Below are 144,179 nucleotides of genomic sequence, written 5' to 3'. Positions count from 1 at the left end.
TGCGGGGCAAGAGTCCAGGCTGGGTGCAGTGGCTTCTCCTCTTGGGTGTGTCTTCACTTCTCAGAGTGCTGCTTTCATTGTTCATAAAATGGGGGTGTGATCTACCTTAAAATATCATGAAGAAAATTGTATGATACTCATGAAAATACTTTTTGTGGGAAAATGACAAGCAGATTTGGCAATATATTGGTCCTACTTTAAAAAAAAAAAAGTGAAACAATAAGTTCTAACTGTAGATCCATGAACGTGATGAGGCACTTGAGTGGGCATCTTGACCAAGCTATTTTAAGACTGGTGTGTAATGATAAACAAACAAATAAATGACTTGCTGGGGCTGAGGAGATGGGCCAGTTATTATCAATGCTTGCTGCTCTTGCAGAGGACCTGAGCCCAGTTCCAAGAATCCATTGCAGGCAGCTCACAACTGCCTGGAACTCCAGCTCCAGGACAGCTGATTTTGATGCCCTCTTCTGGTCTCCAGAGACATGGTGTGCACATACCCACACACAGATACACAGACATGCACATTGAAAAAAAACAACAACAAGCAAGCAAAAACCTGGTAACCACAGGGAGCCAGAGTCCACACAGTATCTCTCCTTTTGTTGAGAAGGGAGATTGACTTACCTAGAAAATTCACCAGATCCATTAATTCTGGTGAAAGGTCATTTGCAGGACTCTTTCCCACAACAGGTTGATGAACAAGATTGGGAAAAATGTCAACAGTAGAATAATTCGCTTTACTAATTTACAAGCAGGTTGCATATCCATGTCCCCCATGTAATGATGGGAGAAATCATGTCAGTACAGGTGCACATGGTTTCTAATGACATATGACTAACTTCTGTCTTGCTCAATACTCTGAGAGGAGCTTACAGGGATGTACTCAAGGTCTGTTTATGAAATATGCAAATAGTGGGGTGTTGGGGAGGGAAGTTAATACTTGGCAATAGGAGCAGAGTTAAAATAAAAAACTATTATTTAGCTAATGTGCGGGCTTTGACAATAAGCAGTATCTTCAGAACACTGTCATCCACGCATTCACATCGCGAACACACCCTGCCCCTCTGTCTTGGCTTCCCAAACTTCTTGCAAGATTCTGCTCCCCTGGCACAGAACCAGCACCACAGAAAAAGAACAAAGACAGAGAGCCCTCCTTCTCAAAGCCTGAACTGTAAAATTAACAGAGGAATAAAAAACAGCTGGCGAAACATGATAGCTGTGATTCTGCGCCCGTGAACCTGAAAAGATAGTTTATTGTAGAAGACAAACAAAATCTGTGTTCGGTTTGATCCAGCACAGCATCCACCATCAGAAGCCGTCCACTTGCATTTGGAGAGTCCTGGGGTTGGGGACGAGCATTACAGACGTCATGAACAAAGCACAGAAAGGATCACTTTCCATCTTAATGTGACAGTAAACAGTACTAATTGGACTCCATGGCTGTTTGTTGATATGTGGGTGCGGGGACTTGGTACTCACTAGAAAGAACAGTAGCCAGTGTGTTGGGGCTGAATCGCTCCTAAGATGGCAGGAGCCAGGCTGTCTTGATTCTCTCCATGTTGGAAGAACACAATGTAAATTACCACTCATGTGGTTTCCATCTGGCAGCAGGACCAGCCATGGGAGCCCCTAGCCTTCAGCCCCCAGAGAAGGTTTTCTGTAGTGGCTTCATCCAGATTTGTCTTAGGAACTGCCAATGGCCTCCCTGTCAATCATTTATCATTTTACAGAAAGCAGGTCTGGCCCCAGGCAAGACTCTTTACTCACTCACTCACTCGCTGACTCACTTTACAAATGTTTGCTAAGTGCTACTATGTGCCAAGAGCTGAGCGATGGATTGGAGGTGAAAAAGACGAGGAGTAGCCGTGCCTCTCTGATCTTCATTTCTGAGCTGGATAGAAAGCTGCCCATAGGCAATGATGGCACAGTGAGGTAGTCACCAGACTGGAAGCACCCAGGGGAACCAAGAAGCAAGGTTGGTTGAGCTCCCTCAACAGTATTCCATGAATTGGCCACACAGAAAGGGGCTAAGGGTATCATCGAATGGGTTCAAAATCTATGGCTCCCTCCTTCCCTCTCTCTCTCTTCCTTCTTCTCTGGCTTCCTCCTCTTCTCTCCTTCCCTCCCTCTCTCCCTGTCTTTCTCCCATAGAATCATAGGCTATAGTGCCATGGACTGGATTCAAAAGCTATGGCTCCTTTCCTCCCTCTCCTCCACCTCTCTTCTGTCTTTCCTCTCTCCTTTCCTCCTCCTCTCTCCTTTCATTCTTCTTTTTCCTTTCTTTCTTTCCCCTATTTTCCTCTCCCCTTCCTCCCTCCTTCCATCCCTTCCTCCCTTTTTTTGGGAAGGACAAACATCACAGATGCCTTGGCAAAGTATTTTCCATGAATTATCTCCATCATTCCTCCTTCCTTCTTTGTCAGTCATGGCTGTGGAATAATCCTGTACACTGTGTGAATATATGTCACTATGATTGGTTTAATAAACAAGCTGACTGGCCAATAGCTGAACAGAATAAAGTTAGGTGGGAAACCCAAACTGAGAATGATGGGATGAGGAAGGGTGGAGTCAGTGGAGTTTCCAAGCAGATGGAGAATGAGTCAGACACACAAAATGGGATAGAGGTAAAAGCCTCAGGGCAGCACATAAATTAATAGAAATGGGTTAAGTTGTAAGAGCTACTTAGCAACAAGCCTGAGCTATTAGCCGAGCATTTACAATTTATATTAAGTCTCTGAGTCAGTTATTTGGGAAGTGGCTACCAATTATTTGGGAGCAGGCAGTCAGGACAGAAAAACTCCACCTACAAGTCATCACTACTGCCATCATCATCTTGCCCACAAAGAGACTAGAGTATATAGATTGTGTATCTTGCCTGGGGCTATGCCACTCACAAACCAGGAGTCAGGAACAAAACGAACAGCCTCCAGATACCATGGTCTTTATAAGATTGCTTCCATTTAATGAGCTCAGAGATGATGGATCTCAGTGGGTCCTCACAGACATCAATCGTTGCCACGTTACATTTTAGTAAAGAGGTGAGGCTTCTCAATGAATGCATCTATCTTGGTAGTTAACTATAAATTTTATCTCAAATCTGTCCATAGAATATCAAACTCCACCTTTGGGTGATGCTCAGGGTCTTGTTAGAACAAACAGGATATTGTGGGTCTTTTTTAAAAAGTATTTTTTGGGATGGAGAGTGACTAAGTTTACTTCTTGCTTTCCCAGAGGACCAAGAGTGCAGTTCCCAACACCCATGTCCAACAGCACACAGACTCCTAGATAGAACTCCAGTTCCAAAGGATCCAATGTCCTCTTCCTGTGTTTACTGGCAAACCCTCCCACACACAAAAACAATCTTTCTTTTAAAAAAAAAATTGTTAGGCCTTTGCCATGCTCCAGGATCAAAAGTGTACTCTGTCTTTACTGGGAGGCAAGCATTCATTAAGGCATCCGACATTTGCCTAGTTTTTGCCAGAAGTAGCTCCCCATCTTCCAAATTCAAAACTTAAACACAACACCACAGCATTTTCAGTAAGTTTGAAGACATTTGCCATCCAATCAAAGAGAATAGTGAGAGTCAGTAGTTTATAGAAGAAGAAAGTCCCATCCATGTTCAGTTGAGTACTGGGCCATTTTAATACTTAGATTTTCATTTTTCTTCCTTTTAGATGCAATTGAACACCCGTCTTTAAGTCCTATCTGGCCTGGCCAAACAAAGCGTTCTATTTAGAAAATGGAACACTCTGTTCAGCCAACATCTCTCCATTTCACTTAAGGAAAAAGGGAAGCAGTGTGCTTGGGACTCCCTGGTTAGTTTCCGAGGCTGCTTCACCTGGGGCATGGCGAGCCATGCATGTAGTGATTTCTGGAAGGTGGCGTGCATGCATTCACTAAAGTTCCACAGTACACACCGACACACTGCGGGTGTGGGTTTGTGTCTGTGAGATGTTCATCACTTGCTACACACACACAGAATGTGTGGAACCCGGCACTGAGCATCAGTGAAAGAAAATGATCTGAAGCTCAGCCTCCCAGATTCCGTGTCCCTTCATAGAGCCCCGAGCGAAGCTGACTTATCCCAGTGTGACAAACTCCTCTGGATTCCCTGGTCATTTGTTAATATTCTCCCCATGGAAGCACAGAGTTTGAAACATTTGGTCTAAGTAATTGTTCTATGATCCACTCTAAATATAAGATAGATACACATTTATGTGTAGCTGCATGCATGGCTGTGCACCTATATGTATGCATATATATACATTCATATCAGTATGTTGCATATACAGACATCAGTGTGTTACAGCGACCCACTAGGGTATATCCAAGAAGATTTTTCCAGAGAGCAAGCAGCACAACACACTGACTCCACCACCTTTAGCAAAAAACACATGGACCATGTCTTGTGGAAACTGCAGAGATAGAACATGTGATGTTAATCTTAGTTAATTCTTGGCTGAATGGAGAATTAACCAGGAGACAATTAAGGGGCTTAATCGAGGTGGGAAGCTGCATGGTGAGTGTGGATGGATGGTTCTGTCCTGTGTGCTGGGTCCTGTAGTGAATAAAAGAGGAAATTGTGGGAAAACTCTCTCTCTGCCTCTCCGTCTCTCTCTTTCTTGCTCTCTCTTTCCCTCTCTCTGTCTCTGTCTCTCTCTGTCTGTCTCTCTCTGTCTGTCTCTCTCTCTGTGTGTAACCGAGCTTCTTCATGCTTCCACCACAACGCAGTCCATCCACCATGACGATCTGTGCATTCAAATCATGACCCCAAATCAACCCCTCTTTCCTGAACTTGTTTTTGTTTTTTGTTTTGTTTTGGGTCAGGCATTTTGTCACAGAAACAGGAAAAGTAACGACTATAGATTATCTTCAAGTTGAGCAAACGGCTCAGTGACGTTACCACAGATCCAGGTTCTTCCCCTGTCCTCGCTCTGCTATCCGCAAAGTGGGCTTAGTGTTCCAGTGTGTCTCATAATGGTGGCAAGATGTCCAGAGCAGCGGTACTGTACCTTATTCAGATAGGACCGTGACTGGGGAAGATGACCTCATTTCTTTCTTGGGCCTCTTTTTAACAGCAAGGAGACCTTCCCCCAGTCCCCCAAGGACACCTCCCACAGAGTGCTCAGAACAGCATTCCACTGCCTTCTACCGCCCATCATTGCCAGAAGGAACCGAGCAACCATTGTAGATTAACTCTATTTTAGTCATCTCAGGACACATCTGTGTGTACGGTCATATGGAAGAAGGTAACTGAACACATTTGGGATTTGATGATCAGGGATTTGGGGTGTGGACCTACCAACAGCCATGCCTGCTCTCTCAGGTCCTCTAACAGCCCGTGTCAAAGGAGGTGAGGAGTTGATGCCTTCAGTCAGTCCAGTGCTCGCTACACAAGCACAAGGACCTGAGCTTGATCCTCAGAACCATGTGAAAAGAGTGAGGCATGGTAGTCCGTTCTTGTAATCCAAGCTGTGGGGAGGTGGAGACAGGCGGGTCCCTGGGCTCACTGCATCCCATGTGGGGAGGTGGAGACAGGCGGGTCCCTGGGCTCACTGCATCCCATGTGGGGAGGTGGAGACAGGCAGGTCCCTGGGCTCACTGCATCCGTGTGGGCAGGTGGAGACAGGCGGGTCCCTGGGCTCACTGCATCCCGGGTAGTTTATTTGATGGGTTACAGGCCAGTGAGAAACCCTGTCTCACAAAGCAAGGGAGACAGCGCCTGAGACAAGACACCAAGGTTGACCATTGGCTTCTCTGTGAATGTGCACAGGCATGCATGGGCATCCCCCCTCCATATGCACACACGTGAACACACACTTGAGAAAGCAAGGGAAGCTTTACAACTCCCCAAAGCACAGGAGAAAGTGAAACACTTAGCTGTTTGTTCAAGGCCACCTGGAATGTAACGGCAAGTGACGATTCCAGTCACAGAGAGTCAGTTTGTCGTCCATTGTTCTCTGCATTACCTTCTTCCTGGGTTTTTGGTGTGGCTAGTAAGTCTCACCACTTCAAGGTCCAGCAGAGTGAAGCCAGTTTCTCCACTCAGGGCGGAGTTTCTGGAGTCTCTCAGAGGCTGTCACCCTAGTGGCTGTCTTAAGAAGGGGTTTTCCAAACTTCTGAGTAATTAAACAACTTCCTCCCACAGGCATTTGATGAACATTGATTCAATCCAATTTTTTAGTTTTATAGTTGTCAAATCTGAGGCTCACACGTTAACTAAGCCACTCAAGTCAGATGAAGTCTTTCCAGATCACTACGCCCTCTACTGGTGACATCAGAAGGCTGCTAATTAAACACTTCTGGAGTCCATCCCCAGGCTGACCCTAAGGCCAGAGAGGGGCTGGAGTGCTCATCTGGAGCTGACCTGGAGCCTAGAGTCTCCCCCTGAGTAACCAGGCAGAACATAGACGTGGCTGGCTGGCTTCAGAAGCTAGGTGAGGTCTGTCTTTTTGACTGCAGGAGTGGTTACACCTTCATAGTGTGATTTATGGAGAACCAGGAGCCAGCTCAGCCCGGAAGTTCTCCTATTCGCCCGCATCCTTTTCCTTTGTCCTGTTACAGGGTCCTTACCAACAGTATCTCATTCATTTTTCCCTCACGTTGTTTTAACGCAATATAAGAAGTTTCTTGGAGTTGAGGGAAGTCACCAGTCTCATACTTGAGTAAAATTTAGTTCAACCAAATTCACTTTTGTACTTAGCTGAGAGTACGCCCTGTACATGACGGGATTTCTTGGTCGGATAGGAAGATTCATTTGGGGGATGTCTAAGGGAACTAAAAGCAGATTCTTACTGAGAGAATGTCCCATCTAGATTTTCGTCAACTTGACACAAGGCAGTCATCCGGGAAGCGGAACTTTACCTGAGAAAATGTCGCTATCAGACTAGCCCATACACAAATTTGTGGAGCATTTTCTTGGTTAATAATTGATGTGGAAAGGCCCAGTATACTGTGAGTAGTGATGTCCCTGGGCAGGTGGCCCTGGGTTGTCTACAAAAAAGCAGGCTGAGCAAGCTAACTGGGGCAAGCCAATAAGCAGTGCTCTGTAGCAGTAACGCCCGCGTTACCGATACCCGTTCACCATGTCCGAGCGAAGGGCTGCGGATTAAAGAATAGAGACAAGAGACAGCAAGTCATTTGCCATAGCTGAATGCCAAAATGCCGTTTATTGAAAGGGGGAAGAAACCTTAAATACAGGCTTACAGCACAAATGGAGGATCCCCTGAGGGCAGAAGTTCGCTACCAATGGTCTACAATCTAGACCCAAAGTTCCTCATTCTTGCATCTAAGTTGTTTACACCAAATACAGGATGCACCTAAGTTGTTTACACCACAAGCAGGATGTAGGAACAAAGAACCTCCGGTAAGCTCTCCGATGATCCTAAGCTGAGGACACCGGCAGGGAATCTGAATAGGGAGGACACCTGGTCAGCAAGCAAGGCTGCAAGACACTCACAGTCGGGGGTCAGGGCCCATGGCGCCCACAGTGCTCCTCCATGGTCTCTGTTTTAGTTTCTGCTTCCGGGTTACTGTCTTGAGTTCCCATCCTGACTTCTCTCAATGATGGACTACAGAGTGTAAGCCAAAATAAGTCCTTTCCTCCCTCCCCAGGTTGCTTTTGATCATGGTGTCTATCACAGCAACAGAAAGCAAGCTGAGGCTGTGGACACACCCAGAAGACGGCACACTTGGAGTTGAACCGTTCCTTCTTGCTGTGACTATGTTAAATATCACAAAACTGAACAGAGCGGGCGGGGCATGAGATGGATGTTCCTGTGAGCTCCTAACAGCCCTGTCCTCATTCAACTGTAGAAACCTGTGGCAGTGCGCTGGGGCCCCTGCTAACTGAGAACCCTGCTTTGGAAGCAATGGAGGCCCCGGGATCTGGTGACTGAGTGTGAGTGCCCGGTGGTCCCTGGGTCAATGAGAACATCTGCTGGCTTCTCTGCCCTTCAGTCTGTCACCAAGGCTCCGGCTTCTGTCTCCTGCGTGGTCACTGTCATCCTCCCGTCAGGACTCCCTATCTTACCTTGTGGTCTCTGCATTTCCCGTTTCTCGTCTTTCTGCTCCATTTGAGGAAAAGATATCACATTATGAAGGCCTGTATTACAATTGTCCCCACTGCTGCGGTGCTATTTGCATAGACCTCTTTCAAAGTGTCACCCTCTCAAGCTGTGATCCCCCCAACAGGTAGATGAGAAGTACAGGCCCCTGGGCTGCTGGCTGGGAAAACTGTGGTTACAGCATCTGGGCTGCCCATACTTCCCAGAGTCCCCAGCTCCCACTGTGGTGGGACAGCATAATTAGTATTTACCTCCTTAGATTCTGAGCCTTCTGGATCCTTCCAAAGGCTCTTCAAGCCCTCTTGTCCCCGAATTCCTGCCTTTTGTCTCCGAGACTCGGGGACACGCACAGCATGGACCAACACCCATGGAGAGGTGTGGAAATCATTTACTGTGAGTCTCCCAGGAGAGGGTGGAATTTCTGATCAAAGTCAGAACAGACCCGTCAGCACTATTTACCCTCCCCTGTTTTGAGTCCTGATGACTGACATTGTTCTGTTTTTATTACTGGCCCTCAGAAGCAATTGTTTAAGAAAAATATTGTCTAGACTTGAAATTGAGTGAATATGACATTAATTACAGAGGCTTTCCTCTGACTGTCTCTGCCAGCTGTGTTCTCAGTGTGGAAGCTGCTGGTGGCTTGCAGGAAGATGCGGATCGTAAGGGCTGCTTGGGTCCCGCTCTCTGACTGTCTGCGGTGAACTAGGCTTCCTCCCCCACCCACAAAACGCTGTCCAGTTCATCCCATTGTCCTTGTTGGGGCTCCACAAAGTTAGATGTTACATTCAAGAAGAACCAGGGCAAACACGAGAAGCCAAGATAAGTCCCCTGGTGATTTAGCTGTGAAGCATGTGTTTGCGCTTGAAACAGGCAGGATCCCTCGGAAAAGAGTTCGCTCAGCAGTTAAGAGCACCAGTTGCTCTTCCAAAAGTTCCGAGTTCGATTCCCAGCAACCACATGGTGGTTCACAGTGGGGATCTGATGCCCTCTTCTGGTGTGCAAACATACATTCAGATAGAGCCCTCATATACATAAAATAAATTTAAAAAAAAAAAAGGTTTGCTCAATTAAGAATTTATTTCTATAAAAGTCTTTTATTTTTTTTTAACATGTGTTTATTTTGTGTATTCCCGTGTGGGGATGCCCTGGTAGGGGTCAGTGAAAATCTGCAGGACCTGTTTCTCTCCCACCATGTGGGCTTCAGGGATCAGACTCAAGGCTACAGGACCCTTTATACTCACTGAGGCATCACACCGAGCACATCGATGGGGTTTGTTAGGACCACTGCTGCCTTTTCCTTATTACAATTTTACTACTTCCTGTGAGTATGTATGTGGGTACACATGTGCACACACACACACACACACACACACACACGCATTTGCACAACACAGCACTTGAGTGGAGGTCAGAGGACAAGCTGGCTGTCAGCTCTTTCCTTCCCCGTGGGTCCTGGGACCTCACTCGCACCCCCTGGTTTGCTGACGTTTGCCCTGGCCGGGGTGTCTCCCTGGCCCCCTCTACAGCATTCTTCAAGCATTTCTTTTCAGCTGTGAATCTCTACACTGCTTGGATGCAGTAACGATGGAGTGGTATATGATGACAGGTGTGCAGTAAGAGGAAAAGAAAGAAATGTTTGGGTAAATGATGCATTTACAAGAGAAAGTACATAAGTACGATGCATTATATGGGCTTACATAATTTGGTAAGCCCTATTTGTGGGGGTAAAAAGGATCTACAATTATGACACCATTTGTTACAAAACATCAATAATTTTTGAAGTGGGACGTAAACATCACGCAATCCTTAAAACAACACGTTATTTTTATTTATTAACATTTTGACGTATTTAGTAATCCCACTCTTTCCATATTTGTGGGCTGCCTAGTCTGATCATGTCTTTATAGAAAAATAATGTAACATTTTGTGCAGAAGAGAAAATTTGACCTTTTCTTGCTACTGTCATTTAAAATTTTTTGAAATCTCATTTTATGGGTATGGGTGTTTTACCTGCACGTATGTATGTGCACTATGTGCAGGCATTGCCTGAGAAGTCAAGAAAACGGTATCGGGTCCCCTGGAACTGTATGGATGGATGGTTGTGAGCTGCCAAGTGGGAGCTGGACCAGCAATCTCTGTAGAAGCAACAGTGCCCTTAACCAGTGAGCCATCTCTCTGGCACCCGTTAGCACTGATAAGACTTATTAAATCACTTAGGGAAATGTTTCGCAGGACCATTCCAGGTATCTTGAGATTTGGGAAGAGGTGGAGGACTTGGCTCAGTCAGTAAAGTATTTACTGTGCTACCATGAGGACTGAGTTCAGATCCAGCACTCACCTCAAGGCTGAACATGGTGATCAACTCCTGCACTCTCATTGCTGGGCAGTACAAGCAGGAGGGTCCTTGGCACTCGCTGGTGAGCTAACCTGGTCAAATTGGTGAGTTCCGGGTTGAGCAAGAGACTGTCTTCAAAAATAAGGTGGAGAATAATTCAGAAAAACACTTGATGTCAACCCGTGACCTCTGCACACATGAATAAGTGCACACATGTATAACCAACCCCGATGAACAAACATTTGGGGAGATCTCTCATGTTCCTTTTTATATATGAGCTAAAATGATAAAAAGAAGTTTTCCATAGACAAACTACTAGCTTCAAGAGTTTTTCAGCTTCCCGGCACATCATTACATACTTTCAGTGATGGGCACGGCAGGACACACTCAGACAATTCTGAGCACACAGCTTAAAGTTCTACCTTGCAGCACCCAATCGTCAGTAGAGTGAGCTGTGGGAATACTTCCAAAACTCATCCTCACCTTGGACGGACTAGCAATAACCTAACTCCCGCAGAGGAGACAATGAAACATCTGTCTGTCTGTTGCTCGCTTCAAACTAGATGTATTCCCAGTTCATGGCCTTACCTGCTGAGTCTGGCCCTCAAAATCCCCACAGGCATGTGTGATTCAACAGGTCCAGAAGACTGATGGAGACAAAATTGGAATAAAAAGAAATAATGGATGCTCCTATATCTTATTTTTTTCAGATGCTACAAAAAAAAAAAAAAAAAAAAAAAAAAAAAAAGTAACCCAGTCCAGGTGTGTGTGAGTAAGCCTGAAGCTTATATTTTACCATTGCCATGGAAAATCCTTTTTTCATGTGTGTGTGTGTGTGTGTGTGTGTGTGTGTGTGTGTATCCTGGCGTCATCTCTGCTACAAGAACAGGACAGGATTACTGATGGGAATATGCTTCTTCCCCACCAGGCGTTCAGGAAAAACACAGAGAAAGCTTGAAAGCTAGAGAAATTCATCAGACGATCCTCCCAAGTGTGGGGTCTCATTCTAGCACAGCACCCAGCGTGCCTTTCTTTGTGTGCAAGACCAGATGCCCCCAGTTTCTGCCACTCAACTCCACATCCAAAACAGTCTCAGACAGTGTCGATACATCGCATGGTTTCGCACATAATTGTTTAGGAAAACGGTGTCATTTTTGCTGACTCTTGTTCACTTAGCGACAGCCACTGAGATGGAAGATTCCTGGTGAGGACAGAGATAACTTCAAGGAGGAGTGTGTGGCCTCTGGGGTTGCCATGTAAAGCAAAGTCATTGCTGCTCCCAGCATCTTTTGTTGACATTAGGGCAGCAGCATTTTACAGGAAGAGAGAGAAGTGTGGCTTTTAAGATGAACAAAGTCATGGGGCTTTTAGGTGCAGAGTTTTTGTTCATTTGTTTCTTATTTTTAAGTCAAGCATAAACAAACATACATGGTAGACATATGTTTTTTGGAGTCTACACATGAGTTTGCCCCATTCAATAGAGTTGAAATACTTGGCCACTCTGATTAGCTCTAAGTACCTTCTAGTACTGATCCTTGGTAACCAGGCCCATCATCTCCATGTCCATATTTCAGCATCCATGTCCACATTACCTACATCTTAATTTTCTGAGGTTGGAATATTAAAATGATGAAGGTAAAACTGGTGCTTATCTTCTGAAGGTACTTATCTTCTGAAGCTTTATATGAGAAACATATAACGTTTTTTTAGCCTTGGAAGCTTCAAACTATTTCATCAAATCACTATGATGATTGTATACTTCTGAGTTAAAATTAGGAATAAATTTTAGTATTATTTTCCCTCTCTTCTATTCCCTCTCATTTTAACTGAGTTATGAGAAAGGATTTGATTAAATAAAGTGGAAGGCATCATGCTGTAATTGAAAGCATTTTGGAGTTGGTTTTTCTTCGTGTATACTTTCTCTTTATTATATTACATTTCACTCCCCCAATTAGACGCTGAGCATCAGTAACAGATGCCTATGTTCCATCTAATGTACACCGATGAGATCATGTCCAATATTAGTCCTGAGAGTCAGCTAAGGCTCAACATAAATACAATGAAATATTTTATTTAACCCGTCAGGAATGAGCAGTTCCAATCGCCGGTTCTAGTAAGAAAAACAAATGACATTTCATTCATATTTGTGTTTCAGCATAAAGAGCAATTCTGACTGGTGATAAATAAATTCATTAGAGAAAGTCATGATGGTTTGAACACGCAGTGTTCACACAACCTCATGATTTGAATGTTTGGACCCCAGAGGATGGCTCTGGGAATTGGGAGGTGGGACCCAGCCTCAGGAAGTAGGTCACTGGGGAATATATTATCCCTCAATATCCCTGTCTCCTTCTTTGCTTACTGGTCACCGATACAGTGAAGAACTGTCTTCTAATGTGTGTGTGTGTGTGTGTGTGTGTGTGTGTGTGTGTGTGTGTGTGTGTGCAAGGTCTCACTATGGAGTCCTGGCTAGCCTAGTATTGGTTGTGCAGACCAGGCTGGTCTTGAACTCATGAAGACCTCCCTGCTCTGTCTCCTGCATGCGGGATTAAAGGTGTGCACCACCACACCTGATCCACTCACCATCTTGATGCCATGATACCCTGCCCCAGTGCACGGCGTCAAGTAGCCACAGGCCGAAGCCTCTGGAACTGTGACCCACACTAGCTTCCTTTTCCTTGAAGTTGCTTCGGTTGGGAATTCTGTTGAGAAGTTTGTAGCTTGTGAATACAAGCGCTAATGGGTATGGGCTTTACAAATGCCGGGTACTCTTGTTTGGGTTGTAGATTGCTTCCACAAAAATTGGGAAGAGTTTGTGTTTCTTCTGTGAATTGTATAGGAAGTTACAGAACAGATATATCCAAAGACATGTGTTGAACTGGAGCAAGCACAGGCCTGGGTACTCAACTAAAGAACTGATCCATGACAAGTGAGTGAAGGTTTGTTAGTGGGTCATAGATAGCATGGGGTAGAGGACATAGAGTTGAGAATGTATAGAGCATGCACAGAGTAAGAAACAGGGCCTGAAGAGATGGCTCAGTGGTTAAGAGCAGATACTGCTCTTGTAGAGGACACAAGTTCAGTTCCCAGAACCCACACTGAGCAGCTCATAACTGTCTGTGCGTCCATTTGATGCTCTGTTCTGGCCTCCCCAGGCCCATATACTCATGTGCACATACTCACATAATTAAACATAGAATCTTTAAAACAAACACACAGGTTTGAGTAAGCCGGAACCAGGGTCTGTTGCCCTTACTATTGACTGATGATCAGTGACCTGGGATGGCAGTAAACTGGTATCTAGAGTGCTTGTTCTTCATTGCGTGCTGGGGGCATAGACGCTGGACTGCGAGTTACATGAGACTGCATTAGCACATCTGAAAACCTGCCACTAGCCCAGCTCTGTTATACTTGCTTTCTCTACCTTGGCTCCTAGTAAGCATAATAACTGACTTCAGATGTGTGTCTTAGTAACTTAGGAGACTCTTGATGCCCCCAACACATCCCAGAGCAGCAAAAATCCAACGAAAAACTAACAAGGTTGCTCACTGAGCTATCTCACAGCACAGATACATGTGAGTGCTTACTCACAATGATTGCCTTATAAGTAGAAAGGTAGTGGGATGAAGCCAGAAGTCTTGGAAGACTACATTTCCACAGCTCTTTTACATTATGTTCAGTGCTCTTTGTGAATGTTACTGACTTTGCTATCTTGGCAATGCAGTAAGTCTTTTTAGCTTCAGAAAGATTACACCCCTTGTGAGAGTTCATGGCCTTTTGCACATGGTGAAACCAAGACTCTCCCCCCAGGCCTTCAAGCTTTGTGCTAAAGACACAAAGAAGACTCTGCTGTGTTTCAAGACACAGTTGCTTCCTTTCCAGCAGACTAGTGACGGAGCTGGGGAGACTGGCATGAAGTTACCTGCTGCTGTATGTGTTCATAGGAATAAACAGCTGGCTTCCCAAACATCTGGAAGATCATTGATGGCGACCAAGGTTTTCAGAGGTGTCGCTTTGCCTGGTGGAATAGTTCTCCCCCAAATGGGAAGACTGAGTTTTTAATTTTATTGAAAGAAGTGAAACATCTGCCAATGTAACATTAATGGATATACTTATTCCCCCAAAATAGCCTACACTGCCAGAATAAAGGACCATTCTTCCACAAAATTAATCTAACCCCATCAATACTTCCCTTCCGATCTCTCTCATTCCCTCTCCTCTTCCTCTGCCTTCACCCTCCATCTTTCTCCTCTTCTCTCCCCTCCCCTCCCCTCCCCTCCCCTCCCCTCTCCTCTCCTCTCCTCTCCTCTCCTCTCCTCTCCTCTCCTCTCCTCTCCTCTCCTCTCCTCTCCTCTCACTCTTCTCTTCTCAGATCAATCCAGACTATGAACTGGCATTGGAGACACACAGAAAAGGACCCTAGGCAGCCTTGAACTAAACTTCGAACATCTCTTGGGGCTTCTGAAATCTCTGCATTTCCAAGCAACATGGTGGATTTAACATATTAGCTCAACGATGTAAGGCATCATGCTGCAGAGGAGAATCTGCCACCACTGGAGTGCTGAAATGTGCCCACTGAAAACAAAAGGGGCCTCCTCCAAGCAGAAGCGCAAAGGGCTCCGTTGCCATAGAAACCAAAGAGTCTGGCAACAGCCTTTGTATTTGACAGCAGAGGAGGGTCCTCAGGGAAGGGCCTTGGAGGCTGTTAGCGCAGGGTGGAGTGTTGGATGGTGGCTCCAGGCTGGATCATCGCTGGGATGGAGATCAGGTTTCCCCATGGCTGTCTTTAACACTCCTGAAATCACACTGGAGTGTGAGTCACTCCCTGTCCTTTATGTTTACCCACCTCCTATCTGCACCCCTCCAGACACTCTGACACCTCCCCCAGAATTCCCAGGATCTCCAAGCCAGGCTCCTGCTGTGGCCCATGGGGAGATCTGGTTCTTTTAAGACTATGGAGGTAGAAGATGGGCGGAGCCAGACTCATGGATGCTTTGCGAGAACAATCTCCATTCTGCGGGCTTCTTAAGGTGGCATTCATTCAGTAGAGGTGACATTAGCTCTGATGACATTAGAGGTGGGTCAGAAGTGTCCCATCTCAGAGCTCCCCAGCTAGAATCGCATCTTAGCAAGAACCAGGTCACGTGTGAGTCCCCCAGGGTCTGTGATGTGCTGCTGTAGAGAAGGGCACTCTGGGTTTTAAAAGCTCTCTGTCACTGGCTTCTATATACAGTCGAAATGCAGCTGATAAGTCCCTAAAAATTAAAATAATTCCCATACAACTAGAGAGTGAGTATAGGCCAAAGGCTTATTAAACCCATTCATCATGAATTCTACATGGTGCTAAAAGTGCTTTGAAAGAGAGTATCTGAGCTGCGTGGAGTGACCTACGCCTGTAATTCCAACAGTCAGGGCAGGCAAGGATTTGGAGTTTCAGGCTAGCCTGAGCTGTGCAGTGAGTTTGGGGTTAGCTTGAGGTACAAGGGAAATTATGTCTAAAAGACAGAGGGGGGGGGCGCATGAAGAAAGAATACAAGCCATCTCGTAACTGCAGGCCAGGCACCCAGCAGGAGACTGTCAAAATACGTCTAAAAGTTAACGCCTTTGGAGTTTGTCCATTTTCAGTCCTGCAGAGATTTCTTGTCTTTCTACTGGACAAAAATGACATGTAATATATATTTTTTTCTGCAAGGATATCACCTTGCGGATTTTGGACTCTTCATGAATATTAATGTGTTTGTAAAAAAGAAAGAGTGGGCGGGGAGATGGTTCAGTCAGCCATATGCTCGCTGAACAAGGGTAGGGACCTGAGTTTGAACGCCCTGCAGGGACGTAAAGGGCCGAGCACGGCAGCTGGCATCTGTAATCCTGCTGCTGGCCAGGCAGACACAGGTGGCCTCCCTGCAGCTTGCGGATCAGCCAGTCAGCCTGATTGGTGAACGCCACGTTCAATGAGAGCGCCACAAAACTAGGTGGAGCGCGATTGAGGAAGGCATGCTGCATCAGTGTCTACCTGATGCACACATATGTATACACACACACACACACACACACACACACACACACACTACATAATAAACCAAGAGGAAAAACTATGCACCAACAGAACCCGGAAACTCCCAGGAAGGCTGTCCAGACAACGTGTTGACCCAGCTCTGAAAAGGAACTCAGTGTACTTTGGTATTATTTCCATCTTGGGGAAAGCCACTTAAACATGGTCTGTGACCGGAGAGATGCTGTAAGCTTCCTTCTCCTCTGACCCTTCCAGAGGCTCACATCCTATCCTAACTAAGCTTTAGTGTCCCTCGTGGAGACACTCACGGTTAGAGAAAGATGGACCATCAGCCTCCAGGAAGCAGCCAGGGTACACACGGTTTTCCTGGGAAAGACGCCGGATGGGCGAGGGACCGATCAGGTTCTGTCCTCTTAGCATGTCAACACAGATTTCTATAACTGGCTGATGGCCGTCCTAGATGCCAGGGTGAGCACAACCCCCCAGTGACATACCACACAGGACCAACATGTGGGTCAATAAAATGGGTTTTAGGATACCCAGACAAGAGCAGAGACTCCAGGGAGCACACCCTGTGGGAGCCCTCTGTGTGGGCCCTTGAGATCAGCGAGGAGACTCCACCCATGGCCCTTGGAGAGCAAACTGATGGAAGGCTGATGGAAGTCCCTTGGAACCGAGGAGGAGGGAGAAGGACTTCCCCTTGAATCATCCGCTCCTCTGTATTTACCAACAACTCTGTCCCGAGCGATGGCTAAGCACTGAGGTGCCTTCAAGGACAATTTAACCAAGACATGTTAGCCTGAGTTTCCTGAAGAACCTTCAGAAGATCCCTAACATGGCCTTCTCACTCCTTCTGTCTGGAAAGTTCGCTTCCCCTTGCTTTTCTCGTGTGTCCCCTGCCCCTGGAAAGGTCCATCTGTCCTTCAGGACTCTCAGTGAGGCTTCTCAGCACTACCTCCACCCCACAGGCCCTTCTCTGCCTGTCCTGCTGTGGCCCTTATTAATAATGGATGTCTTTCGTTCAGTGCCTCTAAAGTGTTCCAGAACAGGGATGGAGTGGACAGAGGGCAGCTCACTGATCCTGACAGCCTTTGGCTTGGCATGATGTGATTGTTTGTTTGCTTGGTTTTTTGTTGTTGTTGTTGTTCTGTTTGTGCTTAGTTTTGGATTCTCTGTCCCCTTGTACGGAAGGTCAGAGGACCTCTTCCTGGTCTCCTCGGACAGGAGCAGAAACTAAAGACACATAGACACAAACCAAAGAGAAGTGGCCCTGCCTAGGAACCCTGAGCCATGATTACAAGCTACTTGGTTGCTAACCTGAACCATTTCCTTTGCAAATGGTTTGGCCAGGAAGCATTAGGGCTTCTGCTTGAAGACATGGGGTCGGGGGTGAGTTCAAAAAACAGGTGGGGGGTAGTTTAAAGAGGTAAAAATTGTAACGAAAAAAAAGGAAGAAAGAAAAGCACAAGGTATGGATTGCAAGGTAACACAAGAGGCTTTGGAAAGAAAGGAAAGGGAGAAACTTGCCCAGACAACGTGGGCACATCCATCGATGTGCGTGCGCAGCCCACAACTATGTTTGCCCAAATATATCAGGGGTATCGGGAATGCTATAATGATACTCCATCGCCCGTGGCTCTCAGTTTAACCGCTGTAATAAGCAAAACACACAGAGCACATTGCTGGCCCTCAAGGCTATAATTTTCTCTGAGGAGAAATATTGCAAAAAAGGAAAAAGAGAGAGAGAAGAAGAAGAAAACATGATATTTTGTTCAGATCCTAAAAAAAGCATTTTTTCCCTTTCTCTGCTGCTCTTTCCTTTCATTTAACTGTCCTTAAGTGCTTTTAGAGAAAACTAAGTAGGCCACAATTCTGGGATGTTGACTGAAAGATTATAAGTCTGGGAGGCTTCTGGGATGGCCGGAGAGAGGCCCAGGTCCCTTTCCTGAAACCCAGAGACCCATGGGGTCTATGCCAGTTGCAGATAGATTCCTCACGTTGAAATGATTTCTTATTTTGAAGGGAAATCAGGGACATTCTTATCCCTATTAGTCTTTGGAGAACTTGGGCCCCTGCCAGATTTTATTGGAAAATTGCAACAAAGGAATTAGAGATAGCGGGTCCTTATATTCAGAGGGTTATGGAGAGGCATATCGAAACCATATTTCTTTCCAGATCAACTCTGTTCCCGGAGCTCCAGTACAGGCTCTGCGTTTTGAATATTCACATTTCCTGTAACGCAGACCCTTCTGGTTAACTGGCCTGCTTTCTCCCACTGTACGTGTCCATGAGATGCAGTCAGTAAGTGACTGAATGGGGAAGGTCACCACAAAGGCACAGATGGGTCTTCGGCCACTGAGAGCTTCAATTTCTCTAGGTAAGCATGGGTCCGGCTGGACCCAGAGATGGTTAGAAACATTAAGGGACATCAAAGAAGACACATCAAAGCCAGGATGGAGAACCCACTGAGAACAGGACAGAGACTCCGTATTCTCAAGCATACAATGATTACTGCAATACGCTCAACAACAACAACAACAACAACAACAAAATGGGTAAGATACTGGAGTCCCTCCATGGTACCAATGCCTGAATGGCTATTTGGGAGGCTAAGGCTAGCCCAAAATAAACTGTAACTGTGCTCTGGACCTGCACCATTCCAACGGTTCCACAGCACTAAATTTCAAATCAGTCAATCAACCTTTGCAGACCCAACTTATTTTCAGGAGTTCTTATTCTTACTCTAAGAGTGTCTCTTAGGCATGCTGAATGCAGTCGAGCTGACAGTGGGAATTTACCACTCAAGCAAATTTCTCAGTGTTTTCTTTATTCTTGCCCACCAGTGTGAGCTGGGTTGTGGGAGCCCTTCAAGACTAAGAAAAATGGCCCCAGACTGAGAGGCTGGTCTGAGGCAAGGACACTGGTCTGAACATTCCTTATTGACCTAACCATGAACTAGTGAGCTTAAGGGCCAGTTCAGACAGAAAGAAGAAAAAACATTATTTGAGATAGATACCTTGGGATGGTTTCTTTCTATTCATAAATGTTATTACCATTTCATACTAACGATTTTTACACAACCATGGGGCAGACAAAGCCATGGCCATCTGCTTTATTGTCGGTTTGGTGCTTATTCAATATGCTTTACACTGTTCCCCAAAGTTACTTCTTTACCCACTAAAATTAAAAAAAAAGAAGACAAAAGATATGTGTGCATTTATTCAAAGGCAGGAGAACAAACTTTAAGGTCTGCAAGGAATTAAACTGCTCGACCAGGTAAAGACTGGGTCGTCCTTTCTACAGTAGTATTGAACGTGACACCGGACCACCAGTTCCTGCTGACTGTTTACCTAACTCTACCCTTTCCTTATGGCTGAACCACATTCTTTCAGCCATAAGAGAAAATAGAGCAGCTCGGGGTGGGGTGCTTGCTTAGAGGGATTTGAGTGAAAGAGAACGGCTAGGCACTGGAAGAAGAGAACTGGCGGCCTCTGGCTTACATGTTCTAGATGCTCAGCTGGTCCACACCCAGCTCTTGGATGAAACTTCTGCTTCTAAAGCTTTGTTCTCTTAGCTTCCGGGAAAATCAGTGCAGCTGCCATTGGATGGTATTCGGTTATCATTTCACGGCAAGTACCAAGTTTCTTCTGATTAATGATATGGCTGACATAAAACTTCCTCAACAGAAGAATAAAGTACATCTCATCATAGACGGACACTTCTGGCCTCGAAGTGTGCATCCTGGGAGGAGTGCTTATAGACTGGGGTTCTGGATGGTTCTGAAGTTCTCTCCCAAGGGGATAATTGGGTTAATTTAGTTGTAGAGGTATGAATATGACTAGATTGATCACCTAAAAACTTTTAGTGTGACTCAGGAAACTTGAATGCTCAAAAACAGGAGAATCGGCTGACTCTGAGACATAATTCTCATTCCTCCTCGTCCAGTCTTGAATTCTGAAGCATATGGACCAGTTTCTGTGCTCAGGAGCCTCACTGGAGGCCTCTTCTTCCCACCTCCATAGCCCACAATGAGCCTGGCATCCTGTCCCTGGGCCAGGGCTGGCACTAGGAGGCAGGTCTTGTACCTCCTCACAAATAGCTAGATTGCTCATCTCTGCGGTTCAGCTTTTCTCACAGCCTTTAAAGTTCAGTGAGCACACGGGACTCTCCAGAAGGGGTGGCTCCTTCAGCAGCTTATTAGATGCTGCTACCAAGTGCCTGGGCCCCTCGCTTCTTGCTCTCTCTCCAAGAAGTACTTTACATGGAGGCCCCCATCTTATAAAAGTCAGGCTGGTTTCTCTCATTGTCTGCTCACAAAGCGCTCCGTGAAAGGAGGATTGGAAACATATTTATCCCTTTTGGCAGCACTCCCGTAGACTGCAGGAAGATTGTCTCCATGGATTTCTGCACGGGCATGACACTGTCCTGATGGCTGTCCCACATCGAATCTCACAGGGGCAAGGACAGAGCCAGTGAGCTGTGCAGGGACGAGACCCTCAACAAACACTTTTGAATGCATAGGAACAATTCACAACCCTCCTTTGTGACTCCCTTCCCCATTAATAATGCTAAGAGATGGTGAATTTCAGTGAAAGGGTCCTGCATTATTCCAGCCACTTCTTAGCCGACTGAACTCTGCAAGGTTCTGAGCCAGAGAGGACTGAATCAGAGCCTGAGATTCTCTTCCTGTATACCCTCTCTTCTAAGTCTCCATTTGCAGTCCCGTGGGCATCTGTGTGGTCCTTAGGAATGCCATTCTCCTCAATCCAAGGCCCACCTCACATGGGCCTTCTGTGGGAGGAAATGTCAGTCTCCTTCACACAGTCTGCATCTCACACCCCCCCTTTCCTTCATTCAGATAGCGCATTCATGTTTTCTTACCCTTGACAATCAATCTTTATTGCCAGCCTGCCTAGATTTAGAATCGGCTAGAGACACACCTTTGGGCTTGTTTGTGAGAACATCTCCAAATGGGCTTTACTGAATTTGAGTGACACCATTCCGTGGCTGAATAAGGGGAAGGCAATTTGAGCACCGACATTGACCTCACTCTGCTTCCTGACTTGGGGTTCAATGCGACCATCCACCTCATGTTCCAGCCACTGTGTCTTACCTCCCTTGGTGGGCTGTATCCTCAATCCACGAACCCAAATAAAGCCTCCTTCTCTTAAGTTGCTTAAGATGTCACATCATCACCATGATGACAAAAGTGGCTTATACACCCTTAGAGGCTAAATTGGGGCCAGAGATGGTCAAGATGTCACTTTTGGCATGTCCCTAGGGAGCTATACTGGCCCCAGAAGCTTTGAGACTTCCCACAAGTTGCTTGAGAACAATCTTGTCACCACTGCGAAGTCCATACCACAATCCACCAGCAGTTGGTGACTGCCTACTTAAGACCTTGGAAGGGTTAGTTTTAAGCTCTCTGTGGCCTGGTTTTCTTAAGTGACTTGACCGATCAAGACACTCCCCAGACCTATGAACTGGAAGTTAGCAGCTAGCTGAAGGGCTGTCCAACCACAGGGGCCTGGAAACGGATTTTCTGTGCGCCTGACACTACTCTGAGGACATTTTAAATGAACCCTTTATTCGCCTCACCACAACCCCACAGGGTTTCCACCAGTGTTGATCCTGTTTTGCAGGTGAAGAAATTCAGGCCCTGACAGAGCAAGCGACTCTCTCGAGGCCACACAGGCTAGGTAGTCTGTGAAGGAGATGTATGGGCTGAGTGGCTCTAGAGTCCATGTAGTGACCATCAGGCTACACGGCTCTCCTTCATACTGTGTCGGTAGTGTTGCAGAGTTCATGCAACCCGGGAGGGTCTTCGCTGGGTGTGTTTCTCACTTATCTCATGGCTGTGATAAAATATTGACTAAAGGAGGGCTTGTTTTGGCTTGTGAGTTGAGGTCCAGTCCATCCTTACGGGGAAGGCATGGTCACAGGAGCATGAGGCGGCTCACACTGGAGCCACCGTCAAGGAGCAGGGAGATGGATTCTGGCGCAGGCTTTCTTTCTTCTTTTTATTGAGTCTAGGCCCCGGGCCTCAGTGGAGTGGACTGTCCTTATTAGGGGAGGGTTTGAGTTGTGATTGGGCTTTGTCATTGAGGAGGATTGTCATTAGCAAAAGGAACGAAGAAAATGTACCTTGTGACTGGAGAGAATAGAGAGTCAGGGAGAAGGCAGAAGGAGCTCGGGCGTGTCAGAGAAGGCTTGACAGTCGGAGCAGACCCCGTGGAAGAGCAGCGCAAGGCAGGGTTCGGAGAGGGTAGGAGGAGCGGGGACGGAGGGGAGCCGGGATGCCCTGAGGGAATGGCTGGCTGCTCAGCAGCCTTCTCCCTTCCGTCCTGGTTCTTCAACATTCCCATCGTCCCAGGGGACAACTCTTCTAACTCAATGACAATCTCTAGTCCCTCTGCCAGTGAGGCTCTGGGGACAGATGTTCCTGCTCCTTTTGTTCTTACAACATTTTCATCCTGTCTTCTGCAACGGTCCCTGATCCTTGGAGGAAGCGTGTGGCACAGAAGTCTCATTTAGGGCAGGGCGTTCTGCCGTCTCCTGCTCTGCCCCTTAAAATGCAAAACTAAAAATGTGAGTTTGTTTCTACATTGATGTATTTGTATGTGTGTGGCTTTGTGCCCCGCCTCTCTCTGTCTCTCTTCCTCTCTCTTTCTGTCTCTGTCTCTCTCTGTCTCTCTCTGTCTCTCTGTCTCTCTCTCTCTCTCTCTCTCTCTCTCTCTCTCTCTCTCTCTCTCTCTCTCTCTCTCTCTCCTCTCTCTACCATGAAGTCCATGTGGAAGTCCAAGGACAACTTGTGATGTCAGTTCTCTCCTTTCAACACATGAATCCTGGGATCAAGCTCTGGTCATCAGGCGTCACCTTTACCCACCGAGCCGTCTCTCTGAACAAACGCGATGATAATCTTAAAGCCTCTGGCTCACATTTGCTTCTGACCACGTCTTATCTGTGGATATTAGCAAGAAGAACAACTAACTGTTGAGTTCCTACCGTATGCCTGCCCAGTACCAAGAACTTTATGCATTGTTTTATTTAATGTGTACTATGAAAAGCCCCACTTTGACTTATTCTTAGCAGCAGAGTCCCTTCGAGGGAGATCACAGGCTGCTCTCTCCATTCTTTTCACTGTACTGTAACTGAGGACATGGGTCCAGTGTGGGGATGCCTCCTTGATAATCACATGATGGCAAATCAAGAAGCAATTCAGATTTCCTCAGTCTAAACCAGTTGCCTTCATTTGTATGTTTCTTGGTGTGTTTTACTCACTTGCCTTACACTGGTTTTTCCTGTTCAACACTGTGGTAGCATTTGGGTCTCTGCACCTGTTTCCATCAGTTGCTGGATGAAGCCTCCCTGGTGACAGGTGGACTAGGCAATAATCTATGAGTCTAGCAGAACATCATTAGGAATCATTTCATTGACTTTTTTTTTCTGCCAGCCATATTTGCTTCTATTCAAGGTCTCTGAGATGTCCAGACTCTGGGTCCTGGTCTTCCAGGCAATGTCAGCAGCGGTGGGCTCCCTCTCATGGTATGAGTCTCAAACTTGACCAGTCATTGGTTGGCCACTCCCATAATTTCTGCACCACCTTTATGCCAGCAGATCTTGTGGGCATGGAAAATTGTAGGTCAAAGGTTATTGGGGCCCAATCCCTCCACTGGAAATATTGCCTGGTTCAGGCTCCATATTCCCCATTGCTAGGAGCATTTGGGACAATTCTTAATAACATGTACCAGCACACAATGGAGGAGGTGAGTGAGCAATAGCTGGCGTATCTTCTGATCTGTGGCTTCCACCTGAAGTTCTCAGAGCAAAGGCTTGGTGGCTGCAAATGAATGAGCTTGTCAGCCAGGTTCACCAGTGCTGGTATCACAGCGTGTGACAGTTTGAATGTAATTATCCCCTGTAATCTCATAGGGAGTGGTGGTATTTGGAGGTGTTACTTTGTTGGAGTGGGTGTGGCCTTGTTAGAGGAAGTGTGTCACTGTGGGGGCAGGCTTTGAGGTTTCCTATGCTCAGGATACCACTCAGTGTCTCAGCTGACTTCCTGTTGCCTGCAAGATGTAGGACTCTCAGCTATTTCTCCATCACCACATCTGCCTGCCTACTGCCATGCTCCCTGTCATGATGCTAATGGACCGAACCTCTGAAACTGTAAGCCCCCACCTCAATTAAATGTTTTCCTTACAAGAGTTGCCGTGGTCATGGTGCATATTCATGGCAATAGAAACCCAAACTAAGACATGTAGAAGTTTTCCCATTAGGAGTTCTCTGTAGGGTGGTGGCTATATGGAGTGGGAGGTCTGAGGAAAGAGCTGGGGCTCTTCTTATGTGGAAAGTCTCCTGAACAGGTGTGCGTGCTTTCCCACTTCCCTGGGAGGACCACCCACACGCTGCCGGGCCCTGGGTGGAGAGGGGAAGCAGCCATGTGTTTCTATTTAGGTGTGACTTGCTCCGTTTTCCAAGTGTTGCTGCTGACACCGTTCTTCTGGTGCCTCCGGATTCTGAACACACGGGCTCAGACTCCTTTGCTCTGAGTTGGATCAGGCACGTTGAAAAAGAATCATGGAGGCCCCAGTCATTAGTGAATCCTCCCTGCTGATCAGAGAGCTGGTGTGTTTCTCAAGTTCTCACAGCTGGTTAGTGGCAGTGCCAGACCCAGAGCCTGGCACAGCTGCATACCAGAGCAGGGTCAAGAAGTACCAGGATTTCATTACGCTTTCTTTAGAAAAATCTCATCAGAGTGGTGGGGCTGACGGGAAATCACCTGGAACTGGGTGATCTGTCAATCACCTATCTATCTATCTATCTATCTATCTATCTATCTATCTATCTATCTATCTATCTGCCTATCTACCTATCTACCTATCTACCTATCTATCATATATATGTATATATATACATATACATATACATATATCTACCTATCAATCATCCATCATCAGTGCACCCACCCATGTAGTTACTCATTCATTCAGTCATCATCTATCATCTATCTATAAAAATATGTCCATATGTATAAACATGCGAATTTGTATATATAGCATCCATAACATATATATCATCCATTTTTCATGTATTCCTGTGCACAATTCCGTGTGTTACAGTGTACTACATATGATATTAATAATATTCATGCTTCATATATAAAATTCCTATTTATTCGTCTACATATTGCATCCATCCACACATTTCTTTAAGCCATATTAATTTCTAATACGTCAGAAGAACCCTAACAGTAGTTCCCAAGAATGGATGAATGGTCACTATCCATTTCAGAATCTAGCTTAACAGATTTGAATAGGTAGCTCTGTGTAGTACAGCATTAAGTTATTCTTTATGGGCTTTTCATATCCACATATGTGATCTAACAGAAAACAGGATTTGATTTTTGGAGGGACACACTAAGCAAGAGAACTAATTTAGTGCCCAGGGTGTTCAAGAGTATGTTGTGTTTACATTGTGTCCACAGTCCTCTCTTCAGCCCACAAAACATGTGCCACTGTTATTATAGTGCTATAAATGTCTGTGTGTCTATGATATATATATATATACTGTGTATATGTATGTACATACAACATACATTCGTAGCATATATGACAAGTGGCCATGGTTAGAGAGTCAACAGAGAACAAACTTAGCTAATTTCAGACTGCTCAAAGCTCGCCTGAGATTTTCCAGGATCCCGAGAATGCCTGGGCTTCTCGTGAGCACATCCCTCCCTCCGCTCTTCCCTTTGGATGGTGGGGCTGCAGGTGAGGAGAATGCCACTTGATGGTTTTACTAAGGCTTTTCTAAGACCTGAAGGACGCTGGATCTTCTATGAAGGTCCATCTCCATGGTCAGCTTGGTGGGATTTAGAATCGTCAAGGAGACACATCTTTGGGTGATTGGTGAGGGTGTTCCCAAAGGGGTTTAAGTGAAGAAGAAAACCCACCTTGAATGTGAAAGGCCCAGTTCCACAGACGGGGGAAGGTGAGTGGAGCGCCAGCATTCAGCTTTCTTTCGGTGAGTGCAGTGTGGCCAGCCAGCTCCCATATTCCCCGCCACTACACGCTCCTCCCATGGCGCACTGGACGGCAGCTTCCAAATGTGAGCTACAAGAGACCTTTCTTTCCTCAGGTGGCTTTGGTCAAATACTTTGTCGCTGCAATGAGCAATGCGACACGCAGCGCCTGACAGGTGTCTCCCTCACCAGTGGCTTTTACCCACGCTCCTCTCCCCACACCTCACTCCCAGTGCGTGTTCCCTGCATGTGGACTGAGCCTGCGCGGTGGGACTGGAAGGCTGGTGGGAAGCCTCCCCCGCTGCAGCCCTTCCCTGGGGTCACCTGCTGACGGCTACGTGGCATGGCGGTTGCTTTGTCCGGTAATTCCTGACAGCTGCAGCGTTCTCGGCCTGCAGCCCGGAGTCTAACAAGATGAGGACATTTGGACCTCTGTAAGGAGATCTCACATGGCCAAGGCCAGAGGTGATGATCTCGCCATCAATACCTAGGGAGACACGCCGGGCAGACCGAGGGACCTGCCGCGGGTCATGCCGGGCGGAGGATGGCATGGGTGATGCAGAGCCCGACTCTGCTGTTTCCACTCTTGCTGATGAGGCCGAGGGAGAGCGGCCTTCCCCGGGCACCTCCAGCACAGCTCATTTGTGCGTGTTTTACAATGGTGTTGATAAAATCCCCATGGAGCCCCGGAGCATGTGTGAGGAGTTCCCACCAGAAATCTAAGCAACGCCCTGGCCTCGCTGACAGCTTAATAACGTGACAAAGTTCAGCCCCTTCCATGACAGGGACAAGAATGCAGCCGGGCTGGGCTCACCCCACCCCCAGCTCCGACCCAGCATTTGACAAATAACCTTGTCTGAGCCGCTTTGAAGGCACCAGACGGCACCAAGTGCCACGCATGGGCCACAGGCCACCGTGAACATGTTAGATGGAGCGGCGGGGGCCGCAAGAGTCGCTTGGGGCTGACATTTATCTTTATTATTATTATTAATAATAATGCACATATTGCTTTTCTGGTGCATTCCACGTTTTTCTCTCTCTCTGTGTCTTTTTCCCCCCTCCTAAATCATGTGGCTGAGCATGGGCAGACGCGGTAAATCACCCCAGAGCACACATGCATCGCAGCTGTCAGGCGGGACCGAGGGGCGGGGCTTCCAGGCTGCAGCGGGGAACCGGGGCGGCGGAGCGGTTCGAGCCACCGCTGCAGCTTAGATTTTAGACGAAAGTGGCCGTGGGGGGAGGGGCGCGGACAAGGCCGGCTTGATGGAGGCTTGCACTCCGGATGTTCTGCCCCAACACAGACGTGAATCCACATGTGGGAGGCAGAAGAATCTCCCTTTCCCATCTATTCCTTCCTCTCCCTCCTCTCACCTTCACGAGGTGACATGTGGAGGCCGCAAAGCCCTGCAGATTGTCACCATAAAGTCACGTGTGTAAAGCCCAGGTCCTCACAGCGTCCATAAAGGGAAAGGCGGCTGGTGCCGGGGATCACCTGGGGCGGGGGGGGGGGGCGGGGGGGGCGGGGGGGACACGTTCCCTATGTGAGCTCAGCCGGATTCCACACGGACCGCTCTCCAGCCCTGTGTGTACACATATACACATGTGCATGTATATGTCTCTGCACATTTATGTGTGTATATGTGTATGTATGTATTCACACTTACACATGTATATTTAAATGTGTTCATACATGTGCATGTGTTTGTGTATGTACACCTTTGTACCTGTGTATACATATGTATGTGAATGGATGTGTACACAGGTGCATATGTGTATTTGTATTTGTTTGCATACATGTACATATATGTCAGTGTATGTGTGTGCAAACATGTGCTTGTCTTTGTGTGTGCAAATATGTGCACACATGCATATATGTGCATGTGTGCCCCCATGTGTATGTTTGTGTGTGAACATTTATACACACACTCACATACCGATATGCAAACATGTTATATCGCCAGTCTCAGATTAACCAAGGCGGTTCCTGAGCCCTGCCTGGTGAGTTTAAGGTGGAGCCACTGAGCGGCCACGACTGCCTCCCACCAAACCCCAGGGCACTTACAGGTCTGGCCCTGGAGCTTCTCAATTATTCTATTTTCACCCCGAAGCTCTGAGCCTCCTCCTCCCCCTCCATCCCCATGCTGAGGCTTTTTTGTAATTTTGAAATGAGCTCCCAGTGGAAGGGGATTTTCTGGACCACTGAGTTTTGCTCTGACTCAAGGTCTTTGCTGTCTTTAATTAATTGTTAAGATACGCATTTGCTTTTGCTTGAATGCCCTTGAAATTACAATGTTTCTATAATTGACGATAAGAAAGTATCGTAGTGAGGTCATGGAGAGCCTTGCACATTTTAGTGGTTCAAAAAATAATGGGGTGTCTCTTCCAGTCCCAGAAAGATCTGTTGACTTTTCAAAGCAATGCGATCAACTTTGTTTCCCCGAATTCATCCATTTACTATTTCTTCTTCGTGTAACCACACGACCAACTCTACACACAGTGAGGGAAAGACGCGAGGGGCGTTAAAATGGCCCCTTCCTTTCAGAAAGTTGTAATTTAGCTCTAGACATAAGTGCATACATGAGCCACCATGCAAAGTGCTAAATTAGTGGTGTGGCCAGAAAGTGGTGGAGAAGCTCCAGATGGAGCCACAGGGTGGGTGGAGAAAGACCAAGCCCGCGGTGGGCAGCCTGGCTGCACGCTTGTCTCTGTGACCCGAGGAAGGCAGTTCTGTCCTGTCGAATGAGGGGCTCATGGTGGAGCAGAGTGTGTCCTGAAGAACCAAGTTCAAGGAAACACTTGGAGAGAAGAATTCAGTTTCACCGTGGGGATGGGAAGGAGGGTCCCCACGTATGTCAACATAAGGTGACCCTGTGAAGCTCCCCAGTGCAGGGGGTGTGTTCGCTTCTCACAGCAAAATGCTTCACATGAGTAATTTGATTAGGGGAAAAAAAAAATCTGTCCTAGGTAACTTGAGTTGTCAACTTGACAGCCAAGAGTCATCAGCTGAGGAATTGTTTAGATCAGAGGGGCCTGAGGGCCTGTTTGTGGGAACTGCCTGATGATTAGTTGGTTTAGGAGGGTGTCTTAGGTGTGGTTACCATTACTGTGATAAAACACTATGACAAAGATCACATTGTGTATCTGTAACCTTTTTTGCCTGCATGAAGAAAACCTTAAATCACCACACAGCTTAGCTCATGGCTGCTGGCGGCTCAAGCCTACAGACAGCGCCAAGAGATGCGTCCCTGTACCACAGCCTGCACGGGAGACTGCAGGACTAAGAAGCCATGTTGTTTGGCTCCGTTTATGTGTTTGGAACCTTTTATAAAAGCTTTCTCAGGTCATATGTGGAAATACATTTTTCTTTCCTGCCAGCCAGCTCCCAAATCATGATATGGAGACTTATTAATTATGAATTCTGTCCAATAGCATAGGCTTGTTTCTAACCAGCTCTTATAACTTAAATTAACCCATTTCTATTAATTTACATGCTGCCACATGGCTCGTGGCTTGTTACCTCATCTCCTACATGTCATACTTTCTCCGTTCTGGCTGGTGACTCTGCCCCCCAATCCTGCCTAGCTGTTGGTCATTTAGCTTTTTTTTTATTAAATCAGTCACAGTGACATATCTTCACACAGTGTAAAGAAATATTCCACAACAGGTAGGAATATATATCTTCCTGGAACTGAAGCAGATGAGAAAAGTCTGGGAAGTGAGAGAGACTTAAGACAAGCAGGCATGAGAGCGATAAGCAGTTCATGCAGACTTGGGAACCGACACCACAATGAGCAGGAAACTGAGGCTGGCTGGCTGGAAGCAGACCATGAGGGATCCATGTCAGCAAGTCACAACATCAAGAAGAAAGAGATTCAATTATCTGCCACAAGGAGTTTGGAGGTGTGTGGTGAGAGGGTCTGAGACTGCTTCAGAATCTCAGTGATGCCCTAGGGGCCTGGGCTCCCTCCATCCCTCTGCTTGCCTGTTCCTTAACACACTGAGCTTCTATGCCCATGCTTTTACCTCATGCCAAGTGATGGCTGCCACGGAACTGGGCCTATTTCCTGCAGGTGATTTACTACATCTTTCATCAAAGCCACTTAGAGCTATCCTGTAAGTATAAGAAGTCACTCCTGGTACCACAGAGGGACAGAACTGACAAGAGCCTTCTGCACGAGGGGATTTACTTACAAATAGATAGAGCTGCACTTCCTATTTTGGGACCATTCCTTGGATCATTCTCCATACCTCTTTCAGTACAGACTCTAGAATGTTTAGAGGCATGAGAAAGCCCCTTACTCCTAGGCTTTGGGGCACTTGTTGCTAAAATCTCACCCCTGATACAGCAAACATACTTTGTGAAGATGCTTGAGCATGATCTGTTGGGGCTGAGACTATGTGGAAACCAGTGAGGAAAGGGGCATATGCAGGCAGATTTAGCAATGAAAAGACATGATGGACTAGCTTCCTGTGGCTGCTATAACACAGTGCTTCTGACTGGGTAGCCTAACCGAATACAGTATTTGTCTTCACAGTTTTAGATGCTACATTACCGAGATATCAGTTGTGACGTGATCTTCCAGAGTTTCTAAAGAGAGAATCCCAGTCTTTATAGACAGGTTTATAGATCCAAATATCTTCAGTCTGTTTTTGTCTTCCACGTGATTATATTTCATTTCACCCTGATTATATCCACAAAGGCTTGCTTCTTCTCTCTTTCTCACCCTGCCCCCCCAAGTCACTCTTTTTTTTCTCATTACCCCGCCTAGGTTGCCTTATGCTTTCCATCCTCCTGCCTCAGCCTCACCAGGGCTATGTGTGCAGGTAGAAACCCCATTTAAGATAAAGCTAGCTACACAGGTGTGGGGCATTGGGATTCAAACACCGTATTGGTGGGGAAGAATATTCAACTTCTGACAGAGAGATGTCGAAAAGCAAAGATAACTTCCTGGTTTATCAGATGAATAGCTGGAATGCTGTGGCAGCTTGGATCTATTTTCATTCCAGATCAGGATCCACCCTCTGAAGGGCAGTGGCTTCCTTTTTATCTTTTGCTTTTAATTAAAAAAAAAAAAAAGACTCTGGGATGGCATGAGATAATTGTAGTAGTTAGTGTTGATCACCAGCTTCACAGGATCTGGAATCACCTAGGATAAGCCTCCAGGCACATCTGTGACAGATTGGGTAGATTCATTTAGTCTCCAAGCTTGCCTGTAAGGGGTGATCTCACTTAGATGATTGAGGTGGAAAGGCACGCCTTTTTTCAAGACAAGGTTTCTCTGTGTAGCCCTGGCTCTCCTGGAACTTGCCCTATAGACCAGGCTGTCCTTGAACTCACAGAGATCCACTTGCCTCTGCCTTGAGTGCTGGGATTAAAGGTGTGCACTAATGCAGCCCAGTCAGGAAGGTGGTGCCGTTTTGGGGGGCTTGTCCTGAACTGAGCAGAAGGGAGGAAGCAAGCTGAACATTGGCTAGCAACCTTCCCTCTCTTCCCTGACTGCACGTGCCATGTGACCAGCCGCTTCAAGTGCCTGCTGCCTTGACTTCCCCACCACGATGGAGTCTGCCTGTGAGACTGTGTAAACTGTAAGACACACTAAGCCCCTCTTTCCTTGAGGTGCTCTCAAATTTTATCAAAGCTCCGAGAACAGTAACTAACATAATAATGGATCTCACAATAACACAATTTTAGTATAGTTTTGTCCATTAAAAGGGATTAATCCAATTAGGACGTACAAACTCACCATGGAGAAGTATGCAGCTCTAAAGAGTGGTATGATCCCTATGTGCTTATGTGGAAAGACATGTCACTGCATGTGTGGGCTGCTATAACAAAATGACATAGATTGGGTGGCTGGTGACTGATGAAAATTTATTTCTCCCAGTCCTGGAGTCTGGGAAGTCCAAAATGAAGGCAATGACTATTTGCTGTTAGCCTTTTTACCTTCGTGCCCTGCATGATTTTTCACATGACTGTTCTTTTTTTTTAATTCATATGTATGAATATTTCATCTGCATGGATGTCTGTATATCACATTCATGCCAGATGTCCATGGAGACCAGAAGAGGGTATTAGATTCTCTGGAACTGGAGTTACATACATGCTTATGAGATACTGTGAGTGCTCAATGCCTCTGGAAGAGCAGCCAGTGCCCTCAACCATGGATCCATCCATCCTGCACCTCAGGACTATTCTTATTATGGTGCTGATCCAGTTCATGGGGGCCTTACGACACATTCTTTTCCCCAGGCCATATCCCATAACCATTATAGTGGACTGGACAGTAATGTTCAACATACAAATTTTGGGACAACACATTCCCTCCATAGCAAACTCTCTAGGATATATTAAGTGAAAAAAAAAGTGAGACATACAACAATGGAAACAACATGCATTTTTGTGCATGAAGGGGGTTCAGAATATGTATACATGTTCTTGCATCTGAATCAAGAGGCATCTAGAAGAATCCAGAAGAAACAATGAAAGTCATTGAAGAAATTGGGATGCAAAACATCCCAATTTTTATTTTACCACAGTATTTTAATATTTGAAGCTTGTAAATATATTCTTAATTGAAATAAAAATGGCAGTAATTAATCAAATGCACATCTCTGGGATCTGCTAATCATAGCTTTAGGGAACTTGTGCTGTGAATATTTTCTCACATGTGTCCTAAAATGCTTAGAGCTGTGTTTGCTGCAGCATTATTTCAATCACCAGAAGTCACTCAAGTGTATTTTAAGGGTCGACAGTTTCAATGACATTCTAGCCACACAGTAAAACACTAGGAGGTGTTCCACAGAATGTGAAATATGTATTAATATGTAAAGTTCTCATATATATGCAAGATCAAAAACATTATACTCTCATTTTGATAAAAATAAATATAATGTATGTATCTATATGCATCCCCATGTCCTATCATTCTTAAAAGAGTATGCATGTATCTTATGGTACACATATGTGTTTTACAGCAATTCCCTGTTACTTAAAATGTTCCATCTGGGAAGAAGGTTAATTAAGACTCAGAAAGTAAACAACTCAGAAGTCTGGGGGAGTTCCTGAAACTGAGCAGACTCACACTGTTCCTGCCTTGCTAAGGCTACACAAGCAATGAAGAGTGCTAAAGAGAAGAGACCTGTTGAGGTGCCTGCAAGTTGTGCAGAGGCCTCTAGGGTTCCAACTTTCATGAGTCATCACCCATGCTGGGGTGAGCTTTTGGTGATGCAGCTGTTTGGGGGTTGTCCATGTTCCTGTAAGTAACCCCTCATTTATACTCCTGTAAATCACTCCAATGAAATCATTGGTTTACTGAGCTGGACTTCAGTTTTGTTTCCTTGGTCTGTTGTTGGTTCCCATCTGTTCATGTCTTCCTACAAATAGTATCAGACAGTGAGTTGACATGGAAAATCCCGAAAGTAAATAACCATGTGCAAAATCATGAACACTCACAGCCTTTGGAAAGCAGTGTGAATGTTTTGGGTAGGAAAGTTGCCTACTATTCATTGGAATACATTTGAATTTAATTAATTTTCTTTTGCTTTGTGCATGTCTTCTTCTTAAATTAAAAAAATATGTACAAATGAATTATCTGTTCAATAAAATGTACATGGCAACAAATCGAGCTGAAGAAGCTCCTTGTGTACTTAGAACAGACTTGAAGGTGCATTTTTAAGTAATATGTGTTCAAAACTTAGTTACTTTTCTCACTGCTGTGATAAAATACCGACAAAGCAACTCAAGGGAGAAATGATTTACTTTGGCTTACAGTTCTGATGGATACAATCCATCATTGACCAGAAAAACTTGGGAGTGGGAGCAACATGGTCACTCACATCACATCCATACTTGGGAAGTAGACAATGAACAGGAAGTGGGGCCTCAGGGCCCAACCTCCCGTGACTCACTTCCTCCATCAAGGCTCCACCTCCTAAAGGTTCTATAACATTCCCATCAGGACCACTAGCTGGGGACCACGTGATCAAACATGAGAGCCTGCTGGGGAGATGTCACATCAAACCACCACAGCTGCTTTGGCTGTCCCATAATGCTACCTGGTTCCTACTCCACCTGGTGGATTGATTCAGCACATGGCATCTCTCCTTTTCTGACACCTCTTTCATTTTAGTTTCACATTAAAGACTGCTCTGTCAGTCTCTGGGGTAGAATCCTAGTCCTTTGCTAGCTCCTAAACTGTTAACTTCTGCAGCTACTGTAGGTCTCAGATCCCATCTGTGTCTAAAAAAGAGGAAACATTAGCAGAAATAGTTTAAGAATCTGAGGGAATATAAGTATGTACTATTTAGCATGTGAGAATCCAAGAGTGGCCGTTCAACAGGGTGGCTGATGCCTTTGTTGACAGTTCTTGGGATCTGACCTCAGCGGGACTGCAGATAGGAGCCAGCACACCCTGAATTCACACCAGCTGAAGCACGTTGTTACCTTGGCCAGGGTTGTTCCAACAGGAGTCCAGAATTTTCCTGGGTTTTGTGGCCATGGTAGTCTTAGGTAAGAGAGTCAAAGAGGTCAGAATTTACTATTCTCTGGGTACAAACTGGTGTGTACCCTTGCCTGTGTGGGGATTTTCCTGCCCTTATTGAGAAAGCTGTGAGTGTCTTGAAACCACCACGTGCTTTGGTTCTGTGCTCCTCTCAAGGTAACTTATGCTGCCATCCCCTGTTCCCAGTCCATCCAGTCCCTTTGTCTTTGAGCACATACGTCCTTTATAAAAGGACCTGCAGACCTGTCTGTGCTGTCCTTCCTTGAATTTAAAGTTCAAAAGGGAAAAGTGGCCATCCTTCACGTCCTTCCCATCCCCTCCTCCAGAGCAGCCCCGGGTCAAGCGGTCTCACTATCTAGTTGGCTTTCTGCCCTGATGCATTTATAGGGCCTTTTATTACTGACTTTGGAGTTCCTTGTAAGGTACTAAAAACAGCATTTTAAAATAGTCTCCAGTGGGCAGTTTAGTGTTTAACTGCTCTTTTCATTCTCTTCCTCAACACTCTTGTATCGTTCCCTTTTCTAGAATTAAATAACCACACGATTGCTTGGGGGATCTGTGTCTCTTTTGGATGTTTCTTTTGGCCCCGCGGCAGCCTTGATTATGTAGTGGTTCAGTGAGACTCCTGTGATCCCTCACAGTTGGTACGTGGTTCCTGGTCTTTGTTTGTGGCATCTTGTTAAGCTACGGGCCAAATACATAGCAGCATCTCAGCTTGTTTGAGAATCTGTAAAGACCACAGGCTGTTGACAGGAGATAGATAGTCTTCACGGAGTTCTGGCTCATGATCGTATGATGGGGCAAGAGAAAGACCAAACAGACCATTTTCCAAAAGTTCTTCCATTCCAGCGGAGCAAAGTCTCCTTCCAGCACTGATTAACCTAGGGTTTCTCCAAATCTTTGCTACTTCGTGGCTCTTATTTGAGGAGCTGCATTGCATTGGAGGCTGTTATCCCAGACACAGGATAACTTAGACGTAGACACTTAGATTCCAGGGTGTTTGCTTTTGCACTCCCACATGCCCTGGGGCAGAGGCAGCTGATTTACCAGCTTTCTCCTCTCTCCTCCCCGGGGGCAGGTTTTATTCAACTCTATACACCAACAGATCAACAAAGTCTGAGAATTTCTGCTAGACTTTTTCTAGAAAAAAAAAAAAAAACAAGGGTTGGAGATTTATCTCAGTGGTAGAGCCTTGCCTAGCAAGCGCAAGGCCCTGGATTCGATCCTCAGCTCAAAAAAAAACAAACAAACAAACAAACAAACAAAAAAACAAACAAACAAAAAAAAAAAACAAAGCCAGCTCTCTGCAAGTCCAATGCTTCCATGGACACTGTTTCCAACTCTGCAAGTCGGAGAAGACCCTTGCCTCCCCTGTACCTCACGTGCTGGCACGGGACACATGGACTTGCACTAGGGTGGCTTGGGCGTGGTCTAAAGTAAGGGATTTTTTTCATTCTGTTTTGTTTTTATGTTTTGTGTTTTCTCCTGTTTCAGTTAAAGAAGGGAATCTCTATGGCAGTGTCTGTTTCAGACTGTACCAGGCAGTCTGAAGGAGAACATCCACTGTCAGGAAAAGCAGCTCATGTTCAGCTCATCTGAGATGTGGTGGCTTCAAGATCTCTGACAGCTGTGCTGCCGGAGAGGAAATTGCACCCCGATTTTAAGAGGGAGAACCTAAGCAGTAAACACAATGGAATCGCCTACTTTAGAAAGCACTTCACCGCATAGATAAACAAAGGCATACCTGTGAAGTGTACTTCAGGAACCAAATTGAATAGAACTGAAAAACAATCAGATCCAACCCTGGCAGTGACGTGAGGAAAGGGCCCTCTTACGTTCTTTCGTTCTGCCAATGAGGAAGTATGAGGGAGCGATCCAAAGATTGATTTAGCAACATAAACCAGAACTCAGGTATACATATGCATATACAGTATGCATGTTTTTTGACCTCGTGATTTCAACTCTAATATAAATCCCAAGGAGAGGCATGGGGATAGTGAGCAATTCAACTTATTGATGTGTCTCTATAGCACTGGTTATAAGAACAAAAGTTAGGAAGTGCACACCATGCTTTCAACGTTAGTTTTTGATTGTGGAAAGGGTGTCAAGGAGTGACTAACAGAGACACTGTTCCAGATAGATGATAAATGGCAGGAAATCAAACTTTGCTTCATAGGTGGAATGCTATTTGATTTGTATTCTGTATCCATATTATGAATCTTAGATGGTCCAGATACAAAGCATCTATAAGTTGGGGGCTAAGAAAATTGGGGGCGTTGAGGTAGTCACATTAAATGAAGGTAAAATGAGGGTAAATGGAATTTTTATTTTCAGGTGAAAATGGATTCATTTTTTAAAATAAATATTTATTGTATTTCTAGTCACGCGTATGCAGGGGGAGGGGCCATGGAATATGTGTGCAGGTACTAGACAGACCAGAAGATGACCTCAGAGCCCGCAGCTGGAATATGGGTGTTGGTAAGCTGCCCAGTGTGTGTACTGGGAACCAAGCTCAGATCTGTGAAGACAGCACACTCTTCACCACTAAGCCCTCTCTCCGGCTCCTTCACTCACATTCTTTATCTTCAATGTTTTCAAAATGTGAGTCTCCTCTACTTCCCGTCTTAAGGAATTGCAGCCTGGCGAACGTCATGGCAGAGCTGTGGGATCATGCTCATTGTATGAGGATCCAGATTTCATTGCATGTCGGCGGAGGAAGGAGACGGCGGTATTATGTGAGCTGACTCCAAGCTAGACACCTAACATTTACTTCAAAAACCCACTTAGACAAATGCCAGTTATCCATTGATTATCTGACCATCGGTTTCTTCCCATTGACGACGTCTGCAGAGAAACCTGCAGTCTGTTGGAATGCCATTCCAAATGAAATAAGTCCTGGTTGCCAATAAGTGCTCTTCATCCGAGACTGCATAATCTCCAGACACAGGCGTTTGTGACTTCCTTCAGAAAACCGAAGGCACAAAACAGTCCCTGCCCAAGATCACAGAACAATTCAATGACTGTCCCATGAGAAGAATTATGTTCTTGTCTTCAGCCTGAACTGCCTGCCTTCTTGGTCTGATGCACTACAGTTTTTTTCTAAAAAAAAAAAAAAAAAAAAAAAAAAAAAAAAAATTACTGTGTTTTATGTGTGGAAAGCCTAGCTGCGAGACCTAAAAGAATCAGGCTGGAGTGATGACTCAGTGGATAAGAGCACCTTGCCAAACAAGCATAAGGACCCGAGTTCAAATCCCAGCACCCACAAAAAAAGTAGGGTGGTTACGCACACACTGTGTAGTGGGGAGACAGGAGGATCTCTGGGAATTTCTGGCTTTTAGTCTAGCTTCAGGATCAGTGAGGGATCCTATCTCAAAAAAGAAAAAAGTAGATAATTGATGAATTCCCAGCAACTGGGAATGAAATTATTTTCACTGGAGTCACATGGGGTAAGGCAGGAGGAGGAGGGGAGACTATTGCCTGACCTAATTAGAACTCTGTCAAAACATGATGGGAGTGGTTACATAGTGTCTTAGTTAGAGTTTCCTTGCTATGAAGAGACACTATGACCATGGCAACCATTATAAAGGAAAACATTTAATTGGGGCTGGCTTACAGTTTCAGAGGTTTAGTCCATTATCATCATGGAAATAAGCATAGCAGCATGCAGGTAAACATAATGCTGGAGAAGGTGAGAGTTCTACATCCAGATCCACAGGCAGCAGAAGGAGACTGTGTACCACACTGGGTGTAGCTTGAGCATAGGAGACCTCAAAGCCTACCCCCATAGTGACACACTTCCTCCTACAAGACCATACCTCCTAACAGTGCCATTTCCTATGACCAAGCATTCAAACACCTGAGTCTGTGGGGGCTCTAGTTTCCTCGTCAAACCATTACACACAGTCATTAGTGGGACCTGATGCTTCTGTTCAGTAACTTCTAAGATTCTCAAAGGCTCTTCTCACTGCACAGAGTCCCTACAAGATGGCCAAGACCTTAGCTCATAGGTGGCCTCATCGGAGATCATGTTGGCTTCAGAGACCCTGGGAACCTCAGTCCTGAATCAGTGATGTTCTGCTGAGTCTGGAGGCTTAGAGCTGGAGATGTGATGGGGCTCATGAGAGACAGAAGGGAGCTTTGGGAACAAGCAGATTGATAGTTTAACTCACACTGGGCTCTAGCTTTCTGGTCTACCTCTGGTATGACAATGCAGAGTGGAAATGAGAGGTGTGGCTGCTAAGGGTGTAGTGTTTTCCCTCACCCACGTGCTGTCAAAGACCTTACAGTCTGCCTGCTTTAAAAAATGGAATTGCAACAGCTACATCTCAAGCCTTTCGATTCCCTGCTCTTCTCTTCCCACTTCCTCTCCTTCCTCCATTTCTCCTTCCCCCTTTCCTCTTTTCCTTCTTTGTTCCACCCTTCTTCTTCCCTCTCCCTCCCTCCCTCCCTCCCTCCCTCCCTCCCTCCCCCTCTTTTTCTTTCTTTCTAGCCTGGGGATCAAACCTATGGCATCTTGCACTCTAGGGCTCTACCACAGAGCGGCATCCAGTCCCACCTTTATATTTGTTTGGGGGTTTAATTTTTTAAAAAATGAGTACATTTCATGCGAAAGGAGAGAATCTTTATTTGAAAAAAAAAAACCAAACAAACCAGAGATTTTATGCTGTCATTTAAAACAGCATAACCCCTCCCCTCAAAGAAGTCCAGTGATCTCTTTTGTAATATTTGAAAATAAACCAACTTTATTCAGTCAATACCAATCAAGGCTGGGAAATGCATCTACAGCTGGCTGGAGATAAGAAGAAAACACTCGACAAGGTGTGTACTCCAAGGCATGTTGCGTTTTGTAAGGCTTGAAAGCAAGGCCTGTTCTCGCCAAAGTTATGGGTCTCAAGAAAAGTGAGTTACCATCACTTGGAGTGTCTACATAGCATTAATTAGAATTGTTAAATTCGTTAATTCTTCAGCTTATAAAATGGAAAAACTAGGTGATGAGGGTGGGGGTGGAATGGAAGGGGTGGGGGTAGGGGGAGGCACGGGTGGGGTGAGGATACAAATGTAAACAGCAGCTGAGCAGTTTGCCTGTTTTTATTTTGTTGTTTTGTTTTGAGACAGGGCCTCACATAGCAGGCTGGCCTCCAATTTACTATGTAGCCAACCTTGAACTTCTGACCCTGCTGCCTCTGCCTCCCTAGCGCTGGGATTACAAGTGTTCACTACCAAGCCTGGTTTCTGCAGTATGGCAAACTGACCCAGAACTTCATCCACGCTAAGCAAACACTCTACCAACCAAGCCAGATCCTAGCCTGATATTTGCTATAAATCTATTCATAGTTAATGTTGGGCCATCTTTAGCTATAATCAAAAATACCATGTCTTCAAAACTGTTTTGCCAAATATCAGATTGATTTTATAGAAAATACAGTTTAACTCAAATCTCATATGGAAACAATGCTTTGTTTATATTTGGTAGTGTATGTGGTGGTAGTAAAGAATAGATCTATTTTTCTTTCAACAACATTAAATAGGATTGTGTTGTTTGACTCATACTTAATAACAAGATGAAAGTGTCTTGAAACTAGGCTGAAAGAGGAATATTGTAAAGGGGGAAGAGAATGCACTTGTAACTCTGCACAAGCTGTTAGTTTGAGTGGTAGAGAGCAGTAGATACAAGGTCACTGGCCCGTTTGTAGACGGGCGCAAGGCCAAAATGACAAGATCCCCAGTGTTCTCCCAATGGCAGAATCTGGTGCTTCATAGGCACACTTCTTTCCTTCACATTCCATAAAGACCTTTCTTAATGTCATATAGAGGTATATATAATAGATATGAATATATATGTTACAAATACTTAGGTCTCAAAATATAACCCTTGAGAATCACTGAACTTAGTGTCAACCCCAAGTTAATGTTTCGCGTTTCCAAGCAAGCCACATTAGCTTCCTGACTCATTTTGCAGCTGAGCTGAATGGAGGGGAACCCCAGAAACACCTGCCAGACACCTATTGCTTCCAGAATGATTTTATTGTAGATGCAAACACTTTTAGTGATGGTGAACTCCTACTAGATGGACACACAGCTTCTGCCTTGGCTTCCTTTTTAACAATTTGCCAGGGCCTTTCAGGTTCCTGGGACTCTAAGACATTCAATATCTGTCTATAGTGGGCATGCTCCACTCCACGATGTCTGTCTGTCTGTCTGTCTGTGGAATGCCCACTTCTAAGCACAGACACTGTCTTCACTACTGTTGCCTCATCTCACAAGAACCAAGAGGTACCAGAAACATGCCCCAAACCTCACTCTTAGAGCGGCTTCTTGTTGATGAAAAGATCAAGATGCTGTCTGGTCCCACCAGCACCATAGGACTCCAGGGACAGGGCCATTTACCAGGAAGCTGAAACTAGTTTGGGATTGTTTGGTTGACTGTGTCCTACTCTGCAACTGATTTGTTTGCTGCCAGGAGCCTATCTGAATCCTCTGTTTAAGATGTGAGATATACACACATCTGTGATCCTGAATTTAGCAATATTTTTTTCTTTTTCAGGGGAATATGCAATGTTCTGGAACAACAAAAAATTCACTTTCTATCTTATTGTGTATAGTTCCTAATACCTTAACAAATGCCTTCTCTCTGGGTCAATCTAAGATGTAGGCAGTTTTAAATAGATAGATACACTCAACTCAGTAATTCTGAGTCTGAATTTAGCTGTCTGTCTTGCCTTCCACTTGACACATACACACACACACACACACACACACACACACACACACACACACATGGTGGGTAAAGTCACTCTGTATGCTGTGAATATGTTGCTCTGATTGGTTCATAAATAAAATGCTGATTGGCCAGTAGCCAAGCAGGAAGTATAGGTGGGATAAGCAGACAAGGAGAATTCTGGGAAGAGGAAGGCTGAGTCAGGAGTCGCCAGCAAGACACAGAGGAAGAAAGATGTGAAGGCAGAACTGAGAAAAGATACCAAGCCATGTGGCTAAACATAAATAAGAATTATGGGTTAATTTTAGTGTAAGAGCTAGTCAATAGTTAGCCTGAGCTAATGGCCATACAGTTTGTAAATAATATAAGCCTCTGTGTGTTTACTTGGGTCCGAGTGGCTGCAGGACTGAGATTTGTCCTGACCATGGGCCATCAGCTACACACACACACACGCACGCACGCACGCACGCACGCACGCACGCATGCACGCACACACGCACACATGATTGTCATGTGACAATCCAAGGTGAGAAATGAAATCGCTCCATCAAAATAGTTTTCCTTTCTCTGTCATGCAAATGCTTCCTGAGGGACTGGCACTTACCAGAATCGCTCCTACCCAGTCTTTGCAGGTAGTGTGCGCTGCAGACCCTTGCACACAGTCTGAGCTGGGGCTTGGAACCTCACCACAGGGTGGCTGCAGATGGTGAACCCTACACATGACAAGGTTAAGGCCAAGGTCCAAAGGAGCTAGAGGCACGGGAGAAGCCCGAGGTGGGAGTGGGGCGTAACCATCATTTACTTTATTGCTATTTGTATATACCATGACAATTATGCCCTAAGACACTGGTCAGTCTAATTATGATTATCTGATAACATTAAAATTATTTTTGAATTCAGGTACTTGGAAGAGCTCCCTTCTATAATCTCACCTCTCTTTAAAGGGGTTATGATCAATCCTATAATATCCAACATTGCCTAAATATTGTTATTGATATAAAACTAACTCAACCACAGGAGGACCTTCTAGAAACAGAATTGACTCAGCTTGAGCTGTTTATTTTTAAAGACTTGCCAATTTCTGGGCTCAGAAGATCACCCGCGAGTCCTGAGTATTCTCCCCTCCCTCTGAGACCCCTCTATATGTATGTATACTGGTAGACTCATCTTCAACATCAGTCCACCTGAAAGACATAGGGATGTGAGCTGCCTGGGGTTCACCCTGCTTGCTTGTGAGATCTGGGAAGGATTCCTGAAAGCAGCAGGGGTTTCCTATTAATTAAACAGCCTTCCGGATGGTTCCAGAAGCTCTCCTCCCTGCGGGAGGCCCATTGGGGGCTCCTCCCTGCAGTAAAAGGGCTGTTCCCTCAGCAGTGCTACACTTCAAACATCCCCCCGGGGGCAGCTTGCCGAGAGCCTGTGGAAAGGTTCCTGTAGGGTGGAAATGAATCAACTCATTTTGCGTCTTCAAAGCCCTTTCAGGTTTATAAAATGGCCTAACATGCAGAGTCCTCTTCCCCAATGGGCTAGGGAGACCTCCGGCTTCCTCCCTCCGCGGATCAATGGCCGCGCTTTGCTTTGGCGATCCCTAGAGGCAGGTGGGTCCAGTGACTGTTAGCACGTGTTGATGTTTCTATGGAAAGGACCCCTGCTCCCTACCCTCCGGAGTAATGAGCCAAGTCCAGGGGCTTTCCGGCCCTCAGGAGCCTCGCCCTCCACTGGCAACACAGAAAGCAGGATTGTTGGAGTTGAGGCCCCACAGATGGATTTCTCGCAGGCGCTCACTAGCTCACTAGCTCACTGGTCGAGGAAGAGCTAACGATGAACTCATTTGTCTTAGTGCTTGGTTAGCCTAGGTTCCCATGTTCAGGCCCCATGAGCTTTATAGGTAAAACACAGAGAATGACTAAGGAGAGAAATATCAACTTTAAAAAATACAGACCGCTTTTTTCTTAAAAATCTGATAGAGAGTCTGATAGTGGGAAAATGAGCCCAGGACAGCACATAGTCTCCAAATTCAAGTGGTGGCTGCCCTGTCAGAAAGACCCATGGACCTTCTTCCTAAGGCAGCCCTTGATCACACCATTCCCAAAAGAGAATTTCTCTTCCATCAGAGGCTGGGGCTGAAGAAGCCGGGAGCCTGAGCACACCCAGGTGGCAACCCACATCCAGAAGTGACTAGGAAGGGCCTGGAAGACATTTTTTGGCCGATGTTGGAGTCTGCTTTATGGTTGATAGAGTTAGATAATGAGAGAGAAGGCGGGTCTAAAGGTTTCCTAGGCTACATCAAACGCAAACGTTATCTCCTCCCGTCTCCCCTCCCCCTCCCATCTCTTTCTCCAACCCAAAGCCAGGCATTGAAGAACACAGTCACACCCGCTCATGTGATCTCCGGTGGATGACCGCTCTGAAGTCAGTGCCCCTGTGGCTGTAGACCCTGGCGGGCCTTTTGGCATCAACATTGCTTCCCAGAAGCTCCTCTCCATTTGGGTCACCTCATCTAGAATTATCGGTCAACTGCCTTTGTAGATGGAGAGAGACGGAAAGCTGGGGTCAGTGCTGGCCGGGACATAACTGTATTGCACCAGGTCCCAGCACAGCAGCAAATTGGGGTGCACCCAAGGGGTCCTTACAATATGGCCCTCTGTCAGAAACAAGTGAGCAGCAGGAGCTGCTAGGCTAGGTTCCCAGAGCCACACCCAGCTGAGTCCCCCCCCCACTGTCTCCCAATCAAAGCATGGATCACTCCCTAAGGATGAGATGGTCACATGATGATATTTGACTGTGGCCTTTCGGTTACTGAGGAAGAGGGGGGTGGGAGAGAGGCTGACATTGAAGTTGCTGAAGCATCTGAGAAAGCATTATGATATTGGCAGAAGGGACCAGTGACAATCCCAGGGAAGCTCTCCAAACTGACCCCAGATACACTGACCCTAGATCTGGCCAGCAGGTGGGAAGATCAGCCACTGAGTCCCTCCTCTTGCCAGGCTCCTGTGGGCCACGGCAGAAGGATGGCACTAATTTTAGAAGGTAGTAGGCTGGAGTTGAGTTCAGGGGTGCCAGCAAGATGTGGCCTTATTTTTTTTTCCTTTTAAATGTTTCCTCGAGGCAATGAGGAAGAAGTGTCTGGAGAGCTGAAGGCCTTTAGGAGAAGTAGAATTCCTCTGCAGAAGAACTGGCCAGACAGCTAGGCTCAGGATCGGCTGAGGCGCCTGGCGACGTCGGCATAGGCCAGCTCAATCTCGCTGTCAGCCGCGCAGGTGTTGGTGAACTCGTCCCGTGCATAGGCGTTCTTGAGGTACCGCCACAAGCCCGTCATCTCGGCCGGGAAGTCGTAGTTCCGGTATTTCTTAGCCACAATCTAAACAAAGATGACAAGATGGAGTTGGTGTGAAGGCAGGAAACAAATCATTAGGAGGGATTGGAGCCACCATTTCAGGAGTGGCTGTGCCTATCAGGTACATCTGCGTTCAGCACAGCTGGCTAGGAAGGAAAGAGGATGAATCTACTAAGAACTGCTGTGCGCAAGTTTGGCCTGAAGGCATGAACTTGTAATCCAAATACTCACAAGACTGAGGCAGGAGGATCTCAAATTAGATCAACTTTACACAAATTTGTCAGCCTGACACAAACCAGAGTCATCTGGGAGAAGGAACTTCATCTGGTTGCACTGTGGATGTGTCCGTGGGGCCATTCTCTTGATTGTTACTGGATGTTAGAGAGCCCAGCCCACCGTGGGTGGTGCCATCCCTAGGCAGGCGGGCCAGGACTATGTAAGAAAGGTAACTGAGTAAGCCAAGGGGAGCAAGCCAGTAAGCAGTGTTCCTCCTTGGCCTCTGCTTCAGGTCTTGCTGCTCTGACTTCCCTTTATGATGGACTGTGATGTGAAAGCGGAAGCCAAACGGACCCCCAAGTTGCCCTTGGTCTGGTTTTAACAGAGCAAAGAAAAGTGAACTAAAACACATATTCTGGGTTATCTTTATTCACTTGAAAAGAGCAGACATGCAACTAAAGAATCTATATTTGCATTTATATGTGTTATCTCTCTTCCAAGTTGTCCCACAGAGAGCGCCATTCCTGTTGCTGGGCCAGGAAAAGCCCACCCATGGAAGGTTAGACCAGACTGTCAGTGAGTGTGGGCACAGCCACTCAGCATCCTGGGATGGGGACAGACTTGACAGGAAGAGATGCAGGAGTGGGGGTGCCCAGAACTCTGGCGTCCCGAGGACCTTCATTGCTTACGCTCTCAATTTGCTGTTTCATATGAAAACAGTTAGCTCCCATCACCCAGATTAAATTTTGGCATCTGAGGCCAAACTGCCTTGGCTCCCCTTCATGCTCTCTGCACCGCAGAGTTTTGCCAGGTCCCTGGATCTGATAAGCTGGATCAGCAGAAATCCAAGGAGACAGGAGTCCTGGCCCAGCCTTTGTTCCCTCCTAGGCCATCCTCCCTCTGATCCCCAGCTTCCCAGAGCTAGAAAGCCACTGAACTGTCTCCAAGGACAGGGGATTAACTTGGTCATTAGGGCTGGATGGATCTGAGGCATTAGGAGGATAGTGTAGAAGCCTGAGAGCGCCGTGTGTTTGCCTGCTTTGACAAAGGATGGATGCTTGGGTGAGTTGCCTGTACATGTCGGATAGAGGAGAGAAGGAAGGAAAGAAAGGGGAGCTAGGGAATTTGATCCACACCTCTCCTTTTAGGCACAAGAAAAATGAAATCCTAAAAGATCAAACGACTTGCCCTACTCTGCCCTGCTAGTTGGTGGCAGATGATGAATTAGACTTGGGTCTTCTGATCTTTCCATTATATCACGGTGACACTCTGTGACTGGGTGGGCACCACACATACCTAATGGTTCTGCTTATTCCTCTGGGACAGGAGAAGAAAGCGCAATATGGTGGGTGGGGTGTGTGACGACAATTAATGACTTCAAAGGGACACACTTGGCTGATCCTCCAAGGGATCTTTAGCTTGGTCCTGAGCCTAAAATGTCTTCATATTAAAGTGTTGTATTGGCCTGCGCTAGGAGCGTGTAATCCCCTCCACAGTTTTAGCTCTCATCCAGGACTGTGGGATGCTCACAAGTGAATGACCACCTAAGTGACGTCACCACAAGCTGATGTGTTCTCTGATTGGAGGAGAGTATCGCTCAGTACTTCAGCTAAAAGGAATAGATATACCCTGAACAATAGGCTCGCCTTCTCCTCATTGAGGGGCAGAAATTACATGAACATCCTAAAAGACACATAGCAGCTGATCATATTACCTATAAATTGGTATTTATTAAAAGGCCATCACACTTGGAAAAGGTCCTGTTTTCACAGAGATGATTGGCAGAAGGACATGGTAAGACATGGACAGGGTAATAACCAGGGACTGTTTGGTCATAAGACCCTATTGCATGTTGCTTTAGCGTCTAGAGCATGTCTAGAGTCCAGACAGTGAGCATCAAAAAGGATGGGGGTCAGGGTGGGCTAAGGAGAGGGTTGACTCAGTAAAGTGTCTACAAGCATGAGACCCTGAGTGCAGATTCCTAGTGCAACCCACAGACAGAAACAGGTGTGGCTGTGCACACTTAGAATCCCAGTGCTGGGATATGGACACAGGGGGGTCCCTAGAGCTCAGTGGTCAGCTAGTCTAACCAAATTGGTGAACTCTGTGTTCACTGAGAGACTTTGCCTTAAAAGAATAAGGTGGAGAGGGATTGAGGAAGATACCCAGTGTTAACATGTAGCCTCCGTGTGCATATACTTAGATGTGTGCATATGTGCACGTGTGTGCATGTATGCACGTGTGTGCATGAGCACACACATGCACACGAGAGAGGAAGAGCAAGAGAGAAAGAGAGGTGTCTGTTTACAAAATTTGGGAGAATCCAAATGTTGTCTTCCAATTAGATAAAGAGGAACAGAACTGACCCGTGTTGCTCTGGAGAACGTGCTTGAACTCCATGTAAGGAAGGATGCTTTAAGAATCAGAGCTGTGTGCAATAGTAAGATGGCGGGGGGGGGGGGGACGTTCCTCATCACTCAGAAATGTGCCACCTCACTGCACAGAAGGCTGTCACAGACACAGCAGGAAGTAGACTAGTGTGGGTTTGGAGGTTGCTTGAGATAACCCCTAAAATTTCCTCTTAAAAGCTTCCAGACTGTGACTTTTGTATAGTTAAGGATGGGTGTGCATGGTGCGGACGGGCAGTAAGTGCCCTGAGAGCAAGCGGGTACTCTCTGCTCCGCTCCTTTGCAGCCTCTGCTCCTTCAGCCAATAGGGAGGGGAAATGACAGCTGGGTACCAGAGGGAGCCTCTACAGAGTCTGCGCAAAGAGGTCTATGAGGTCCCACCTAATGCAGGTAGGAAAGCATGGTGGGATAACTCCAGGACCAGGCTGTGACGCAACTGTGTGTACAGTGGCATTGCACTAATTATACCGTGAGCCCCTATAGTATAATAAGCAATGTCATGCCTTGCTGAGTCCCACAATAACCCTAGAGATAAACCACATGTGACTATTTCATAAATGAAAAGGAAAGCCCAAGGGCTGGAGAGATGGCTCAGTGGCTAAGAGCACTGGCTGCTCTTCCAGAGGACCCGAATTCAATTCCCAGCATCCACATGATAGCTCACAATCATCTGTAACTCCAGTTCCAGGGAATCTGATACCCTCTTCTGGCCTCCATGGGCATGGGGCACATATGTAGTGTACACGCATACATGTAGGTAAAATATTTTTTTTTTCTAATTTAAGAAAATTGAATCTCAGAGAGACTATTCACCCAGCAAGCAGGGCAGCTGATCTTGGGTCCCTAAAAGATCTGACTTCAGAGCCCGGAGTTGTCTTGGCTCCCAGGAGTTAGTTACTCCCCTTGATTCATCCACCCAGTTGGCTGGGCCTGAGATATGGACACTATCCATGCACAGACCTCTCTTACCTTGACCACATGCAGCTTCGGGAGCAGATTGCAGTCGGCCAGGGTCAGCTCATCCCCATCCAGAAACTTGCGCTGAGACCCTTTCTCGTCCCCACGGGTGTTGGAATCAATCTCCTCTGGCAGAGGGGTGTTCAAGTAGTCATCCAGCTTCTGCAATGCCTTCGTCAAGCCTCTCTCAAGGGCTGGCATGGGAGAACAAAAGGAGGGTCACCTCCCCTCTGCCCAAACACAGCCGCAGGGACTGCAGAGTGGACCAGGTGGATGCTGAATCACCTGCTATCACTGCTCTGCTGTTTCAACACACACAATGGAACCCCTAGTGGCTATGAGCATGACTCGATCCGAGTGCACTAAATACCCTAAAAAGGCAAACCGTAGGGCTGGAGAGATGGCCAAGCGGTCGCTGCTCTACCAGAACTGGAATTTGTTGCCCAGAACCCCTGCCAGGCAGCTCATGGCCACCAGTAACCAGCTTTAGGGAATCTAACATCCTCTTCTGGCCTTTGTGGTTACTTGTGTACATGCATGCATGCATGCATGCGCGCGCACACACACACACACACACACACACACACACACACGTAGAAATGAAATAAATTTGAAAAATTAGCCAAGAAGTAAACACTAGTTATTTCTTTGATTAAAACACCAACCATTCCTTTAACTGATTAAATTCCTTTTACTTTGATTAAGATGTGTCTTCTATTAAGCAAAGAATTTCAGCAGCCAGAGCACATGCCGAATGTTCACAGAGCTTATCTCTAGCAGGTATATTAGGCAACTGCTATTTTCTTATTTTATCTATTTTTATTTTGTCAATGATTGAAAAAACACACACACTATAATTTTGTAGAAAGGGCTGATTAAGTGATTAAAAATGACACAGAAGTCCTAAGACAGGGCCAGCTTTGTGGTAGCATTAACTCTGACTAACCTAGCTGGAGAAGGGAGGGGACCTTCAGGGGACAGGGCATAGGAATGAGAGCAGTCCTGTTTAGGGAGACTGGCAGAGGCGCAGTGGGTATGAGAGAGACACTGGAGGTTCATCTAGAGCGGACAGCTCACAGCAGTCCCAAGTGGCCAGGTCACTGCACCGGACAGGAGTGGCCATTGGCAATGTGCATGAAATTCCACTTGCATAGAGACCATCACCTGCCGCAGATGCAACTCAAAGAATGAACACCTAAAGGAAGACAAGGTGGCAGAAGACATTTATATTCCAATCCCGATGAATTAGCAGCTAATTCATCTAGCCACACATGAGCATAGAGCCCCTTAGTCACAGAGAGGTGACGTGGAAACTGGACATCTGAATAGACAGAGTCGCTGCAGAATAGATGGCCGGTTGGTCATTGACCACTGTCCCTGTGACATCAGACCCGCTCCTCGACACCCCCAACACCCAGACTCTGTTAGACATTGTGCTCCTGAGATCCCGGGAGTCCAGCTGATCCACATGGCCGCAGATACAAGGGGCATATCGCCATCCAGAGGAGAAGCTGTGGGGTCTGCCCTCCTTTTCGTGGTTTCACAGATGTGCCTTCTGTAATTAGCCTCTCCCACGTACCTAACCCACTTTTGTCTGTTCACAGGAGGCCTTTTGTTGGAGACAGTGCAAGGACACCAGTGTGGGACAATGCCGCAGAACACTTCCTGGAATGTTTGGAAACCGGCTAGAGGCTGGCAGTTAGTGTCTCAATCCTCCCTTCTCCCTGGTGTGGCATTTGAACTCGTCTTCATCATCTGCTTTGTGTTTCCAGTTTGAGAGAACAGAGCGAGAGGGCTGGGAAGAATGCTTGAATTCCCTTCAGCGATTGTCTAGACTGCGATGGGATTAGCAGACTATTCAAGGGCTAAGGCAGAGGGTGGGCACTAGACAATACTTATTATGCTTTTCTCCCCAAAGCAATTGGGCTTCGTGCTGGGTTTGTTTGCTTGCTCAAATCCCTGTACTCCTTTCAGTGGTAGAGTAGGGCAAAGACCCAATCACAGTGGGAAAGGGAAAAAATAACACAGTGTTCTAGTTTCATTTCTGTCGTCCTGCTACAACATCCTGATACAAGGCCATGTTGGGGAAGAAAGGGTTTATTTGGCACCCTACTAAATTGTAGATCATCTTTGTAGGGAAGTCACAGCTGGCCACACCACATCCATGGTCAAGAGCAGAGTGAAACAAATATACCCTGGCTGCCATCTTGCCTGCTTGCTCTTTTATGCAGGTTTCCCCTGTCCTGTATAAGTCATGCAGCTCCCCACACACTCTGCACCCCCCCCCCACCGCTGCCTAGGGAATGGTACCACCCACAATAAGCTAAAATCTCTTCATATCAATGAATAATCAATATAATTCCTGGTCAACCCAATCTAAATAAATCCTCAATTGAAACTCTCTTCCTAGGCAACCCTAGGTTGTGGCAAGTTGACATTTAAAAATGACCATGACACATGGTATACTTGCTAAATTTTGGTCGATTTATATCAATCAAGGGATACGAAGGAGTAGGAAAAGGGAAAGTAGACATTCCAAGTCCTAACTCCAAATGTCTCTTGGAGAACTTGCTGACCAATAACAATGGATTTTGTCAAATGGATGTGAAGCAATGATGGAGATTTTGGGAGACTAGCTCTGGATGGATTCCAGCTATCTGTCAAATGAGCTCTTGAAATGGAAGGGGTAAAGTCTAATAACAGGTGTAGCTGCATCCGCTCCATTATGACTACAATATGACATACAACATGCACATGCTGAGCGTGCTCACGGCTTGTCGGTAACTTAACCTGCTCCTGTATATTCTTGGTCCAGAGTGTTGAGGTTGCAGTTTGTGTCAGTCATGATAGAGACATGAGATGAGAGAAACCAGAAAGAAGCCACATGAGCTGCAGCTATCATGGATTAGGATTTGGATTTTGCCTAAGTATCTCAATGTTGAGGTTATAGCTTCAAGGTATCTTAACTGAAGAACCCTCTCCAAGACCTTGGGCATGATTTTTTTTCACATCCTTGTTTAAGCTTATTGAATTAGCATTGGGCACCATAAATCCCACCTGTGCCCCTGGTCCTGGTACCTTTCCATGCTTGGAGGTTAGCTCCTCGATGGCATTGAATCACAGTTTCCTCATCTCAGAAATGACAACGAAGATCTCCAGGTTCATGCATGGACCCTTTTAGGCTCACTCAACTCAGTACAGGGAGAGTTCCTGACGTGAGGACCCGGACTGTACCAGATCGGCCATTGCTTACCACTGTTATTTTGTGACTCAGCTTAGCAGCAATCCTTCCATCTGTGTGAACCCTCCCACACTCTCAACTCAGTATATTCTCAAACATTCCAAGATGCAACAGAGAATGTGAGATTCTGAGTAGCCTCAATTCTAAAGTCAAGACCCATCCCTTGTATATTTAATACATAGCCATAACTACGTCCCCTGTGCCTCCCCCGGCATCCTCGTTTGTGACAAACCGTGGAGAAAGAGATGATCAGAGGGAGACAGGCACACTGTACCCACATGCTGAAACACGCCAGGCTAACAGATCAGCAGTGACAGTACCAAGATACTCTCTTGCAGCCTTCTCCCTCCTGCCTGCCGGCTCAGTCCTGAAGCCACAGGATTGAATGATTTCTTTTGGCTGATGGCATTTGGATCATGAAACCACTCACAGTGAACTTTCCACTCTGGTAAAATGGATAAAAAGAGATCAGGATGACAGGGGATAGTAGTGTGTGTGTGTGTGTGTGTGTGTGTGTGTGTGTGTGTGTGTGTGTGAGAGAGAGAGAGAGAGAGAGAGAGAGAGAGAGAGAGAGAGAGAGAGAGAGAGAGAGAGAGAGAACCCCTCAGAGACACAGGCTGGGGTCACAAACCTTAGGCAGGCTACAGCGCCCAGTGACCCATGATGACTAATGTTCCATGAACTTGATGGATACCCAATCTTTTAATTGCTCTGTCCCCTCTCTCTCTCTCTCTGCCTCTGCTCCCCATAAAGATTTATTTTGAACTACACACAAATGTGCTGGGTAAAATATGCAATGAGGAAAAAGGGGAAGAGTTCATAAATATTCTCAGGCATATGCAAACAATCTCAAATTTATTTTTCTCTCTCTCTTTTTTTTAAGGAGAGAAAAAAATCCACCCATTCCTTGATCGCTTCCAGATTCATTGAGGTTGCTATTACATAAGAGCCAATATTGTTTTCTCGTCATAGAGAAATAATGAGTTGGAAATGGCAATTTGAGCTAAGAAAATAATATAGTCTTACCAAGGCATGGGGGCTGGATGAGGAACGGGGAGCCAAGATTCTAATCCAGCCTCCAACAAGTTTCTGCAGGCATGGCTCAGCCCTGGTTTGCCAGCATCTGGGCCCAGCATGGGGACTAACCAGAGTGAAGCCAGCAGCACCTCTGGATCTCAGAATTCACACAGAGAGGGGCCAGTGTCCAGGGTGGTCTTTGAGAAGATGGAAAGTAGGTCTGGGCTCAGGAGCTTCGTAGGGTCTCCTGTGTATTTTTCTCTGTCACGTGTACTTGGAGAAGTACACATGTGTTATATACACTCACACAGACACATCCATATAAACATAAAAAAAAATCTTAAAAAAATAAATCGGGGGAAGAGATGGCTCAGTGGCTACCAGCACTGGCTGCTCTTGCAGAGGACCTGGATTCAAGTCTCAACACCTACACAGGGGCTAAGAAATGCCTATCAGTGCAGTTCAGGTGATCCTCTGCCCCTTTCTGCCCTCCCCAGGTGTTGAGTGGGGGGCATAGACATATAGGCAGGCAAAGCACCCATACACATAACATAAAATCTAAATTTTTATTAAAAAAAAAGAATCAAAGCTCACTTCTGACAAAGGTCTGCAGCCTAGATGGGTGTCTGCCCAACTATGCCACGGAAGAGAAGAGCGTGGCCGCTGGGTGCTGGCCCCAGGGTGAGCACCCTCCACACTCTGTCCCTATTCATTGCTCCAGGAAGGACCGTTCCCACAGGAAGGCAACACTCACTGTTTTCTGAAGGGACGCCTGAACCTAGCACTCTCTTGCCTGAACACATGAAGAGCCAAGAACTAGCATTTATTCTCACTGAACAGTTAAGGAAACTGAGTCACAGACATACCCAAGGCACGTCCACTTGGGCTAGGACATACATAGCTAGTTTCCTGAAGCATTCAAACCACTCCAGAGGTATCCATGAACATGTGCTTGGCTTAGTTACTATTTTTTTTTTACATGCTTCCTTACAGGATCCCATGCCCTGAGCAATGAGAAAATGACGATTTATTAATCTATTCTGGATTATAACCTAGTCTGATGTAATGGTCCCTCTGGAGAATCCTCAGTCTCTTTTGCATAGGAATGCTCGGTTTCTCAGACAGACTGTCTCTCCCTTGCTCTTCTCCCTGCGTCAGTGGAGCTGGGGTGGGAGAGGACGCTCCTGTGACCTTGTGGCCCTGGGTGCGGGTGGGAGCCCATGCAAGTCTTGACTCTTCCTAGCACTTTGACTGTGGAGATGCTGGCTCTAAGGTAAGTTGTCTGTGGACAAGCAGAGGATTACACGGGTCTCTTAGACACATATCTAGGTGGTTGACTTCCTCTCTCACTTTTCCTTAATCCACCACTCCTCTAGGCTAATGGTTCTCAACCTCCCTAAAGCTGCGACCCTTCAATACAGTGCTTCATGTTGTGGTGATCCCCAACCATAAAAGTATTTTCTTTGCTACATCATAACTGTAATTTTGCTACTTTTATGAATTGTATCTGATATGCAGATGGTCTTAGGTGACCCCCGTGAAAAGGTTGTTTGATCCCCGCCCCAAAGGGGTCGCAACCCACAGGTTCAGAACTGCTGCTCTAAGCCTCCCTTTCAGTTCTACGTCAAATCGTCTACCAACTCCATAGCAGCAAGCCTCCTCCCCCAGGGGCATGAGAAGGGCTGTCTGTACTCTGTGAGCTTTCCAGACAAGGTCCTTGATGGGGGAAAATTTAAAAGAGAGACTAGAATTTAGAAAAAATCTCAAGAAAGTAAGTAGCTCTGTTGAATTCCAGAAGTTAAATATCAAATTGCTTTTTCCCTCTTAGAAATCTTGTTTAAAATGGGACTGGAAAGATGGCCCAATGGGCAAAGAGCTTGCCTTGAGTTTGGCTCATCAATAACCGTGTAAAACCAAGGTATGGCAGCATGTGTCTGTAACCCCACTACAGCAGGGTGGAGATGAGTGGGTCTCCTGAGACAACTGACCAGGTAACCCAGGGGACACAGTGGAAGGGACTCTGTATCCAAGCATAAAGTGGACCAATACAAGAAGATAGCCAAGGTTGACCTCTGGTTTCCCCCCCCCCCAACACTAACAGAGACAGAGAGAGAACCTTCTTAAAATATTCTAATATCTAGAGATAAATACATATAGCTTTAATTAGAATACACTCAGAAATGTAAAGAAAAGCATATTTTCAAAATATTAGCTCTAATATACAAGCAAAACTTGGTTTTAAAAACTGAGACATTGGATCTCAAAACTTAAATCTCTCTCACTCTGCAGGCCACTGTGAGTGCCAAGGGCTGTTCCACTGCCTCTGGGTACCTAGATGGTCTATCACACGCTACCTACTTCTCATATATCTCTGCCTCATTGCAAAAGGGAGCATCACTTATTTGTGCCCTGCCTTCCAACAAATTTGAGGACACATTTGCATTCTGCTACTAATGGTTGAGTTTAATTACAATCTTGATGCTTTAAGAGTCATCCAGAATGGCCTAGAAGAAATTGTCTGGGAGTAAAGACAGAGGCCTTTACATCCTTTCTAAATAAGAAACAGACGCCATGCCTGGGCCTGGGCCCAGTGCTGTGTAAGAAAAAGTGAAAATGCTGTGGAGAAAGTTTCATGGAGAAAACTGAAATTCCTCCTCGAAGGAACCAACACCTAGATACCGAGAAGTACTTGGAGAATTGACAGACGTTTCTACTTTTCCTCCGAGCTCACGTGGATATAAAAGAAAAGGTACAAATATTCAGCTGTTGTTTGAAAGAGAGCCAAGTGGGGGTCTCTAGCCATCACATTGTTGGAGACAGAATAGAAACAGCCACACCTTGCTGACATTCAAGAGTTAAAAACATAGATGAGATTTTATGAATTAGATAAGGTAACGGAGAAAAATAAAATCCAATGAGAAGAACTTGGCATCACCTCTCTGGTACCTGTGGGAGGAAAAAGCTTTTCTTCCCATGTCCTGCCAGTACATGACGGGAGAGAAAGTGGAGAAGCCATATTGCTGAGAGCCAAGCATTCAGGAATCTGGGACTGGGGCTTGAACATGGCCCTGAAGAGCTGTGAGGTAAGTGGCAGACGTGTTGATACCGCCCCGCCAAGTGCACTTCTGAGGAAGTCAGAGATGCTGTGAGGTGATTTTCAGGTGTTCATCTTCCTGACTGCCTGTGTGAGCCCTCCCTGTCCTCAGCATATGGAACCTCACATAAAGGTTTGGATTCATGTACAGGTTCAGGGAATTACCCAGTCAGGTTATCTGAGTGTGGGAGACCACACGGAGGTAAACTATAAAACAGGTAGACTGTGAGGTTTGGGTGCCGACAGGAAGACACAGCAGGTAAAGTGAAGTTGACTCGTGACTTCTCTGTCTCACAGAGTGAGAGTCCCTCACTGGGTCAGAGCTGGTACAGGATTCCAGAAATCAGAAAGGGCCTTGCTCGGAGGAGTAGTGGCTTCCTTTGTTGTCTCTGGGCCTCTGGTTATGTTCACATATCACGGGTTTCCACAGAGGATAGAGAAAGAGAGCCTGGGTCAAGGGTGTCAGACCAGGCACCAGGCTGCCTTCCAAGGAATGACGACCACAGACGCCAACCCTCCATGACATATCACTCACAAGTAACTTGCTGTTACCAATAGCTGTTTCCTGGCTGCTGTTGAAGCAACGTCCACATCTGGTGGAGAGTAGGACCTAAGACTTGTGGTCATTATTAGGACTGGAACTGAGCTCATGAGAGGATGGGGATACTGAGTGAACTAGAGGTCAACTCAAGGCAGAAGTTCAGTGGGAAGGAAGGCCGAGAACACTAGAACCTCCTGGGCATGAGGAGGGAGAATCCTAGGGACCCTGGAGGATGACACTCACTTTCACACTGGAACCTACCATTGTCTGGTCATCTCCTGGGACCATGCTGTCAGTGTTCAGCTTTCTTGAGAATTTGTGCCCCATCTTCCATCAGAACACCACCACTGGGCACGACGCAGCTGGTCAGCAAGGTGTGTGCTACCAAATCAACCCAGCTCTGGGAGACCCAGGCACACACCTGTGGGGAGCAATCCCCGGGCCCCCATTTCCAGACCCTGGCCGAAATAGAAATGGCAGGAAGACAAGCTGAAGCCAGATGCCATGGCCCTTACACCAGGTCCCCTGCTGCGCCCTGAAGGTGTGGCGGCAGGCTAAGGGAAGAGCCTACAGTTCCTACTGCCAGGGGTGTGTGTTGTTTGCCCCGGAAAGGACTTCAGTCTTGGATGGAAGGTAAAATGGTTCCTTACCCCACAGGCAGGATTCGAACCTTGTGACTGTGGTGATTAGGACACTGGACACTATGGGCGCCCCAAAGATTCACAGAGGGAACAGAACACTCGCAGATATGTCTCCAAGGAAGCCAGGGACTTCCATTTAAGGAAATCATTCTCTGGGAAGCTGCTTCCCTGAGCTTTATAAAGGAACCAGTTTTTCAAAAGGAATTTTCCCATTTAGCTCTACAGGTCAATTAATCATTAGTTAAATTAATTACGAGGATAATACCAAACAACACAGGTACACTGTTTTATTTAAAAGATGCGAGCCTTTGGCGATTTTTAGCTGGGTTTAAAGCATTGTTGTAGTGAGGAATGCAGGACAATTTTGGCATGCTGTTCATATGATACATTTTTGAAGGATGATATTGATGATAGAGACAAGTTCCAGGTGCAGATACTTTTGTAAATCTCCTCAAAGCCACGGTACATTTGAAGAGGAAAAAAAAAAGCCATTTGCTTCTTCAAATTTAGGGTTCCATACCATTTGTACAATGCAAGCTCCCCATGTGATTATCAGTGGGGGAGGAAGGGGAGGAGGGAGAGGGGGCGGCGGTTCATTCTGACAGGATATGTTCCTGATTAGTGGCAAGCACTGACGCCAGCCATGGGACGCTGGCGACCTCTTCTGGCCTGCCCTTGAACAGAGCGACCCTGACTAACTCTTCAGTGGGACCTTGCGTGTGTTTCCTATTAGGCTTCCCAGAAACTCATAAACGGCTGTAAAATCCATCGTGCTAATAGAAGAAACGACATAAATGCTGACTGAAGCTGTTGATGCTGCCGGCCTCGTTCACGAGGCCGACCGAGTCGGGGAACACCTAGTTACTTTACGAAAGGTGGATTTTTAAGCGTGGGGCCACAGAGTAGGTTTAGTGAGGATGTTCAAACTTAAGGAGGGAGCTGGTCAGAGGGACTCTAATTCTATTGGTTATCTGCTCCTGTAGAGACCCGGGTTTTGTCTCACCTCTCTCTCACCACAAGCACTGAGGCTAAGGAATTCCATTCCCCACGCTTGCTTCATCCTCAAATGGCCACATCTTTAAACAGAGACCTTCTCAGATGTGGGAACAGCCACCCGGTCACCACCCTTGCCTGGGTTGGGTAATTTTGTGAATATGCTACACAGTCTCTTCCAGTGCCTATGGTCAGTATCCACTGTATGCTGGCCTTGGTACCCCCTGCTGCCTTGTGGATGATGGAGTCTGGGTGCATGGTGGGGTTGAGCCTGCTGAGTACATTCGGGTAGCACACATGGAAATTGTTCCATGAGGACATGCTGGCTCATGAACTGATTTGATCACCGTTTTCTAAGCATCTTACTCTTGTTTGAAAACTCGGTACCACACGCATTCTTAAACAATGGATAACTTCAAGTGTGGAACACACACAAGTCAAGAGCACAGACCGTGGGGCCGGCTGCTGGGTTGGTGACCCTGGCTCTGCCTTGTACAGGCAGGGGGTGGGCTACTTGAAACTCCTGTGCCTCAGTGTCCTCATCTCCAGAGCGGAGATCACAACCTGGTGCACCCATTCTGCTTGGTGGGTATTGTAATTGAGTCGCTGACTGGCCAGCAGTGTGTGTGTGTGTGTGTGTGTGTGTGTGTGTGTGTGTGTGTGTGTGTGTGTGTGATAGGAGGGTACTGGTGTCTGAGAATCAAGACATGCAGAAAAGCTGATCAAAGATGGGGGGGGGAGTGGCTCTCCCTCTGCTGGACAGATGTGCTTGACTCAGTTTCTCCTGGGAAGCCATCCTGGACGAACTCAAGCCCTTCTTACACTTAGTAAGTGATCACTTACTAAGAATGAATGGGGATTCTCATCTGGCCGTGCATGCGTGCGTGCGTGTGCATGTATGCGTGCATGTGTGCGTGCACGTGTGAATGCATGAATGTGTGCGTGCATACTTGTGTACAGGTGCTAATGAAGGCCAGTTGTCAATACTGGGTGTCTTTCTCAGTCAGCCATTTTCTACCTTTTTTTTTTTTTGAGGCAGTGTCTCTCATCTAACCTGGAGCTTACCAACTGGCTAGATTAGCCAGCCATCCAGGCCCAGGAGTTTTCCTCCTCCGCGATGAAATTAGAAGTTTTAAAAGCGTGGGTGCCAGGGATCCGAACTCGGGTGTTTATGTCCACCAAGCAAGTACTCCAGCCTCTGAGCCATTTCCCACAGTCCTCATCTGATCTGTTCTTTGTAACCCTTCTGCCACAGTCTGGCCTTAGTAAGCCTTCCTCCTCCTCCTCCTCACACCATGGGGCAGCCTGCAGGCTGTGACGGCTACTTCCACAGAACTCAGATACACTCCAGCTACACCCACCCTCCCAGCCCCACCTGGCCCAGGGCAATTTCCTGGTGCCCCACCTTCCCCTGGGCAGTCGGGTCTGGGGACAGAATCTGCCCAGGGGGTTTTGGATGCATGACTCATAACCAGAGGCTGTGCCTTACGAAGTTTGAGTTGGGAACACAGAAAATTCTGTTCCCTAAAGTCTAGCAGATTTTGTCAACCCCAAAGAGCATGGGAAATGATGTATCTTTTATGGCATGGCTGGATCAGATCTGTCAACATGGCGGGGGGGGGGGATATTACCTTAACTTGAAAGCGAATGATATGCAAGAATCCACTCGTCCCTTCTTTGTTACTAATAGAAAACAGAACCCATATTCTTCCCCTCTTAGGATAGCAGAGTGCTTGGTCAAAATGACACACCTTCCCAGACTGCTGTCCTTTCAGGTAGATCTGGCTAATGAGACACAGTAGAAAGTGATCACTGGGCTCCTGGAAAAGACGCGTCCACTAGCAATGTCAGAAATTCAGATGTAATGTCTGGAAGGAGAGTGACCGTCTTCATGGAATGAGGACAAAGACACACACTGAGGCCTGGGGAAATGGATCCGTGCATAAGAGAAGGGAAGACAGCAGGCGTTCTGCTCTGGGTTTGTGTGTGTGTGTGTGTGTGTGTGTGTGTGTGTGTGTGTGTGTGTGTGTGATATTGCACATACCCGTACACTCACAGACTTGTACCATAGAGCATGTGTATCAAATGCAAGCACACACACACACACACACACACACACACACAGAGGCATGCATGCACACACACCACACATACACCCATGCAGAATCAGGAGCTCTGAGGACCCGAGTCCACCATTTCTTTTGGCCCTACAATATTTGCCTAAAACGCACTGTTCTTTTGACTTCTCCTTACATGAGAAAAGCAAACTCCCACGGAGAAGTAAACATCGAGAACGCTTGGGCCAGGGCACGGTGCACAGTAACCAGCTTCACAGGTCTCGCTGAGTCAAACAGAACAAACATTTGCTTTAGCTACTGTAGGTTATGTTTCTGTTACATATAGCAAAACACACCTTTTATCAATACGAGTAGGTTTTGCAGTATTTTGTTGTTCTATTTTTAATTCTAACACCTTGCACAGCAGCTGGAACTGAATGAATAGTGTGTGTGCGTGCATGTGCATATGTGTGTGTGTATGTGTTTGTAGTATGTGGGGTAGGTATATCCATGTATGTGTGCAGTTGTGCACATCCATGTACACACATGCAGAGGCCAGAAGAGGATGCTTGGGGGTCCTTCTCTATCGCTTTCTGCTTTATTGCCTTGAGGCAGGGTCTCACACTCCCTTGAGTAGGCAGGCCAGCTGACCAGGGAACTCTCAGAATCCTCCTGCCTCCACTTCCTCGTGCTTGGGTTCTAGGCACACGCAGCCATGCCTTGCTTTTTCACATGGGTGCTGAGGACATGAACTCAGCATTGGCGAATGCTCTAACCTACTAGGCCATCTCCCCAGCTCCTGCTGGAACCTGATTGAGCCTCTGGCCCAGGCCAGGGACTGAGGCCACCTCTGGAGTTGGTCCTGACTGAGACACACCAGGACTAGCAAAGCACTGTGATTGCTTGAGAACCACGAACCTTACCTCAGGCCCACTGACTCAATATCTACTCCTTTACTCTCCTGGTTGGAACCAGGATAGGAGACTCTGAATCATGATGGACGGCTGTGCCATAGGTGAGAAAGCAGCCGTCAATAGTGCCGTCACCTCCATGTTAAGAAGACCATAGGTTTACCAAAATCAGGAACCAGGCTGACCCCTGGAGACAACTGAACAGCCTAGGATAAACAAGTTTTACTAAACAGGACTCATGTGCAATTTTTGTCCAGAGGTTCAAAACCACTTTGTCTGTCATCCCTCTGAAAATGCACTGTCCACCTGAAGACATAGGACAAGGTCATTCAAGGTCATTCTTCAACATGACCAGGCAAACGTGAACTGAACAAGGTCAACTGCTATGGACATGCTAATGTGGAGAGGGACATCCCAAAGCCTCAACCTTACACAAAGAACTACAGGCAGCTAAGGAATGTTGAGAGAAGGAGAAAGAGTCTTCCCCCGGGAAGAGCACGCCCACTGATTATCCACTACCAAATGGTCAGCCCTGAAAACATACACGCATCCGAGTAACATACAAACGGAACAGGTTATGTTTAGAAACATGTGTACATACATATACATATATGCTTATAACAGCAATAATTGAAAGAAGAGGCCGTGAATATAAAAGAGAGCAAAGATACATGGGAGGGATTGAAGGGAGGAAAGGGAAGGAGGAATTATAACCTCAAAAATTAAGAGAAGTAATGTTTTAAGAGCTCCTTTTCAGCCCTGAGGATTCATCCACTCAGGGCCGAGCATGGGCTGCAGCAGGATACAGGGAGAGACTTGACGCTGTTTTGGGGACTCACTCTGAATGTGGGCTCCGCCAGACTGTGGGCTGAGATACCAGACTGAATAACCACGAGAAAGTGAGCTGAACATACCCTTTGCTCATCTCGCACGACTTACTCACCGCACGTACAGTGTGACCAGCTGTCCCAACGTGCTGCCACCATGCTGTCCCTGCTGTGCTGGCTTGAGTTAGAAATGTCCCCAGATGGAGCTGTGTGGGGAGTTACAGAACCTCTAGAAGGCAGAGGCTGCTAGAGGCAGGACATCCCTGGGCATAGGCTTTGAGGGCTACAGCCTCTCCTTGCTTCCTCTTTGGGCTCTGCTTCCTGTGTGTAGATGAAATTCGATCCTTCTGTCTCCCGCTCCCGCTGCCACGGTTTCCTGGCCATGATGGGCTCTCTCCCTTTGGTACCATAGGCTGAATATAAGCTCTCTTTCTTAACCTGGTTTTGGTCATGGCGTTTTATCACAGCAACAGGGGACTGACAGGCACAGCGGCTGTGACAGACTGTGTTATTAGATTGCGAGTTAAAATAAATGCTTCCTTCCTCAGGAAGGTTTTGGTCCCAGCGATGAGAGAGAAAATTAACTAATAGAAATGACTTCCTAAAATGTCCCAGATTCTCCTACCCCAGTTGGTGGACCATGTCTTCAGGCCTCAGAGTGTCCCCTATCCAATCTGTACAGGGTGGGGACACAATTGACAGGGAGGGTTTATCAGCTGGTGTTCTGGGAAATTTGTTTACACCGTGGAAAGATGTGTCTATATCTTGCCTCACCTGCCTAAGGCACCTGATTGGTTTAATAAAGAGTTGAATGGCCAATAGCTAGGCAGGAGTGGATAGGCGGGACTTCCAGAGAGAGAGAGGAACTCTGGGAAAAAGAGATACAAGATTTGCCAGCCAGACATGGAGGGAGTCTGACTGAGATACAGAATGGAGGAGAGGTTAAGAGCCAAGCGGCAGAACATAGATTAAAAGAAATGGGTTAATTTAAGTGTTAAGAGCTAGTTGGGAACAAGCCTAAGCTAAGGCCAAGCTTTCATAATTAATCATAATAAGTGAATAATAATTATATGTATATAAAATATAATGTAGAAAATAATAAAATAAAAATAATAATAATTTATAATGTCTCTGTGTTATTATTTGCAGGCTAGTGGTCCAAAGAAAGTCCAACAAGGAAGACTCACTACAAGCTGAGATGTTGGCTGAGAGTCTCGAGAGTCCACCAGGCTTTTACATCCTGTTATTTTCAGTCACAGCTTTTCCAATAAAGGGGAGAATTCATTCCTCACGTTAACTTCCCCAGAGCCCCTCTCCTTGGAGACTCAACAGAAATGTGGGAGAATCTTTGCAGAACACTATCTCCTGATCCTGGATAAGGGCTCATGGATACAGACACCACAAAAATCAACTAAGATTTCCCAAAACGATGTGCACCCCGGAAACGTTGACATTCGTACCCATGCAGCATTGCTGTGGTCCGGAACCCCTGTGCCCCACAGTCCAACTGCGTTGCATGGTCCTGGATGTAAGTGAACAGAGGCATAGCTTGCCTTCACTTCACTGAGATCTAATTGACATGATTATTTACAGAGGCATGTGAGGCCTCTGCCGGCACATAAAACCATCAGAACACAGACCACAAACTGTGTGTGTGTGTGTGTGTGTGTGTGTGTGTGTGTGTGTGTGTGTGTGTGTAGCAAGGGAGAGAGATTAGAGAAACTTATTGGTAGACTGCACAAATTTAAGAGATCTGTCACACAGGACTAGGTAACAGTAGCCACAGGTAAAGGACCATACAAGTTTTGTGTAAATCGTTCGTCTAGTGCCCCCTTTCCCCCTAGGTCTTGATCTGAGGCCAGACTAGGCCGGGAGAGCTCCCTCTGCCAGACAGCGGGAAATTCCTCCACACGAATGGTGTTGGTGGTCTCCACTCGACTCTAGTCCAGGAGCCCACACAGCAAACGCTCACTAATGAATGAGCCCACCCACGCAGGACCCCCCCCGCCTCCCCCTCCTCCCACCAGAGCCAGCCCCATTCAACACCCTCACACCGCCGCCGACCACCTTCCTCACGACTACCCAAGGATTCATTTGTTTCCGGAACAAACTTTGTTAAAATTAAAATCACAGAAGCCTCCTCAAGAAGGATCCAAACCAAAGACCCTCTGGAGGGATCCCCTGGGCAGCTCCTGGGAGGTGCCACAGGAAGTCACAAAGACCCCGCACAGAAGAAAAGACTAACGGTGTGGGGCCCGCCAGATCCTGGAGGTGGGCCCACAGTGCTTGGTTGTTTGTTTTTCCTCGCAAGAATGCTAATCAAAGCACAACCTCAACCCAACCAACCAACAAAATACCGAGCTGGCAAGTGGCAGGCGGGGAATCCAGGGACAGGCAGCCTGGAGGGCCCCTTTTGTGGCAGAGGCGTTTTGGAAGGAGAACTTTGATTGCTTTCTATGGAAGGTCTGGCCACCCAGAAACCCAAAGATAACAGCCTGATGGCAGCCCACCGCAGCCTCCGCTCAGGGCTTCTCTCGGGCTGGAGTCGGTTGTTCTGAGTTGGTACTAAGTCTGGCTATCCAGAGGAAGCTGTGAATATTCCCAACGGAATGGACACAGAGTCTTCAAGCCTGCCTGGCCCCAAGAAAGCTGCAGGGCCACTGTGCTTATATTCCCCGTCTCTAATTGTCTCCTTTACCTCTTCACTAGGCCCTGGAAATTAGGCAGCTAACTGAGTGCGGACTGGTCACAGCCCCTGAGAAAAGCCAGGCTTCTATACAGGACCCAGGGCAGGAGAGGATGCTGAGGGGAGGAAGAGAAGATATTAAGCACCTTGCTTTTGGAGTACTGAACACACACACACACACACACACACACACACACACACACACACACACTGTGGCGCGCCACATCCTGGGAATCCGAGGGGGGTGGGAAATAAGTCAAGCTGGCCTCTGTCCCCAACAGCAGTGGGCTTTCATGACACTCTGGGTCAGGCATAGGCTCTTTAATATTAGGGACCCATTAGTTCCACGCTAATAGCCCTCCTAGGCTGCTCAAATCCTTCCCGGCACTTCTCTGTTTCAGGTTAAAGACCTTTGTAAAGGTTCAGACTCGTGGTGTTGAAGCGGGAGAGAAAAGTGAGAGAGGCTTCGGGGTGCAGCGTGCCAGGGGCCTCTGGGGGTGTGCCAGGCCTCATAGGTACATCCTTCCCTTAGCATGGGGCACAAATTGTAGAAGTTGGCTCGGAGACCTGGCAAGTGTTTTGGAACCCCCAAGTCAAGACAGAATCTGCAGGACTTCAGGCTTCTCTGGGACCGATTTCTCTCTCTGCCAGAAGAGGGCAGCACGTGCCTCTCTATCAGGGGGAGATGGCCACACAGGGCAGCCACGGAAACTATTGTGATGGCTGCCGCAGTTAGGTGCTGGGATCTAAGTGCTCTGTGTGTGTGTGTGTGTGTGTGTGTGTGTGTGTGTGTGTGTGTGTGTGCAGATGTTTGATTGACACAGCACTGCTACAGGAGAAGGCATTTAATCTCCTCGCCGACAGGGCTGGACGCAGGGAAATCAAGAGAACACGCTGCTATAACCGAAGAGTGTTGAGTCGGACATGGACACACTCCACACCCAGACCCCTGCCCACTGCCTGTTAGGTATGCTGTCCTTGTGCCAAGATTGGTTTTTACATTTACATCATTGCAGAGTGTTGGGAGGGAGTGAAAAGAATAATATTTCATGACATGGGAAAGGGTGTGAAGTTAGTATTTCAGGATCCACAGATGAAGGTCACTTAACGTAGCCACACACGCTTGTTTGTGGATTGTCTGGGGGCTTGAAGATTCCAAGCGCCTTCCCAAGCAGAGCAGAGTGAGTGTGCGCAGTTTGCCAAATCCACACTATTTCCTATCTGACCCTTCACAGAAAGATCTCATCAGCCTCTGACCTAAGACAAGTGTGCTGCATGATTCCAGGCCAGGGGACACAGGATGGGGCGGACAGATCATTAGTGCACACAGAAGGACCAGCACAGCCATTCCTGAGGAATGAGGCAGTGTTGACCTGGACCTCCTCCTTTCCCACAGGGGAGCTCAGTGGCAAACAGTAGGAAGGGAACCCATCTCACAGAACAGCCTCAGTAAAGGTAGGAATCAGTTTCCACATTGGTGGAATCTAGGATGATGCAGTTGCCCACATTTTTGACATCATGATCTGCAGCTGTTCAGAGACCGTTTCAATAAATGGACCTGAAACAAACACTTCCTGGATGGATTTCAGTATCATGGTATACCGACCTACATAGCTTCAACCAAGTGCTTCTCACGGTGGGGAGACACGGTTCCTGAACTTAATATGTTCATGCCTATTTCTTATCACTTTGTTTTCAATGAAGGCCATATGTAAACATCTGGTCTTCAATTTGGAAAACATGGTCATTATGGTTTTAATGAATACAGGATGTGTTGGAGGGATTTTCATCAACTTGACAACAACTAGAGATTCCTGGAAAGAGGAAACGATAAATGGGGCACTGTCTCCTATCAGACTCACTTCTGCGCATGTCTGTGGGACGTTGTCTTGATTGCCAGGAGGCAGAGGGGGGCCTTGCTCAGTGTAAGCAGTGCCGTCCTTGTGCAAGTGGCTGTGACCTTAAGAAATGGACACACATCTGTGAATCTACCTTAGGAGCTGTGGCAGTTGGAATAGGAATGGCCCCCCACACAGACTCATGTGCTTGAGGGCGTGGCCCATAGGGAGTACCACTATGGTGTGGCCTTGCCGGAGTAGGTGTTGCGCTGTTGGAGGACGTGTGTCACTGTGGAGGTGAGCTTTGAGGCTTTATATGCCCAAGCTGCTCTCAATGTGGTACACAGTCTTCTTTCTGCTGCCTAGGGGTCAAGATGTACAACTCTCAGCTCCTTCTCCAGCACCAGGTCTGCCTACAGGCCGCCATGCTTCCCACCATGATGATAATGGACTAAACCTCTGGACTATAAGCCAGCCCCAATTAAGTGTTTCCCTTTATAAGAGTTGCTGTGGTCAGGGTGTCTCTTCACAGCAATAGAAACCCGAACTAAGACAGGAGCTAATGGTGGCTCATGTCTGTAATCCCTCCAGGCACTTGGGAAGCTGAGGCTGGATGATTGCTCTTGAATTCCAAATTAGCTTACGCTACATATAGAGCAAGACCCTGTCTCAAAAAATAAAAAGTAAACAAACAGACCGCAGGCAGGTTGCTGGGTTTGCATCCTACACAGAAGGGGCCAGAAAAATGAATGACACAGGCCTGCGGTTGTAGCAAAGCCTCATGGGATGTCCATAGAAACAAGAACAAAAAGAATCAATCAGGTCAGGCTGTGGAGAGAACACAAGTGGTGAGGAGAGGTGGGGAGGGTGCGGCCCACAGGGGCCTGCATGGAGAGACAACACAGAAAGTGTGAGCTAGCTTGGCCTAGAGTCGCAGCCGCTGCCGGGCAGGAAGGCAGAGCAGAGAAGGCAGAGCCAAAGAACAAGGAAACAGCAGCCCCTGGTGTCTGCAGCTCAGGTCAGGAGGAGTTGTTATTCTTCAGGGAGCCTGGGGGCCTGGTCTGTTTTTATCTGCAGGGGAACCAGGTTGCGCTGACCAGAAGCCTTGTTTGGCTTCATCTGCTTGGAAGTTTTGAGCCAGGCTGGTGGCCCACCATGCCTGCCTGTCAGGCAAGCAGTCCTGGGTGCTGGTCCTGGCTTACACACACACACACACACACACACACACACACACACACACACACACACACCAAGTTCCATTTTATAGTCCGCCTCTGCTCTTTCTCACCTTTTTCTAGTTGATGATGCTTTGCTATGAGGAGCTAAGAGGCCTCCTAGAACAAATTTATTATCCATTTAAAATAGAAAAAGAAGGCCCCCGAGACAGACGGGAGTAGAAACAAGAGAGAGAAATGGAGACGAACAAGGAAGAGAACAGGGTATTCAAATTGGGGAGTGCACAGTCACCCGGGAGATGTGTGGTCAGACAGTCTGAGAAACCCAGTGGGAAAAGCACCATGGCTGTAGACGGTTTATAAAGTCCACACTCAGAGGCTACCACTGGGACCTTTTAGCCCTATAGAAGGAAAAGAGGGTGCCCTCTCACCCCAGAAGTGGGACCTTTAGGCGCTTGGCTGGCTCTCCCATTTTTGCGGCATGTCCACAAAGACTGGGAACCGAAGATGGTGAATGTGAACCCACGGAAATAAAACACCAGATCTTTGTCTTAGCCCAATGCATACACATGGCCCATGCCTCGCCAGCTAAAAAGAAAACACAGAGAATCTGACACTCTTTCCCAAAACGAGGATGGTAATTCTGGGCAGGAATGTTAACTGTATCTGAGGGAAACGCGATAGGGTTGGAAGAAATAAAAAGGGACTCTCAAATGAGTTAATAAGAATAGAGAATTAAACATGTGCATTCCATCCCTTGCTAATTGCCTGGAATGCGCCATATGGTAGAAGACATGAAATGTGCCCCAGGAACTGATAGGATTGAAGTGTAAGGGAAAGAGAGATTGTGAAAACGAAGTAAAATGCTGTCTGCTATGCCTAAATTATGGTAAGTAGCTAAGAGGAATTTGTGAAGACCCAGTGATTTGGCAGAGATTTTCAGCTCCGTTCTGATGGCAATTTGTGAGATGAGTGTTCAGAGGGAGAAGCCTGGAGTGTCTTGGGAGATGGCATAGAGTGGAGGAGGGATGTGCTGAGGGCGAGTGTAAAAGAAACCCCTCCTGGGAAGAGGGGAACCCACAGCAGGACACATGCCTTGCAGTGGGGACAGGCAGGGTTGTCGGGACTACTAACCCTGGCCCCCATCTTGGCCCATCTGGGGTTCCCTATGGCCCGGCAGCATCTCCAAGGAGGGTTCATGGAACGGGGGCGGGAGACAAGGGTTGTTCCCAGCGGCCCCCAGGTGGTGGTGAGGAGCTGAGCGTCACGGCTCATGGGCTCTGCCCTCGGAGAAACAGGGCTTGTGTAGGGAACACAATGGAGAAACGGGATGACGCAATCAGGCTTTATGATGTCACCCTGCAGCACTGTCAGGATATGATGGAGCCTCTAGATGCCACAATTGACACTGGGATGTCACACAGCTCCTGTGTCCTCCTGAAGCCAGGTGTGAGGGGGTGTTGGTGGAGGGGGGTTGAGGGTATGGCCTCAGAGACAGAAAACAAAGCAATCTGCTTATGCACACTTGACTGAATGTAGAATCTCATGATCTATTCATTAAAAAAAAAAATCCAGGCCACTTGTGAGGCTTGAAGAGAACATTAAGGAAGGGTTGGGAGAGGTTGGAGGCAGAATCTGGTCACAGAAGGCCAAGGGGATCTGGATGCGGCAATGACAGGGACAGGGGGCTGTGCCATAGCGGGTCCCCAACCAAAACACAAAACACACCAGGAGGCGGAGGGTGTGGGATCAGGACCGTGCCAGTGGCAATCTGAGGGGCATACATTTTGGGGAACAGCGAGAACCTTCGGGAAAGGGGGAGACGAGGGAGCTGCGGGGACGACTCAGATGCAAGGAGCAGGTTAAGAACACTTCCTGTCCTTGCAGAGGACTCAGGTTCTGTTCCCAGCATCCTGTGGGGTGATCTCTAACAAGCCATCTGGCTTCCGGGGGCCCCTGCACATACACAACACAGAATTTAAAAAATTCTTAAAGAGAGGAACAAGGCCAGTGCCAGGGCTCAGTGAGTAGGTAAGAGCACCTGCCCGGCAAGCCTGGTGACATGAGTTCAATCCCCAGACCCAGCGCAAAGGTGGAGGAAGTAGGGGACCAACCCCACGGAGCTGTCCTCTGACCTCGACGCTCACACTGCAGCACGCACCCTTGCCACCCATAATGCTTTTAAAAGTTAACAAAGAAAGGGAGAGATGAAGTTTAAAAAGCAGAGAAAAACCAGTGGGGGAGAGGCCTGCAGACGCTACTGGGGGGTGGGTAGGAAGGAAGAGCGAAGGCAGAAGCAGGATTGTCTTAGGTTTCCGACCACAGTGATTACGATTAGCATGGAGTGGGCACGCCCTAGATGCCAGGCACGGTGCCAAGGTGTGTATGTGCTTTGACTTAAGAGACACATGAACCCGCCACACAAACCGCGGCCATGCGTGTCAGAAGGATTAGTGAGCTCATATCATAGTTTCAGAAACAGCCTTGGAGAGAACACGTCTTTCAGGCACAGTTGTGCAGCTGGTTCTGCAGTTCAAACCCAGGTCAGTAACCCCGCATCTGCCTGACTTCTAGCTCCTGGAGACAGCGAGTTCACTAAGAGCAAAGGCTCTCAACTCTCTTGGTAGCTTCAGAACTTAGTTCAGTGTCTGCCACATAAGACATGCTGTTTCAAAAGAGTTCAGAGTAGGTGCTGTGTGTGTGTGTGTGTGTGTGTGTGTGTGTGTGTGTGTGTGTATTTTTGCACATGAGTATGTGTATGTGTTTATTGTTTGCACATGAGTGTGTGTGTCTAATGTTTGCACATGAGTGTGTGTCTATTGTTTGCACGTGAGTATGTGTCTGTCTATTGTTTGCGTGTGTGTGTGTGTGTGTGTGTGTGTGTGTGTGTGTGTGTGTAGGCCCAAACAGGTGTCTTCCTCTATTGCCTTCCACTTTGTTGACTTGAGGCAGAATCTCCTGCTGACCTGGAAGTTCATCTTTTCCACTAGGCTGGCTGCCCAGCAAGCTCTACAGAGGCCTATCTCTGCTCCCCAAAGCTGGGGTTACAGCCACATGATGCAGCCACGCTCAGCCTTTTACATGGGTGCCGAGGATTTGAACTCAGGTCCGTATCCTCGTAGAGCAAGCACTCTTCCTCCCTGAGCCGTTTCCCCAGTCTCCACGGAATTTTGTTGGCTGGCTAACTGAAAGGGTGAATATACAGATTAATGGCCGATTCTCTGAGCACCAGCTGCGAGTGTTTCCCACGGATGAGGTCTGGCTTGCAGTAGTCGGGAGATTTGGGACGGGAGCTATGAAAGTCATTGAGCAAGTGGAGGGGTGATCCACCCTGTTGGACGGTATTTGTAGTGTTGGCTTTTCTCGAGCTTTCTGGGTGACGGAGCAGAACTAGATTACGACCATCGACAGTGTGTCCAGGGGAAGGATGGAGAGAGGGCTCCACTCAAGAGAGAGAAGAGGGGGCTGGAAAAAGAGGTAGCTCTGCCGGGAAAGTGTTTCCTGCATAATAATGAGGACTTCCGTTTGATCCCCAGTAGTGGACACCATGGCTTGGAGTGGCGTCGTCTCACTTAGAAGCCAAATGGATTCCTGGGGCTCACTGGACAGCATTCCTAACCAATCAGTGAGTGCGATAACCAACCATCAAGAGAGGCTGTCTTAACAAGAAACAAGGGGGATACCATCTGAAGAACGACACCTGGCCTCCACATACATGTACACATGTGTGCACACGCACACCTTTCCACCCACACATGCGTAATTTCACACACAAGAACACAAAGTTAAAAAAATATTGAAAAACTGAATTTTTTTTCAGAGAAATGACACAGTGAATTAAGAAGAGGCGCCTACCCTCTGAAGTAAGATGTTGGAAACATAGATGCTCAACTGAGGAGCCAGTGAGAAAGAGGGCAAAATGATGGATTTCAGAAAGCCTAGAGCTTCCAGCCTGGAGTTCCAAGAAGATGGAGAGAGCCATGGTCTGTCTCCTGGAGCGTGTGGACTGTGAGTGTAGAGCTGGCTCTGGCTTGAGAGTGTGGCTCTGGGCTCCCTTGCAGGAGCGAGGCTATCTCTACAAGGAAGACAGGCCTGCAGAAGCATGGGTCCCTGGCTGGCTGAGCCTTAGGACTTTAGGATCCTGCTTTACCAAAACTGGGTATGGGACAGGAGGAAGGAAAAAATGAAAGGCAGTGTGGGGCAGTGGGTAGTTACAAGCCTGGGCGACCTCAGTGTGGGGCTGAGAAGAGCAGAGCGTGTGGGGGACAGCTATTGAGAAAGCAGACATGTCTGAGCTTTGAAATGTGCAAGTGAGTGTTAGGGGAAGGAGTCAGAAGGGCAAAAGCCCATTACGGGGAAAACCAGGGTGAAACCGAAGAAGAGAAACAATGAAAATTGGAGAGTATTGAGTTCGTAGGAAACCGACACGCGGTATTCTGTGGAAACTGTTGCTTTGGCTTTGGGCATAACAGAACTGTAAATGTGGATAATATGTAAATACCATTTATAATTTAAAAAGTCTGGAAGATTCAAATGAGATAATCGTTCTGAGGGCACTCTGACAAGGATGGAGGAGGATATTTGTGGTGGAGATGAAAAGACACTAGATGTACAGTCTGAAGAAACAGAATTCAAGAGAGAGCCTGCCCAGGGGAAGAGGGAAGTCCCTGGTCCTCTCCTTGGCCTCTGGGCCCTGGGCCAGCAAAGTGTCAATAACTGTTCTTTTCCAGGAAGCTCAGAGGGCTCTGATACTTAATCTTGATGGACAACTTCACTAGATTTAGAATCACCTAGGAAACAGACTTCTGGGTGTGTCTACGAGGGTATTTCCACAGAGGTTTTGGGAGGAAGGAAGGTCCACCCTGACGTGGGTGGCGCCATCCCCTGGGCTGGGTCCTGGATTTAATGAACTGGATAAAAGGAGAAAACAAGCCGAGTACATCGGCTTCCACCTGCTTCCTGACTGTGGATACACTGTGAGCACAGCCTTGAGTCCCTGCCCCATGCCTTCCTTCCGAGATAGACTGTACCCTCAAACTGTGAGTCAGCGTGACCCTCCTCCCTTCATTAAAAGCTTCTCTTCTCATCTGTTTGTCACTGCAGTCAGAAAATACCTATCACAGGGTGTGTTAGTCTCCTCGGACTTAAAGCAACAAAAAACCACTGGCCGGGTGACTTCAAATTATGGGATATCATCTCTTACAGTTCAGAAAGACAGAACATTCCAGATTAAATGTCAACCTTTGCTTTGATCTTTCTGTTTCTGGAAAGCCTTGGCTATGTCTGTGCCTGTGTCTGTGCCTGTGTCTGTGTCTGTGTCTGTGGCTGTGGCTGTAGCTGTGCCTGTGTCTGTGGCCATGGCCGTGGCTGTGGCCATGACTGTGGCTGTAGCTGAGCCTGTGTCTGTGGTCGTGGCTGTGGTTGTAGCTGTGCCTGTGTCTATGGTCGTGGCCATGGCTGTGGCTGTGCCTGTGTCTGTGGCCTTGGGCATGGCTTTGTCTGTTTCTGTGTTTGTGCCTGTGGCTGTGGCTGTAGCTGTGCCTGTGGCTGTGGCTGTGGCCATGACTGTGGCTGTGGCTGTGCCTGTGTCTGTGGCTGTAGCTGTGGCCATGGCCATGGCCGTGGCCATGACTGTGGCTTTAGCTGTGCCTGTGCCTGTGGCCTTGAGCATGGCTGTGGCCATAGCTGTGGCTGTGGCTGTGGCCTTGGGCATGGCTGTGTCTGTGGCTGTGTCTGTAGCTCTGGCTGTGGCCGTGGCTATGCCTGTGGCTGCATGACTTCACTGTCAGATTCTGTCTTCATGTGATCCTCTGCCCCTTATCTCTGTGTCCTCTTTTTATGAGGACAACAGCCATTGGATTTACTCATGAGTGCAGGATGAACTCATTTTGAGATCCTAATCTCATCTACAAAGACCTCATTTTCAAATAAGGCCATATTACGAGGGTCCAGGTGGACAGGTGCATGTAACTTTAGGAGGGGGGCATTATTCAATGAACTAAAGGATCCAAACTGTAATGAAGCAAGATCATCAAGTATGCTTAAAAATATTTTCCACAGATGTTTTACAATCTTTCATCTAAGCTGTTAACACCCATTGTGCAGGATACACAGACAAGGAACTTCCCTTAAGCATTCAGGATGGTGAAACCCGAAAGAGAATTAACATAGGGAGGATATCAAGGTCAAGGTCAGCAAGCAAGGCAACAGTTATCCAAAATGGGGGCCAGGGACCTACAGGTCCCCCTTTTACTAATAATGCGCTTCTGATTTAGGTTGCATGAGATGTCAGCAGGTCAGCTTACCCGTCATGGAGACATCTGCCCAGGCCACACAGGCACTCTGTCTTAGGTTGGTGAGCACCACCCAGGCATTACCTGTCTCTGAATGCTCATTATCATACAGGGAGGTGCAGAGTTAACTGCTGCCAAAGATCTCAAAGTGGCGCTGGGCTTGCAATCTGTGTGTTCGACACAGAAAAGACCAACAGAAGTCCTAACCCACCCATAGTCGGTAGGCTAAAGGCAACTGAGCCATTCCCTTCCTTAATGAGCCCTACTGCAAATTGGAGTCCTTGTAAGATGGTATCCCAAAAGCAAATGGAACTTGAGTTTATAAATTTATAATTTCCAAAGCCAGTCGAAATGTATATAACTATTGAATTAAATTTATCATGCCCAATAGAATGAAAGATTAATTAACTGTGGTAGCTACTTTTGCTGCCAGGGTAAAACATCTGTAGCGAACTTCTGCCCTCTTAAATACAGGCTGTAAGCTGTAAGCCTGTATTTAAGACCTCCTCCCTCCTTCAATAAATGGCATTCAGCATTAAAAAAAAAATGCAACAATTAAATGAACTTAAAAAAAAAAACTTAAACTTAAAAACTTAAAACTTAAAAAAAACTTAAAAAAAAAAAAGCCAGGCAGTGGCCCATGCCTTTAATCTCAGCACTCTGGAGGCAGAAGCAGGAGGATCTCTGTGAGTTCATGGCCAGCCTGGTCTACAGAGTGAGTTCTAGGACAGCCAGGGCTGTTACACAGAGAAACCCTATCTTGAAAGATGAAAAAAAAAAAAGGGAGTTCTCTTCAATGGCTTTCTGTTTAGGCTATTACTTTTGGGGGAGGAGGGGTCGAGGGGGAGGGATTGCCACAGAAGCCTTCCATGTCTCTCTCAGCTGTGCATCTGCAGTCATCAATATCACTTAAAAGGTAGCTTCTTGGGGCTGGAGAGATGGCTCAGAGGTTAAGAGCCCTGACTGTTCTTCCAGAGGTCCTGAGTTCAATTCCCAGCAACCACATGGTGGCTCACAACCATCCGTAATGAGATCTGGCGCCCTCTTCTGGCCTGCAGGCATATATGCAGGCAGAATACTGTATACTTAATAAATAAATTAATCTAAAAAAATATTTTCCACACACTGTCTTGTGTCCTCCAAAGATTTCTCTCTTACGGTGCCTCTCAATGTCCTTCTAGCAGCTGTCCTTGTCCATGGGGGAAAACCAAAGACACACAGACCCGGCACTGCAGGTTCTGGCCTCTTTTCTCAGCGTCTGGCCTTAGCCTTTGCCCACCTTCCCAACCTCCTGCACACTGTGACCTTAGCTCTAGTTGAAATCCTTCTAGAAACTTCCTCAGAGGATGGACTCCTACTTCAGGCACCTTCGAAGACGTTGTTTTTCCTCTTGCTAGCCCATGAATCAGCTCTTTCCACTCCCTTTAATTAAACCATACTATGGTGTCTGTCTTCAAATTTGGCTATGTGTGACCTGGAGCCTTCCCCCTATACCAACAGGCACCGGAGGCTGTGGTCACAAAGTGACCTGACACCTGACAGTCTTGACTTTCTACCAGTGGACTGTGTTCTCAAACTGTGAGCCAATTCATCCTTCCTGGACTTCCCCTACCTTCCTCCCATTCTGAACTCTGTCATGAACCTCTTTGAACCTCCAGGTTCAAACCAAGATCCCAGTAGCTGTAACAGGAGCATCCCCTTCCTACTATGCTGGTTCTGTTCTCACTATGCACCATTTTTTCTCTCATGGGTACTCAGAGACACCCCCTGATGTGAACTCCAAGAGCACCCGGTATATTCCTGTGCTTCACTGTGCACCACTGACTGTTTCATTCATGAAGCGCCCTATGGTGTTTCCTCTGTTTGGGTTGGTACTGGGTCCCAGGGATCTAGCTCATCCCCTCTCTCCATGGTCAAGGGAATGCTCTTCTTTACCTCTTTCCTTTAAGGGTCTCACAGCCACTCTTCAGGTCCCACACAGACACCTCAGAAATCTTTAAAGGATGCTGCTGAATGGGGGAGTGAAATTTCCATGAGCTTACATGTGGTGCACTCAGACCCCTCTGACAGGGCATCACAGGAGAAGCAGGTCCTAGAGTTGCAGCCAGTGCCAGGAAGGAAGGGCTGTGTGGAGGAGAGAGCTGGACTTCCCAAAGTCCTTCCCTAGACTCCCCACATTCATAACTGAGAAGAGAACTAGGTCCGTAGGGTTCACCAAATTTTGACCCTCACTGCCCAATGCATGTTTCCTGTCAGCCCCAGAAAAGCTTTTCCGGGACTATAAAGAAGTGGAAAGTTGTGTCCCATTGTGAACACAGGTGGAGTCACATGTCTGGGGAAAACACAGAACACCAAGAACCCTTCCAGGCCATGCCTTCTGCTGTGTGATAAGGTAGTTTCCGAAGCGAGCTACACCCCTGCCTCTGAGTCAGCAATGGCACGCTCTTGTTTCTCCTACAATGCAGGCAGCAAGTTCTGGGCCCTCCCTTCTGAGTCAGGAGGATGAGTGCAGATGAGAAAAAGCAGCATTGGTTCCAGGAGCTTCCCTGGCCTGGTGGTGTGACATGGCCATGAGCAAGCCAAAGAGGCACGGCTTGGCATGATGCAGGCCCTGGCCGGAGGGTCACTCACCCGCATTGTTCTGCTGCTTGGTGTTTTTGATGTAGGCTGAGAATTTGGAGAAGATGTCGATGCCCGCAGTGTTGGACTCCCGGTGTTTCGCAGCCAGTTTGGGGTACCTGGAAGGGAAGGCACGGTGTTCTATGAAACTGTGAGAACAGGGGTTTTCAGTAACAAGCCCTTTGGCATCGCAGCGGGGGGCGGGGGGGGGCAGCATTCTCTTTCCTGGCTGAAAGCTACCATCTTCTGGGATTTTTGTAGTCATCCCACAGGAAGGGTGGGCACTCAGCCCTCAATCAAAATAAAGGAAATCAGAGGCCAGTGAGGTACTGAGGGACTCAACCAGAGTGACTCAGCCTATTGGGCAAGGAACCAGAATGCCATCCATAGGCCTCTTCCTGGAACCACCACCAATGGCACGCAGTGACACAGGGCTGGCCTCTGTGTCAGGTGAGGGTCCCTGCTGTTTCCCCCCAGCTCATGAAAATGTCCATCTGGTGTCAGGCCTACCACCGCCATTCTAGCTGTCCAGAGCTAGCAGATGCCCCACTCATTTCTCCAAAGGAAGAGTGTCCCCTGTGTGCTTCTAAAATGCCATTCTGGTGCTTGTCACCTGTGTGTGGTAATAAGAACTTAACCTGCCTCTGCCCAAAGGTCATGTGCTTTTTATCACTTGGATTTCCAAGTGTGCGTGGAGATTTACAAGGATCCCCCACTCCATCCCTCACACTGTTTCTCATTTTGAAGTTAAAAAAAAATACAAGAGATAGGGCCAGGCTCGGGGTCCTTGGCATTGAGACGGACTGAGGAGGGAAGCTCACCTGTGTGGGAATCCTTGGACTCAACCCAGCACCAGCATCACACGGGTGATGCTCATTTTTAATAAAGAACGAAACAAAACCCAGCCATTCTTTTCACAAAGCCGTTATGTAGATGGCCAGTCAGAAGTGGGCAGAGACGGAGGCAAGTGGACACTTACATTAACAATAAGCGCAGGTCTTTGTGATCTGGAGTGAACAGTTTTACTGTATGCTTCTGGTTGCTTTGTTTATTAAGCAAAATTCTTTTGTTCAGATTCTATATTTTCAACCAAAGGAGTCTTTAAAAACCATTTGCTGTGGGGTTGGGGAGATAGTTCAGTCGGTAAAGACAGCGAGATCAAGGCCTGAATTTGACCCCCAGAATGTATGTCAGAAGGCGAGGGTGGCAGTGTGCTTGTTACCCCAGTGCTGGAGAGATGGGGATCTCTGGAGTTCTCTGGTCAGCCAGGATAGATCCAAACAAGAGAGGAGGTGACACTTGAGGTGACACTCAAGTTGACCTTGGCCTCCATACACACATGCACACATGTGTGCATACACCTGCATGTGTGTGCAAACACACACAAATCGTTTGTCATCATTCTTTCATTCCTTTGTTCTTCGATGATCTCATTCATCGAAGGACTGTCCTGCTCCCGAAGCCATGGCAGGTTAAATGTCAGAGACATTGTCCTTGGAAAAGTCCTCAGGACCAGGCAGGTGTAGAAGGACCCACTGATCCCATTTTATAGCAAAGGCTGTTGGAGGCCCAAGGAAAAGGATCATTTAAGGCCCTGAGAATCGTTCAGGACCGATAAGAAGCTAGTTTTGTGACTGTAAAGCAGTGTCCTTCCTGTTTGGTGCTCTGACGACAGGGAAAACTCACTTGCACTGAGTGGCAGCTCTGTGCTGGGCGTGGTCCTAAGCCTCATGGAAGGAACTGTGCCTAACGTGAGTAAGAGCCAGCTTGATCTGGGGATCCCCACCTCTGCTTCCCAAGTGCTGGTGTCAAAGGTGCTGCTGTGTCTGCCTGGCTTTGGAGTGGGTCCTGAGGCTCTAGACTTTGGAACTCACACTCATGTGAGTGTCTCTTCTTCTCCATGATCCCTGCATCCTCACCTCACCAAGCCCTCACCTAGAGGCTGGTTAACAGCTCTGAATATTCTGACCCTTGACTGAGCATCTGGTTGTCATGTCCATGCTTTTTAAGAATAAGAGCCCTGTGGCCAGGTAGTGGTGGCACACACCTTTAATCCCAGCACTCGGGAGGCAGAGGCAGGTGAATCTCTGTGAGTTCGAGGCCAGCATGGTCTACAAAGTGAGTTCCAGGACAGCCAGGGCTACACAGAGAAACCCTGATGTCTGGCAGTCTAGCTTCTTTATTAAAAGCCATCTCTCCTGCAGTCGGTGGTTTAAGACCTAAGGTCACGAATTGTACTTAGGATTGTACCCAAGACAGCCACGGACCAGGCATGAATTTAGCGTCTCACTATTTATCATTGAATGAGCTCTTCTTGTAAAGCATTGAGCTATGCAGTAATGTCGTCTACACTAGCCCTGTGAGAGCACCCTCACAGGCCTCCATTTATAGATCTGGATGAGTGTAGCGATTTCCACCAAACCAAAACCATCCCTTCCTGGAGTATGGAGGGAATCATGTAAGATTCCAGAAGCTCAGGGAGTCACATGATCCACAAGGCTCCTTTCTAAGGCTCCCATGGGGAAGAGGAAGTTCCTCCGTGGAGCTGGGTTCAAGTTGTACAGGAGTTTAGGAATGTTGTGGTCACCCAGCAGTGATTTCGTAAGCACTTACCATGCTGGGGTTCACCCTTGAGTTGCCCACGATCCTGTAAGTCTCCCTAATGAATGGATTGGTTTGCCCAGTTGGACTTGGGTAGAGTCATTTCACGGTCTATTGTGGTGCCCTCCTTGAACTGAACAGAAATTTGTTCATGTTGCCTTGCAAAATATCACATAGTGCTTGGGAATCAAAATTAGAGAAGTGTTTTTCTGTCTGTTCTGTTTTAAATGTTCCTGTAGCAGCAAATGTGCATACTTACTAAGGATCCATGGGCTTTTCTACATTTCCCAATGGGTTACACTGTGGTCATGTGACTAGATTCTAGCCAATGGAACCGGGTGGAGTAGAGTGATGTAACTCCTCATGGCTCCGGTCCTTGAAAGCAATGTGTGTGGCCCTCTTTTTTCTTATCTCTGCTGAAGCCACCTTGGAGGCTGTGTAGATGTGGCTACAAGGTGGAAGAGGGCCACACCATCCACTGAGACTCTGCTTAGGTGGCAAACGCCCTAGTCCTAATAAGCCACTGCACCTCATGTTACTACACGAGAGCACTACCTAGCAGCATAGACATGAAACCAAGTCACAGGCTCCAGAACTCACATTCAAGCCATGCAGCATCCTATGGGAGCCTCTGAAGCTGTGTCTCTACCTCTCAGAGGGACAGGAGAACACAATCCTGCTCTTTTGCTGCAAGAGATCTATCTATCTATCTATCTATCTATCTATCTATCTATCTATCTATCTATTAACAAAACAATGTACTCACAGTGCCTCGATTTGGAGCCTTGTGCATGCCTGCCACCTGACTGATGGTGTGACACACCATGTGACCAGCTGACTGATGGCCTGGCACACCATTTAATCGCCTGACTGATGGTGTGACATATTCAGCCTCTTGAATTCTATGCTTTCCTTCTTTAATTGTGTGTGTGTGTGTCTGTGTGTGTGTGAAAGAGAGAGAGATGTGCATGTATGTATTCATGTTTTTATGTTTGGCCTGTGTGGATATGTGTGTGCATGCATAGGGAGCCCGAGATTGATGTCTGGAATCATCTCCCATTACACTGAATTTCCATCTTACTCTCATTTGTTCACACAGGGTCTCTCAGTCAAACCCAGAGCTCCCCAGTATGACTAATGTAGCTAACCAGCTTGCTCTGGGGGATCCCCTGCCTCTGCTTTCCAAGGAGAGAATTACAGGCAGCCAGCTTTGCCGGCCGGATGGTTAAGTGAGTTTCTAAACTCTTGTCTTCAGGCTTGCAAGACAAACACTCAGTGCTGAGCCATGTCACTGACCCCTTCACCCCTGAATTCTTATCCCAATTTCTACCCACTACGATTATTTGAAAACAGTCAGTTCTAGGAAAGTCCGCTGTGAGAGTCATGCAGGCACAGGTTTAGGGCTGGAAGGGATCTTGGAGGACATAGAGTGTCACCCCTTCATTTCCAAGATGATCACACCAGGAGGGAGAGAGCCTTGCCTAAAGCCACACAGGATGTACAACTGGTTGCTAGGCAGCAATGCTTCTCAGTTCTGCATCCTGGACACTCTGGCTATGGGATGGAGACCACAGGCAAGGGCCAGGTATGCCTCAATAATAACTCTCCATGAGCTCCTGTACTTTTCCCCTCAGCATTAACTGAATAGGTCCACAGAAAGGAGGGATGTTAGTCTCATTTAGAAACTAGGATTCTTCGTCGTGACACCAAATTGCTCCGTGGAACCAAATGGAATTTTTTTTTAAAAGTGTTGAAGTATTTGTATGCGATTTCCTCTCCTTTAAAAAACAAAACTAAGGGAGAAAAGTCTTGGCTCCCTGGCAGTTTTCACAAACAGCAGCATGATGAAAAACACATGGCTCCGCAGCATCAGGAAACAGGGAGTTTTGCTGCCCCCTGGAGAAGCAGAGGTCCAGGCAACAGAATGGCATGGGCCTCTGGATGCACGCCACCCCACCTGCCTGCCCAAGTTAGTGGGGAGGTTGGCCGCGCTGCTGGCTTGAGGGCAGACTGGCAGGACGCTGAGCTGAAAACTGAGGCACTGGCTTGGTGATATTTACTGGCCGGTAAGTGCGGCCCTTGCCCCAACCTGATGGCACAGAGGCGTAGACGGACCCTGGATGGTCTTGTCACTAAGGTCCTTACTTTAAGAGGCCTCTGGAGGAGTTCACTTATCAACCCTGAGGACCTACTGTCTAGATTGGCATGTGACTGGCACGGCAGGAATGCCCTTCATCACACCTCCTACACTTAACTGAAGTCCAGAAAAGGCCTGGGTGGGACGCAGCATGCTCAGCACCCATAGCGTGGGTGAGCATCAGGGAGAGGCTGGAATGGTCGCGCCCAACACTGCTAGGTCCTGCTAGAACTGTTGAAACTTTACAACCTGATTTAAAAAAAAAAAAAAAATGAATCTGATAATGACCTTCTTCAGGAAGAATGTTCAAAAAATGTACATAATCCCAGGGTCTTTGTGCCCCTTGTGGACATTGGCTGAGGTGGTGAGAGCCAGGGGTCTTGGCTAACCTGACTGTGAAGAACCAGGATGGCAACTGTCTGAGTGGGGACATATTCTTTCACGGAGGAGGCCTGAAGCCAAGAGCAGAGATGGGATGGGTCAAGGTGACACGAATGTCCCCTGGCAGAGGGAGCAGGCCTATCCCACCTATCAGCATGACAGAAAACCATGTGGACATGTCCTCCTTGGCAGACTGGGTGGAAGACATTCCTGCACGGAAGGATTTGTTCCAAGGAGACAGGATTAACCTCCCCAGGCGATGTCTGGACTTCGCGTGAGTTACTGAAAACAGTTATGCACGTGGGATTTTCGAGCAGTGCAAACAGCAAATGAGGTTGAGTCCCAGGGGAGCGAGAAAGAGGAGTCGGCCCCTTCAGGACACTTCCACCCTAGTAGCTGACTGGCGTTCTGTTCACAGACATCTGCGGCTTCTGGCTGTGGCCTGCTGGGTGTTGTGTGTGGCTGCACTAATTGAACTAATGCCCTTATTGAAAGTCTATACCCAGCCGCTTCCAACGGGCTGCAGGCAGCTTCCGCTTCAGTGTGAAAACAGCGAGCTGTCCTAGCGTGGTGACGTAGGATGTCCCCAAGGGAGATCATGTCCTTGCTCAGGGCTTCATCAGAGCACCACAGAGATGAGCAATTTCCCAACTGTAAGGTATCATCGGTTGCCGTGGGCTATCCCACGGTGCTACTATAAAAACACGAGGGTAAGGATAAGCCCTCTTCCCAGGTCCCAGGGCTGATGAGAGGATGACATGATTCGGAGAGTGTGGTGCCTGACACGCTGACAGGTAAACACAACTTCGGGAAACACAGAGGGTGGTGGGTGGTCCCATTCCACTGTCCTTACCAGTCTCCTGGCTCCCCTCCCTCGGCCGAGCCTTTCTTTCCGTCTTGCCTGAACCGCTACCAGTTAGCGCCCCTCTACCTGACTCTGAACCTATAGCCTATTTGTTATGGAGGTTTTCATTTTAGACAAGATCCCCACGAACCCCAGCTAGTCTTGAACTTCCTGCACTCCCAAGAGTGACTTCAAAGCCTCCTGCCTCTACCTCCCGAGGGCTGAGAATACAGGCGTGTGCCAACACACTTGGTTTGTGTGTAGCTAAGGATTGAACTCAGCGCTTCTCACGCTTCTCGCGTGCCAGATAAGCACCCGCCAACTGAGTTATGTCCTTGGCCCTTCACACCACTTCCTTTCCCAGCCCCCAGGGCAAGTCTTAGAGCTGAATGTCCAAGGTGTTTGCTGAAGATCTTACCTTGGCTACCCTGAGTCCACGCTGAGTTCTGTAAGCAGGGCCAGGTTTCAAACAATGAGGTATGATTGCTTTAATCTCTGATTACAGTATTCTCCAAGGAATGGGCCTAGGCTCCAGCATCTTTTAGACTGTGTCTCTTCTCTCCTCTTGGATCAGTAGCAGCTAATCTGCCCCTGGGAGGTCTTTCAGCTCTGGCACCTGCCTGTCCCAGTCAGTATTTGTCTGTTTACCCGTGACTTGGTCAGACTTGTGACTCCTGGTGTGGTTTCAGGAGCCAGCTGTCCCTTTCCTGGTCTGCTGTCATTACGTCACCTTACATCTCACCTCTGAAGATGAGGGAGTCTGCCCCATCTCGAGTTTTTCCAGGGATGGTGAGCTAGAGTCAGGAAAACAGGCCCAATGGATGAAGAAGAGCTAATGATCTCCCCAGGGCCCCTAAAGTCACTCTGTGTAGGAATTGACTGGCAATACCTCCTGGCATCTGGCCTTAGTGGACCCACTTTGAGATTGGCGTTCCACACGGCTGAAAAGGGGAGGGCCCCGCTCCAAAGTGATGGAGCCCCTTTGGGAATCTGCCTTCCCACAGCTACCCCTCTCCCTTCCCATAGCTCTGCAAAGAATCAGTTCATTACTTCTCAGGGGTTAAGGTCTCCTCCAGGAACTCTTCTATCTTGTTGACATCAGTCTTCACATCCCCGTTGAAGGTCAGGAAGGGCGGATGTGCGCCAGGAGCGAGGTTGTGCAGGTCGGCTGGCTTTCTGCGGAGAGAGTGAGATTCAGGGGATGGCGGGAGCCAGGGGCCCTCCCGTTCTGAGATGCCTTTAACTCCAGTCTGGCGCTCATCAGCATGCCCATAGCATAACCAGGTTTGTGGTAAGGGGGGATAAGACAGTAGAAGCTGCATCGAGCTCTGCAGGCCTATGATGTGACACAGAAAACTCATCTGGGGGAAGGAAATGGCAGAGGGACCTCACAAGATGATGCTGAACACAACCGGAAAAATCTGGAGGGAATCATGGTGACTGTAAATTAGTTCCCTGCTTTAACTGTGCGGGGGCTGTGCTTCTAAACCCTGCTTCACCAATCAGTCTAACGAAACACACAATTCCAGGCTCGGCAAATCAACACCCTGGGGCTGAAGAGCCGGCTCGGTGGTTAAGGACACACCCGACCTGATGAGGAACTGATGCCCTCTTCTGGCCTCTTCACGTAGTGCACACACAAAGTAAACACACATGGAAGTAAAACACTCGTACATGTAAAATAAATTTTTAAATAAAAAAAAAACAGAATGATTTTAGCTGTGAAAATAGAGATCAAAAGTTGGCCTGATACTGATTAAAAAAAAAACCTCCAACCCAATTATGAAAGTTTTGAGCTTTCCACTGCATGTGGGAGAATAGGAGGAGGCTGTCCTACTGGTAACCTGTTAATAATCCACCAGAGTTCACCTTTGCTGTTTTTAATCTTAATTTGAGCACAAAATGTTCTTAAAATATGACTATTATGATTTTAATCTTACTAAAAATTAGTTGTTTTGTAAAGTATTTTTAAAACTCTGTTCAATATATGTCACTTTCAAATCTCCCAAGTCAGAAATGGAATCTTTTAAAACAAACTTTGAGAGCATTTAGGGGCACTTCAGATAATAAATGATCAATTTCCCAGGAATTAGAGCCTGATTCTTCTAACAGGACCTGAGTAAATGCAGCCTGTGCGTGGGGAAGCTGATCCCTTTTGCCACCGGTTTTCACGGTCCCTCAGAAAAGAGAACACAGGCCCATCACCCCAACTAGACGGTGAGCTGAAGCAGGAAGATCTCATGTTCAAGGCCAGCCAGAGCCCCAGGGTGAATTCAAGGTGTAGTCCGTGCAACTTAGCAAGACACCATATCAAAGCAGAAAGCGCAAAGAGAGAGCTGGGGTTCCGACAGAGCGTGCGCCTAGTACGTGCGAAGCCCTGGGCTCATTTCCCACTTCCTCACCCCAAAACAATGAAGAAAGAAGGCCTCTGGGTATGCTGCTCACAGTCACAACCAAGTGTCAGTGAACCCCACTGCCTCGGAGGCACACAGTGGGGACAGGGAGGTGCTGAAGTTGCCCCACGATCCAGAGAGGCACAGATGTTGGAGAAGAGTCGGGGAAATGTGGAACACACGTCCAGCGGGTGAACAAGTAACCGACTGAACTTTCTGGACTCTGCCCTCAGTAGTGCCTGGTGTGGACCCCGTTGGTGCTGGACAGCCTACTGACGGCCACCGAGGAGTACCTTTGGTGACAGCGACAAGGGGGACCTGACTCTGTTCCTGCCAGTGATATAGTGTGCTTCTGCAACGTCTCCTGCCAGGCTGTCAAAGGTGAGAGCAAGGATGGATGAGGGAGGGGAACAGAGAGTGGGGGACCAGAGGGCGGCACTGGGGAGGGAGGGAGGGGCTGATGGCAGCAGTCTCTGGGCCCGGGAAGTATCCACTGCCCTGTGTGTTCTCTGAGTTCGCAACATTCCTGTGGACACTGGCGCAGAAAATATGAGGTGGAGGCATTGTAAGACGTCAACGAGAGGGGCAGAGGCGTCTGTAATGAGACAAATTCCTGACCTAATCAGTTAGGGAGGGGACAAGAAGAATTTCAATGACATGCTGCTCCCATGTCACTCCCAACAGGCCGCTCTCCAGACTCACTCTGTGACACTTGGAACACAGACAACTGAGACTCCAAGTATTTTTAAAATCTAATTTACTTAGAGCCTTTGTTGACTCTGTGTGTGTCCCTCCCCTCCCATAAAGAGAGGACATTCTTTGCCGGTTCCTCCTGTTTAGCAGCTGACACCGGCAAGGACGGAAGTCCTCACTGGCTTTATTTTTGAGCAGTCACTGTGGCTTAAAGATACAGCGATCTGCTGATAGGGTGGTGGTGTGGTTTTGTTTCTGGGATACTGAATACACTTTGACTGCTGGATTCTGACACCGTGGGGACATGGCCCTCTGCCTTCTGAAGCTTAGCTGGGCATTGTCCAAAGATTGCTGGCCAGTCACACTCCTTCTCTAGGTGTGGACCTCTTATTAGCACTTAGAATTGAAATTCCAGAATTATGTATTTCCAGATCTGATTTGTAAATTATTTCATGTGCCTCTTTTTTTTTTTTTTTTCTTTAGCTCCTTGGATTGACAGTGACATGGGGACAGGAACATTGCTAAGATGTCACATTACTGCTGGGTTTCAAGTTCATGCAGTAGGCCAAGTAGAACCCCAAACATAAAGGCATGACCTTTTTAACCCCTCAACAGCATTCCAATGGATTATGAAAGCATTGCTTTTTTAATCATCATTGGACAGATAAAGAAACTGAGGCTCAGAAAAGTTCAAGATCACTCAGCCAATCAACGGTGATACCAGAAATTCTAGATACCTAGAAATTAGAATATATGTGCATGTAGATGGTACTGTAAGCTATGATGGTGCTACTCATTCAGCCTGCCTCAGAGAGGTGTTGGCAGGACCAGGTCTGGTAATGTGAGAGAGAGAGTCAGAGGCATCCCTAAGATGTGGGAGGGACTCCCTTCCCCAGCTTGAGCTCCAGCTGGAAACTCCAGAGAGCTCCACAGGTGAGAATCTAAAGACTCTGGTCTCTGTGGAAGCAAGTTCCTCCCCAGGCTCTGGAGTCGGCTCTTTTCAGTTGTTACAGACATGAGCTGCATGGCAGACACATGTTCCCTTATTGCACTAAAACTAGGATCTTAGTAGCAGCCTTTTTCTAGCTGGGCACGTGGGACAGGTCACCTTGGTGGGTCGGTGTCAGCTTTTCTGTATAGTATGGAGTCATGGACTTTCCCTTATGAATTAGTACAGGATTTTACACAGGAAAGCCCTCCATGCTTATAAAGCACTGGGACTGTGGATGATGCTATAACTGTGTGAAATGTTAAATAATGGTTATGCCTAATCCCAGATAATAGGAGCTAGGTGAGTTTAAAGGGAGGCCACTCCGGAGAGTGACGGGGTACAGAGGCCTTACCAAGGAATTGGGGCTGAAGTTGAGCCTGGAGGTGGGTACTCTGCAGTTCTGAAGAGATGAGGAAGAGAAGCCTGTCTACACAGAAGAAACCTCCCAGCTGGGAGCAAGAGCAGCCAGAGGTAGGCCAGCAGCCTACAGGCTGATGGGACACAGTGAGAAGCAGTGAGAGAATTGTAAAAAGCATAAACTGTTTGGGATGCTTTTCCACTGTGGGCAGAGGGATGCTGTAAAGGTTTTCTGGGCACTGGTAGCCCCAGTGGAGTAAGAAACCTGTTAGGATTCAAGACTTCTAGTCAGAGGACTGGGACTATAGCTCAGTGGTAGAGCGCTTGAATAGTATGCACAAGACTCCAAGTTTGGGCATCGGCACAATAAATAAATACGAATAAAATGATACTCTGAAGCTCAAATGAACAGACACAATCAAGCCATTTCTTTCCTTTCAGGACCTCTACATGCAGGTAGGTCTCTGGTCTAGAACCCTCATACTGTGGATTCTAAGAGTGAAGGTGAAGGATCAGCAATGGTCTGGATTCCAATTCCCTGAGCACTCAGTTGTCACACCAGCGTCCCACAAATGCAATGTCTGTGCTGTTGTAATAAGTATTGTGCTTTTAGATGCCTGTGCCCATCTTTGAGACAGACTCTCATTGAGTGGCCATATGCTTTCTTTCTTCTTCTTCTTTTTTTCTTCTTCTTGCTAATCAGTTCTCGACAGTCCTGGTAGTGAAGTACAGCCCCAAGGGAGGTCCTGACTTTTTCAACCTCCTTTGTGCCCTGGTCTCTGGGAACAGTTGTGGGCAATGGGATGGACTCCATCAGAGGCTGCCTGGAGCCAGAGGATGGCACTGGCTTCCTCTCATCCCACCTGAATCTTCCCTGTGCTGGGTGCTCCCTCATGAACGTACGGTCCTTTACCTTTTCAGGTCCACAGTGGTGACGTTGAACACGACTCCTTTCAGCCAGAGGATCATGAAGAGACGCTGAGAGAAAGGACAGTTGCCAATGCTTTCCCCGTCAATTCCAGCCTGGAAAAGAGAAGGGGCAGATGCCTGAAGCCCAGGGCACAGAGAAACAAAAAAGAACATGGACGCTAAGGAGCAGACTCTGGGCTTACAGCCACATCCCAGCTGACTTAAGGGACCCGTTGTATCCATCTCTGTTTTCCTAACATCTGTGCAGAGCAATGCCTTGTACCTTCCATGGTCCTCATAAATGCTGAACTGGAGTTTCCAAGATGAGATGCTCTAGAATCAGAGCCTTTGGAAACGGCAGAACCTTGACATCAGGTTAAAACCAAGACCTACAGCCACCACAAAGTCTGACACACGCAACATTCTGTACATCCATATAATCAGCTGGTCTATGCTTGGACATCCCCATGGACCAGAAAGCTGCCCATTCTGAGGATGCTCCAGTTACACCTGCATGATTTGTGCTCATCCAAAATACATTCTTCTGTTGTTTTGGTCCTTGTGATAGGGACAGAAGGGATTGATAGCAATGCCTTTGCATTCTAGATCATAAAGGTGTATTTATACTCCACCTTCTTATACTTCTACCTTGTAGAAGGGACTCTGCCTGTACATGTTATGATAGCTTAGCACACATCATGTTAATGATTTGTTTGTTCAGAGTTACCCCCTTTGCCCAGGCCAGAAGCCCATGAAGGAATACAAGATTGATTCCAGCAGAAACCACCAACCTGACTCAGTGTTTCAAGAAATGCCTGAACCTAAATATCCACAAAATGAAGGAAGAATGCAAAGGCTGAGGAGAGAGGCACAGACATTGAGTCTCAGGAGTCTCAGGAGTGTGGCTGACCACCTGACCAGAGTGATGTGACTGAATTTCAGAATGACTGATGGCCTTTGCTCCGCCCCTTTCTCCCTTTCCATCTGCTGGCTGGAGCTAGAAGAGAGACTCAGAGGGTGCTGATATATTGCCTTTAGAGACTATGAGCTCTGTAGATAAAACTCAAGTAACAAGGAGTGTGGGCTCTGGGGCTCTTGCTCCTTAAGGACATCACAAGGACAGAACCTTGGGCTGTGATTCCACCTCCTTCAGCCTGGATAATCACCAAAAGCGGCACTTTAATCTCTATGGCACTTAGCTTTGGCTAGTATACGTCCAGTCCATTTTATTCAACAAACACATATTGGTGCTTAGTGGTATGTTAAGGGTGATGGAGAAAACTGCCCTGAAGAGTTTTATTAAAAAATGTGTGTGAGCTGGGCAGTGGTGGTGCAGGCCTTTAATCCTAGCACTGCGGAGGCAGAAGCAGGCAGATCTCTGTGAGTTTGAGGCCAGCCTGGTTTACAGAGTGAGTTCCAGGATAGCCAGGGCTACATAGAGAAACTCTGTCTCAAAAAACAAAACAAAAAACAAACAACAAAGTGTGTGTGTGTGTGTGTGTGTGTGTGTGTGTGTGTGTGTGTGTGTGTGAGCGCCTGTGGAGGCCAGAAGAGGACATTAGATTCTTGGAGCATGAGTTACAGAGAGCTATGAGCTGTCCTGTGTGGGTGCTTGGAACTAAGCTCAGTCTTCTGGAAAAGCAGCAACTGATCTTAATCACTGAGCTATCTCTCTAGCACCAGATGAAGCTGATGTTGAATCTTTTTTCATTTTCAGGAGTTTTATTTATGTGTACATGTGCCTGTCTGGGTGGATATGCCCATGTGAATGCATGCACCCATGGTGTATGTGAGTATCTATGGAGGCTGGAAGAGAGCATCAGAGCTGCTGGAGCTGGAGTTCCAGGCGCCTGTGAGCTGTTGGAGATGGGCATCGGGATCTGAACAGGGTCCTCTGAAAAAGCAGCAACAAGGACTCTTAACCACTGAGCCGTTGGTCTAGCCCCAGGGAGGGTTTTCAAATGCATTCCCTCTGAGAGCACGTGGCCTTCAGCAGGGTGGGTCGGGGTTGATGGACTGTCTGCAACAAGAGCGACAGAACTGAGTGCTGGCATTTCTCCCATCCGCCCCTCTCATGTTCCTCCTCAACAGAGTGTCCAACAGGCAAGTTTACCTCCACCCCGAGGGGACTTCAGAGAACTGAGCTGTATAGAGCACTCATTCCCAACAAATGAGATCAGACAGGAGAGGCTGGCAAGCTGGTCTCTGTGTGACTGATTTCCAGTGGTTCTTGCCCCTTCCTCAACATGGCACTCTGAGAAAGAATTTTCCTACAGACTCCAGTCTCTGATGTTGACTTCTCTGGAGCTCTCTCACCTAGTAGCCGGGCACAGAACTCCGCAGGCAGCAAAGACCCTTAGGATTTCTCCCAAAGCTAGAAACCATGCAAATAACATCCAGGAACAAGGACTATTTTGATGTTTTGGGTCTTTTTTCCATTTTCATGTGGTATGTGCGGTGTGTGTATACATGTGTTGCATACTTAGTGTGTGGGGGGATACATACATATACATGCATGTGGAGACCCGAGGTTGATGTCTGTCAGGAATCATCTTTGATCACTCTTCCATCTTATTTATTGAGACAGGCTCTCTCAATCAAACCCAAGACTCACCAATATGGCTAGTCTTGCTAGCCAGCTTTTCCCAGCAATCCTGTCTTTGCCTTCCAGAGCTTCCAGAGCTGGTATGCTGCCATGCCCGCCCGCCCACCTGGCATTTTTGTAAGTTCTATGGCTCTAAACTTCAGGCCTCAGGCTTACAAAGCCAGCACGTTAACAGTGGACTGCCTCCCCACAGCAAGGTTTTTCTTTTAAGAGCAGAAAAAGTGCCTTTCCAAAGTGCAGCCTTCCTTTTATTTCCCTCTGAAGTCTGCACAGCTGTGGTGCCCAGATGCCAGGCATGGATGCATCCTCTCATGATTAGAGCATGATCAACTATTCCTGGCTGATGTCTACCTTGCAACGATTGAGAACCCAGCAGAGGCCCCCATGTATCACAGAAAACTGAAGCCTTTGACAGCTTTGGTTGGGAATCTTTACTATGTCTTTTACCTTCTTAACCACACCAAGAGCTCCCATCACTATCCAGGTCTCACTTTCCCCCTTGGGTCCATCCCCAGGACCCAAGACAGCCTGGGCCACTACCACCAGAAAGGGGCACCTGACACAGAACTAAAAGTCCCACAACACATTCATCACAGTCCGGTGCAAACGTGTCTATCATGTTCAGTCCCTGAGAATTCCCCACACAGCACTCAGCAGGTCCATATCTCCACCCCAGGGGCAGCTATATGTAGGTGACAATGGACATGCATTTAAAACTTGTTCTGGAACCAACATCCGCATACCGTCATCTATTTTCCTCTTGTGCTGATGGGAGCCTGAGGAACTGAATGAGAGACAAAGAGAACACTGGATTTCGCCTGGGTTCTGTGGTGCTTGCTATAATTCCAGCAGGATAGAGAGGTCAGGGTTAACCTGGGCTTCTTAGGGGGTTCACAGCCAGCCTCTACATGCTAAGATCCTATCCCAGTAAATTTATTTATTATTTATTTTTCAATTAGTTGTGTGCATGTTTGTGTGTATGTGTGTATGTCACAGTGCATGTGTGAAGGTCAGAAGGCAACTTATGACGAGCAGGTTCTCTCTTTCCACCACATGGATCCTGAGCATCAGGTTGTCAGACTTAGTGGCAGGCAGTTTGACCAGCTGAGCTATCTTACCACCACCACCACCACCACCACCACCACCACCACCACCACCCACCCACCCACCCACCCACCCCCATACACACACATACACACACCAAATTTTTAGAAAGGAATTCTTGGCTGGCAAGAATCTCATATAATAATTGCCATGTTAATAACAATAATGATGGTCTGTTTTATCAGGCACCAGGGTCCAAAAGATTTACATCTATTGCCAACCAATTTATTTGCTCCCTGTGAGAAGTCTGCAAAATGGCATCTTTCCAACCCGTTACAGATTGGAAACTGAAACACAGAGAAACTGTCCACCTGGCCAGTGTTCCCATTATGGTAAGGCCAGGATTGAGCCCAGTGGTCTGCCTCCTGATTTGGTGCTCTTAACACTTTTCTGAGTGTCCTTAGGCCCAGCCACATTATGGTCTCCAGAGTCCCAGGACCTGTGCAGTGAAATGAATTAGGCATGGGCATCCCCCTCTAGTCCTTTTGTGTTAGCCATGCCAATGCAGGGAGTGCTGTGTTTTGTAGGTCCTTGTGGTTTCTACATGTGTTAGTAATGTCTTAAATTAGGATCTAATGAACAAAAGTTGCTTCTGTGGTCTGCTGTGGGATGTCCTGTATGTTGTGAATATATGTTACTATGATTTATTGATAAATAAAACACTGATGGGCCAGTAGCCAGGCAGGAAGTATAGGCAGGACTAGCAAAGAGGAGAATTGGGGGAACAGGAAGGGAGAATGGAGGAGATGGTGTCAGCCACCAAGATGAGGAGCAGGATGTAAAGTACCAGTAAGCTACGAGCCATGTGGCAAAGTATAGATGAATAGAAATGGGTTAATTTAAGATAAAAGAACTAGATAACAAGAAGCCTGCCACAGTCATACCATTTGTAAGCAATATAAGTCTCTGTGTGTTTACTCGGTTGGGTCTGAGCGGCTGCAGGACTGGCAGGTGAGAGAGATTTGTCCTGACAGTGGGCCAGGCAGGACTGGAGAAAACTTCAGCTACCGTGGTCCAGATGAGAAATGTCTCCCATAGGCTCATGTGTTGAACACTTGGTCCCCAGCTAGGGGCGCTGTTTGGGAAGGTCGTGGAACCTTGAGGAGAGGGAGCTTGCTGGGTCACTGGAGGGGAAGACTTTAGGTTTTATAGACCAGCCCCACCTCCTGTCTGCTTCCTGCTTCCTGTCTACCAAGATGTGAGAAGATGGGGCAGGGGATCCCTGCACTAGTCACTTGCCTCCCAACCACAATGGACTGTGTTCCCTCCAACTGTGAGCCACACAAACCCATCCTTCTTTAGGGTGTTTTCGGCAGGTATGTTGTCATGGCAACAAGGAAAGTAACAACTACAGCTGACAAGAACCCATCAAAGTGGTCAGGATTCTGCTGGTTTGCTCTCACTACCCTGCAGCCCACTGTCCGTTTTCCCTTTTCTCATCAGCTCTGTGGTTCTGATCAGCCATTTAAGAAATGAGCTGATGTGGCAAGTTTGTGGTGCTGACTCAAAGCAGATAAGGTTCTGTACATTTAAGTGTGAGGTCTCTGATCCAAAGGGTTCTGGTGGGAAAGGGTGCAGATGTGGTATGCTAGGCTGAGTACTGTTGCCCCAAATAATCTCTATCTGAAACCAAAGAATGGGCCTTATGGGAAATAGACTTTGCAGACTCAATCAAGTTTAACCTTAAATTCTCTGCCTCCTCCTCTTCTTCCTCCCCATCCTCTTCCTCCTCTTTCTCACTTTCTTTTTCCTCCTCCTCTTTCTCCTTTCTCTTCCTCTTCCTCCTCTTTCTCCTCTTCCTCTTCTTTCTCCTCCTTTTCCTTCTCTTCTTCCTCTTCTTCCTCCTCTTTATTCTATTCCTCCTCCTCCTTTTACTTTTCCTCTTTAAGCTCAAATTGGGAACAGAAATATCTAAGCCCTGCAGGTTTATATGTGCAACTCTAACCATAAAGTGAATCCCATGTGCATCATCATTACTAAATGATGCACATGGGATTCACTTTATGGTTAGAGTTGATGTCATTGCAAGCATAGACCATGAGCACTCAGAAGAGCTCCTGAGATGTCTTTGTTTATAGAATTCTAGGCCTTAATCAATAGTCAACAAGCCTCTGTGTGGTGGCACAATAGCTCCACAATGCCCTGGGTTCAGGGGGTTGCGTGTGGAGCAATCTCTCGATCCAGAGGGCAAAAACAGGAGGAACCATAGCCAGGCTTCGGCTGGGGGAAGGGGCTCATGCTGTGCTGGCTGACGGCACATTTACAAGCAGGTTCACGTCTGTTCTCTCTGAAGCCATTATGCTGCTGTCCAGAGAAACGTGCTGCAACTAAACACTTTTCAAAGGAGTCCAAACGTCAAAGACGGAAAGGGAGTGGGACACCGGAGTCTTTGTGTTTTCTCAACATCCGGGAACTGCTGTCACAAATATTTAAGGGCCCTCCATGCTGTTCACTAGACCTGATTATAGCGCTCAATGCTTGGATTAAAAAAGATCAAGCTGGAATTCCTCCACCTCAGAAACACGCCAAAACACAGGAAATGAAAAAGTGATAAAAACCTACATCCCCAAGTGGACAGAACTCCTTTTGGAGTGGGCTTAATTTGAAGAAGTTGTCTCGCTTGAGTTTCCTGTGGCCATCCAGTTCCTAACAGAGGAAGCTTACTTTCCTCTTAATTAGGGCATGTACAGAGGGTTCACTTTTCCCTCTTGTTATACATGTTGTTATTGCAAAATGGTACCAAAACTAGTTCTAAAATTGGTCATGATGCCATTTCTCTTATATCCATGAATGGAATCTCTAGTTTCCAGAATTTACATACCAAACAAAGGCGTCTTGACATGAAACCATTTTTTTCTGCTAGGTTTGGTCTTTGAGATGCTGGGATGGCTGAGATTCTTCGGTTATTGACATCCTCCTGTCTGCTCTGCTTGGTCCTAATGTTGAGCTTGGGTCTTGGATCTTAATAGTCTGGACAGACTTTAGAGAAATCACAGAATCTGTCATCCTCCTCCTAAACGGAGTTTAGCTAAGTGCTTCTCAACCCCAGATTCACAGACATGACATATTAAAAGCTCATGACACTGAGATCAAATCAGAGTCATGAGATTTATTGAAAGTCCCCAAGTCTGGGACTTTCTGGAAAAATCTGTGCAGAACCAGTATTTAAGAATAAGTCAATAAAGCAGGCATGCAGCACTTGGAATTTCCATCCTAGTACTTATTAAAAATGCAGTGTCTGGGCTCCTCTCTTGGATGTGCGATTTAATTTGCCTGACTTAGACATCATCAGTTCTGACTCCCAGAGCTCCTGGGGTTTCCAGGGACCGACAACTTCTGCTCACTGGGGGATGTTCAGCAAAACCATGTAAGAAGATTATTTGAAACACAAATGAACAAAGAAATAAAAAAAAAACTCACTGGAGGCAGGATCAGAGACCCTGCATCTAGAACATGGGTGACAAGTTGGCCCGGACATCGCAGTACCGGGACATTGCCTCTCTCAACTCTTCTCAAGTCCTCCTTTTTTTTTTTTTTTTTTTTTTTTTTTTTCTTCTAGACAGGGTTTCTCTGTGTAGTTTTGGTGCCTATCCTAGACCTCACTCTGTAGACCAGGCTGGCCTTGAACTCATAGAGATCCGCCTGGCTCTGCCTCCCGAGTGCTGGGATTAAGGGCGTGCACCACTGCTGCCCAGCCGATTCCTGCTTTCTTAAGTGGCCACTCCTTCCCTTCTTCCTCCACTCCACTTCTGGGCTGCTCCCCTTCACTTTCTGATTAGTCGCTTTTCTGTGGCTGTGATGAAACACCATGACCATGGTCACTTACAGAAGGACTTTACTGGGGTTCATCTTACCCAGGATAAGTTACAGTACCCCGTGAAGAGTGAATGTTACCTACCATCCATAGATTGTACCTAACTGGGGGCGATTTTGCGTTGGTACTGAGAGCGGACCCAGGGAAAGGACTTGTTGGCCAAGAGTAGCAAAGGGAGTTAGAGGCCCATGGTGGTATGAAGAGGGTCCCCAGGAGACACAGGATACAGAAGATGGCAGCCAATTCTCTGTGGCTTTATTTGTGTCTCCAGTGGGGTCCTCAGACTGGAAGGAAGAAGTACAGGAGAATTCTGTGGTTCTCACACACTTGCCCGCTTACAGTTCTTGGCGTGCACACATGGATGATGCAGTCTGGGTCCTGTGTTCATACTGTCACTGATTCCTGGTGTCAGTCTTACCTACCACTTCATGTATATAGCTTCTCTTATCCCCCAAAGTCCATACCAAGTACATGGCCACCCACAAACCTTTCTGGTGGGCTCTTCCATGTTCCCACTCCAGCCCTGTTCCATCATCAACACATGTAGTGATACTTCATTTGTGCTGAAATGTGATATTTTATTTGTATGTTAATAAAGTTTGCCTGGAAATCAGGTCAGCGAGCCATAAACAGAAGTCAGGCAGCGGTAGCCCACGCCCTTAATCCGATCACATGGCAGGCAGAGTCTCTGTGTGTTCAAGGACACAGCCAAGCATGGTGACACCAGCCTTTAATCCCAGGACCAACCATAGAGACCTGGAGGTCTGTATAGACAGGCAGTGACGAGGAAGTCATGTGGCTGGGCTTACAGCCAATGAGAAAGCAGAACAGGAAGGCAATAAAAACACAGGTTAGACAGGAAGAAGCTCTCTCTGGGGAAGCGACGGTGGCGAGGTGGCAAGATAAGGCTAGTTGTGGCTCTTTGCTATTGCTCTGATCTCTTCGACTATTACTCCTGTGTTTGGCTCTGTGTTTCTTATTTAATAAGACTGTTTAGTAATTCGTCTACAAACACACTGTGCTCACCTTTGCCCTTTGTCTGCATTGGGTTCCAGTTCCTCAAGAAAGGAGCGTGTCTTGTCCATCACTGTACTCCCAGGCTTTGTTTCCAAAGTGGCCCTGGGTATAGACACACACTAGGCTATTCAGATCCACCCTGATCGAGGGCCCAGTTTGCTGCATGTGGTTGAGGACTCAGTACCCTGGACAGCCAAGAGACTCAACAACAGGACTTTGTGGGGACCGTCCATCTTAAAGGAAGTCAAATCTTATTCCTCTTACTAAAGGAAATGTCATTGAGTACACTGGCCTGTGACGGTGCTTACCATTAGAGAGTTTGTCTAGCGGCTAGGAATTTGGGTCTAGTCACAGTTCTCAGTCATGCTCCGGGATGGCCACCAAGCAGCAATATTTCCACAGAGATATAACCATAAAAAGGGCATCAGAAAACTAAGTGCTTGGGCATTGCACACAGCCACCCTGGCTTGAGTTTCTCCAGCTGTTGTGCAGATGTGCCCTCTGCTCCCAGAATGACTCAAAGTAGTGTGGCCCTCCACAGCCTGCGTAGGCATGGGTTGTAAACCGTACAGCATGGGTGCCGGGAACCTCTGCGTGGTCCTCTGCAAAAGCAGCAAGTGCTCTTAGCTGCTGAGTCACCCTCCAACCCATCCCTTTGCACTGCAGTCTAAGCCAATTGAACCAGAGGGTTTCTATGACTTTTTCACTTTAGACCCCCTCTTTCCCAGATATACCCCCCCCCCCCCGTTTCCTCTTAAGAAAAGAGCAGGTCTCCAAGAGACAACAGCCGGACAGGACAAAATAAGATACAATAAGACAAGGCAAAAGCCCTCATGATCAGTGCTGGCCAAGGCAACCCATAGGAGGAAAAGAGTCTCAAGAGTGGACAAGAGTCAGAGACACACCTGCTCCCCCGTTAGGGGTCTCATAAGATCACCACGCTAGCAGTCATAGCACATATGCAGAGGACCTGGTGCAGACCCACGCAGGCCCTGTACCTGCTGTTTCAGTCTGTGAGCCCATGTGAGCCCATGTGAGTCCATGTGAGCCCATGTGAGCCCTGCTTCGTTGATTCAACGGCCCATGTTCTCCTGCTGTCCCCCATCCCCTCTGACTCCGACAGTGTTTCCTCACTTTCCTCTTCCTCCTCCTCCTCCTCCTCCTCCTCCTCCTCCAGATTCCCTGATCTCCAAGGGCTGTTTTGGGGGTTTGGCATTTGGTTTGGTTTGGTTTTGGTTTTTATTAGGTTTTTCTTTTGAGACTCTCACTACACAGTTCAGCTCTGTGGGACAGGGGACTGAGGAGATGGCGCACCAGATAAACTGCTTTACACACCAACCTAAGGACTAGAGTTCAGATCACTCCGAGCCCACATGGAAGCTGGTAAAGGTGGTGGTTACCTGCAATCCCAGCACTCAAGAGGGGCCCCTGTGGCAAGCTGGATAGTTAGACTAGCTGGGATGCATGAGCTCCAGGTTCAGTAGTTCAGTGAGAGACCATCACTCAACCAATAAAGTACAAGACACCCAACATTGACCTCAGGCTCCACAGGCACACATGTGCATGACTACCTGCCCCTAGATGTGACACACACACACACACACACACACACACACACACACACACACACACCACAGGAAAATATCACACAAACACATTCATAAAATGAAAGGAAGGCTAAGGCTCAGTCCCCAGGACAACAAAAACCGAAACCAGCCCTTTCGGTGAAGACTTGTTCTAAGGGCTCAGATCTTCTGCTTTTCTAAGACAATCCCTCGGCTCCGGGCCCTGAGGCCTGGCCAGCTATTCACTCAAGGAGACTCGGTTTCACTTCATTTTCTACCTTGAAAAGAATTCACTCTGAACTTGCACCTGACTGTTACAGGGTCAAGCTCGGGGCTGAGGTGTAATCGACAAAGAGTCTGTCTTTTGTTCCTGTCCGGGCAAAAGAGGAAAGGAGAGCCTTTTCCAAATGGCAGGCTAACGCAGGAAATGTCCTAGTCATTGTATTCCCATAAAAAACACAAGCCTACTCCAAGAATTACGCAGCACACACAATCACCCAGGACACCACAGTCTAAAAGGAAGGGGATCAGAGCAGGGGAGTTTTCTAAGACCCACCAATATTGATAAAAGCCACTTGAAGCTATGAGATAGATACCTGTGCTTTTTCCGATTTCTGACTGGCACGTGTTGGCCCTGTTTGCGCTGCAAGATAAATGTGCCCTAAGTGAGTTGTTACTTGGGTCTGGCCTTGCACTTCCTTGTTTATGACAAGGGACATGTCAGGACTGCCCTCTACACAGTGTGTGTCGTGAAGTCATTGTTCGTGGTGAAATTAGAAAGGAGCACAACTTAGGAGCCGTCCTAGGAAGTTCTCCACCTGATGTCTCAGACAAAAGCTGTAAGTGGCCGTTATAAAGATTCAAAGCAGGCTGAGGAAATAGCTCCGTAAAGCGCTTGCCTAGTAATCAAGAAGACCTGAGTTCAAGTTTCAGAATCCACACTTAAGAGGGCTGGGTGTTCCCCCATTTCCTGGGTCTTTTTATAAATCTAAGGATTTGGTATGCTGCTTCCAGCATATTCCATCTCATGTGCTCTATAAAACCTTATTCTGGGATGTGCTCTGTTCTAGCTTGCTTTCCTGTTGCTGTGATAAATAGTGACAAAAACTGACTTCAGGAGGAGAGGGTCATTTGGCTTACAGATGACAGTCCATCATCCAGGGAAAACAACGGAGGAACTTGGAGGCAGGATCTGAAGCAGAGATCACAGAGGAGCGCTGCTTTCCGGCTTCCTTCTCTTGTCTTCCTTATACAACCTAGGCCCACCTGCCTAGGGATGATACCACCCACAGTGGGCTGGAATTCCCCACACCAATCAACAATGAAGAAAATGCCCCACACCCCACAGACAAGCCCGTCTGGTGAGCATAGTTCCTCAGTTGAGATTCCCTCTTTGTAGGTATGTGTTTCTGTCAAGTTGACAAAAACTATGACAGCCTCCCGGTAGAAACATTCACAGAGTGGATCCCTCCCGTGAGCCATTTGGGCTGTCAGAGAATGTGCAAATGCATTTGCAGCCCTAACAGAAACCATCCAGTTCAAAGGTTTCTGTAAGGGTTGCTCATCATCAAATCAGATCATGTATGCATGTTTCCATCTTGTTTAAAAGGACCAAGTGTAGTAACTGTACCAGTTTGTGAGAAACTATACTACAGCCATCTGGTCCCCACCCTTCAAGCCCTCTGAGCTCTTTGTAAGCCAGGACAAACCCAAATCACTTATTTGAAAGAAGTGGCTAAGGAAGGAAGCCGGCTATTGTTGGGCTATGTTTAGAACAGATGATACTGAGATGACCTTCAAGATTTCATAGCACCCAGATCCTATGTTTAAGATCAGCCCTTTCCGAGGATATTTTGATAAAAGAACAGCAAAGAACTTCCAACTTGTGCCTCCTCTCCCGAGTGTTTGAAGAGGCTCTCTGAAGTATGATCTAGAGAGTGCTGAGACACCAGCTGGAATCAGGGGAAAAGAGCAGGATTTGGTGATTACAAGGTTTTATTTATAGCACTGGCCTTCCATGGGGTCCACCCAGACAGTCCTGCACAGAGACGGCTCTGCTGAACAGCTGGGAGGAGGGTGAGACCAGACTCCAACAAAGGCACAATTTCTCCTTGTCTTTCTAGTTAGCCCAGACTATGCCTTTACTGGGCTTCCCTTCTGCTGTGTCTTAAGGCAGATCCGGTTTGATTCTTCTAACTTCTCAGTTGATGACATGCTTCAGGGGCAGGCATATCCTCCCTAGTTGTTCAAAAAGGCAACCAGCATGCAAAGATCACAGCATCAGAGAGATCATGGGCCAACAAGAAACCAAGCCTTGGGATCAGATTTAAGAGCATGTGCCATTACCCAGGGCCTTTACTTCATCATACTTATGGCTAGATCTTCTCTCTGCCTGCTCACCTGAGAAATATTTCTTTGTAAATGGTTTGAATTGGCCTTGACATTCCCACTCCCCTTGTGTAATTAATTGGTGATGGTAACAGCTGCCCATGGTGCCCCAAGTTCTCTGAGAAGGTAGTGTGATTGCCAGAATCCTAAAAGGGTGAGCTACAATCATTACATAACTAGCCTCCCTATCAACAGAATGGCATTGTAGCTAGAATACAATGTCCTACAGCTTGACAGTCCCCTTGGGAAAATGAACACAGTCGTACGTCCCACCCCACCCAGCCTCTCAGCTGAGTCCTGTTGACAGCTTGCTCTCTCTCCCTGGAGCCCACAGTAACAGTCCTCTTTGGAGGGAATTCTAGGTTGCCTCTAGCCTTGCTACTCCAAGTTTCTCCTCATACAATATCAGCAATATCAGCTCCTGGAGCTTCTTAGAAAGGCAGGTCCTCAAGTCTATTTTGTGCCTACTAAATCTAAGCATGTCGACCAAGGTCTCCAGGTGATGGATGCCTGTGAGTGTTTCTAAAGACAGAACCTCAGAAGTTCGGGAGACAGACTTCATCCAGGGATACCAAGCCTCACTCCTTTTAGTTAAAAAGTAAATCTTTACACATCTGGATTTCATATAACTCCTGTTTGGGGGGAAATAAATCTCCACTCTTGTGTAGAGTAATCTGGCCCCGGTAGGTTCTCAAAATGTCAGTGAATCTCAGCCAAATTTCCATACCTCATGCAGGGGAGGAGCCTGCTCACAGAGACAATGCTGCCGGGGGCTGAAAGCAAACACCGAAGTTGCAACCGGAGAACTGGTTCAATTATTCATTGAAATTCCAGGACTTGGCCTATCTGTCAGAAGCCAGTCGTGCTGAGCATCCCAAAGAGTGTTCATCCCGAGCAAGCTCCACCCCACACCTGCAGAGGTCACCTGCCTCTTTACCAGTGGGACCAGGCAGATGTTGTGCCCTTGTCTGGTGGGTGAAATTGTGGAAATCTGATGTGTGCTGGTTTGGGAATGAGGTTCTGTGAAGGTGTCATGCCGACACCCCCCGCGGTCCATCACTATACAGCATGGTGGCTTGCCAGACTTCTCATCTACAAGCCCCATTTCAGAAAAACAAGAGTGCCGAAGTATCACAGCTAACTCATTTTTGTCTCGAGCATCCTCTGTCCTAGGGTGTCAGTTTGTATAAGGGAGAACACGATTTTCTTTGCCAACCAACACCCATATATCCATATCCATGATTAATTAAACCCTCTATATAAATTTTTCTTATATCATCATTTGATCCTCAAATGCAGTATACTATAAACATCATGTCCCTTAATAACAGACCAGTGATTATGATCTCATAGAGACATGTGACAGAATAACACACAGCTATTAAATCAGAATGAGATATAGTTTTATGTATGATTCTGGAGGGAGCTTCATGGTCAGGGGAAAAGGCAAGTCACAAAGGAACATGAATGGTGTGATGGCTTTTTTATTTTAAAATAGGGCCCTGCGTGTGTTCGTGAGTGTGTGGGGGTGAGAGCAAGGTAGTTCCACATGCTGATAACATGTTTCCTCTTCCTCCTTTCCCTTTCTTCTCTTCCTCCTCCTTTCCTTCCTCCACTCCCAGTCCCCGTTTTCTTTTGAGACAGACCATCATGTAGCCCAGGCTGGCCTTGAATTCACTATGTAGCCAGTGATAACTTTGTAACCTTGAACTTCTGATCCTCCTGCCTCCAGCTCCTAAGTGGTAGAATTACAGACATGTGCCACGTGTCCAGTTGTACACGATACTGAGGATCAAATCCCAGGTTTTGTGCGAGCACTTGCTAGGCAAGCACGCTCCCAACTGGGCTATGGTGCCAGCCCCTACATCGTCAGCACCATGAAGAGGGCGACCGAAGGGCTGTGGAAACAGAGCCCTGGCTCTTGCTGTTGGTGTAGATGTGGCTTCAGGCAGGAAAATATAGGAAACTCTTAGGAGCAGCTTTATTTCAAGATCCCAGATACTTTGGAGTGTAAAAAACTAAATACTCAGCAGATTAGAGAAATGGTTTGATAAAATAGAAGGAACTGAGGAGTAATGAGCTCTTTAAATGATGCCATGTGGCTTTTATTTGCTATTACACGTGAAATTATATTATATTATACATGTGTATATTATGCATGCAATAGAAACACATGCATTTCTGCCAAAGCTAAGTGCAAGTTGGGTGAGGTCACCAGCGAATGTCCAGAGTATATGAAGATGGCACTCATAGCAATGTTCTCATTGTCCAGTATATGTTCAAGTGGCGCACCTAGGACAGATGACCATTCACTTTTTTCTGGGTCCCTGCCAATCTTAAATATACACATATGTGTATGCATGTATGTATGTGTACATATATGAACGTGTTTTTATGTGTATCTGAGTTTATAGTTATACTGTTTATTTTAAAATTATCTTCCAAGTTTCAATGAATCTAAGTATCTCAAATCACAAAAAAATAAGCCACCATTTTAACCATCCATCTTCTAGCTGCAAGCACTACACACCTGGGGTCACCTCAGGTGGGACCTTCATCTCCCTCACTATGACATGCAGGTACAGTACCCGATGTCTGTCACCTGGAAAGTGGACAATGAAACCAGAGGGTGTTGCTGTATGGAGTCGGTTCATGATAGGAGTTATCAGTGAGTGAATGGCCGGCCCATCTCTCTATGTTGTACAGGTGGAGGACCAGGCCCTGAACTTCACAAAAGAACTGACAAGAGTCAAAATGCAGGGTCTTTCTAGAAATGGGAGCTGCTCGTCTTTGGAGCTGACACCTACTCTGGCATCACTCAGAGCGACAGCAAGGCTCTAAACAACCACGGGAAGATGAACATTTTAGCGACAATAGTCCCAACACTATAGGTGTTCTTCAACTTAACATGGTTTGACTTAAATGAGTTTTGGGCTTTATGATGGTTAGAAGCTGTACACACATGACATTTCTGTTTCCATTTTAGTACAGCATTCCATAAGTTACATGAGGTACTTGATATTTATTGTGACACAGGCTTTCTATTAAATGGTTCTGCTCCACCTTAGGTTAATATGACTACTGTCTTAGTTAGGGTTTCTGCTGCTGTGAAGAGACACCATGACCACGGCAACTCTCACAAAGGAAAACATTTAATTGTGGTGGCTCACTTACACTTCAGAGGTTCAGTCCATTATCGTCATGGTGGGAAGCAAGGCAGCATGCAGGCAGATGTGGTGCTGGGGCTGAGAGTCCTGACATCTTGATTCAAAGATAACAGGAAGTGAACTGTCTCACTGGGCATGCCTTGATCATATATGAGACCTCAAATCCCACCCCTACAGTGACACACTCCCTCCAACAAGACCACACCTACCCCAAGAAGGCCACACCTTCTAATAGTGCTACTACTCCCTTTGGGGGCCATTTTCTTTCAAACCACCACAAGTTCTGAGCACACTAATGGTCAGCTAACATAAGCTGTGATAGGACATTCAATAGCTTAGGTCTATTAAATGCACTTTGATCTATAGTGGATTCAGGGTCCTAATTCAAGGGGAGTGGAACCAGTAGTAACGGGGAGTCCCAGCATGTCCACAGGAACAGTTATCACTGTTTGTGATATTGGGGAGCTATTCTCTTGTTTTCATCATTCCCCTCTGGACTTATTTTTCTCTGCTTGTTTGATTGTTACACATACAGGATGACTTATCAGGGTGCCCCAGAAGAGGGTCATGCTAGGACTATCAAGGTTAACAGTGGGAAAGTCTGGCAAACTGGGATGAGTTGGTCACCCTATGTGATAGTTAACCTTCACTGCCAACTGCATTTAAGGTCACCTAGGAGTCAGTCCAAGCTGGAGCACGCCTGTGATAGATCCAGTGGATGAGGGTCCTGAACTCAATAACAGAAAGAATGTGAGCTAAGGACTAGCATTCTCCTCTCTCCGATTCCTGATGGCATGGGAAGGGAGTGAGCTTTCTCACTCCCCTCTGACCACAGTGAGAACCATCCCATCACCATGATTTTCCGGCCATGATGGACTGGAGCCCTCACACCATGAGCCATAATAAACCCTTCCTTTCTTCAGTTGTTCTGTTGGGGGCTTTGTCAGAACAAGAAAATCAACTGTAGAGCCTATGTGTTTACATTTCTACATCCACAAAGAACTCAAGGAAGTGTTTAAACAAGGATGCTTACATTTAGTAGACTCATCACGCAATGCCTACCCACAGGATATAGTCTGTTATATCCAGAGCATCCTCGAAGATTGTCTTTTATTGGTTCAAGTCTGGTGCCACTCAGTATTAATAATTACTCCAAACTCTTCAAATATTTGTATGGATAATGGGCATTATGATGGATCATAATGAGTTCTCACATAATTAGAATACATCAGAGGCAACTTATCAGGGAAACAACAATAACTGGCCATGGTATGCTCTTGATTATTTTTAGGGCTGGATTGCATGTATATGCTGTGCAATACAGGTATCATAGTCCCATATTTATTTGAATTTTCACTAGTAAACAGAAAATACATTTTTAAATGCTCCAGCAACATATCAAAAGAGAAAATCACTTTCTTTCATGACTTTGTCATTTTCAAAGAAGCTAGTTGATAACCCATAATAAATATTTACAATAGATAAATATTTACTCCAAGTAAACATGTTGGGCATTTGTTTGAAACTCTTGATTAACAAGCATTATATAAACATCTCTGTTCTTTGTGTTGAGCTTCTGGCCTCCTGGATTTTGTGTCTTTCTTTCTTTCTTTCTTTTTTTTTTTTTTTTGGTTTTTTCGAGACAGGGTTTCTCTGTGTAGCTTTGCGCCTTTCCTGGGACTCACTTGGTAGCCCAGGCTGGCCTCGAACTCACAGAGATCCGCCTGGCTCTGCCTCCCGAGTGCTGGGATTAAAGGCGTGCGCCGCCACTGCCCGGCATATGTCGTTCCTTCCTATGACAGTATTTCCAGACTCTTACAAAGGACCACCATTCTCATTTTATCAAACGCCACAGATATATGTAATGGTTAGCAACTATTCTTGATTTGTGATCATTGTAATGATCCAAAATGTTATGTGACCTTTTTAAAAGATGGTTTTATGATTTATTTTTATTTATGAATCTGCACATGGGTATGTGTGTAGGTATGTGCACATGCAGGTACATGCCCACAGAAGCAAGAAGAGGAGGTTGGAGTTGGAGTTACAGGAGGTTGTGAGCCCCTGGATGTGGGTGCTGGGAACTGAACTTCAGTCCTCTGGAAAAGCAGCAAGTGCCTTTAACCCCCAAGACAGCCCTCCACCCCACGGCCTTCTGTCAAAGATTTCTTCCTTGTTTCCACTCCCCAGATAAGCAGCTTGGCTAACTTCCTTCTGTCACTTGTAAAATGAAAAATAAAACAGACATAATGGAAAGTCTCAGATGGTTGGTTCTTCGGCTCTTTTGAGCCAAGCTCTGAATCCTGCAATGACCTCCCACAGATAAGAACATAAATTCAAACTCCTCCTGCTGACCCTCAGGACTCCCCACTGTCTCTTCCTGGTTGGTGGGTAGACCCAATTCAGGCCCTCTTCCTTTGGTCCCCTCATCCCCCCTCGGGCAGGGGTCAGATCTGCTGTCTGCTCTTTTGACTACAGTGACACTCTCCTTTGGATTCTCTTTTCTCTCCATCTCTGTTTTCAAGCACCCACTCAGATTCCATCTGCCCTGGAAAGCCTCCACTGACCTCTTGTATAAGAAGTAGTTACTATGTAATCCTTTTTAACTTATTTGCATGACGAATATTTTTCCACGATGCACTAGATATTGTTCTAGAATCAAGGAATGCCCACCTAGTTCCAGCTCCAAACTCACCCTACAATTTGCCACCATATTGATGTTCTCTTCACCAACAGCATGAACAGACAAAAGACAGCAGTGAGCCCCTGGGGTTTTCCACTTGGTGGCCTCAGCATCTGGGGCCAGTTCCTGGTTTTCTGTTGCTCACCTGTGAACTAGCAATGACATGTGGTGCCTACATCATAAAGTTGGGGCCAGAATCAAGTGAGGCCGTTCACGCCAAGCATTTAATGATAGCTGATAGCACAAAATAAGCACGGAATAAAAAATTATGGTCTCACACCTGTTCTCATATGCCTATCAGGTGTGTGTGTGTGTGTGTGTGTGTGTGTGTGTGTGTGTGTGTGTGTGTGCTCGCGCACATTATCTGCTTTTCATTTTATGCTTTTCACATTTAAGGACAGAGAGTTGGGTCTCTACTACTGGATGATAAAATAGTCCCCTCCCAGATTGGGAGTTGGTCCATCATGGGTGATTTCTGAGCAAGCCTTGAAAGATTTTAAATAAAATTATGAATGGATTTCTCACCTGTTTTAATGAAATTTATGGGAAATCTTGAAAACATCCATTCTCCAATATTTTTGATACTTTCTAAAGCCACACATGGTGGCACATGCTTGTAACGCCAGCCCCGCATCAGGAGGCAGAAGCAGTTGGGTCCCTGAGGCTTGCTGGAAAAAAAGCCTACCACATTGATGAGTTCCAGGTTACCAAGGTTACCCTGTGACCCCCCACATGCAAGTACACAAACATGTGCATACATGTGTGTAAACAAACAAGTGCACACACACGAACATGCACATGTACATAAACACATATACACAAAACTTTTATAAGCCATGTTCAAGAATTTTTTAAAACACAAGAAGTCTGGGGTGGAACCTGAGAATTAGCATTTCTTTTAAAATTATAATTATTATTAGAGAGAAGGATCTTGGGGAGAGGCAAGCCACAGCCCACGGGGCAGCCAAATGACAACTTTATGGATTGACTGACTCCTGAGTTTGGTCCCAGGAATCGAACTCAGGTCTTCAGGTTTGTACAGCATGAACTTTCATCTCACTGGCCACAGAACTGACATTTCTAGGAGGCTCTAGGTGATGCTGATACAGTGGTCATCTCCTCAGGTTCCTCCTTCAAGGACCTCTGTCCTAGATACCAGAGGCTGAGAAAATTCTGAAGACTGTGAATCAGCCTTCCAAAAGAGTTCAACCCTCTGTCCTGAGGGAAATCCACAATAAAAACGGGTAAACCCAGAGTCAGGTTAGGTCATTGAGATTTTAATTCTGGTTATCTACTCACTGAAATATGACCTTGAACATGCCATCCACCTCCTCTGGGCCTTGGCTCCCCTCGTGATTCATAGTGTGAGAATAAGAATAGTCATTTCATATCTGACCTGAGATATGAGGACCCAGGACAAATGGAAAGTATCACATGTACTGACTGGAAATGTTTCAGAGGGAGGGAAGGGGACATTTCTTCTTCCTCTCATCCAAAATGACTCCTTGAATAATAGATTCTCTAAGCAAGTCACATTCTTCCCTTTTCCTTGGTCATTGTTGAGTGTCTCGATGACTCAGGTAGAGGAGTGGAGACCCTGGTTGACTCAAGACCATAAGGCAGCCTTCAATCCAGAGCCAGTTTCTGGGAAATGCCATTTAGGGGAGGTCTGCTATGGTCTAGCCTCTGCCTTGCCCTGGTTGGCATTGTTTCTAATAGCCAAAAGTTTCCACAAAGCAAGACTTCCACCAGTGAAAAACATCCTCCCTAAATTGTGTTTTAAGATTTCTTTTCTTTTTAATTATGTGTATGTGTGTCTGTATCTGTGTCTATGTGTGAATTTGTGTGTATCTGTAAAGGCCAGAAGAGAGCATTGGATCCCCTGGAACTGGAGTTACAGATAGTTGTGAGCCACCACGTGGGTGCTGGGAACTGAACTCAAGTACTCTACAAGTGCTCTCTACCCACTGGGAAATCTTTCCAGCTCCAAATATTACATTATGCTTCAAAATAATTCAGTGATTAAGATTTTTTTTGTCCTTCAAGAAATGAGATATCTTCTACTCCGAGAATTCTGTAACTATTTGCTTTCTCCATTTCCCCCTTGCTAAGAAGTTCAAAATCACTTTTTGATTATTTCAGTAGCTCTGACACTTTCTACTTTTTTTCTACTTCATTTTGCATATTCACTAGATGAGGGAAAAGCTCTCTTGTCTTATATAATTTCTAAGATTTCTAACACTAAACATTCTAGAAGCAAAAGAAAGAGAGAAGAAAATGAACACACACACACAATGAGCTTCTAAATAGTTGAAAAAGAAATGTATTTTCTCTGAACCTTTTGATATTTAACAAGGAAAACTTAAACACTGAGCAAGCATGATTCCACATTTATCAGAGGCCATGGGATGTGTCCTGTTCCTCTCCTGTAAATGGTGAGCCTTCAGCGAGACACAGTGCAGATTCCCTGATAATGGACTCTAGAGGGACCATGACAAAGTCGGAGTAAAATGATGCACTTACACATTGCTATTCAGCTCTGGTGAGTGTCAGCCAAGGTGCTAGCCACAGTGAGTGTCTTAGTCAGGGTTTCTATTGCTGTGAATAGACACCCATGACCACAGCAACTCTTACACAGGAAAACATTTCATTGGGGCTAGCTTACAGTTGAGAGCTTTAGTCCATATTCATTATAGAAGGTGGTATGCAGGCAGACATGGTGCTGGAGAAGGAGCTGAGAGTTCTGCATCTTGATCCACAGGCAACAAGAAGTGAACTGTCTCATTGGGTATGGCTTGAGATCTCAAAGCCCACCTCCACAGTGACATACTTCCTCCAATAAGACCACACCTACTCTACAAAGCCATACCTCCTAATGGTGATACTCTCTATAAGCCAAGAATTCAAGCTCATGAGTCTATGGGGGCATAGCTATTCAAAACATCATAGTGAGGTCAGAAAGAAGCTATGTTTGTTGAAACACAAAGAATCAAGGGTGATGCTGAGGCTTTGATCAATGTCAATGCCAAGATGGTAAATGGGACGTGTGAGTCTGGCACTTGGGAAGGGTGGGGTGTAAGACAAAATGGTGTGGGATCACACCCCAGCAAGAAACAACACAGGAGTTATTATTATTGTCCTGACTCGAGTCTATCAATTAGGGTTACTTAGGACAGGTGTTTCTTGTTCTTGTTCTCGGGAAACTGAGTCCTCAAGAACTGAACTAATTCATTTCTAGTTATCTTAATGAGTGAGTTAACAGAATATATACATATGTGTATGTGTGTGTGTGTGTGTGTGTGTGTGTAGTGTGTAACTATATAATGTAAATATAATATAATATATACATTATAGAACATTCATGCATATAACATTATAGAACATTCATGAATATACTATGCATCATTGCAACTCATGATTCCTATCTCACAAGGAGACAAAAGCCTGGGTCAGCTCTGTGAGTTTCCAATTGCATGGCCTCTCAGATGAATGGTACATCAGTGATGTCAAAATTATCTTCTAGTACCGACTGGCACTTTAACCTCTATTCTGGGAATCAGTCTCAGTGACATTTGGAACCTGTAAGCACTGAAAGAAATGATGGATCCAAAAATGGAATAAGCTTCGGTGAGAGGTTAGAAATGATTCAAATATACCATCAATTCCTGAGGCTGCATGCCCATGTTTACAGGCTGCACAGAGGAAAAGTCAAAAAAAAAAAAAGCCTGGAAAATGGAATACCAAATAAAACAGAACATCTGGGCTCTTTTCAGCTTATGCTCAATGAGAGTCCTCAACAGATCTGTGAAATCTTGACCTTGACCAGGAGACCTTTTTACAACCTGGTATCAGCAGATCTAAAACCCATGCAGAGCACAGAAAGGAAGTGTGTGTGTGTGTGTGGAGGGGTGGTGGTGGTATGGGTTAATTATTACTAGCAAACCATAGAAATTCATATAATTGGGGATGCTACACACATGGAGCTATGAAGATGCCATTAACAGACTAATGTTCCTGAAAGTTCTCCCAAGACAGAAGTCCAGACAAAAGAGGATAAAGAGGGAAATCTAGAGTGGAGAGAGAAAGTATGGGGGGAAGAAGAGAGAGCCTGGCCCCTCTGGAAGCTGTGAGCTGTTTGTTCAGTGTGGTTGTCCCTTGTACAGTGAGGCAGGAAATGGAAAGGTGGACCGACTCAGCAAGCAGGAGAAGGGTTGATCACAAAGCCCCTCCGTTCACCCAGAGTGTGAGCTTCACTGTTGAATCTTACATGTTGAAACGGTCAGGCGGCAATCTACCATCGCCGTCATGGGAACAACAACGAGAGCTCGAGATGAACATACTTGGCATTCTTGCTAACGTCTTCCGTGGCTTTCTGTAAACAGCAGGCTCTCCCAGAGAATGTTTCTGGAAGCATTCTTCAGTGCAGCCATGAAGTGGCTCCTTCCTAGCCAGCAGGGCGGGAGATCTTGTTTGCTATGGGTTTCCTCCTCTATTTCCTCTTTGCTCTGGACTCTAGGAGGCTGATGGTGGGGACATCATCAGATGAGCCTCCTGCTTTCTGGCTGCGGATGATGTGACGGATCAGTGAGGGGAACCAGAGAAGCACTGGAGCCCTTAGGAGCAAGAAGCTGAAGTACCCATTGATGTGGCTCTCTACCTGTAATGGGTCACTGCATTGGCTGCATCGCTTGCCCTTGGGATTGATTTGTTTGTGTCTTTTATAATGATTGTGGCAGTTAATATTGACTGCCAACTCGACAGGATCTAGCGTCACCATAGAGACAAACCTCTTGGTATGTCTGTGAGAGAGTTTGTAAGTGAGGTTAACTGAGGTGGAAAGACACATCCCATGTGCTGAGCAAAGAGGAGAAAAGGATCAGAGCCAAAACATCCAGAGAGGAGATGGGAAAGAGACCAGAAAAACGCGGGTCTGTTTTCTGAGGGGTAGTTTAAACACTCTGTGGGAGTGGTCTTGAGTATTTCTTGGGGAGGAGTCATGTTTGGTGGGCTTTTTGAGATAAGGCAGGGCTTGGGGAGAGAGGAGAGAGGTAGGGGAGGGGGCTGAGGTGGAGCTTTTACTAATAGTGAAACACTAATAGTGTGAGGTCCTCAGTCCTTGGGAGCCTACTGGGGTCAATGAAGCTAGGAGGTTCTTTCTGGCTTTTCCAGCTGCTCATTCACCAGGCAGAGGACCAAGAAGATGTACTCGCCACCGCCCTGCCGTCCTCCATGGCTCAAGCCCAGGGAATAGTATGACCAAGCTCAATATAACCAAGCTTGTGAAAGGACAGATGACCCTGACGAACTGTTCGTGCTAAACTCCAGAATGGCTTTAACGTGAGTCATTTTCCGTGAACTACTCATATGTAGGACGAGTAGGGAGTTGTGTCTCCTGAAAGTCAGTGTGGTTCTTGTGTTGTCCATGAAACAAGAGACCAGTTTCTACTCTTCCACTGGCAGTCAGCGGGAGAGGCTGAGAATAGGAACATGAGCCGTTCATCCCGTGGTCTCCACCCAAGCACGTGACTCCATTAACCAAGCTGGTGAATGGAGATCCCTGCACAATGTTGGCCTCCTGAGACGCTGGTTGATCTCAGGACTCTATTAAAACTTTTCATGATAGCTGCCTTGGTAGGAGTCACTGCTTATGTTTTAGAACTCAACATACAACGTTATCTTCTGCTGTCCTTGGCTGCTAATAGGTGCTTCCACATCTGTCTCTTCTGCCAAGCTACTGGGTCCTCTGAAGAAAGGAACATATTGTACTCACCTCTGCATTTTCCTCAGTGACTTTACATACAGACAGGACTGAGGAAAACTTGTCTGATTGATTGATTAATAGTGAAAATCAGTCTGAGAGGAATCTGTAAGATGTATTTTTCATTGTAGCTATAATCACAGCACTAATGTCTTTTTTTTTGGGGGGGGGGGGAGTTCTCTGTGTGGTTTTGGTGCCTGTCCTCACTCTGTAGCCCAGGCTAGCCTTGAACTCACAGAGATCTGCTGGCCTCTGCCTCCCGAGTGCTGGGATTAAACGCATGCGCCACCACCGCCCCACCAGCACTAATGTCTTAAGTGGGTGCTTTGGTCTGCTTAGGCTGCTATAACAAAGTTTCACAGACTGATGTGACTTAACGATGATCCTCTCATGTTCAAGATGTGTTCATTCCATCCCAATGCCACCGCAAAGCCTTAACTCATCTTTGAAGCCCAGAGTCTCTTGAAGTTGACACCTAAATCAGGTAAGCGGGTGTCTGAGGTGCCGTTCTTCCCGAGTGTGTACTCCTTCCCAGCTCTGAGCCTGTGATAGCAGACAGGCTATGTGCTTCCAAAACACAGCATATGGTAGGTGCTCCCAAGGGGGAGCAGGAAGGAAGAGAGTCCTGAACAAGTGTACAGTAGACAGAACCAAGGGGTCACGGGATGAGGCGTGAAATCCCTCCTGTGTATCAGGCCTCCAGGCCAATCAGAAAGCAGCTGGTTACCCCCCACTGTCACGTCACTATGGCACCAGTGGGCGCGTCCTGCCCAGCAGTCTGGCACTGCAGTGTGCAGGGACCAGTACTGACTTGGGAGGAGTTAAGTTGTGGGAGGATTTAGGGAGAGTTGGAGGAGGGAAATGGACTTATAAGGTCCTATGTCATTATATAAATGTATGAAGTTCTCAATAATAAGGAACATTTTAAGTTTTGAAAACATGTTTTGATTTGATTCCCTCCCTTCTGAGCCCACTGGAGTTGTGGTTTTCAGGGGGGTGGGTGTCCCATTCCCAATTAGACTGAGGTCCTGGCTCCTACCTGTGACTCTGAGAATGCCCCTCCCCAATAGTTCACAGGTTGACCCATCCTAAGAGCTCAGATGAGAGGCCTGCTATGTTGAAGGTGAGGCAATGGCTCCATTCTTTGCAGTCACGATCTCCTTCTAGCTCCCTTTAGCATCCTCAGAAGTGGTATGCTCTGCAAATATACTAGGGTTTAGCTGCTGTGGGCTCTTGACATTACTTCTGTGAAGAAGGGATCGCAGCAGCTAACAAAAGTCAGTCAGTTTTGTATTCTAATTAATGTAAAAGCATTAATTAAGAAAACAAGCAATTCGCTGAGCGGTGGTGGCGCACGCCTTTAATCCCAGCACTCGGGAGGCAGAGGCAGGCGGATCTCTGTGAGTTCGAGGCCAGCCTGGGCTACCAAGTGAGTTCCAGGAAAGGCACAAAGCTATACAGAGAAACCCTGTCTCGAAAAACCAAAAAAGAAAAAAAAAAAAAAAGAAAACAAGCAATGATATGAAAAAATCCTTGGTTCAGATGTAAGTCAGCAGCCGTCAACTGGGCATTCACCATGGTTCCATGTCTCACCTCACTGTGAACCAAGGTCTTAGGTGGCACTTTTACAACACCACGTAGTTGATGTCAGCAAAGGAATCAGATAGTAAAGTTTAATCTCAATGGGAATGCTTTAAAAAGCTATCCTTTTTGTCTGCTCCTTTTCTATTCTGAAAGTGGTGTATGGCCGGGCCATCTGCGTCTAGACCTTGTCTGGACTATTTCTTCCTCTTCCTCATTACCCACAGACTTCAGCTGACCCTATTCCCACTAGTTCTGAGCGTTGATGACTTAGTCCACTCCATGCTGCTACAACAGAATACCTTGAACTCCTGAGGCAACAGCCAAAGGATCAGCCCTGGGCTGGTTTGAGGAACAGCATCCACAGGCGGCTAGTGTTTAACTCTGGGCTCAGATCCTGGAGTATGGCTGTGTGTAGGCTAACAGGCACTCAGTTCATGTCACGAGTTCTGTCCATGGACATCTCCACCCACAGGCCTGTCTGTGTTTGTGGGAGAGGAGTCTAGAGTAGGAGCTTGCAATTAAAGCCCCATGCACGAGACACAGCTCCTTCTGTGAACTGCCGAGCCTGGGGTCAGAATGTCTCCCTCCCTGAAATGCTCCTCCACCGGTAAAGGAGGGTCACGTGGACAGAACTGTTAGGAATTTAGCTTATGTAGTTGTCAAAACATTCTCTACAGGCTACGGTATGTTTTACAAATATAGGTGCTGTCAAGTTCCAACCCAAGAGGGCCATGCTGCACTCCTCTGAAAACCTGGCCCACAGTTTCACTGCAGGTGACTCCGGTGTCCTGAGATTATTTTTTTAAGTGGTTTCCACTCATGTTTCAGTCACTAGTTCCCATTCCACTCATGAGTCACCAAGTTAAAGAGGCAGCAACCGACATATCTACCTACCAAAAGCAAACAACTAACAAAATAACCCTTCGTCTTAACTGTTTCCTTTCCTTTGTCCTTTAGAAAAGCACGACCCACAAGTCACCAGTGGAGCCAGGCACGACAGGAGACGACCGGCTCCTCACCTAAATCCCAGCGACTACACCAGACTCGCCATGCCTGCAGGTGAGCTTGCTATAGCAACAACAGAAAGGATTAGTAATATCCAGCCTTCCAAGTAAGCTATAAGTAAACACTCTAAAAAACCAAAGCCTGTTATATATAAGGAAGTCCATACTCTCTCAAGCCTGCAAGATTGCTGTGGTGATATCGTGTTCCCCAATATATCGTGCTCACTAATAAACTTATCTGGAGTCAGAGAACAGAACAGCCACTAGACAGACATAGAGGCCAGAAAATGGTGGCATTCACGACTTTAATCCTAGCCTTATGGAGGCAGAGATCCATCTGGATCTCTGTGAGTTCAAAGCCACACTGGAAACAGCCAGGCATGGTGACTCACGCCTTTAATCCCAGGAAATGATGGCAGAAAGGTATATAAGGCATGAGGACCAGGAACTAGAGCTGGTTAAGCTTTTCAGGCTTTCGAGAAGCAGTTCAGCTGAGACCCATTTAGATGAGGACACAGAGGCTTCCAGTCTGGGGAAACAGGATCAGCTGAGGAACTGGCAAGGTGAGGTTAGCTGTGGCCTGTTCTGCTTCTCTGATCTTCCAGCTTCACCCCAATACCTGGCACCGGGTTTGTTCTTATTAATAAGACCTTTTAAGATTCATGCTACAGATTGCTCACTGGGTAAAGGTGCTTCCCACCAAATCGAATGACTTGCTTGTGATCTCTGGGCCACACATGGTGGAAGAGGAGAACCAGCTCCTTCAGGTTGTCCTCTGACCAGTTGTTGGCCTTGAAGAAGGAAGCTGCTGCGGTGTGAGCTGTCTACGGAGAGGGCCATGTGACAGGGAGCTGTGGGTAGCCTCCAAGGGGCAAAAGGCATCAGTCTTAGACGTCTCAGAAGTGAATTCTATCATGAACCACCAGAGTGTAGAGGGGTACCCAGAGTTCCAGGTAAGCATTAAGCCCTGGCAGATCTAGTGATTGCATCCCATGAAGCAATGATTGAGCACAGGACTCAGCTTAGTTTAGATTTCAATTCTATTTCTTTCCATAAAAGGTTGCAAAGATACTCAAAATCAAAACAATGTATATTCATAACAAAAATAATTGGGACTCGAGAGATGGCTCAGTGCTCAAGAGCGTTTGCTGCTCTTGCAGAGGACCTAAGTTCTGTTTCCAGCATTCCAGTTAGGCAGCTTATAACTGTAATTTCAGCTCCAGGAGATCTGATGTGCTCTTCTGGTCTCTAAGGGTACCTACAAGAACATGCATATACCCACACACAGACATACACACATATACATAATTTTTCTTTAGTCTTTAAAAAATAATTAATTGTAACAACTAAAGGCCCAAGGGTAATAAAAATTGTTCTCAGTCCTATGGAGCAAATGCCCAACTTCTCTGTCTTGGGTTTAAAAAGCCTCCGGATTTGGTTACATGCAGAACTAATATTGGATCTGGGCCCATCGTTCAAGTATGAAACTACTGGTGCTGGCTGGGTTCCAGCTGCTGTGGAGCACCCTGACCATCACACTGGAGGGACTCTCTGGGTTTCTCAAAGTTCCACATGAAGAAGTTGATGGCAGGGGCAGGTAGGAGGCATGGTCTCTAGACCTTGTCTCAGGATCACAGCAGATGCCAACTGTCATGTAATTTGGCTGCTATCTATAATGACCAAATCGCCAAGCATGGTTGTACCCTCTCCCTGAGCATAGCCCAAGCACACATCTCCATGGCCTCTGCCCACACCTTCCCTTTCATGCTCACTGCTCCCTTCAACCGGATGCCCCTCCTCCTCACCCCCCAGGCACTCCAGCTGACCCCATTCCTGCCAGTCCTGGCACATTGAGTGCTGATGTCTTCATTCACTCTCTGTTGCTGTACCAGAATATCGTGAGGCTGGGTGATTTATAAAGATGGGAGTTTTATTTTCTCACAATTCTGGGGTCCAGTAAGTTCAAACATGCCAAGGAATTCTGGTGAGGGAAATGCTGTTTCCAAGATGGAGTTTGGTGTGTTGACCACTGAGCCAAAGGCAGGAAGGCTGAATTTGAATCCTGTTCATTAGAAAGGTACCCGCAAGGACTAACAACTCTCAAAGGGTCCACTTCCTCATACAACCACACCAGCAACACCTGCCTCTTCAAAAAAGATTTATTTTATTTTTATGTGTGCGTGCGTGCGTGCGTGCGTGCGTGCGTGTGTGTGTGTGTGTGTGTGTGTGTGTAAGTGCAGTGGGGGCCAGAAAAGAGAGTCGGATTCCCCGGTGTTGGAGATTCAGGTGGGTGTGAGCCGCTTGACAGGTGTAACTGGGAACAGAACTCGGGTGGCCTGTAAGAGCAGCAAGCACTCTTAACCACGGACCCATATCTCCAGTCCCAACCCCTGAGGTCTTGAGGGGCACAGTCAAGAAGCAGCAGTTGGCAACTTCACTTCCCTAAGACTGACTTGCCCAGTGAGTTCTCGGGGAATGTACTTTACAAGACGGGGATTAAATGGTAAAGGTGTAGGTGACGCTTGGGCAGAGTTACAGGTGCAGAGAAACAGTGTTGGGACCTGTTTGTGTCACCAGCCTGACCTTTCCAAGGCTCTGTCCCAAAGCCAGATGTCTACGAAGCACTTCCCCCGCTCCTCGGCTTGAAGTGGCAGCCTCCTGTCTGCACCCCACATTTGCTCCCTTGGCCTCCATCTTGGCTCCTGCTGCGTTCTGCTGAACAGCAAGAGACCTGTGTGGAAGTCTGGTCAGATCAAGGGCAGATATTCTGATTCATTTTTGTCATATCTGAGTCTAGCACAGCCACGGCCTGGGACGTTGAAAGTGCTCAGAGAATTTTTGTTGACTTAAGATAAAGTGCTGAAAAGCTGGGTGTGGCCGAGCGGGCTGTAATTCCAGCACTGAGTCAGTAGAGATAAGAGGATTCCTCGGGCTGGCCAGCCTGTCTAGTTGAATCTGTGAGCTGGAGGTTTCCTGAGAGAACCTGTCTCAAAACATAAGGTGGAGGATGACCAAGGAAAGCAGTGTCAATCTCTGGCTTACACACACACACACACACACACACACACACACACACACACTCACACACATACACACTCACACACCAGCATACACATGTACATACAGGAGTGTACCCAAACACCCAGGAACATGTATGCACATGCACACCACACACACACACACACACACACACACACACACACACACACACAATGAAATCCTGAGACTTGTGTTTCTTGAAGGAATAAAGCAGAAGGTTTTTAAGAGCCAGAATAATACCAGGAAGTCTGCTGTGAAACCGAGGCTCCTAGAAATGACTGCGTAAACAAGAGAGAACAATGACAACATCAGTGGACATACTGAAATGGGAGGGGGAAATTTCGCCGTGTTCCACCCATAAACCAAGAACTCCAAGTACCTAATGACCAATGGGAGAATTAGCCTCTCCCTGAGATGAGCCCTCCTATTGGTTGTCCAATAGAGTGGTCAGTCCCCGAAACAAGTATGAGCAAACAACAAAACCAGACTCAGCCGGTTGCATTTATGCATTTGTGCATACACATACACACGTGTGTATGCATGTTACAGTAAAAATCAAAGGAAAAGAGTCTATCGACTTGAGAGTGTGGGGTGGACATGGGAGGGAGGAAAGGGATGGAATTCTATTTCAATTATTTTATTTTGTTTTTTTGTTTTTCAAGACAGGGTTTCTCTGTGTCATGGTCTTGGCTGTCCTGGAAGATCACTCTGTAGATCAGGCTGGCCTCGAACTCACAGAGATCTGCCTGCCTGTGTCTCCCGAGTGCTGGGATTAAAGCCTATGCCACCAAGCCTGGCATCAATTAAAAATATTTTTAAAGCCAGGCAGTGGTGGCACACGCCTTTAATCCCAGCACTTGGGAGGCAGAGCCAGGCAGATCTCTGTGAGTTCGAGGCCAGCCTGGGCTACAAAGCGAGTTCCAGGACAGGCTCCAAAGCTACACAGAGAAACCCCATCTCAAATATATATATATATAAAGAAATGCTGCAGAGCTTTGTAGACAAGATAACAGGGATGTGTGCAAAGATAAACAGTAAGATTCCATATGAACTGTGCCCTCCCCAAGCCAGGCCCTGTCTTCAGCACTTTGTGTACACTGTCATAGTCTTTCCAACGACTCTGTGAGGGGGCCTGACACAGCCCATTGACTGTCTACATGCCTCATGGAGAGTGATGTCACCACGCTCAGTGACCGTGTCCTTCATCTAGTGTCCTGTGCCTCACACAGGGTCGCTGCTCAGAATACATGGAGGGCTCACAGAATAATGCCATCATTATGACGCTTCCCTCACACCATCCCCTCTTCAGAACCCGGTCTCTGTTCACCATCTTCCCTGGCCCCAAACTCACTCTAGATGTTTCCCCCATATTGAATTATGAAAGTACAAGCCTGTAAGGGGTAACCATCCCATTCAGAAAAAAAAAGAGTTTTTTTTTGCATTCCTGCAGCCATGGACATATACAAACATCGTACTGTAGACCAGAATTCTACTAACTGTAATGGAGCAGGGTGTAAAGAACATGCATGTGCCAATCAGAAAGGGGCTTGTTTGAAACAAAATCTGAAGGGGTTTTCTAAAAGAGAAGAGGAAGAGGAGGAGGAAGAACTTCCAAGCCAAGAACTGGTGTCAGGAGGCCGGGGCTACTGCACACAGACCTGGTCCAATGGCCGCAGCAGGCAAGCTTTTTTCTACTCTGGAGCTCCTGCTCTCCTGGGTAGAGCTGGGGAGCTTGTGATGTGCTCCCCAGCAGGCTATGATGCCCAGTGGTTTGGATCCTTGGTGAATTATGCCATTAATGGACAGTTTGGAAGAATTGAGCATCATAGTGCCATTTGGAAGAAATACGAAAGCTCGGACACCCCCAGCCCAGACGTTCTGAGCTTGCTGCTTCTGAGTAGGAACCAGCATGTCATTAGCTGAAGGGTTTGAGGTTCCCCATAAGGCAGAATACTGTATCATGGTAACCATGGTCAGCAGAGGATCTACATAAGATGGAAGAGGATAATGAGTGCAAAGAATTCACCACTGGTGTTTGGCAGGCTGGTTAAATAGAGATATTAATTGACACTGTGGTTTTTTAAGAAACACTTTTAAAACATAGATTTTAATTTTGTATTATAAGTAAGCACCTCAGCCATTTGTCTCAGGGTTTGAGACTTCACAACAGTCTTTGTGCATATAGCCTATTTCCAGAAAGGTTTTAAGAGTACTCAAACTGGGGCTGGAGAGATAGCTCTGTGGTTAAGAACACTGGCCACTCTTCCAGAGGACCCAGGTTCTAGTCCCAGCACCCTCATGGCAGCTCACACACTTCTGTAACTCCAGTCCGGAGAATCCGATGCCCTCTTCTGGCCTCCACGGGTACTGAATGCATATAGTGCACAAATATGCACTCAGATAAACCATTGACACACACATAAAATGAAAAGAACAAATGAGTACTAAAAGGTGGCAATACATTACTAGGAAAATATCTCATAATCTTTGGAACATCTGCTGGACCTCACAGTCAAAGTTAATAAAACAACTTGAGGTTGCTTGATACATAAATAAGACTGCTATCCTACTCTGTACTTGGCCTATTTCTTTAACCTCCCTTTAAGAGGCCAATGCAACAACCTTATTTGCCTTGAATTTCACATATAATCAACTTTTACAATTTAAGCTAATGCATAGCTATAATATTAAGTTATGTTCTCATCCATGCTCCTAACCCACAAATAAATCATGTGTGTATATTATGGGAATAAATATGCTGGGGATCAGCAAATACAGCTTGAAAGTGATCTTACACAATGAACATCTGCCATAAATGCTGAGAACAAAATACAGATGTTTCTTGACAAACAGTGATATTTGTAATACTGTTTATTATCTGTCAGCGACGGCAGTTGCTGTCGTGACTTCATCCCTTATGACACTCTGTTAAAGATTTCTGTTGAGTGTCCTGTTCCTTCTCCGTGTGATGCTTTCTGTTAGGGTCATACACAGGGACATATAGACACAGGGACAGGGACAGACTAGGGCTAGGAATCCCAGGACAGAATCAGGTTTGGGATGACAGACACAGGGACAGGGACAGACTCTTAAGACAGCATCCAGACAGGCACAGATTCATGCTAATACAGACAGATAGAAAACAATGAAAGACATAGGAAAAGTAGAGACTTAAATCTGGGCTTGCTCTTGGTTAAATTACAGCAAGGAGAAGTACTTTAAAATTTATTTTTCTTAATGTGACACTGAAGTATTAATATGTTCAAAGTGACATACTCAAGCTCAAAATAAGGTAGTCATAGCAAAAGCAGTGAGTAAGCAGAAAGATGGACACAGGTCAATAGAGTAGCAATGACAGAAAAAAAATGTATCATGGATTCCAGAGGAGCCATTGCAAGCCCCCTTTGCCCCCAGTTCAAGCCAACCACTACCGTTCAACAACACAAAAGTACACACATCTCTAAGTTCCATCCCTAACCTGGGATTCCTAGCCCAGGGACCCTGGTCTCCATCTTTGGACACCATGGGATACACTACAAGACCACACACATAGGAAACTCTTGGTAGACAGCTCGTGAGGTAAACTATTGCCTGAGCTCATTTCTAGCAAGCAGCCTTTCCAGAAGATATGGCAAATGCAGACTGTGCCTGGAGACCGTGTGAGACGTGAATGTCTGTGAGTCAAACCGAGAATGGCAGTTCCCAGGTACACACAGAACCAAACTGTAAATAGGTTCTTGAGAGTGAAAGCAAACGCTTCATGGGAGGGTTTCAACTGCAGACAAGTTTGGAAGGGCTACTGAAATCTGTCCTGTCGAGTCACCAAATTAATTTTCTCGATGGACCTAGCATGTGTTCACACATAAAAGATAACAGATGTGTGTGTGGTGTGTGTGTGCTGACGCACATGAATATGAACATGTCAGAATAGCAGTTCTAATTCTACACCCGCATTTCCCACCTTTATTCACATCTTGTAAATAACTTTTGAAGGCTTCCTCCTAACCTCCCTCATGATAATTCAAGACCATAGATGTAGTAGATATCCATTTGTGCTTGGGATGTGTACTTGTAATTTCAACATAAAATAGTGAGTTTTTAATCTCACAAGAATAAATTTTATTCACTGTGAGATAATGCTTCCCCTCCCTAAGACGACCACAGTATCTGTGCAGCTGTCCACATCTGTACATCACACCCAGGGATGCTAGTTGGAAGGGGACCACGGCATCTTGGAGGAGCCCCTACTGTTAACAGTTGTCTTGGAGAGCAGCTCTGGTCTTTCAAGCAGTCCCTTGCCTGAAACATGGTAGCAGCTGGAAGGCTGGATGGCTCCAGCCAGTTCCTTAGCTCAGTGGGCATGACCTGCTTTCCAGATCTCAGGAGACATTTCTACGAGGCCATGTGAGCAGAAAACATGGTAGTTTATAAGAGGGAACTTTCTGTAATTCTTATTTTCTACACTGTCATTGCAAAATATGAGGTATGCACATCCTTAATTTTTTAATTGAAAAAAAATTTCATGCAATATATTTTTGATTATATTCTGTCTCCTCCCCCAACTGCAGGCAGAAGTCATTTTGGATGAAAGAGAATCATATACTCATTTAACATTTTCTAGCTCTCGTCATCAGGATGGGCAAAGTTTTGTCAATCAAGTGATCGGTCTCTGAGAGATTCACTGAGCATCTCAGAAATACTCAGCTCCGTGCAAACTTATGGGGGTGTGGACATAAAAGTCAGTGGTCCCGCCTTGCCATGTCTTCCAGCCTGTGACAGAAAGCAGAGAGCAGAGGACTTCAACTCCTGCATGAACTGCATTGATGAGGGGGTTGAGGGGGTGCAGGAGAGAAGGCCCCTCCCTTGATCCTTCAAGTACCCATGGCTCTGTGGGAGCACGACATTTGAGCCTTGACAGAAGTCTTCACAGAGTGCATGTACTTTCTGTTTCTACTTTACAGCGAAGACCTAAAAGAAGGGGAAGATTAAAGCCCTGGGCTTGCGAGAACCGATTTCCTAGTCAGTGGGACATGTACCCCAGGCCCAGTGGGTCTAAATGCACAGATTCCTTCTACAGCAAGCCCCTGCGCTCATTCATCCAGCCATTGATTCTGTACAGTCACTGATGCAGGATATATACATGCACACATACTAGGATTTGTAAGTAATAGAGTATGGAAGACATTAAAAAAATGTTCTATTTATACTTTTTTTTTAAAGAAATAATGACAGGGGATCCTTATTTGCAAACCACAGGTGGAACCCTAGCTGTTTTGAACAGAAAAGAAATGGATCTCGATGACTAATTCATGGGTCCTGTGTTGGAGATACTAGACCTAAGATGTGTTGGTGGTGATGGCTGGTGACAAATGTCCACTGTAAATGTCAGTATTTAATTGAGTTGAAAATACTCCCAACATATAAACACATAAATAATGGGTAAAACTGCCTTTTTATTATAAATTGTTGACCCCCAGAAAAAAATTTCTGTCAAACCATAATGTATCACACTGCTGAAAAAGGTCTTCCAGTATGAAAAAATTACTTGCATGCCCCCATATGTAGATGCACAGTGAAACTGACTTATATGAACTTGAACCAGTGTAAGTCAACAAAATCCAACGACTTTAAGTGGATTCTTCAAATTTATACACTTTGAATTGAGGCCAGCATGCAGCAGGGCCAGGAATGTGGTTCCAATCTGTTTCATAGTTGAAACATTCCCCAGAGAGGTCAAGTGTCTTGGTCAAGGATACAGGGAAGTCAAGGACAGAAACCACCCCAACTGTTTACCATTAAGAAAAGGTGACCTCATAGGAAAACAGTGCCATTTCTCAAGAAGTCTGCCTTCTGGGACAACTGTCTGAGGCCCTACAGATGGGCATGGCTGTTTGGATGTCTTGCCCTCTCACCTGGGCCGTACACTGGTCTGGAGCTGAGGGAATCTTTGATTTTTTTTCATTGCTGTATCCGTTCAAGGACATGGTACATCTTCCCTCTGTCAGGTAGCTACGTCCTACCACAAAACTATCAGGGTGCTAAACAGACACACAGCACATGTCAGCAATGTGTGGCCTGGTAGATACCAGATCAACCAGTAAATAGCACAGGGATCATTTGACAAAGGAGTAGCCCAAGTGGTGGTAGACTTACAGAAGTACTGGTCCATGTACACTCTAACACTCAGACTACAACCTCAGAAACCTTGTTATGAGACTGGTCATATACCTATACCTCCTCCTGTGTGAATAGCTCATCACATGGAGAAAAGGGTATTAACAGCCTGAATTCACACAGAAACATTTCTAAGAAATTCAGAATACTCCACCTCATTGTTAACTCCGAAGTTGCCTCATCATTCTTGGGGCTTAATGGAAAAGTGACAGGCAGACCTGGCCACTGCCCCCTGAAAGCGTCAGCTCTCTCATACCGTGACAGCAAAGACCGTGTCCACAGCTCTGGCCACCATACCACACTCAATTCAAATTTGGTTGTATATAGTCCACACGATTCCAGTTGGGACGCTAAGTCAAAGGTCAGCCCATGGTGTTACTATAATAAAGTATTATTAGAATACAGGTGTGTCCATTAATTTGCATGTTGTCTGTGGCTGTTCTCATGGTGACAGAACTGGGTACCTCATGCCTGTGACAGAGACAGTGGTATCGTGCAAAGCTTAAAATATTTGCCATGAGACCTTTTATAAAGGAACATTTGCTGCCCTGACTTGGGCTGTAAGAGCTTAGCCTCTTCACCAAGTATTTTGTAAATCCTTTTGGAATCTCTCAAAGGGCCCCGGATGATTCTCAGTACACTGGAGAATAAAATAATCAACTATCAGAGCTAAAAGGGACCTCAGACAGCAGCAATTCATTCAATTCCTTTCTTTTAGAGACGAAGGCACACAAGCTACACTCTCCTACCAACAAAATGGCAGGAAGCCAAGCCCCACTCCCCACAAATAGAAGTGTCCCGAGCTCCACTGTCACGCCCCATTACTTGAACCGTTGTTGAATGTGTAAGATGTGAAGATATGCATGCAAAGGTATGATAGCAATACCAATTATTGAGCAAAGGATGTGTGCCAAGCAGTATGTAACTATAGGCTTTCAAGTCTCAGACTTCAAATCTCAAGAGAAAAATATATACTCTGGGAGAGTTGGGTTTAATTGTTAGCTGGACACAACCTAGCGTCACCTCGGAAGAGAGTCTTAGTGACAGATTGTCTGCAATGGGTTAGCCTGTAGGGGACTGTCTCAATTAAGTTCATTGATGTGGGATGACTCAATCCACCATGGAAGCACCATTCCCCAGGCAGAGGGTCCTGAATTGTATAGGTGCAGAGAAATCAAGCTGAATACAAGTAAGTGAGTGCGCATGTATGCTTGTGACTGTGGATGTGATATGACTAGCTGTCTGGATGGAGTTCCTGCCTTGACCTCCCCACAATGATGGACTGTAACCTGGAACTGGAAACTTAAATAAAGTCCCCCTTTTCTCCCCCAGCTGCTTTTGGCCAGTGTATTTTTATCATAGCAACAGAAATCAAACTAGAATACTCCAATAAAATTTAGATGTAGATCCTATATAGTATGTGTGTGTTTGTATCCATATGAAACAAACACACATGTAATATATATGCAATAATGAAATGATAGTGTGCATATTTCTTTGCAGGAAGCAGCCAGCATGAGGAGAGGGTCCATCCAATATGAGATGCTGAAGTCACCAATTTAGACAATTACTGTCCTGTTGGCTTGAAGCATCATCAGCAACAAGCATACTGGGAAGGACCATGGTGTGAGCAATCTTTATCCCACCCCGTTTCTACCTCCTGCAAGCCATGCTTCCCCTACACCCCAGGCCTCCCATCAAGCAGATGACCCTGCTAAGCACTACCTCTCCTCCACTAAACTATGTACTCACTTTTTCAAGCTAAATGCTTGCCAGCCAGGAGCTATTTGTCTCCCTCTCTGAAGTGAAAGGTCCCTCACCTGTGTTAGAGGGAATCCTGGCACACGTTTCTCAAGAGCATAGACCCGTATAAACTTCACATTATCCTCTAGGGGGACCCAAGGTCGCAAGGACTCCAGGGGCCGGTCCATGGTCTTCTCTAGCCGTATTCTTTTGGGGAAAGGAGTTCCAGGAGAAGTTTCTAGGACCGTGATGGGGTGAAGAAGCTGAGGTCACTTTCTCATCTGCCCTGGAAGCAGGTCTGTTGGGAAAGAGCTGCCTATGAGTCATGCAGGGAGCTCCAGGGCTACAGCTTTTGTGAGGTGCCAGCAAACTCCTTAACTTTTCTCCCCCTCACAGGAATCGTGCCAGACCGATCAGATCCTTGGAGGTGTGACTCAGCTGATTGTGTACTTGCCTGACATGCATAAGCCGCTGCCTGGACTCTGATAACCAGCACCCCATAAACCAGGCATGCCACGTATGTTTATGATCCCAGCACTCAGCAAATAAAGGCAGGGGAATCCAGAGTTCAAGGTCATCCTTAGCTACATAGAGAGTTTGACACAAACCTGGGATAATTTGTCTCAAAACAACAACATACAAGCAACAGCAAAAGCCGTAAAGTATGAGAATGAGGAAGGGTCACACGACTCCCCACTTGGCTATACTCTCCCTACAAGAAAGACCTGACTGATGTCGTTGAGACAACCAGCAACAGGCTGGTGGCTCCTTTAGTTTCTGAGCCACATCCCAAAGACATCGTGGATGTCAACGTTTCTGTTCTGACTGACATGTCTGGAGTCTGGCCCTTCCTTGCTTGCCTGTGGTATTCTCAGGGCCTTTGCTCACTGACAAGTGTTAGGAAGCACTGGTGTACATCTGGGGGAGAGGAGCCTTCCGCCATCTATCTCCATGACAACCTCCCAAAATGGGACTCATAAGAGCCAGTAACCGGGACAAGGGTTTCCTTCCTCTCGTTCCAGGTAATTGGCTTCCTGCCAGGCACTGCTGGCTGCACCTTTCCTCTCCTCCGTTTGTGTTGTTTTGTGTTGAATTCTTGGTTCTTTCTCCCTTACCACTGACCAATGATGGACGGAAGTGGAAAACATTACTGTAAGGCCCATGGAGCTTAGTTCAGGGAGACCGACAACACCAAACATGGGTGACCATGACCGTGACACTAAGGGAACGTCCCTGTCCATACTGCAGGGGTCTCTTCAGTTGCATCAGGGTCAGGTGAGCCATGGTCAGATAATCAAACACCCTCTCCCCTTAAAATAGCACTTTTACTAAGCAGATCTGAATTTTAAACCTAAGTCTCAATTGCTCAGGGATGCCTTGTGATTTGCTATGTTATCAACATCTGCATTTCCTTCAAAAATTCAAATGTTGAAACTTCATGTTGAAGGTGATAGTATTCAGGGGTAGGGACTCGGGGAGGTGGTTAGGTCAGGAGAGAGCCACCAGGGATTTCCCGTCCTATCAGTTGAGAACGCAACTCCAAGGTAGCATTTATGAACCAAAAAGCAGGTCCTCACCAGACATCTAACCTGCCAGTGCCTTCCCCTTGAACTTCCAACCCCCAGTACTAAGCAATACAGTTCTCTTGTTTATAAAATATCCAGTCCATAATCTCCGTTACAACTCTTACTTATAGCTCCATCTGCCTTCCCGACATGCCCTACATTCACTCTCTTGGCTCCAGCTAAGCAGAGGTCTTACTTCTTAGAGGACACAGCCTGGCATTTCTTGACTCCAAGCCTTCATTCACACAGCACCCAGAGTGTTCTATTTATCCCCATTCCGACTTCTCATCACTTTACCAACTCGTCCTGTGTCCCATCCCTCCCTCCTTGTTAACGCACCATCCTTATTTCTTCCCACCTTCTCCATGTGCTCTCCTATGGGGAACGCGTTTCTTCAACAATCGCTCTAAGGAGGAGTTCAAACCCACAGCCCTGACCCTGACCACCCTGGTTCTTGACTCCAGTTTTCAAGCACTAACACTAAGGTTTAAACACAATTTCCCTGCCCATGCTGCAAATGAAACTGTTCTGAAGTCGTGTCGTGTCATTTTTCATGACCGACAACTCTCTTCCTCAGAGCCTCCATTTCACTGTAAAGTCAGAGTGTTTCAGTATGAAAAGGAGCCTTAAAGCTCAATGAACCGATCTCCACTCAGGGCATTTGGTGCACTGACTCAGTGCTGTTGGCCACGCTGGCCAAGCACAGTAGGGTTATCACCATTCCAGTATGAGAACTCATCTGTTCAGAAATGAATGAATTCACCATGTCACCATGAGGCTTTGGTGTTCCTCACATGCCACACAGGCTTCTTCCAGGCACTCTTCTACACTTTCCCACAGCACCCTCTGCCATTCCAATCTGCTTGGGTATGGAAAGACTTCTAACAGGACTTGTGCGGGGTCCCACCTGCCTCAAGGCTCTCCTGACACTCCTGTGGCCACAGTAGGCATGAGAATAGTGGGCGTGGCCATGGCGGGCATGGAAATTGTGGGTGTGGCCATGGTGGGCATGGAAATGGTGGGTGTTTCCATGGTGGGCATGCTCACAACAGCAATGGCCAAACAGCAGCTACTTATTTTTTTCCATCCATACAGCACGCACGCACTCCAAAATATCCTACTGAAACTGTCTGCTCAGAGAGGGCCACACTAGATGACTTCTGGATAGTGTTGTCCTAGTTAGGTTTTCTATTGCTGTGAAGAGACACTATGACCACGGTAACTCTCATAAAGAAAACATTCAATTGGGGTGGCTCGCTCACAGTTCTGCAGTTCAGTTCATTATCACCATGGCGGGACATGGCAGCATGCAGGCAGACATGGTGCTGGAGCTGGAGCTGAGAGTCCTACATCTTGCAGGCAATGGGTCTGTCTGTCTGGGCATGACTTGAGCATATATGAGACCTCAAAGCCCATGTCCACAGTGACACACTTTCTCCAACAAGACCACACCTACTCCAACAAGGCCACAACTACTCCAACAAAGCCACACATCCTAAGAGTACTGCTCCCTTCAGGGGCTATTTTCTTTCAAACCACCACAGGTATAAATGAAAAATGATATGATTTTATGGTTGCTGATCCCATTGCATAGAAGAGCAAATCACATGTGGTAGAGCAGGACCAGGATCCAGATCTGTCCCTGAGTTTATTGCCATCTCCATGTATCATACAACACAGCAGATAAGCCTTTCTAATCATGGACTGCAGGCAGACAGCGCTAGTGACTCCCATCCCTTACAAGGGAGCACTATCATACACGATTCCCTCTTCTTGTTGTGTGTGGCTTATTTCCAACAGCTGTCCCGTTGCAGATTCCGTTCCTGGCAGACAGCCCTGGACAGCCCTGGGTCCTGAACTTCACCCTGCTTTCCTACTCCCAGGGACCTGAGAATCTTCACTTGTGACCATGCCTCAAGGTTCACTGCCGGGTTTACTTTCTCTCAGATTATTTTTGGGGTCCTTCAATAATGCCACCCTGGTCCGTTCATCCGCACCCCTCATCTTGCATCCTGCCACATCCTGCGGTGTGTGCTCATTTCACCTCCCTCGCGGCATGCTCCTGGACCGCTGCAATCCCATTTGTTTTGGATTTCTCTCTCATCTCCCTTCAGCGTTCAGAGTCTGGCACAGGGTGGTGCTCCGTAACCATCTGCGCTAACCACTTCGTCCGTCCTCTGAAATCCCCCGGAAGCCCCAACCCCTCAAGTTCTTTCTGTAGCTCATATCCCCCACTTGCCTGGCTTTTAAAGTTGCTTGTCACTCCTGTATTACTAAGAAAAATCACAAGAGAAGAAGAGCAGATAGAAAAAAAAGGTCAAAGCATTCCTCCCTTTCCTGGTTTAGCTGAGGCCAATGTGGGATGCTTCACACTAATGAGCGTGTTTGCCTTTAGCCTCCTCCATCCTGTAAAATGCATGCTTTAGCAGGTCCCGGCTCTCATTCTTTCCTTCTGATCTCCCATGGGCTCAGTTAGTTCCTTTTACCTGGGTTTGAGCCAGTGGTTCTTTGTCTTTGGTGAACCCCAGAGTGACTTCAGGGGAGCTGTGTGAAGATACAGTTGGCTGGGTCTCTCTCCTCAACCTCCCTAAAACTAAACCTATAGGGAGAAGGATTGAGGAAGACCACGTGAAGATCTGTAGAGGTGTCCATTCATCCAAGGCTCAGCCCTCTGCCCTCACCATTGTTTACCAGGACCACAACAATAAGTAAAATGCAGGCTCTTCCTGTGCCAACAACAGTCCTATAGGGTACTTCTACAGGCTGGGTACTCTTCCTGTGCCAACAACAGTCCTATAGGGTACTTCTACAGGCTGGGTACTCTTCCTGTGCCAACAGTGCTCTGGGGCATCTACAGGCTCAGTACTCTTCCTGTGCCAACAACAGTGCTATGGGGCATCTACAGGCTGGGTACTCTTCCTGTGCCAACAACAGTGCTATAGGGTACTTCTACAGGCTGGGTACTCTTCCTGTGCCAACAACAGAGCTATGGGGCATCTACAGGCTGGGTACTTTTCCTATACCAACAACAGTGCTATGGGGCATCTACAGGCTGGGTACTCTTCCTGTGCCAACAGTACTATGGGGTACTTCTACAGGCTGGGTACTCTTCCTGTGCCAACAGTGCTATGGGGCATCTACAGGCTGGGTACTCTTCCTGTGCCAACAACAGTGCTATGAGGTACTTCTACAGGCTAGGTACTCTTCCTGTGCCAACAGTACTATGGGGTACTTCTACAGGCTGGGTACTCTTCCTGTGCCAACAGTACTATGGGTACTTCTACAGGCTGGGTACTCTTCCTGTGCCAACAGTACTATGGGTACTTCTACAGGCTGGGTACTCTTCCTGTGCCAACAGTACTATGGGTACTTCTACAGGCTGGGTACTCTTCCTGTACCAACAACAGCACTATGAGACTTCTACAGGCTGGGTACTCTTCCTGTGCCAACAGTACTATGGGTACTTCTACAGGCTGGGTACTCTTCCTGTGCCAACAGTACTATGGGTACTTCTACAGGCTGGGTACTCTTCCTGTACCAACAACAGCACTATGAGACTTCTACAGGCTGGGTACTCTTCCTGTGCCAACAGTACTATGGGGCACTTCTACAGGCTGGAGCCCCTTCTTTTTTTAAAATGAAAGGCTCTTCACAGTTCTGATAGCAATTCTTATTTGTCCTTAAATAACTTCATATCTTGGAACTCAAAATGTCTTTCGAGGAAATACATACATGTCTAGCTTCCCCAGAGGCTGGCAGAGATGTCTCTTCAGTATGTAGAGCAGACTCCTTCTGAATTCCTGGATGGTGAGAAACCTTTTACACACCCACACCTTTGAGAAGCTCACGTGTATTTGTGTTGCCTCCCAGAGCCTCTACACCAATGCAGGGCTTAGAAGTCATTGGAAGGGGGTCGGGGGGATGCAAAGAAGAAACCACAGACCTCCAAAAACAAAGGGCCTAGACTCTGAAGTCGTCTTCTCACCCAAGGGTCAACGCCACAATTCTCACGTGAGGCTAGGAGACTCTTCCCGGAGCCAAGAGACAGGAAAAGGAACAGAGCCCTGCGATCCCACCTTTCACGGGAAGCAGCTGTGAGGAAACTTTGTTGGATGTTGGAGCAATTGGCAGGAAGAGTCAACTTCCAGAGTCAGTGGTGGGTGTACTGTGTCGCATCTGTACTGTGGTGACGACAACCCCACCCTTTAGGCAATGGTCTCTGGTTGGTGAAACATCAGCCTAGTCAGAGACTGGGATCTGAGGACGGCTGTCCTAAGGGCCAGCTGCCCTTGGTCTATGTCACAGCTATGTCAAGGAGACAAGGGGGTGACACTAAGCTATGACTTGCCGTGCTGTCTAAGGGAAGGGGCTTTAAAGTCTGGGTCTTCTCTAGTTGCCTTACACAGGGTCTGCAGAGGCGGCCCCAGTCACACACCCAAATTCAAACGCAGCAGACCAAACCCATCAAATATGTACCGCTGTCACGTGCACTGTACTAGTGGGAAGGGAGGAAGGAAAGAAGGAAGGAAAAGAACAGAAAGAAGGGAGGGAGGAAGAAAACTATGGCCTATGATGTCAACCAAATTGCCATAACCTCTGCAGCCAGACCACCACAGCCTGACACTGTCACACTTCCCTACGACTATAGACTTAGCACCTGGCCTCTCGAGGAGAAGCAAAACCAAAACGCTTTCAACCTAACTACTTGTCTATCTGCATAGACTCTGACCCCAACAGGGGAGAGCCAGCAGACACCCAAAGAGAGAGTACAGATCAGCAGGAAGGCAGGAGCTGATGCCACTGATTCTGGATTTCTGTCCCTGGAGAGCTATGGGCACCCCACACCCTGCCATAGCACCTGAGATATGCACCGTTCAACCTTGAATACCTGGAGAGGAAGCAGCGATGGTACACATAGATGCTGAGTATTGGGATATTGAGAGTAGATCATGATGCCTGCCAGACAGCCAGGTGGACTGCCCACAGACCATCTTCTCCCTCTCTGGTGCCCTAGACCCAACCCCTCAGTCTTCTTCCTAGAGCTGCAACAGACCATCAGCCACAGCTTCTCTTCCCTCCTGCCCACATCTCCTGTGGATCCCACAGACTCTTCCCTCTTAGCCTCCCTTCCCCCACTTTTCACTGTACCCCAGCCTCCAACACCAGCAGGCATGCCCTGTGAACATATAAGCTGAGCAGGCCAGTAAACAGACAACATGCAGCCATCACACTCTCTGAAAATTCAGAGAGGAAACAGAAACCAATGAGTAAAACATCCATCCAACAAAGACAAACCCAGAAATCAGCACCTAGACCTATAATCATCTCAAACCCAGATGCCTAGACACCAGCATAAAAACACAATCAATACCAGCCAGGGCAGGATGTCTCCACTAGAACCCAACTATGCTGTCCCAGCAAGCCCTGAATATTCCAACATAGCTGAAGAAAAAGACCTTATACCAGCTGTGTGACTCGGGGGTGGGTGGGAATTGATAAGTCCTTTGAAGAAATCCAGGAACACAAACAGTTGAAGAAAATGGATAAAACTGTTCAAGACTTGAAAATGGAAATAGAGGCAATAAAGAAAAGATAACCTGAGGGAATTGTGGAAACAAAAAATTTAGGAATTGGAACAGGAACTACAGAGGCAAGCTTCACCAACAGAATGCAAGAGATTGAAGAGAAAACCTCAGGTGTTGAAGATAAGATAGAAGAAACAGATATATCAGTCAAAGAAAGTGTTAAATTTGAAAAATTCCTGGCACAAATCATCCAGAAAATCTGCGTCACTATGAAAAGACCAAACCTAGGAATAATAGGAATAGAGGAAGGAAAAGAATTCCAGCTAAAATGTTTAGAAAATATTTTCAACAAAATTACAGAAGAAAAATTTCCTAACCTAAAGAAGAAGATGCCTATAAAGGTACAAGAAGCTTACAGAACACCAAATAGATTGGACCAGAAAAGAAAGTCCCTCACTACATAATAATCGAAACACTAAACATACTGAATAAAGGAAAAATATTAAAAGCTGCAAGGGAAAATCCAAGTAGCACATAAAGACAGGCCTATTAGAATTACACCCAAGTTCTCAATGTAGACTCTAAAAGCCAGAAGGGCCTGGACAGATGTGCTACAGACTCTAAGAGACCACAGATGCCAGCCCAGACTACTATAAATCCACCAAGATGGCATTTCAATTATTAACATCTATGCCCCAAATACAAGACACCCGAGTGTCTACGCTACTACAGCTTAAATCCCATATTGACCTTCGTGCACTGATAGTGGAAGACTTCAATACCCCACTCTCACCAGTGGACAGGTCAACCAGACAAAAACGAAACAGAAATACTGGAGCTAACAGAAGTTATAAACCAAATGGACCTAACAGATATCTACAGAACATTTCTCCTCAGTGCCTCATGAAACTTTCTCCAAAATTGGTCACGTACTTGGACACATAACAAGTCTCAACACATACAAGAAAACTGAAATAACCCCCTGCGTCCTATCAGACCACCACAGATTAAAGCTGGATTTCAACAACAACAGAAACAGCAGAAAGCTTACAAATTCAAGGAAACTGACCAACTCTCTACTGAGGGAAAAACGAGTCAAGACATAAAAAAGAAAGAAATGAAAGACTTTCTAGAATTCCATGAACATGAATGCACAGCACACCCAGACTTATGGGCAACAATGAGAGCAGTGCTAAGAAGAAGTTCATAGCACTAAGTGCCTGCATAAGAAATATAATAATAATAGTGGGTAAGATCTCATGCTAGCAACCTAACAGCATACCTGAAAGCTCTCGAACAAAAAAAAAGTTAGCACAGCCAAGAGGAGACAAGAAACCATCAAACTGAGGGATGAAATCAAAATAGAAACAAAGATAACAACACAGAGAACCAATGAAACGGAGTTGGTTCTTTGAGAAAATCAACAAGATAGACAAACCCTAATCAAGAGATAAGGTGGAGAATGATCAAGGAAGACACCTCTGACCTCCACTTGCATATGCACACATGTGCATATGCACCAACATGCATGCATGCATGCATATATCCATGCAAACATATACCTATATCACAAACACAGCTGTGCACATTGTGCATGCATACACACATATACACACACACATATGCACACACATGGCTGAGGAGACAGTTCAATGAGTAAGCATGCTTGATGCACAAATATGAAGATCTGAGTTCAAATCCCCAGAACCCATAGGTAATCTCCTGCCTCTGTTACCCCAACACTGCCTCTGAGGATGGAGACAACAGGATCATCCCATTACTGGGGCCCGATGTTTACCATCCCGACTCCAAGGTCAATGAGGGAACCTGTTTCAAGGCAAAAAAAGGGAAAGAGTGACAGAGCAGAACATCTGATGTCCTCATCTGGCCTCCAAGTGTGTGAGCATGTGCACCACATACACACCACACACACACACACACACACACACACACACACACACCCCTCATGGAATAGCTTATGCTTTGGTGAGCTGCCTGAAAGGACCAGGCTGTCACAGCAACACAGCAGCTGATGGCTACGTAGGGAACACCATGAGACTCCATCCTGCCTGTTCTGGAAACCAGGTGATCACGTTATGTGCCTCATGACTCGACTGATGGCCTGTTCCACTGTCAGAGAGTTTGGGGTCACCAGGAAAGAAAACAACTGGTCATTTGCATCCAGAACATCACACCACATGCACATCGTGTGGAGGACTATTTGGCTAGCCATATTCATGCATGGACTGTTCTAGAGTTCTGTGGAGAGGATCACTAACCAGCCCAGCAGCAATTGTTGATTGAGTCTCACTTTCTATCCACAGCCCTCCTGACCACAACACCCCCAGTTTACTAGACAGTCAGGATTTTAACACACACTATTTTAGTGTACAGAAGCTGCCTGCCCTGCACCCATCTGGCTCTCCATAAGGCCTGCACACTGGAGTCACCTCAGGGTAGCATTGAAAAGACTGCTCTGGGCTCTGACCTTGGGGACTGATGTCATCAGCCCGGGGGAATATCCTGGCTCCAGAGCCTTTCACTTTCCCTAAATGACTTGCCCGTGTACCCAGGCTTAAGAATCCATTGCTTCTGCTGATCGCCCTAGTCTCAGGAAATGACTGCAGGAGACTTGTCCACCACGATGCTTTCTCTTTGGTAGCTCTCTGTACCTGGGACCTAGGGTGCGGTCAGGAGTGGAGGGAGGTCTTGATGCAGCCTGCTCAGAACGTCCTGTTTGTCCTCTCAAACTGCTTTCTGTTTCGCTTTTTGTTCCCTTGTTCTTTACTCTTTCCTTCACCATATTCATTGCCTTCTCTAACCCGGTACCTGCCCTCCCTTCATGATCAAAGTCCAAGCTCCAGATGATCTCATCCATTCTCAAAATATCCCTGCAAGTGAGGAGGGAGCCAGCCCCGGGCTCTCCAAAGGAAATAGGGGACACACAAATCCAGTGACACTCTATTTGCCATACAACCTACAGGAAGGTGGAAGGTAAGACATTTGGAGCAATCTCCAGCTCACAACGCACTTTCGCCTGTCTGCTCCCATGGAATTTTCACAGCAAGTTGGTGGTGACTGCATTTGCTTAACCAGAGTACCACACATCCACACAATCCTGCTCACATCTATTCTCCCAGTCTAAGCACCACACACAGTTCCCTTCGCTCTCCAAGTATCTTGCTTTGGACAACAATGAGTTGTTGTTATTATTGTTATCATCATTGCTATTATAAACACGTGGGGCTAAAGAAGAGACCACAGAAAACTAAGGGAGTTGGGTAATTCGTTCATAGTTCATTAGAGGCAGAGAGATAACTTGGGTGCAGGTTTTGTGTGACATCAGGAGCCTAACTTGCCAGAATAAAGTATCAGGGGCTGATGATGAAACTCAGTTGGTTGAGTGCTGGATTAGCATTCATGAAATCCTGGGTTCCATCCTCAGTACCAAGTATGTTGGGCATGGTGGTACATTCTTAGCATTCGGAAGATGAAGGCAGGAGGATGAGGAGCTCAAGGCCATCTTTAGGTACTTAGGGAATTCAAGGCCAGCCTGGGCTACAGGATATGCAGGTAAATAAATAGTGTAAGGACTGACATATTGGTGTTTGGGGAAAGACGGTATATATGGAGTATAAAGTGCCAGAACTGAGTACTGAATATGAATGCTGTTCGAGGTCTACTTAAGAGCATTTCACACACCTTCCCTGAGCACAGGATTGCTCAATAGGATCATGACATTAATCCCTTGGGTATTAAAGCCTTGGGTATTGAAAGGGAGCAAACCACAGTTCACCAAGTGCTGTGACTGAACGGATCACAAGGTCCCGTGAGTCATAGTGAACTGTTTTCTTCCTTTTACACAAGAGCGAAATAATCTTCATGAATAAGGATGTGAGGACTCAATGAGATAATCTCTCACTGTGCTTCACATGACCTAGGATGCTGCCATTTATCACTACTCTGGCTATTCTTATCACTGCAGTAGAAACAGATGAGACTATTGAGTGCATGGAAAGAGAACAACTTTGAAACTCACTGAGCGGTAGTGGAGACCGGCAGACTCAGTGTTAGGCTGAGTTGGGGGCGGGGTTTCCTTCACAGGCCCTTTAAAATGACCAACAGGGCTCCAGGTGAGGCCTTCTCTATGTGAGTTACTTCAAAGGACCCAACCCACCCTCCCTTCAGACAGCACCTCTGCTACCCAACACCAGACCCCCAGAGACATTCTTTCTGTGGGAACCCAGGAGAGAAACTTCAGATTTAGGGAAAGTTTGATTCTGCAAACGGGGTACCTGCTCCCCCAAAATGACACCACTGGAGGCATGCCCACTCTAGACTCAAGCCTGTTTGTTTTTGTTCTCTGAAACAGGGTTTCTCTGTGCAGCCTTGGCTGTCTTGGAACTCACTCTGGAGACCAGGTTGGCTTTGAACTGAGAGATCTGCCTGCCTCTGCCTCCCGAGTGCTGGGATTAAAGGTGTGTGCCACCACCACCCGGCTGATCCAGCTTTTGTGTATACTCTGTAACTGTAATAGTAACCAGAAGCTCACAAATGAGGAAGGGGATCAAAACAGCTCTGCCATCAATCTGGTCTTAGGGCCACCACGGGCTGCTTGGCTCTCACTAATTGCTTCTCTTTAGAGAAAGAGCAGATGACAGCACAGATATTCTAGAATTCTCTGGTGGCTACTTGAGCTGTGGAGTAAGCTTTTTTATATAAATAGACAAAATCTCCGAATGCTGCCAACATGAAATTCCAAAGACACAGGTAGAATTGGTCTCCACGCCTGGTACCAGGGCAAAGGGCTCCTTTGGCTCAAAAGAACCAATGTGTGTTTGAAATTTCTCTCAGGCAACCCGACACCTTGAAGTCCCTACTCCCAGGGAATCCGAGCAAGTCCAAGAATGGCTCTCTTAAGGAAAGCGGCAAGGCTTTGTGAAAGCTGGGTCCATTCACCCTCCCGGCTGTGGGCCTGGCCGCCGGGGCTCAGGGCACCCGACGTGGCTCCTCCTGGCCCGGTTCTGTCCAGCCTGGGAGGTCACAGGGTCTTGTTACCTAGGTTGGCTAGCACACCTAAAACTGCCTAAAGGGGATCTAGATCACTTTGTAGACAGAAAAAACAAGTTGTAACAGATTTTATATACATTAGATATTCGATATGTATGGAATAGTGTGTGTGTGTGTGTGTGTGTGTGTGTGTGTGTGTGTGTGTGTGTGTGTTTCAAAGATGTCAACGAAGTAAAGGTGTGTTCAGGTTTACACAAACCTAAAACTTTCTGCTGAAGTCTATTCAGCTGGCTTGGAACCGAGTGATTACAGCAAATTAACAACTTCAGGTTTCCAGGTTATATTCATGCCCTTTAAACATCAAGTGTGTTCTCAGCACTTTATTGTAGGAAAATTGCACTGGGTTTTATTCCCCTTTGTGAAGTCTAGGTAATCAGGCAGCGGAGCTTCTCCCCCTCCCCCAAGTCCTGGCGACTCAGCACGCCCAGAGGCTGCTTTCCTCCCGCCTCAGGTTTCCAGGTTTCTGCTTCTGCAGTGTCTGCAAGGAGGGCTGATCAAATGTTTCTGCCTACGCCCCGCAAGCCGGGCCTCGTCCTTCTCCAGCAGCTTGTAAAAGAAATACAGCCGCTGTCTCGCTCCAGCCACTGCTCACGGGGCGCCCAGGAAGCAGAGGGCTTAATTTGGTTCTGCAAGACGCTGCTGCTTTGCAGCCTTGAGTCGGGTTGACTGGCAGGTCCCCTGGTTACCTGAGCCTTCCCTGCAGAGTTATAATGACAGCGACAATAACAGCGGGGGAACCGGGTGTTCCTTTTCTCCCCTCCAAGCCACAAAGCAAGAAAATAGCTTTGTGACCTTCACTTTTATTTTAGTACATCTGAATAAAAGGAGGGGTGCTGGGAAATGCTTTTTGTTTTGCCAAAGATCATTTTTTCTCAATGCTCTTCCTTCTCTCACCCATCCGTCCCTCCTCCTTCCTCTACCGTAGAAGAAAAGTTTACTGGTCCAGCCAGGTTCTCCTGTCCCAATAACTGGGGACATCCTCCAAGATCAGCCCACATCACCGCGTCCCTCGGAGCTCGGAATCCACGGGGGTGACCTGTCCTACCGTGTTTGACAGACTGCAAGTCAGCTCTCCAAGAAGACAGCCACCTGCCCGGTTGAAGCTCACTCCATCCTCCCGGGAACCCTTTGCTGAAAAGCCCTCTGCAAGGGCAGGACGCTGGGCTGCGCTCCCTAGGGAGGGTCCCGAGTCCCAGAGGGATCTGCGCCCTGACACTTGAGATCACGACAGGGCCAGCACGGAGAGAGGCCCGCGATGTCGACCTACCTTCACGAAGAGCTCGATCTCGGGGTCCCTATCGTCCCCATTAGCTGTCGCCGAGTCCGTCATGCCGTCGGCGCCCCGGGCCGCGGTCCCAGGCCGGAGAGGCGCCACCTCTGCAGCGCTTCGGGCTCCTGTTCACAGTGGAAACCTCTCTTCTGCGCAGTGTTCAATTTTTTTTTTTTTTTAAAGACCACCTATTTCTTATCAGTTTCCCCAAGCAAGGACAGTGATGCCTGAGAGATCAGCGTCCCAGGTGTCACACGGAAAGAGCCGACTCTGGGAGCCAGCAGGGGGCTAAAGGGAAAAGCGAGCTATGGGATTGACAACAGGTCCCGGGAGCAACAAGTGCCTGGCTGCTGGGAGGTGTCACAGGATCCGCGACTGTCAGCGATCCCGCGCCACCGCCGCCGCCGGTGCGCCCAAAATAGACCGCGGCCGCGGGGCGGGGTCAGTCCGGGCGGGGACATGGGGGTGGAGGACGACACCATGGGAGCTGGGCATCACCCTCAAGACCCCTCAGTGCCCCAGGCTCAGACAGAACTGGCTAAGTCAGTCCCCAAAGGCCAAGAGGACGTCCTGCCGGGGGAATGAGGAGCCCAGAGAGAGTGGGGGACAAGAGGAAGAGGTACAGAGTCTGTGGCTTTCAAGATTTTTAAATTTTTATGTTTTTCAATAAAGCAGTTCAGCTAGCCCAAGTTACTCTGCTACCAAAATTGTGCACTTGAAAGGCGGGCAGAGTTTCCTGGAGAAAAGGAAAGGAAGGAAGATCCTGAACTGGCAGCTTTTGCCATCTTTGCACGGAGCAAACAGAGAAGGGGTGGGGCGGGAGCCTGTGAGAGGCAGAGAGGTGAGCCAGCAGGGTCCGCAGGGTCAGGGGGACAGAGCCGGGATCTGCGGCTTTCAACTTTATGCCCCCCCCCCTTATCCCTTGCATCGTTTATTTTCCTCTGCTTTCTATACTTTTCTCTCTCTCTCTCCCTCCCTCCTCCCCTCTCCCTCTTTTCCCCTCTTCCCCCTACACCACACACACACACACACACACACACAGATCATGCAGCCCAGGCTGGCCTTGGCCTTGAATTCCTCATCCTCCTGCCTCTAACCTCCCTAATTGCTGGTTACAGGTGCACGCCACTACCACCAGCTTCTCTTTGTTGTTGTTGTTTGTTTGTTTGGGTTTTTTTTGTGTGTGTATGTGTGTGTGTGTGTGTGTGTGTGTGAGCTATGATACAGAGAGGAAAAATATTCACACCCTAGGTATACAGCTCAACGTATTTTCACCATCGGTTACCAACACCAGATGAAGGAATAAAATGTTAGCAACACCACCTGAAGTTCTTGCTCTTTTTTTCCCCCTGCTTCTCCCCGGCCAGGGTAACCATTGTGCAGACTTGAAATAGTCTAAAGGTGAGAGTTAGGGTCAATAGGTTGACGTTAGTGACCCTGGTTGCTTTCCACCATAAGGACAATGGACACGCTGCCCTTGGATGTGTAGTTGGGAGGGGAGTTGCTGAATCACAGATATGCAGGTGTTCTTGGTAAACATTGTCCTTCCCTACCTTTCATTTCTTTTTAGAGGTAGTTGGGGGCTGGGGAGATGCTCAGTGTGCAAAGCTCTTGCCAGGCAAGCTGGAGGCCTTGAGTCCGGCGCCACAGCAGCTCTGTAACCATTGGGCAGCCTTGGTGGCCTGTCTCTGTTCTCAGTGCCCTGGGGATGGAGACTAAGCTTGCTGGCTGAGCAGACTCTCTGGGTTCTGGTGAAAGACATTGCCTTGGTATAAGATAGAGAGCCATCAAGGAGGACACTGGGTGTCTTCATCTTTACAAACGGTGTTGTTAGCCTGATTTATAAGTGGAGAAACTGAGGCATGGAGGACTTAAGAAACTTGACTCCAGTTATCAGTCTAGAGGCTGGGCGAGTCAGAATTTGAATACAGATAAACGCCTCTCAACCACTCACCTAACTGCTTTTTTCGCACAGCCCGAACTAAACTGAGGGAGATGAAGATCGGGTCCCAGTCAATGGAAATCACAACCCACTTCAGTGAAGCTGTCGTGGAAAGTAACCTCAAGGTTGCCACACGAAGTAGGCAGATGGAGGGTTTGGGTCCGAGTTTGGAACTGAACTGCCTCCCAGCAGAGCATGTCCTAAACACCTGGCCCAGCCATGGCACTGTTGGAACCTCTAAGAGGTGGGGTCTAGTAGGAGAAGGCAGTTGGGTCACTGCCGCCATGACCCCAAAGGGAGTTGTCTTTGATGTGAGGAGACACCGGGACCAAGCAGTGTCTTTAGAAAGCACTTCATTAGGGCCTTGCTTACAGTTTTGGAGGGTGAGTTCATGACGTCACGGCAGGGAGCACAGCAGCAGGCAGGCATGGTGCTGGAGGAGTAGCTGAGAGCTCACATGTCATCCATGAGTTGCAGGCAGAGAGAAATCAAGACTGGGCCTGGCATGGGCTTTAGCAACCTCAAAGCCTATCCCCAGGAACAGGCCACACCTCCTAATCCTTCCCAAGGCAATTCTACCAATTCACATTTAAACATGTGAGCCCATGCGACCCATTCTCATTCAAACTACCACAGGAGTTAAGGAACCATGCCAGCCCCTTCCTTTTCACTATGTAAGAGGTAAAAGCCTCTTTCCACACAAGTTCCTGCCATTTCATACAGCATTACCACAGGCCCTAAGCAATGAGGCCAATTGATTGTGGACAAAAGAACCTCTAAAACTGAACCCAAATAAACCTTTCTTCTTTTTAAGTAGATTATCTCAGGTGTTTTGTTATGGTAGAAAAAGTAGACTAGCACAGAGAGGCTCCATGGGACAGATTGCCAAGAGACTTCTTAACACAGTGGGGAAAGGAAGAAGGAAAGGCTACACACAGCCCAGGTTAATTTGGCTAAAACTTCCTGTCATATTTCTCATAGGAAGGTGGAGAAGAGGACAATGTGGTATGGCCACCATTCAGGGACTCCAAGCTCAGGCATCCCCTTCTCACTGAAGAAAGCACCACGTGGCCAACATGCAACCCTTTGGGCACTTAATCAGGGTGAGGTTCAATTTCTCAACTCCTTCTTGCTTTCAGCCTTCCATCACCCAAGCCTTTAGACAGCAGTCACCTTCACAGCTGAAACTCTGCATCTATGATGACATACTCCAGGGAAGGGCCGAGGTCACAATGGGGTCTAGGGCCTTCACTCTGTGTGGCCGACTCATATCTTCTGTGCATTGGAGTGTGGGGGATGTTTTTAGTATCACTATAGCAAAATGCAAACAAAATTATAGAGCTAAAAGCCTTGGGAGATCTTTTTAATGAAAAGTCCTTTATAGGAACTTTAGATCATGCTCTTGCCTAGGATCCAAGCAATACGTGAGATGATCTTTCTAAATCTCAAACCTGGTACAGCTCACCTGCTCTTTATTGGACATGTTGGAAAACAGAACATTTCTGCTTATTAAAATTTCTAGAAAACATTACCTGTTTGGACAGCCCTCCAAATAATTCATAGTTTAAATACAATAAACCTTCATATCTATCTGCTCTTTATGTGTACGTGTGGGTGTGTGCCACTTGAGTGTAGGTGCACGTGGAAGCTAGAAAAGAGAGTCAGATTCTTTGGAGCTGGAGTTAAGTGAGATTGTAAGCTACCTGACAGGGGTGCTGGGAACCAAACCCAGGCCCTCCAGAAGAGCAGGAAGTGCTCTTAACTGGTGAATGGTTTCTCCAGCCCCCTGCTTTTGCATACAGTTTTAATATTAACTCCATAGTATGGTTGCTATAAAGGCTTTATTTTTATACTCAACTGTTGTGGAATATTACTTTAACTATGTAAAGGTGTGTGGCATTTGTTTAATTATGTAAAGATGTGTTGCTGTCTTACCTTGCCTGCCTAAGGCACCTGATTAGTCTAATAAAAAGCTGAACGACCAATAGCCAGGCAGTAGAGGGATAGGTGGGGCTGGTGGGAAGAAAGAATAAGTAGGAGGAGGAATCTAGATCTCAAGAGAAGAGAATGAGGGAGAGAGGGAGATGCCTGGGACCAGACAGACAGACAGACATGGAGTAAGACATACAGAATGAAAGAAAGGTAAAAAGCCTTGAGGCAAAACGCAGATGAAGAGAAACAGGTGAAGTTATAAAAGCTAGTGGTATAAGCATAAGCTAAGGCTGAGCATTCATAACTAATAATAAGTCTCTGTGCCATGATTTGGAGCTGGTCGGTGGCCCAAGAGAAATCCTGCTACACCCAACACTGCCACAGAATAGTTGCTGAGAGTCAAGTGTAGCTTTGCCCAGCAGAAAACACATTACTTCTCATGTTAGCCCACATCATTACCAACTCAGCACAAATTTTAGATTAGTCTTTATCAGGAAAGAACTGCAAAAATGCTTTCAGTGTTCACTTTGCCAGCACACATGCTAAAATTGGAACCAGAGAGACAAGATTACCATGGCCCAGGAAATGCTGGTATGTGGGTCGGTATAATACCTGTGTTCTTGTATGACCACTGAAGGGAAAAAATACAGCATATCTGATAGGGAGGTTGATACATTTAAGTTCATTAATATGAGAAACGCAACATAAAGAACAGACATTAAAGGGATTTGTGTAACTGTACAGTTCATATAATTCAATTGAAATGCTAAAGTGTTTGCCATAAATATAAGAAAAGTTAGGTAGTCCTACTGTAACTCCCAAATAAAGACCTGTATTTTATACAAAGAGTTACAGTAGACAAGCAGATAGGGACTGGAGAGATGGCTCAGCAGTTCAGAGTGTATACTGTTCCTCCAGAGGACTGGCGTTCGACTCTCCCCATCCACATCCTGTGGCTCACAACCTACTTCAGCTCCAGCTCCAGGGGCTCTGATGCCTCTGGCCTTTGGAGCACCTGCACACATGTGCACAACATCCATCAACAGATGTACACACAATTTAAAATAAACCTTTTAGAAATTCAGAGAGAGAAGCCAGAGAAATAGCTTGGAGGTTTAGAGCACTTACAGCTCTAGCAGGGGACCTGAGCTTGATTCCCAGCACATACATGGTGACTCACAACTATCCATATGTCGGGTGTGCATTCATACACATAATATAAATCAGATAGGAACTATAGAAACTAGTAGTAATTTACATGCCTGCCTCCATTAGTACTTGAAGTAAATGTAGATGATCTAATCATGATAATTAAAGGATAAAAATTTTCAGATTAAAGAAAATGACAATGATAATGAAGTCCCAGTTATATAAGGTTATAGAACCCACTGCAAGCAGAGTGATATCAATAAGTTT

General features: G+C 46.8%; 1 protein-coding gene and 1 long non-coding RNA gene across 2 annotated transcripts; one reads left to right on the top strand and one right to left on the bottom strand.

Annotated features, from left to right (window-relative positions):
* Window positions 1-42,432: 42,432 nt before the first annotated feature.
* On the bottom strand, window positions 42,433-139,294 carry Clic5 (chloride intracellular channel 5). Its single transcript, XM_028890694.2, has 6 exons — window positions 138,887-139,294; window positions 87,819-87,928; window positions 83,522-83,647; window positions 76,521-76,627; window positions 48,588-48,769; window positions 42,433-45,018 (listed from the first exon to the last, which is right to left on the bottom strand). Exons 1-6 carry the CDS (start codon window positions 138,947-138,949, stop codon window positions 44,851-44,853), a joined length of 756 nt encoding a protein of 251 aa, XP_028746527.1. The 5' UTR covers window positions 138,950-139,294; the 3' UTR covers window positions 42,433-44,850.
* Window positions 84,213-86,277, top strand: LOC119086819. The gene is made up of 3 exons (XR_005090182.1): window positions 84,213-85,245; window positions 85,549-85,603; window positions 86,041-86,277. It is a non-coding gene; the product is annotated as an uncharacterized LOC119086819 (long non-coding RNA).
* Window positions 139,295-144,179: the final 4,885 nt, after the last annotated feature.

Source organism: Peromyscus leucopus, chromosome 16_21 (assembly GCF_004664715.2).
Source record: "Peromyscus leucopus breed LL Stock chromosome 16_21, UCI_PerLeu_2.1, whole genome shotgun sequence".
In the NCBI taxonomy this organism is placed as follows: domain Eukaryota; kingdom Metazoa; phylum Chordata; class Mammalia; order Rodentia; family Cricetidae; genus Peromyscus; species Peromyscus leucopus.
Note: the sequence above shows the minus strand (reverse complement) of the source record. Positions and strands in the feature narration are given on the sequence as shown.

Bases quoted from the DNA above. Each gene is read 5' to 3' on its own strand.
- Clic5 (XM_028890694.2), bottom strand. From the start codon at position 138,949: ATGACGGACTCGGCGACAGCTAATGGGGACGATAGGGACCCCGAGATC. The intron at 87,929-138,886 runs GTAGGTCGACAT...TCTCTTTTCCAG, and splicing joins AGATCGAGCTCTTCGTGAAG to GCTGGAATTGACGGGGAAAG. The intron at 83,648-87,818 runs GTAAAGGACCGT...CTCTCTCCGCAG, and splicing joins ACCACTGTGGACCTGAAAAG to AAAGCCAGCCGACCTGCACA.